At 43.4% G+C, this 108,814-nt stretch overlaps 2 protein-coding genes and 1 pseudogene across 7 annotated transcripts; 2 read left to right on the forward strand and 1 right to left on the reverse strand.

Annotated features, from left to right (window-relative positions):
• The first annotated feature begins 9,504 nt into the window (after positions 1-9,504).
• On the forward strand, positions 9,505-54,626 carry ZMYM6 (zinc finger MYM-type containing 6). 5 transcript variants are annotated; one of them, XM_079777122.1, is made up of 17 exons: positions 9,505-9,581; positions 10,773-10,941; positions 15,951-16,032; positions 16,777-17,026; positions 20,400-20,574; positions 20,670-20,861; positions 23,458-23,605; positions 24,059-24,174; positions 25,023-25,295; positions 25,461-25,611; positions 27,149-27,321; positions 33,528-33,675; positions 34,985-35,125; positions 36,023-36,060; positions 49,264-49,365; positions 49,858-50,002; positions 52,724-54,625. In XM_079777122.1, exons 2-17 carry the CDS (start codon positions 10,849-10,851, stop codon positions 54,556-54,558), a joined length of 4,062 nt encoding a protein of 1,353 aa, XP_079633248.1. In that variant the 5' UTR covers positions 9,505-9,581; positions 10,773-10,848; the 3' UTR covers positions 54,559-54,625. The 5 variants fall into 5 exon arrangements, with proteins under 5 accessions (XP_079633248.1, XP_079633246.1, XP_079633250.1 ...); XM_079777120.1 differs by having other exon boundaries at positions 9,544-9,677; XM_079777124.1 differs by having other exon boundaries at positions 9,544-9,677; positions 53,519-54,624.
• A 3,255-nt stretch (positions 54,627-57,881) lies between these two features.
• On the forward strand, positions 57,882-61,352 carry TMEM35B (transmembrane protein 35B). Its single transcript, XM_079777461.1, has 3 exons — positions 57,882-58,009; positions 59,511-59,691; positions 60,654-61,352. Exons 1-3 carry the CDS (start codon positions 57,902-57,904, stop codon positions 60,821-60,823), a joined length of 459 nt encoding a protein of 152 aa, XP_079633587.1. The 5' UTR covers positions 57,882-57,901; the 3' UTR covers positions 60,824-61,352.
• A 14,166-nt stretch (positions 61,353-75,518) lies between these two features.
• LOC307102558 (ferritin light chain-like) lies at positions 75,519-76,041 on the reverse strand (annotated as a pseudogene). Its single transcript has one exon. The product of its transcript is annotated as a ferritin light chain-like (transcript).
• Positions 76,042-108,814: the final 32,773 nt, after the last annotated feature.

Raw genomic sequence — 108,814 nt, forward strand, 5'->3', positions numbered from 1 at the left:
TATTCGCAGAGATAGAGAGGGGGTTCAGGCTTCTTCCATTTGGGGGAGCTCTGAGTATTTTAAAAATTAAAATAATTCCAAAACAGTGCGGCAAAAATTATGGTAGATTTTATTTATTTATTAATTAAAATATATTTTATTGACTTTTTACAGAGAGGAAGGGAGAGGGATAGAGAGCCAGAAACATCTATGAGAGAAACATCAATCAACCGCCTCCTGCACACCCCCCACTGGGGATGTGCCCACAACCAAGGCACATGCCCTTGACCGGAATCGAACCTGGGACCCCTCAGCCCGCAGGCCGACACTGTATCCACCAAGCCAAACCGGTTTCGGCTAGATTTTACTTTTTAAAAATTTATCTTTATTGTTGAAAGTATTATAGATGTGCCCCTTTTTCCCCTAATGACCCCCTCCACCCGCTTCCGCCCCCACTTCACTACACCATTGTCTGTGTCCAGGGATTATGCATATACTAGAGACCCAGTGCACGAAATTCCGAACGGGTAGGGTCCCTATTGGCTGCCAACTGCCAGCTGGGGTCTTCCTTCCTTCAGCCTCACCCCCTGGTGGTCAGCGCACGTCATAGCAAGCAATCGAACCCCTGGTTGATTGAACTCCTGAGGGGACACTTTGCATATTAGGCTTTTATATAGAGAGATGCCAAGAGTTCTCCTCCCTTCCCTCTGAGATTCCTCAGTCTTTGCTGTGCTTCCATGTCTCTCTATTTTGTTTGTCAGTTTATTTTGTTGATTAGATTCCACACATAAGTGAGATTATGGTAGATTTTAAATGCTATTTAAGGAGTTAAACACCATCAATACATAAAAAGTATAGGATCAAAAAATGTGCTATTCCTTAAGTCATAATAGGACTATACAATATATAAAGTTGAGTGGATTTATTGCAATCCTGTCTTTGACCATACTACTTGAGATATTATTTAGTCTAAATATTGAGGCCCCTTGTGAATGGGATGTCCATGCCAAAAGGGCCTCCTGACCCCTGCTGCTGTAGTCCCTAAACATCTTCTGCAGTTAATTAACCTCAAATTCAGACCCTTTGGTGATGTTGAATACAGTTAGTCCTCAATATCATTGATAGGTTCAGCAACCTTAAGTGAAATGAAGTATAATGAACTCAGTTTTACCTTAACCTAATTGGTATAAACAAATATTAAGTTCCTAAGGCCTCATCAACTTTTAATAAAACATTATTCAAGGACCTGCTGTACTTGACTGGTAACTGAAGTTAATTTCTCCAACAGCTATTCTTACCTTCATAATCCTATGTAATAAAAGCCTAATATGCAAATTGACCAAACAGCGAAACAACTGGTCACTATGATGGGCACTGACCACCAGAGGGCAGACGTTCAACGCAGGAGCTGCCCCCCTGGTGGTCAGTGCGCTCCCTCAGAGGGTGGGTCCACAGCCGCTCGGCTGACCTGGATGAGTGGTGCTCCCACAGCAGACCGATCCCTGTAGGCCACGCCCCCCCCACCAGTGCACGAATCCTGTGCACCGGGCCTCTCGTATGGTATATAGAAATTAGGTATAACATTTTTTTTAAATATACTTTTTATTGATTTTTTTTTACAGAGAGGAAGGGAGAGGGATAGAGAGCTAGAAACATCGATAAGAGAGAAACATCGATCAGCTGCCTCCTGTACACTCCCCACTGGGGATGTGCCCACAACCAAGGTACATGCCCTTGACTGGAATCGAACCTGGGACCCTTCAGTCCGAAGGCCGACTGAGCCAAACCAGTTAGGGCTAGGTATAACATTTTGTTATCTGTTCTCAGTTCCCTTTTCTTGCCTTCTTTTGGCTAATTTGAACACCTTTTTAGTATTTTGTTTTAATTTATTGTGTTTATGACCATATCTCTTTGTATATTATTTTTAGTGGTTATTCTAGGGATTACAATAAACATAAGTAACTTTTCTTTTTTTAAAAAAAAATATTTTATTGATTTTTTACAGAGAGGAAGGGAGAGGGATAGTTAGAAACATCGATGAGAGAGAAACATCCACCAGCTGCTTCCTGCACACCCCCTACTGGGGATGTGCCCACAACCAAGGTACATGCCCTTGACCAGAATCGAACCTGGGACCCTTCAGTCCACAGGCCGATGCTCTATCCACTGAGCCAAACCGGTTAGGGCCATAAGTAACTTTTCATAGTTCACTTAGAATCAAAATTTGGCCACTTCAAGTGGAATTTTTACCTTCATATAAGTCCCTTTATCTTCCCTACCTTTTATGTTATAGTTATCATATATATTAGAACCGTAAAATTCTAATTGTGAAAATTTGAATTACAATTTTTGCTATAAACTATCAAATATTTTAAAAAGAACTCAAGAGGAGCCCAACTGGTTTGGCTCAGTGGATAGAGTGTTGGCCTGTGGACTGTTGGGTCCCAGGTTTGATTCCGGTCAAGGGCACATGCCTCAGTTGTGGGCTCAATCCCCAGTAGGGGGTGATTCTCTCATCATTGATGTTTCTATCTCTCTCTCCCTCTCCCTTCCTCTCTGAAATCAATAAAATTTTTTTAAAAAGAACTCAAGAGGAGAATAGTTTATTATGTTTACCCAGATATTTACAATTTCTGTCCTTGATGCTCCAGGTTCCTTCAGGTATCATTTGCCTTCTATCTGATGAACTTCGTTTAGCAAATCTTTTAAAGCAGGTCTTTTGGCAAAAAATTATTTTGGTTTTCCTCGTCTAACAATGTCTATATTTTACCTGCATTCCTGAAGGATATTTTCACTGGATGTAGAAGTGTGTTTCCTGGTGTTTTTTTGGGTGGGAAATCCCAGCAAGGTGCTGACTCCATCAAATGACCTTCACTGAGCCAAGACCGGTTTGGCTCAGTGGATAGAGCGTCGGCCTGCGGACTGAAGGGTCCCAGGTTCGATTCCGGTCGGGGGCATGTACCTTGGTTGCGGGCACATTCCTGGTAGGGGATGTGCAGGAGGCAGCTGATGGATGTTTCTCATCGACGTTTCTAGCTCTATCTCTCTCCCTTCCTCTCTGTAAAAAATCAATAAAATATATATTTTAAAAAAAATGACCTTCACTGACCTTACTACAATACCTGGGAGATAGAGTAGTGCTTTCCAACTCTGAAGTCTAAGATTGTGGGAAAGCATGAGGCTGGTCCCAGAAAGGTACAGCATACAGAAAACTGCCTATCTAAATGTCTTGTCATGGTCAAGGTTGCCCAAGGCCACTCAGGATAATGTCACAATCTAATTAACCCCCAATTCCTTCTATCCCTTCTGTGTACATGGACACCCATATTTAGTATTTAAATCACAGACAAAATCAATGATTCTCTCTCATCATCGATGTTTCTATCTCTCTCTCCCTTGCTCTTCCTCTCTGAAATCAATAAAAACAAACAAACAAAAAGCCCTAGCCAGTTTGGCTCAGTGGATAGAGCATTATACTGTGGACTGAAGGGTCCCAGATTTGATTCTGGTCAAGGGCTTGATCCCCAGTAGGGGGCATGCAGGAGGCAGCCAATCAATGATTCTCTCTCATCATTAATGTATTTCTCTCTCTCTCTCTCTCTCACCCTCTCCCTTCCTCTCTGAAATCAATACAAAAAAAGTTACGGACAAATAACAGAAACACCTGCCTGTATATACATGCTGCTATGAATGCTTATATTCTTTGCAGATAAACATGTTAAAACATAAATGCATCATTAAATAAATACTCACTGGCCCAAATTTATAAATACTGCTTCACCCTAATTAAAACTTCTTCCATTACCCCCAGGCCCAGGTAAAGCTATGGAGTTCCTTCCTCTTGGGCTTGGCCAGGTAGTCCCAAGACAGGGAGAGGTATAGAGAAGGTTGGGCCTGTCTGTGATGGATGGAGAAACTAAGTAATTAAATTCATAATCACTCCCAAGTCAGCCAGGCCAATACAGCTCAAGGGGACTCTGAAGCCCAGACCACTATCTAGAGGTAGAGGTGGTGACGCTTGGGCAGGGAAGCACAGTCAGAATCCTCTAGACCAGGGAGGAACACTGATAGGCAGGCAGGCAGGTAAACACAGAGAGAGGCAGACAGACAGACAGGCCTTTCCAGTACTACAGACTCTCTCTTTCCAAAAGAATTGGAACAGCTTTGAAAGAAAGTCAAAGGGTGAGAAGAGGATCTGGGGTCCTCCCACCCTCCCCAGAGCCCTTCTTGCTCTCCCATGGAAAATGTCCTGGGCATATGTGAGTGGTAAACAGGACTCACAGACTGCCTGGAACCTTGGCTTTCTTCGGCCATAGGATGAACCTTGGCCTCCTGGAATCTCCACCACTTCCCACTCATGGCGGGCCCATTTCCTGGCATGGGGCAGAATGGCAGGACATGATCCCTTCACACAGGTCCCCATGCTTCCTTCCAAGAGCAAGACTGAAAAATATTTGGGAGTAGTATTAACAGAACTAACTCCTGGTTAAAAATATTTTCTTCCTAAAACTCAAACTGGCATTAAAGGAATAAAAGGGATACATACAAAAGGCAAAAAGAATGGGAAAGGAGATAATTAAAGAACTGAAGAGTTCACCACATTTTAGAAGACTGGAAACTTATGGAAGAGTGGTAACTTACATAAGGAGGAAACTACTGTGTACCTGCAGAGGTGAGGTATCCCTGGAATGAAGTCAACCCACTCCATAGAACTCCAGAAAGGCCCAGGATGCAGAAGCATCAGGTAGCTCAGATGGTATGTGGTGGCATAGAAATTGGTAGAAACTCTTAACTTAGAACAGTTAGATTCCCCAGAACCTTCCCCAGCATCTATTGCAGCCAGCCAACTACCACCATGTTTCCCCTGCTCATAGTAATTCACTACCTGGGCACCTGTTGTTAGATTCTCAAACTCTAAAGACAGGGATGTTCTTTGTTCGGTTCTGTGGGAATGATTTAATAATCCATTTAAATTTTTAAAAATTTATTGATTTTAGAAAGAGAGAAGTAGGGGGAGGGAGAGAAAGATAGATTTGTTTTTCCACTTATTTATGCATTCATTGGTTAATTTTTAAAAATATATATATTCTATTGATTTTTTACAGAGAGGAAGGGAGAGGGATAGAGAGCTAGAAACATCAATGAGAGAGAAACATTGATCAGCTGCCTCCTGCACACCCCCCACTGGGGATGCGCCCGCAACCAAGGTACATGCCCTTGACCGGAATCGAACCTGGGACCCTTCAGTCCGCAGGCCGATGCTCTATCCACTGAGCCAAACAGGTTTCGGCTCATTGGTTGATTCTTGTACGTGCCCTGACTATGGATTGAAGCCACAACCTTGGCATGTCGGGATGACACTCTATCCAACAGACCTATCCAGCCAGTGACAAATGTCACATTTTAAGTTTTTGTTATGGCAGTACTCCTCTTCTAGATAACAATTCTATAAGTTATATATTGCTAAGTAACAAAGCACTCCAAAATTACTGGCTTAAAACAAGAACCATTTATTTATTCATTCTTCTACAATTTGGGCTTAGTTGGGCAATTCTGTTGATCTTGCGTGGGCTCACTCATGAGGCTGGAGTCATCTAACAACCTGGAGGGTCTAAGATGGTTCCACTTGTATGAATGGGGCCTTGGTGCTGGCCATAGGGGCTACTCTCTGTATGTAATTTTTCATCATTCAGCAATTTAACCCATTTAACCTTGACATGGTGGTGGGAATGTTTCACAAAAGTAAAAACAAGCTGCAAGGACTATTGAGGCCTGTGCTTGGGAATTCACATGACATCACATCTGTTACATTCTAGTAGTTAAAATAATTCAAAGGCCAACCCAGAAACAATGGGTAGAGGAATAGAACTTTTCATTTGATGGGTGGAGTTACAAAGAAATGACCATGTGTAAGCCTCCACAGGTAATTGCAAAAATTCTAAAGCAAATAAAGGGGTGGGCAAAGCAGGTTTACAGTGTGAGTACCTGAAATACTAGTAGAGTTTATTCTTGTATTATTTTTATTTATCATTGTATTATCATTAACCTACTTTTGCCTACCCCAGTATAATATTTAATGATTTTATGTTGAAAACAATATAGCCTAAAGAAGATATAGGTGCCAATATCACCATTTCCATTTAACACATTACTAGAAGTTTAAGCCAATGCAATGAGGTAAGAAAATGAAATAAAAGTTACATGCTTGGAAAGGAAGGGATACATTTGTCATTATTCTCTATATAGTTGGAAACTTCAAAAATTATAAAATATATGGGTAAAAGTATATATATATATATATATATATATATATATATATTAGAGGCCTGGTGCACGAATTCATGCATGGGTGGGATCCCTTGGCCTGCCCACCAGGGGGAGAGAGAGAGAGCCTGCCCCACACCTGTGCAGCCTCTTCCGGATGAGCCAGGCTGTAGCTGCTGAGACCGCAGAGGCTGGTCGGGCTCCCTGTGGGTTTGTGCAGGAGCCAGTTTGCGAGGCTGGCCAGGAGAGAGTGTGCTGCCTGCCCAGCGTCCGTGCGGTGCCACTGGGCGGCCCAGAGGCCCACGCTGTGCCCCAGCCCGCCCTTGGTGTCTGGCTGCGTTCACCGCATCTCTGCGTGGGGACTCTGGCACTGTGACTCAGGTGTACGGTGGCACGCGGGGGCCAGGGGGCCCAGTTGCTGCCCAGGGCCCAGAGGTCAGCTGGGACCTGCCCTTCCACGCCAGATGCTTGCACTTTGATTGCTAGCCCGGCCTAGGGACTGCACTCATGCACGAATATCATGCACCGGGCCTCTAGTTTCCAAATAAAGCCACATTCTCAGGATTAGGACTGCAACATATCTTTTTGGAGGACATGATTCAACACAATGAATAACAAATGCTAATTCTCCAAAACACGTCTACAGCATTAGTGCATACTAAACAAAATCCTAGCTGCTTCTAAAGTTTACAAGGAAAACTTTGTTTCATTTGGCAAGTTGATGCTAAAATTATATGAATATGCAAAGGACCAAGAAAAGCCAAGATAATCTTGAAGGACATAATGGGAAGGAAAACATTTTCTATCAGATAACAAGATTTGGTATAAAGCTGTCATAGAAATTGAGACAGTGTAATATTTCTGCAAAGAGAGACAAAAGGAATAGATTACGCAGTCCTGAAACAAATCCACACTTTTCTAGACAACTATACTATATGCAAAGGCGACAATACAAAGCAGTAGGGAAAAGACAGACTTTTAAAAAATAGCACTTAATCAGTTTAACATTCACATGGAAGAAATGAATTTGACTTACCTCACACCATACACAAAACCCAACTTTAGGTTGTAGATCTATATAAGAAAGACAAAGTAATAACAGTTCCAGAAATTAGTAAGAACCTTTGGTGAGAAAATATTTTTGAACATTTACAAGAAACACTGAGCATAAAGGTCTTTTATGTTCATCAAAAGACACCAATAGCCATGGCCTGTGTTGCTCAGTGGTTGGAATGTCAGCCTGAGTACCAATTCCTGTCAAGGGCATGTATCTGGGTTGCAGGTTCAATCCCCAGTGGAGGGCATGTGCGGGCAGCAGGCAAGCGATTGATGAGCCTCTCTCACATCGATGCTTATCTCTCTTTCTCTCTCCCTCTTCCCCCTCCCTCCTTCCATTCTCTCTAAAAATCAAGGGGGAAAAATATCCTCAGGTGAGGATTAACAACAACAACTAAAGACACCAATAATAGGCCCTGGCCAGGTAGTTCAGTTGGTTAGAGCATTGTTCAGATAAGGTTGTAGGTTCCATGCCCAGTCAGGGCACAATGAATGCATAAATAAGTGAAACAATAAATTGATGTTTCTTTCTCTCTCCCTCTCTCTCTCTCAAATCAATAAATAAAATTTAAAAAGACAAAAATAATAAAGTGGAAAGGCTGTCCACTGAGTGGGAGAAGATAATTGCAATACATACGTATATTCAACAAAGGACTCATATTCAGAATACATATCCATAAGAAATTGGCAGATAATCCAACACAAAAATAGGTCTGAGACTTGAATAGGCACTTCATAAAAGAGGATATCCAGATATTAAAAAACATGAAAATGGCCCTAGCTGGTTTGGCTCAGTGGAGAAAGCATTGGCCTGCAGACTGAAGGGTCCCAGGTTCGATTCCAGTCAAGGGCACATACCGGGGTTTCGGGCTCGATCCCCAGTATGGGGCATGCAGGAGGCAGCCAATCAAGGATTCTCTTTCCTCATTGATGTCTCTATCTCTCTCTTCCTCTCCATTTCTTTCTGAAATCAATAAAAATATATTTAAAAAACAACAACATGAAAATGGACTCAACCTCATTTGTAATCTGGGAAATCCAAATTAAAACCATAATAAAAATACCAGAATGATTAAAATTAAAAAGATATAATGGTACAGTAATAGTTATTGGCCAGGATGTGGGGCAACTGGAACTCTCATACATGGTTGGTGAAGTGCAAACTGAAACCACTACTTTCTTAAATTGAGCTCTGGACAGTGCAGCTAGGTTGGGCTCTAGTGCACCAAAGGGTTGCTAGCAGACTCCATCCCGCTAGGGGGCGTGTGGGAGGCAACCCATCACATGGGTGTTTCTCTATCTCCCGCTCCCTTCCTCTCTCTCTAAAAAAATCAGTAAAAGATCTTTTTAAAAAATCGTTTGACATTATCCAGTTAAGTTATACAAATACATAACAAGCAATTTCGCTGCTAGGTATAAAATTACCATATGTGCCACAAAATACCGGAATATTCACAGCAACATTATTCCTTATAGCCAAAAATTGGAGACACGTCAAATGTCCATCAATAGTAGGTTAAATTACAGCATATTTCTAAAATGGAATTCAACACAGCAGTCCAAATGAACGAAAGAGACAACCTCACAAATCATAGATGTATCTCCAAAACAATGTTGAAAATACCAAATCTTGACTTTGTACAACTTAGTTAATTTCTTCATTTACATTTCCCAGATAAAAATTTGGCCATGGCCGGTTTGCTCAGTGGATAGAGCGTCGGCCTGCAGACTGAAGGGTCCCGGGTTCGATTCCGGTCAAGGGCATGTACCTCAGTGGGGGGGGGTGTGTGTGTGTGCAGGAGGCAGCTGATCGATGTTTCTCTCTCATCGATGTTTCTCTCTATCCCTCTCCCTTCCTCTCTGTAAAAAAAAAAAATCAATAAAAATAAAAATAAATTGTACCTCTTGGGTTGTGGTGAGGACTAAGGAATGACGCACGTCAAGTGCTTAGCAAGCTCTTGACTTAATAAATTTCAGCTATTTTTTTATGATGTTCTCCTAGGAGGCCCTTTCTGGAAATGAGCGTCAGAGAAGGGTGCAGAGCACTTATTACGTCGTCTGACGCCCCTAACACTCTCCCCCCAGTTCCTTCCTCTACCTTTTCACAATTGGGTCTTGGTCTCTTTAAGAAGACAACCATCCCTGAGAAAAGAGGAATGCTGGGAAGAGTCACTAAACTGAGGACTAGAGCATGATGGGAAAAGGGGGGGGGCCGAGACCAGGACAGCACACGTCCGCGAGTCCGCCTGTGGGATTGCACGGGGTCACGCGGGAGAATTCCAGTAAGAGAAAATAATTCTCGTCCCGGCGCGGGGTTCTTGGGTCCTATTACTGCTTCTCCGGCCGCTGCGCCCCGGCAGTGGAGGGGCGACCAGAAGGTTAGCGCGTCTGGCGGTGGCTGGAGGGACTGCGCGGGGAGGGGTCACACCATGTGATGGGGCGGGAACCGAGCGGGGGCGGTGCCGGGCGGGCGGGCGGGCGGCGCGGCTGACGCGGGACGGGTTTCGCCGCAGGGAGTGACACGCTTTCGCGGGCTGCGTTCGCTCCCACGGACTCAGCGTTGCAGAGTTTGTACTCGGTGACGCGCGTGGGAATTACTGGTGGGGACGGGAGTTTCGGAGCGAATACGATGCTCGAGGGAGAGATGAGCGCTCCTCGGTTGGTCGTATTGTGGCGAGGAGACCGAAGTTCTCACTTGGAGAGCACGGGCTTTTAATCCAGTCGCCCGTTCCAAGCCTGGCTTGACTACCAGGATAAAGACAACTTTGTGGAGGTACCTTTTGCTTCAGGCTTACTGCATCCTGTTTAGTACATTTGCTACGAGGAGAAGGAAAGTCCGCTGAATGGCTAATAAAGAGTTTTTTGTTTACAGGATGGGGAAGGGGAATCAGAGCTCAGGGGGTCTCATTCCTAGGCATCGCAACCATGGAGACCTGGAAAAGTGCAGGGGGTCCCCTTTAAGGAAGGAGTACCTATTCACTTGTGATAGCATCTTAGTCCAAGGAGGGGGGCCCTTATAAGGAGGCCTCCAGTACAGGCTGAGTTAGAGGTGGGGGAGGGGAGCTCAATGTGCCCCACTTTCAGAAATAAAAGCTGAGGTGGATCTCCAAGTGCTGAGGTGGATCTCCAAGTATTCATTCTCATGGAGTTAGAAACTATTTGAATCATTTCCCTTGGTAACTTCTTCCCATGTCTTGGTCTGCAGGTCTAATTCCCTCTGTAACTTTCAAAATATAGAAGACCAGAGTGCTTGTCTTTGAAGATATTAGGGGAAAAAAAGAACCAAAAACAAACAAACAAACAAAAAATAAAGATATTAGGGAAGTGGGAGAATAGAGTTAGTCATGGCCCCAGAAAAGTTTGTTTTTCAAATGCTCAAATCTAAAGCCTTGTGCTCAACACAAAACTTTTAATATAAACATGAAGAAAAAAAAAGATTAACCTGAGTACCATTCCTTTGTGTTGTGTTTTAGGAGCCCAGCTATCTATTATTACCAAGAAGAAATATATTAGTTTAAACTGGAGAATTCCTTTACATAAATAATTAGGATGAAAGAACCTTTGGATGGTGTATGTGGCAAAGCAATGGCACCACAGCAGGGACTTCCGGACACAATTAAAGAGGAACCTGATAATGTTCAAGTAAGCATTTCATTTCACTTAAAAATTTTTTTAATTCCTTTTCTTTTTCTATATGGTGAATTCAGAGTTTTAGTTAGGCAATTTCTAGCTTGTACATTAAAATGACCCAAACTGATTTTTTCTCCTCATTGGATGAGTAAATCAGTTTTTCTGCTCTTTGAATGAAAAAAGATCTTGGTATCTATATGATGTTTCGTTTTGTAAAAAGGAAGTAGTATGTGTTACCATTTTTCCATGCTTGGAGTACCTTTTTTAAAAAAATATATATTTTATTGATTTTTTACAGCGAGGAAGGGAGAGGGATAGAGAGTTAGAAACATCAGTGAGAGAGAAACATCAATCAGCTGCCTCCTGCACACCCTCTACTGGGGATGTGCACGCAACCAAGGTACATGCCCTTGACTGGAATTGAACCTGGGACCTTTCAGTCCGAAGGCCAATACTCTATCCACTGAACCAAACCGGTTAGGCCTGGAGTACCTTCTTTTATTTTTTAATTTAATTTATTTAAAAATTTTCAGCCATCATCTACTGTTCGCTTGATAATCACTCTTTTTTTTCTTTTAATATATTTTTCATTTTTTTAAAAAAATATATTTTATTGATTTTTGACAGAGAGGAAGAGAGAGGGATAGAGAGTTAGAAACATCGATGAGAGAGAAACACCGATCAGCTGCCTCCTGCACACCCCCCACTGGGGATGTGCCCGCAATCAAGGTACATACCCCTGACCGGAATCGAACCCGGGACCCCTGAGTCCGCAGGCCGACTCTCTATCCACTGAGCCAAACCGGTTTCAGCTCTTTTAATATATTTTTTATTGATTTCAGAGAGGAAGGGAGAGGGAGAGAGAAACATTAATGATGAGAGAGAATCATTGATTGGCTGCCTCCTGCACGCCCCCCTACTGGGGACTGAGCCTTCAACTCAGGCATGTGCCCTTAACTGGAATCAAACCCATGACCCTTCAGTCCGCAGGCCGACGCTCTATCCACTGAGCCAAGCTGGCTAGGGCTGGAGTACCTTTTTTATTTTTATTATTTATTTATTTAAAATATATTTTATTGATTTTTTTACAGAGAGGAATAGAGAGTTAGAAATATCGATGAGAGAGAAACATTGATCAGCTGCCTCCTGCACACCCCCTACTGGGGATGTGCCTGTAACCAAGGTACATGCCCTTGACCGGAATCGAACCTGAGACCCCTCAGTCTGCAGGCTGACACTCTATCCACTGAGCCAAACTGGTTAGGGCTGGAGTAGCTTTTTTTTAATTTGGAAATATTGGGGGCCAGGTGGGAGCCCAGCTCAAGGGGAAGGACTCCACCCCGCTCTGGCCTTGCTATCCCTTTTATTAAGACAATGGAATACACCCATAGCCTTTAGGCAGGCAATTCTAATAACAGCCAATCAGCAAGGATTTCCATAAAACTAAAAGGTGGAAGTTGCTTTAGCTACCATTGTCTCAACTAAACAGTGGGTGGTTGGCTCTGACCTTTCAGAGCTTCAAGGTTGACCAGCCTTCCGGGTTCCTTGTCCACACCTCTCTGCTAGTGAAGACAATGGGCAGCTTCCAACATATCCCCTGTTTTCTTTTCTTAAAAAATCTTGCATCTGCAGACTAGAAATAAACATATAAGAACAAAAATGAGACAAGCAATAGTGGTTATGCTGAGAGACAAATGAATCAGTCTGTAGTAAGTTTCTTTCTGGGCCAACAGTCCATTGAGTCCCAATTTCAGTGTCCAACAGTTTTGAGTCCCAATTTCAATGTCAACAGTTCCTTATGTGTACATGCCAGCAATGATATTTCAGTTCTGGATGGTGGACAAATGGTGGCAATGCAGGTCCAACCTTCTCTGGTTTGGTTCTGGGAAACCTGCTGCGGTGCACAGCTGCTGACTGCTGTCATGGCAATGTGTCTTCAGCGTCTTCCATCTCTGGACTGTTTATCCTCTTGTCTTCGTGGCTGGAGCAATCTGGTCAGTTTCTCTCTCGGATCCTCTGTTGCAGGAATCCACATGGGCTTTTATTTCTGGATGGCAAAATAGGTTCCGCAAGGGCTTAATCAATTGACTTTAAGCCGACCATGTTTTTTTCTGTGTCTGGAGTACCTTTTTTTAAAAAAATTCTCTTGTATCTGACAGAAGTTTGCTTTTATTTATTCTCTCAGTATTGTGGTCTATTCTGTGCTAGGGGATCCAGGAAGTGATCAAGTCACCTTAGACCCTTACCTCATAGAGCTTATAAGTCAGTAGGGGAGACAGACATTACACAAATAATTGCTCAAATAACATATATAATTGTAAACTATGACAAGTGCTCTGGAAGAAAAGCATAAAATAGGGAATCTGACCTAGATTTGGTTGGGGGCAGAGGCTGACTAGGAAAGGCTGCCCAGAGGGAAGGATTTGTGAGCTGAATTATGAAGAATGAACAGACTATGCAAAAGCATGGAGACTGTTGCAGACAGAGGGATCTGCATATAGGAAAACCCTGAGTTGGAAAGATGCATGGTTCTTTTGAAGAACTACAAGACATTCCAGAAACGAGGTTTGACTATAGAGTAAAAGGAATGATCCCTCTCCCTCCCCCGACCGGTGTTGCTCAGTCGTTGAGCGGTGACCCATGAACCAGGAGGTCACAGTTTGATTCCTGGTCAGGGCACACACCTGGGTTGTGGGCTCAATCCCCAGTAGGCCCAGGGGGTGTGCAGTGCAGTGATGACATTGTACTCTATAGATCTGATGACATTAGTCCCTTTAAAGACCATCTCGTGTGATAAAGCATAAACTTTTTAGTGTGACATCCAAACTATCCATATTTAGGCCTTTGTTTCCCTCTTCAGTATCATTCATCCTCATTTTTCTAATCTCTGCTCCTGCAAACTATTTGCATTTCACTCAAAGTATATTCTGTTGAGTTTTGTTTCCTTGATTGCACAGTTCATTTCTTCTGCCTGTGGTATCCTAAACTAGATAGCTTGGCAAAAATTTTCTCTTCTTTTAAGACATAGTTTAACTGTCACTTAGGGGTGAAATTAATCTCTTTTTTTTCTATTGCATAGTGCTTTTTATTTTCTTGTATTTTATTTTTTTGTTAGTCCTCACCAGAGGATATTTTTTCCATTGACTTTTAGAGAGAGTGGAAGGGAGGGGGAAAGAGAGAGAGAAACATCCATGTGAGAGAGACATATTGTCGATGTGAGAGAGGTATACGCCCTTAACCGGAACCAAACCTGCAACCCTTCAGTCCATGGGCCAACGCTCTAACCACTGAGTGAAACTGGCTAGGACTATTTTATTTTATTTTTTAAAATTCTCAGCTGAGGATATGCTAATATACTAAGTGTCTGGTCGTCTGGTCAGCTGTTCAACCAGTCAAAGCATAATATGCTAGCCCTGGCGGGGGGGCATGCAGGAGGCAGCCAATCAATGATTCTCTCTCATCATTGATGTTTCTATCTCTCTTTCCCTCTCCTTTCCTCTCTGAAATTAATAAAAATATATATATATATTTAAAAAAAGCATAATATGCTAATGATATGCTAAGGCCGCTCAACCGCTCGATATGACGTGCACTGACTACCAGGGGGCAGACGCTCTGACCGGTAGGTTAGCTTGCTGCTGGGGTCCAGCTGATCGGGATTGAGCAAGATGGGCTGGACACGCCCTGTAGCCCTCCTGTGGTTCCTCCCTGGCTGGCCAACCTCCTGCGTTCCTCCCCAGCCCGATCATGCACTGGTGGGGTCCCTCAGCCTGGCCTGCACCCTCTCACAATCCGGGACCCTTCAATCGGGATGTTGGAGAATGGTTTCGGCCCCATCCCGCAGGCCAGGCTGAGGGACATCACCGGTGCATGAATTTGTGCACCAGCCTCTAGTGAAAATAATAATGATAGCTAATATTTTTATCATGCTTAACTTTTGGCTAACTGTAAGGCATCATGCTACATACTTTGTTGGTATTAAATCATTTATCCTCCATAATGGGCTTACGTGTTAGATAATATATAGATAAGAAAGTTGAAACTAAAGAAGATTAAATAACTTGTCTGAGCCAAGATCACATCTGTTTCTGTCTACTGTCATAACCCAGAGTCTCCTCTGTTGTGCTATGTTGACTGTGCTGGCCGTTGAGTGTATAGACGTGGAAAAATAAATATGGTCCCTGTCCATAGTGGACATGGTTCTTTCAGTTAAGTGTGTCTGTGTGTGTGTGTGCGCGCGCGCGCTCAGGGGAGAGGAAAGGGTGTTGGTTGGGCGTTGTCCAGTGCATTGAAAGGTTACTGATTCCATTCCTGTTCAGGGCACATGCCCAGGTTGTGGGCTCGATCTCCAGTAGGGGGGTGTGCATGAGGCAGCTGATAGATGTTTCACTCTCACATTGATCTTTTTCTCCTTCCCTCTCCCTTCCTTTCTTTTTTTTCTGAAAAAAAGACAGTCTTTTACAAAGATAGGTGTATGTATTTTTAAATGTTTGTTTCATGATTATGTTTTATTTTTAAGCGTTTAAAAATATGTTAAGGGTAAATCTGATTTGGACTGTGATGATTTTATGCATAACGAGCAGAAACTCTTGTGTCTTTTCTGCTAACAGATATGACAGCATGTAAATGTCTTGGCTAAAATTACCATAATTTTACCAACTCTAAATTATTCAGATTAATTTAATTTATTGTTCCCTTATAAACACAACCTAAGAGAAGAGTAGTGCTCAGCATGGAAAGCTGTGTATTACTCCTGTATATGAAGGTTACATTTGAAAATTAGATATAACTATTATGAAAGATTTTCCAGTCCTGAAAGATCCTTTTTGTAAAGATTAACTCTATTTTAATAACTTGTAAATTTTGACTTTTGAGGTAGTTGTGAAGGTTGATTACAATTAGAATGTAGAAAAGATGAATATGACAAAATTAGGTTTTTCTTGTATTTCTAGTTTACTTAGATACTAAAACTATATTCATTTCTCTCTCTCTCTCTCTCTTTTTTTTTTTTCTCCTTTAAGGAGTATGGACATGCCCCAAAGCCAAAAACTCAAAGTGAATTGAAAATTAATGCTGTGTTTTCAATCAGTGGAATTCCTCTTGGTAAGCAACAGAACGGCAAAAGTTAATTATAATGAATATTTGTTATATTCTGACTAGTAGAATTTGGGGAAAGCACCTCATATAAGTTTTTTCTTCCTGTAGACAAAGCAATGCTTTCACACTGAGTAGCTGGTCTTGACCAGCATTAAAAAAAATAATAATAATAAAAATATATATATATGTGTGTGTGTGTGTGTGTGTGTGTGTGTGTGTGTATAATTGATTTCAGAGAGGAAGGGAGAGGGAGAGAGAGATGGAAACACTGATGATGAGAGATAATCATTGATTGGCTGCCCCTTTCATGCCCCACACTGGGGATCAAGCTCAAACCCGGGCATATGCCCTGTCCAGGAATCAAACCTTGACTTCCTGGTTCATGGGTCAATGTCCAGCCACTGAGCCAAACCAGCCGGGCTTGACCAGCATTTTAAAAGTGGAATAGAATAAGATTACTAGTATATCAGATAATACATATAGTAAGGAAACATTATTTCATGAAACTACTATGTCAGTTATTAAATTATATTCACACCTGCACATACACATGTATGTACATGTGTGCTGGGTTAGAATGTGAAATGTGGTTTTTACTATGGGTCATGGTTTATAAAGCTTGAAATCCCCTGGAGTGCTTACTGCCTCATTTATATTGGAATTTAAGACTGGGAATTGTCCTTAAAATAGAGAATGTTATGTGTTTATATTGATACTAAAACTTTTCTTTTTGTTTTTTGTTTTTAATAGCCCAACAGTTGACCCCAGGCTTTCAGTTTCCTCTTGCATCAACTGGCCCAAATAGATTGCTTCCTTCAGTTCCAGCTATAGCTTTGCAGGCTGTTTGTTCTGGTTGTAAAAAAGTGCTTAGTAAAGGGCAAAATGCATATCATAAGACAGGATCTACTCAGCTCTTTTGCTCCACACGGTGCATCGCCAGATATTCTTCACCTGTCTGCCTACCACCTCCTCCCAAGAAGACCTGCACAAACTGCTCGAAGTATAAAATTTTTATTTACATCTTTGTACCTTTTTAGTGTGTATACTATAGGCTCGGTGCATGGATTCGTGCACCGGTGGGGTCCCTCAGCCTGGCCTGTGCCCTCTCGCAATCTGGGACCCCTTGGGGGATGTAGCAGTGCATGAAGGGGCCGGGTGCCACGCTATTCCCACTCATCTGGGCCTCCTTGCGCCTGCTGCCACTACCACTGCTCCGTAGCACTGCCAGGGAGGTGGGAGAGGCTCCTGCCACCGCTGCTGCACTCGCCAACTGTGAGTGGCACTCCCGCTGTGGGAGCTCACTGACCATCAGGGGGCAGCTCCTGCATTGAGCATCTGCTCCCTGGTGGTCAGTGCGCGTCATAGTGACTGGTCTTTCAGTCGACTGGTCATGACAGTCGCCTAAGCTTTTATATATATAGATAGTTTATTTCAAACATGCTTTTGCTACTTTAAATCTCTTCAGCTCATTTTTGTGGAAGTAACTTTTTAGCTATTGAGAATTTGCAGATTATAAAGTTTTTGTAACATTAAAGATTTGGTATTCAAAGTATTGCCTAAACCAGTTTTTTAATCTCTTTCAGTTTAAATTTTACTATGGAAAGAAATAACAAACAATTTGTGGGAATTGTAGGATCATTCATATATCCTGTATTCAGACAACAGCCATTCAAAATTATTTATCTTGAATGTTATTGAAGTATAAGATAAAATAATAGCATTCACATTAAAATAGTATGTGAAAATTATTTAATTCATTAAAAGGTTAAAAACTCTCAGTGGCCACAAATGTAATGTGTTTATTTCTAAAAAAAATCCTAGTGAACTTTTGTTGGGGATCATTGTTGCTTCAAATAATGTATATATTCAGAAAGAGAAAGGAAAGTCGCATAAACTTTTTTTAAAAAATATATATATTTTATTGACTTTTTACAGAGAGGAAGGGAGAGGGAGAGAAAGTTAGAAACATCGATGAGAGAGAAACATCAATCAGCTGCCACCCCCGCCCCCCCAGGATGTGCCCACAACCGAGGCACATGCCCTTGACTGGAATCGAACTTGGGACCTTTGAGTCTTCAGGCCGACACTCTATCCACTGAGCCAAACCAGTCAGGGCCAAAAAAACTTCTTCTACCTTAGTACCTTTGAAGAATTTGGCATATTTTGCCTATTTCTCTGGTAATATAATTCTAGGAATACAGTGTATTGTCAGTAGTCTCTAAGAGCAAGAAAAGTTAAGAGCTTGGTTTTAGATCATGGCTCTATTATTAACTGTACGACCTTGGGCTAGATATTTTCTTTCTTTTTAAAAAAAATTTAAATTCTTTATTGTTTAAGACATGAGTCTCCTTTCCCCCCCATTGATCTCTCCCCAGCTGCTCCCACCCCCCAGCACATGCCCTCACCCCCCTACTGTCTGTGTCCATAGGTTATACTCATATGCATGCATACAAGTCCTTTGGTTGACCTCTTACCCCTTCACCCCCCCTCCCCCCACCTTCCCTCATAGGTCGGACAGTCTATTCGATCTTTTCTTTTTTAAAAAAATATTTTTATTGATTTCAGAGAGGAAGAGAGAGATAGAAACATAAATGATGAGAGAGAATCATTGATCGGCTGCCACCTGCATACCCCCTACTAGGGATTGAGCCTGCAACCTGGGCATGTGCCCTTGACCAAAATCGAACCTGGGACCCTTCAGTCTGCAGGCCGATGCTCTGTCCACGGAGCCAAACTGGTTAGGGCTCACTGTTGTATTTTTAACGGTAGGTGAGTTTTAGAAAATTAATCACATTGTTATTGTTGTTCTTTCTTTTTTTAAAATATATATTTTATTGATTTCAGAGAGGAAAGGAGAGGGAGAGAGATATAGAAACATCAATGATGAGATAGAATCATCGAATGGCCACCTCCTGCACACCCCACACTGGGGATCGAGCCCGCAACCTGGGCATGTGCCCTGACCGGGAATCGAACCGTGACCCTCTGGTTCATAGCTCAACGCTCAACCACTGAGCCATGCTGGCCGGGCTATTGTTGTTCTTTCATAATTTACCATGGAACAGTTCTGTATAACAAAGGTGTACAGGATGTCTAAGGCAGAATAGTGGAATGATTAATTCCATGTACTGTAGAATCTGACTGCTGGGATTTGTATTCTGGCTTTACTGCTTCCCAGCTATGTGACTTTGGCATTTTTGATTTAGTCTCCTCATCTATCAAATGGCAATTATAATAATACTTACATTATAGAGTTTTTGCAACAATTAAATTGTATAATTTGAGTAAAGAATAATGTTGGCACATAGTTATTATTCAATACACATTATTATAGTATATAATATTATTGCCATTATTTTTTTACTTTGTGCCTGCTCTAGTGTTTCTGATTAATGACTCTTTCCTTCAGTTTATATGCTTGTCAGAAGAATGGCAATATTTAGCCTCTGTTTTTACTGCCAGTGCTTATTGCAGATGAACTCTTATAATAGAACAACTCAGTTATTTGTGTTCTTTTATCTTATTCTTGGTTCTGTCCTCTAATACCAAGCCTTAGTAATCCTTTTGTCATCTGTTTCTTTGCTCTCTTTAGTTATAGCTCAACTTTATATATCATGCTAATATTTTTTAACATACTTTTTTTTTGAGGTTTTTTTTTTTTTTTTTAGAGAGAGGAAGAGAGAGGATAGAGAGATAGAGACATCGATGAGTGAGAAACATCATCGATCGGCTGCCTCCTGCATGCCCCCTACTGGGGATTGAACCCGCAACCTGGCATGTGCCCTGACTGGGAATCGAACCAGTGGCCTCTTGGTTCGTGGGTTGATGCTCAACCACAGAGCAACACCGGTTGGGCCCTGGTAATATTATTATATTTATCTTCAGTAGTTCACTGTTTGCAAAATCTTGCATTTAATTTAATTTTTTGTAAATGTATTTTTTATCTCATTCGTGTTTTTACTCTTGGCAGCTATTGGCTAGTAAGAAGACAAATGTTTCATAGACTGGAGTTGTTTCATTGGCTCCAGTGGAAGAAACTTAGTTGGAGCTGTAAGCCTCATTATTTTTGTCATGGGAATCTGCCTGGATATATTTTAAATATAATTCTCTTTTACACATCTATAAATTTGGTATTATGAACTCCATTTTATACATGAGGAAATTAAGATAGTAATTGTCTTATTCATTGTTACTTAGTTGATAGTACCAGAACTAATCATTAAACCCAGGTTTCCAGATGCCTTATGCAGGGTCAGCCATTTTCTACTATATAATAGCTATCCTTAGTAAATGTAGTTATTTTAGCTCACAAAGGGGAAGAAATTACAATTTTGAAGAACGCATTTCATTTTGCCTTTGTTATTTATTTTTAGAGACATTTTAAATCCAAAGAATGTGATCACAGCCCGATTTGGAAATTCCTCTCCTAGCAAAGATTTCTGCAGCCAATCATGCCTTTCTTCTTATGAACTAAAGAAAAAACCTGTTGTTACCATATATAACAATAGCATTTCAACTAAGTGCAGTATGTGTCAGAAGAATGCTGATGTAAGTTACATTTTACCTTTATTGGGATTCTGCTCAAAGAACATAGATTTTTAACTGGCTCTTATTTTGTATGCATATGTGTTTTTTTCTCCTAGATTCGATTTGAAGTTAAATATCAAAATGTGGTACATGGTCTTTGTAGTGATGCCTGTTTTTCAAAATTTCATTCTACCAACAACCTCACTATGAAATGTTGTGAGAACTGTGGGAGCTATTGCTATAGTAGTTCTGGTTCTTCCCAGTCCCAGAAGGTTTTTACTTCAACAAGTGTCACAGCATATAAGCAGGTATGAATATCATTCTCTTGCATATAGTTGGGCTCTCCCCTCCTGAGATGGCTGTGCAGGGATGAAGTGCACAAGAAAATAGTGAGCTCTTGCTCTGGCCAGTGTGGCACAGTTGGTTGGGCATTGTCTCGTGCATCATGAGGTTGCTGGTTTGATTCTCTGTCATGGCGCATGCCCAGGTTGTAGGCTCAATCCCCAGTAGGGGATGTGCAGGAAGCAGTGGATCAGTGTTACGCTCTCACATTGATGTTTCTCCCTTCTCCCTTCCTCTCTAAAAATCAGTAAATTATTCTTTTAAAAAAATATATTTTTATTGATTTCAGAGAGGGAGAGAGAGAGAAACATCAATGATGAGAGAGAATCATTGATTGGCTACCTCCTGCACACCCCCCACTGGGGATTGAGCCCGCAACACAGGTATGTGCCCCTGATTGGAATCAAACCTGGGACCCTTTGGTCTGCAGGCTGACGCTCTATCCACTGAGACAAACCAGCTAGGGCTTCTTCTTTTTTTTTTTTTTTAAAGAATGAAGATTAACAACAAAAAACAAAACAAAAAAGAAAATATATTTTTTAATGTGTTTTGGAATGAATTATAATTCTTTTGGCAACATTGCCTTATTAGAATACTTTAGCTGATTTTATATTTTTGAATACATTCATTTGGTTACTAAGTATATCAATTTGTGTCAATTTAATTCTTGCTGAATGACTTGGGGTCTTTAAAAAGTTCCATTTTTACAAAAGGATGTTAAGTAATAATTAAAACATTTTTTAGTTAGCAAGTTTGACTTCTATTTAATTCCTCTAAGCAGTTGGTAATGGACATTCATCCTGTGAAAAGTATTACTTTTCTAGGAATTGCAGCTTTTGGCAGTCTGGTTACTACTGTCACAGGAATAGAATCCATTTTATTTATATACTAGAGGCCTGGTGCATGAAATTCATGCACTGGAGGGGGGGTCCCCTTAGCCCGACCCGCGCCCTCTCGCAGTCCAGGACCCCTCATTCCTTACTGCCTGCCTGCTTGCTGCTCCTTAGCACTGCTGCAGAGGCAGGAGAGGCTCCCGCCACCGCCGCCACTGTGCTCGCCAGCCATGAGCCTGGCTTCTGGCTGAGCGGTACTTCCCCTGTGGGAGTGCACTGACCACCAGGGGGCAGCTCCTGCGTTGAGCGTCTGCCCTCTGGTGGTCAGTCTGCATCATAGTGACTGGTTGTTCCACCAGTCATTCCGCTGTTCGGTCGATTTGCATATTAGGGTTTTATTATATAGGATATATGGTCCCCAAATCAGTTTCATTCTTACTTTTGTTACTGGTATTGTACTCTGTCTACTGCATAAATGATGTTCTTCTTTTAATTTGAAACTTCACAATTTATACATTCTTACCATTTACTTCCCCACATAATTTTTTACTGAGAGACCTTATATTGTGTCAGTGACAGTAGTAGTGGTTAGGAGCCTGAGTTTTGGAGTTAGTGAAATAAGTTTAATCTCTTACTTTTCTGTTTATTAAGTTAATCTAATTAAAGATAATTTAAACTTTCTGTTAATTTTTTAAAGTATCTCACTATGTTGTTTAAAGAATTCTATAATGCAGTGTATATAAATTGCTTAGCATGGATTCTGATTCTTCAATAAGTAATACTATTGGTAACTTACATAAATGGTAGCCATTAATATTATTATTGTTTCTTTTTTAAAAATATATTTTATTGATTTTTTTTTTTTTTTTTTTTACAGAGAGGAAGGGAGAGGGATAGAGAGTTAGAAACATCGATGAGAGACTAACATCAATCAGCTGCCTCCTGCACACTCCCTACTGGGGATGTGCCCGCAACCAAGGAACATGCCCTTGACAGGAATTGAACCTGGGACCCTCAGTCTGCAGGCCGACACTCTATCCACTGAGTCAAACCAGTTAGGGCTATTTCTTTAAACGTAGATAAACTTTCGGGCAAAGTTTATTATGAAACTTAGCTTGAAAATAAGCAGTGCTGCAGAATGACCTAATATACATTAAACATCATTTCTGCCCTAGCTGGTTTGGCTCAATGGATATGGCCTGTGGACTGAAGGGTCCCAGGTTCGATTTCAGACAAGGGCACATGCCCGGGTTGTGGGCTTGATCCTCAGTGGGATCAACTAGTTAAGTAACCTTAAATGTGGTAGATTCTCTCCTAGATTGATGTCTAAGTCTGCATTGAAGATGAGCCTTTGGTTCATGCATTACCTGGTCTTCTCTGATCATTTGTGATGAGAAAAGTATGTTATGACTATCTAATTCATTACTTTTAATATGTTTTGTTGTTGCTAACCTATCTGAGTAGTTATTAATTTTCTTCAATTTACATTTTATTATTATCTGAAAAAACTTACTTTTCCCACATCCCAACTTTCAGAGAAGTCTATGCTTGGTGTGGCCTCACTGTCATGCTCAAATATTTCAACCAAAGGCAGTGGTTGTAGGTAGCTTTTCTTTTTCTTAAACAGTATGTATATATGTACTGTATACTTAGGTGTGTGAATGTTATTTCTTTTCTTTTTTTTTTTTTTTTGAATGTTATTTCTTAACAGAATGTATTTTCTTAACAGAATTCAGCCCAGACACCATATGCCTTGGGGAAATCATTGAGGCCCTCAGCTGAAATGATTGAGACTACCAATGACTCAGGAAAAACAGAGCTTTTCTGCTCTATTAATTGCTTATCTGCTTACAGAGTTAAGACAGTTACTTCTTCAGGTAATGTTTAAATTTGATAAATTTATAGATTTACTAGTAGTAACTATTGAAAAAGAATGTAACTGCTTTTCTTTCATTTTGTTGGAAACTAAATTTGCCTATATGGTTAAATAAAGACGCAATATTGGTTTAGTTTTAAAGAACTGATTTTTAAATGAACATAGTTTTTCTACAGATTTCTTTGGTTGAAGTGTGTGTGTGTGTGTGTGTGTGTGTGTGTGTGTGTGTGTGTGGTTTCATGTGTGAAAAGAAAAAAACCCCCCACATAAGTTCCAAGTTAGTTTTTGTGTAAATGGAACTTAATTGAGGAAGTTTTAGTTAGCTTGACAGGTTATTATAAAGTTTCTTGATTTTTATTTTGTATATTATTATTTGTGTTTTTATTCTAATACATTTTTGGATTATTTGTTTATCTGTGTAACTTATTCATTGGTTTTATTTTTTGTTACCAAGGTGTCCAGGTTTTGTGTCATAGTTGTAAAACCTCGGCAACCCCTCAGTATCACCTAGCTATGTCCAATGGAAGTATATACAGCTTCTGCAGCTCCAGTTGTGTTGTGGCTTTCCAGGTATGAGCTAAGATAGTATTTTACCCCTGCAGTTCTATTAGGCATTGATCTATGGCAAAATGGTAACTGCTGAAGGTCCATATTTATAAAAGATTAAATTTCAGTTAGAAAAAATTCTGTTCAACTATGGAAGCTAGGATGTGGTTTTGGATACATGATAAGGTGATGTGTTCATGTATTCCTTCCTCTCATCCTGGGCCAGATGCATAATGACTCCTGGCATGAACTTGTGAGCCTTTACTTGTCACATTTTGTCTTCACTCTCAGAGAAAGTAGAGTTTAGAGATCCTGCAGGGTGGGAAGATGCCTGATGCAATAGCCCTGGCACTAGAAAGAAGACATCACTGGTGGCCACTGTGCTTTTCTTTCTTTCTTTTTTTTTTTAATGTTTTTATTGATTTCAGAGAGGAAGGGAGAGGGAGAGAGAGAGAAACATCAATGATGATAGACAATCATTGGTCAGCTGCCTCCTGCACACCCCCTACTGGGGATCAAGCCTGCAACCCAGGCATGTGCCCTGACTGGGAATCGAACCATGACCTCCTGGTTCATAGGTCAGTGCTCAACCATTAAGTCATGCCAATCTGGCATCACTGCTCTTAATAGCCATCAGAGGCTGGTTGGTGATGAGAGGCCTGCTTTAATTTATTAGAGTCATATATACAAGAGGTCTTTGTCTGGAAAGCCTGTGTTTCTCAGTTCTTCTATTCTGGAAGTATGCCATTTAAACTCTTTCTGTGTACTACTTTATAAATTTTAAAGAAATTTATTAAAATGAGAAAATGAAAATTACCAAGTTTTGTTACTTCTTAATTGTTAAAGTCTTTGCCTGATTTGTGTTCATTCAGGATGTATTTGACAAGCCAAAAGGAACAAACTCTTCAGCAGTGCCCCTGTCTCAGGGCCAAATATGCCCATCTTCTGGGTCAACAGTGTCAGCAAGAGGAGGTAACAGCACCTCTGCGGTTTCCCCCAGCACCATCAGTGGCTCTGCTGCAGCCAGTCTCCCTTCTCTTGCTGCACAATTCCAGCAAATTGCTTCAATCCAAGCAGTTGTTAAACTCAAGTGTCAGCACTGTAACCATCTGTTTGCCAAAAAACCAGAACTTCTTTTCTACAAGGTAAAGAGAGATCATAAGAGAGATTGAATTTAAACTTACCCAAGAAGTATTTTTGTCTCTTCATCTGTGAATTCATTTAATTTGCTTTGAAATGAGAAGGAAAAATATTTCTTAAAGATAAAGCAACTGCTTAATTAGGTCTTATTGACTGTTCTTTCTTTACAGGGTAAAATGTTTCTGTTTTGTGGCAAGACGTGCTCTGAGGACTACAAAAAGAAAAATAAAGTTATAGCAATGTGTGACTACTGTAAACTACAGAAAATTGTAAAGGAGACTGTACGATTTTCAGGGGTTGATAAGCCATTCTGTAGTGAAGGTAAAGAGAAAAGTTCACTTTTATCCACAGATCATGTGGTTGTTGTGAAGTATTCATTATGGGCTGGGCTATTCATCCACAATCAATTTTCAATTAATTTTTGTTTTATCAGGTATAATTTGAAGCTTTTTAATTGAATTTATATTTAACTCATTTAAAAATCTTTTTATTTTTTTCTGTTCTGCTTGTTCATTTTGATTTTTAGTTTCAATTGTTGATAGATATGTATTTATTGCCATTTTATTGTTCATATTTTTTATCTTTTTTTCCCTTCTTTTTCTTCAAGAAGACCCTTTAACATTTTTTTTTTTCTTAATGTATATATTCTTTATTGATTTCAGAGAGGAAGGGAGAGGGAGAGAGAGATAGAAACATCAATGGTGAGAGAGAATCATTGATCGGCTGCCTCCTGCTTGCGCCACACTGGGGACCAAGCCCGCAACCTGGCATGTGCCCTTGACTGGAATCGAACTTAGGTCCCTTCAGTCCGCAGGCCGACGCTCTATCTACTGAGCCAAACCAGCTATGGCTAACATTTCATGTAATACTGGTTTGGTGGTGATAAACTCCTTTAGCTTTTTCTTTTTTTCTAAGGTTTATTTTTAAAAATATATTTTTATTGATTTCAGAGAGGAAGGGAGATGGAGCGAGAGATAGAAATATCAATGATGATAGAGGATCATTGATCAATTGCCTGCTGCACACCTCACACTGGGGATCGAGCCCACAACCTGGGCATTTGCCCTGATCGGGAAGCAAACCATGACCTCCTGGTTCATAGGTTGATGCTTAACCACTGAGCTAGACTGGCCGGCCAAACTCCTTTAGCTTTTTCTTGTCTGGGAAGCTCTTTATTTGTCCTTTGATTCTAAGTGATAGCTTCGCTGGGTAAAGTATTCTTGGTTATAGGTCCTTGCTTTTCATCACTTTGAATATTTTTTGCCACTCCCTTGTGGCCTGCAAAGTTTCTGTTGAGAAATCAGCTGACAAAAGTCTATCTTTTTATCTATCTATCTATCTATCTATCTATCTATCTATCTATCTACCTATCTACTTATTTATATTTTTTCTGTATTGTTGAAAGTATTACAGATGTCCCCTTTCCTTGTCCCCCCCCCCCCAATAACCCCCACGCCCACAAAAGTCTCTCTTTTAAAATGTTACAATAACCTCGGCAAAGGAAAACTTCTGAAATGTAATTAGATCAGTGGTATTAGATCTTTTCATAAGTTTAGCTATGACTTCAGAGATCTTTCCTTGCACCCATTTGTGAAGCAGGTACTTAAGCAATTATGGCTTCTTGGCTTAAGAAACTGATTTTTCTGAATATAGATGGCCTTATATTTAGAGTGTATGTAAAAGGTGATATAAGTTTGTTTTATGAATATAGAGATTATCCTTTAACCTAGAGGCAAATAATTGTGTCCAGTATTTAGAAATTAACAATGTGGGCATCTAAGACTGTAGAAACTCACTTTACTTCCTTCAAGTTAATGTAAATTTGATGTTTCTTCCTTTCATCCTTTCTGGTTCTCAGTTTGCAAATACCTCTCTGCCCGTGACTTTGGAGAACGATGGGGAAACTACTGTAGGATGTGCAGTTATTGCTCCCAGACATCCCCTAATTTGGTAGAAAACAGATTGGAGGGCAAGTTAGAAGAGTTTTGTTGTGAAGAATGCATGTCAAAATTTACAGTTCTGTTTTATCAGGTAATTATACCTCTTTGGCTTCCTGAAATTCATAAAAATTATTTTCTGTTTAAATATGTTCAGATTATATGAATAAAGTTTTGTGTTTAGAACTGGGTAAAATAAACTATGGGCTCCTAAAGCAAAATTTAATTGATTATAAACTTGAAATCTTTGGGGTAAAGAGTACAGAATTTCTGGAGACTTTGTTATTATTTGAGGATATGTTCCTTTTAAATTTTGCTTTCTTATAAGGCACATTGACCTTGTTATAACTGAGTTAGAAATTTACGTAGGTAAGTTATCTTATGCCTTTCTCATACAGAAAGTTCCTCTGAGAAATTTGAAGTCAGGCCTTGTTCTCATTTCATAGATCAAATGACTATGACTGAACTCCTTACCCACTTCCTTTTAAAAAAATTACTTTTTTTGTAAGGTTAACAATGAAAGCTGGAATTAATTGAACCACTAATACATGCCCAGTGCTTCCTAAGTGTTCATTTAATCCTTACCAGAATCCCAAGAGGTAGGTATGTTATTGCCAATGTATAAATAAGGAAAAGAAGTAACTTGTCCTTAAAGAATCGGGTAGATGACAGACAGCACCTATACCACTCAAGTGAAATCACCTGTTTTCTTGTTTCCCGAGCCCTCAAAATATAATTTTATTGAGGGAAAGTATGTCTTTTTCATAATTATATGCCCAGGACATATCTCAGTGCTCAAGACAAAGGATACCTCATTAGATATTAAATGAATCAAAGTCTTTATGACTCCAAAGTCCATATTCTTCCTATTGCAATATGTTGCCTCTTAACCTCTTAAAAATAGAATCTATCTTTAGATTTTTCATTGCTAATTTTGAAAACAGATGAACTTTTATATTCTCTCAATTGAGGGTATCTATATGAAATAAGAATATATGTTTTTAACCACAATATATGTATTTTATTTAATTTATTTTTATAATATTTTTTTACTGATTTCAGAGAAGAAGTGACAGGGAGGGAGAGATAGAAACATCAATGATGAGAGAGAATCATTGATCAGCTGCCTCCTGCATGCCCCACACTGAGGATAGAGCCAGCAACTTGGGCATGTGCCCTGACCAGGAATCGAAACATTACCTCCTGGTTCATAGGTCGATGCTCAACTGCTGAGCCACGCCAGCTGGGCTGTTTTTTTTTTAAAAAATAAATCTTTATTGTTCAGATTATTAGAGTTCCTCTTTTTTCCCCCCATAGCTCCCCTCCACCCGGTTCCCACCCCACCCTCTGCCCTTACCCGCACCCCTCCCCCCCCCCCCCCCCCGCACTGTCCTCATCCATAGGTGTACAATTTTTGTCCAGTCTCTTCCTGCACCCCCCACACCCCTTTCCCCCCGAGAATTGTCAGTCCACTCCCTTTCTATGCCCCTGATTCTATTATATTCACCAGTTTATTCTGTTCATCAGATTTTTTATTCACTTGATTTTTAGATTCACTTGTTGATAGATATGTATTTGTCGTTCATAATTTTTTTCTTTACCTTTTTCTTCTTCTTCCTCTCCTTAAAGAATACCTTTCAGCATTTCATATAATACTGGTTTGGTGGTGAACTCCTTTAGCTTTTTCTTATCTGTGAAGCTCTTTGTCTGACCTTCAATTCTGAATGATAGCTTTGCTGGGTAAAGTAGTCTTGGTTTTAGGTTCTTGCGATTCATCACTTTGAATATTTCTTGCCATTCCCGTCTGGCCTGCATAGTTTCTGTTGAGAAATCAGCTGACAATCGTATGGGTACTCCCTTGTAGGTAACTAACTGTTTTTCTCTTGCTGCTTTTAATATTCTCTCTTTGTCTTTTGCTCTTGGCATTTTAATTATGATGTGTCTTGGTGTGGTCCTCTTTGGATTCCTTTTGTTTGGGGTTCTGTGCGCTTCCTGGACTTGTAAGTCTATTTCTTTCACCAGGTGGGGGAAGTTTTCAGTCATTATTTCTTCAAATAGGTTTTCAATATCTTGCTTTTTCTCTTCTGGCACCCCCATAATTCGATGTTGGTATGCTTGAAGTTGTCCCAGAGGCTCCTTACACTATCCTCATATTTTTGGATTCTTTTTGCTTTTTGCTTTTCTGGTTGGGTGTTTTTTGCTTCTTCATATTTCAAATCTTTGACTGATTCTTATGATCCTCTAGTCTGCTGTTGGATCTCTGTATATTATTTTTAATTTTAGTCAGTATGCTTAATTTCTAGTTGGTCCTTTTTCTTATCCTCGAGGGTCTCACTAAATTTATCGGCGGTTTCTAGAAAATTCTTGAAAAACCTTATAACTGTGGTTTTGAACTCTATATCCAGTAGTTTGCTTTCCTCCATTTCTGTCATTTGTGACCTGTTTCTTTGTCTCTGCATTTTGGCTGCTTCCCTGTGTTGATAGAGTGGCTTTGTGTGCTAGGTGTCCTATAGGGCCCAGTGGCTCAGCCTCCCAGTCACCTGAGGTGGACACTCTTGGCGCACCCCTTTGTGTGCTGTGTGCACAGTCTTGTTGTAGTTAAGCCTTGTTTGTTGTTGGTATCAGTGGGAGGAATTGGCCTCCAGGCCATTTGGCTGTGAGAATCAGCTGTGTCTACAATGGGAGAACTTCTGTGCTGGAGACACCCTTATGGGGCAGGACTTGCTTCAGTGGGGCTTTGGTGCTCAATGAGTCTGCCCCCTGAGTGTGTCCCTTATGGATCTGAGGAGTTGTAATCTGGATAGTCCCACTCTGACCACTGGGTACACGGGCTCTTGGATCTCTAAGGAGGTGCTAATTTAGCCTCTGCCTGAGGCCACCCTGCAGGAGCTACGGAGAGATCTGCAGATTCCTCTTCTTTGGGGTTTGGAGGTGCCCAGATGAGGCCCAGCTCTACACTTTACTTCCGCACCTCCTCTGAGTCTCAGTGTGCTTTTCTCTTTCCTTCTAGTTGTTGAATTTCCACTCATCCAGCCTTCCTGTGGTTCTGGATGATGTCCATTTTGTCTTTTAGTTGTAGTTTTGAAGTGGTTGTGCAAGGTAGCAATTTCAGGTGTTTACCTATGCCATCTTGGTTTTTCCAGCTGGGCTATTTTTAATTTTATTTTTACATTAAATATTATTTTGTATTAGTTTCTGATGTATAGCATAGTGGTTAGACAACCATATACTTTACAAAAGTGTTCCCTGATATCTCAAGTATCCACTGGGCACCATAACTAGTTATTACAATACTAGAAGCCCAGAGTGTGAAATCGCGTGGCCCTGCCCACCCGCGTGTGCCTCGCTGTACTTGCAGACACCCCCACCTGCGTGTGCCCCGCCCACCTTCCCACCGCCCTGTTGTGCTCGCAGCCCCGCCCACTGCGTGCACCCTGCCCGCCATGTCACTGCCACAGGACCCCAGACCCGCTGTGCCGCTGCCGCGAGACCCCGAAGTCCCTCCCACTGCTGCCTCAGGACCTCAGACCCGTCACGCTGCCCCCACGAGACCCAGAGTCCCTCCCGCTGCTACCGCCACTTCAGGACCCATCAATGCACCTCCTGGTGACCAGTTGTTTGGTTGTCTGGCGTTCCGGCCACGGGCTTTTTATAATATAGATTATTAATTATATTCCCTATGCTGTACTTTACATACTCATGACTATTTTGTAACTACCATTTTGTACTTCTTAATCCCTTTGCCTTTTTTACTCTTTCCCTCAATTCCCCTTCCCTCTGGCTACCATCAATCTGTTCTATCTATGCATCAGTTCTATCAATTTTGTTTATTCTGTTCTCTAAATTCCACATATAAGTGAAATCATATGGTATTTGTCTTTCTCTGACTGACTTATTTCACTTAGCATAATATTCTCTAGGTCCATCCATGCTGTCACAAATGGTAAGATTTTGTTCTTTTTATGGTGGAGTAATACTATTCTGTTGTCTATATGTACTACAGCTTTTTTATCCAGTTGTCTATTGATGGGTACTTGGGTTGCTTTCATATCTTGGCTATTGTAAATAATGCTGCAATGAAGATAGGGGTGCACATATTATTTTGAATTAGTATTTTGGTTTCTTTGGATAAATGCCCAGAAGTGGAATCTCTGGGTCATAAGGCAGTTCCGTTTTTAATTTTTTGAGGAACCTCTATATTGTTTGCCATAGTGGCTGCACAGGTCTGCATTTCCACCAACAGTGCACAAGGGTTCCCTTTTCTCCACATCCTCACCAATACTTGTTATTTCTTTAATTTATTGATGATAGCCATTCTGACATGTTTAAGGAGATACTTCATTGTGGTTTTTAAAAAATATTTTTTAATTGATTTTAGAGAGGGAGAGAGAAATGGAAAACATCAGTGATGAGAGAGAATCATCAATTGGCTGCCTCCCACATACCCCCTACTGGGGATCAAGCCCACAACCCCAGCATGTGCCCTGACGGGGAATCGAACTATAACCTCCTGGTTCATAGGTTGACAACCACTGAGCCATGCTGACCGGGCCTCATTGTGGTTGTAATTTGCATTTCTTTGATGATTAGTAACATTGACATCTTACATAGAGGCCCGGTGCACGAAATTCGTGCACTTGGGGTGGGGGGGGTCCCTCGGCCCAGATTGCAAGAGGACACAGGCCAGACTGAGGGACCCCACCGGTGCACGATCAGGACTAGGAGAGACGTGGGAGGTTGGCCAGCCAGGGAGGGACTGTGGGAGGGATCCAGGGCATGTCCGGCTTGTCTCACTCAGTCCCGATTGGCCAGATCCCAGCAGCAAGCTAACCTACCAGTCGGAGTGTGTGCCCCCTGGTTGTCAGTGCACGTCATAGTGACTGGTTGACCGGTCGACTGTCTGCCCCCTGGTGGTCAGTGCACGTCATAGCAAGGCTGAGCAGCCTTAGCATATCATTAGCATATTACGCTTTGATTGGTTGAACGGCCGACCAGATGACCAGACACTTAGCATATTAGACTTTTATTATATAGGACTAGGGGCCCAGTGCAGGAATTCATGTACCTTGAAAGGAATGGTGCGCTGTGAGGCTGCGGTGGGCACAGGGGCGGGTCTCGGCCCACCCTCTGCGTCCCCACTCAGCCACTCCTGCCACGGCACCCGGTCCCCTGTCAACTGGCAGCCCCGCTCCCGCTGCTCCCACGTGCTAATAGTGTTGGCCCTGCTTGCACCTGCTGATGGCACGGAGTGAATGGGACCGGCGCCAGCAGCTGGTGTGATTGGTGGTTCCGGCGCCAGCAGTGGGTGTGAGAGATAGCTGCTGGCCCTGATTGTTCCTCGGGGGTAGGGGGAGGTGGAGAAGCCCTCAGGGGCGATCGGGGCTGGCAGCCGCCGCTCGTACTTACTGACGGTGCCGAGTGATCGGGGCTGGCACTGGGGCCAGCAGTGGGTGCAAGCAGAGGCTCCTGTGCCAGTAGTGGGTGCAAGCACCGTGTGGCGCGCAGGACCAAAGCATTTTCAGTAACCACTAGAGGCTCACCCCTATGACAGTGACCAGCTCCCTGCCCTGGTCTGGCACCCCCAGTCACCTGCTCCACCATCCCACTGCGACCGACACCCACCATGTTCTGTGCTCTGCTGCCTGCTGCCAATGCACACCATGTTCCATGTGCACTCCCTGGAGGTCAGCGCAAGACATAGCTACTGGTTGTTCGGTTGTTTGGTTGTTCCACCGTTCAGTCGATTTGCATATTAGTGTTTTATATATATAGATAGGCCATCTGTATGTCCTCTTTGGAGAAGTGTCTACTTAGGTCCCCTGCCCATATTTTAATTGGATTGTTTTTTTGGTGTTGAGTTTGAGTTTTTTTTAAAAAAAATATATTTTTATTGATTTCAGAGAGGAAGGGAAAGAAAGAGAGAGATAAAAACATCAATGATGAGAGAGAATCATTGGTTGGTTGCCTCCTTCTTGCTCTCTACTGGGGATTGAGCCCGCAACCTGGGCAGGTGCCGTTGACCAGAATCGAACCCGGGACCCTCCAGTCCACAGGCTGATGCTCTAACCACTGAGCCAAACCAGCTAGGGCGACTTGTTTGAGTTCTTTATAAATTGTGGATATTAACTCTGTATTGGATGTATCATTGGAGAATAACCACAACATTTTAAGGTAGAAATCTCATATTTTGTGATCTCAACTGACTGATACATCATGTTTTCGTAGTGTCTTCTGATTTTATAATAATTTTATCTTTTCATTATTTTATAGTTTTAAGCATGTCCTGTTTTTTTCCCTCAGATGGCCAAGTGTGATGCTTGTAAACGACAGGGTAAGCTAAGTGAGTCCATAAAATGGCGAGGAAACATCAAACATTTCTGTAATCTATTTTGTGTCTTGGCGTTCTGTCATCATCAAATTACAAATGACCCTGTTTCACAAAGAAAAGGTAAAATTAAACTTGGCTAATGGGATTTTTATGTCAATGCTAGGATAATAGTATCAGTATACACAATTGTAAATAATATAATAACAAAATTTTACTGGATTCAGATAGCCTGAATTTCCTTAAATTTTCCTGTAAGAATCCTTAAGGATTGCCTTTGAGGGAAATTAATCCTGATACTTTTTGCTCTCATAATCAAACACACCAAGAATAATAAATGTAGAAGCACTAATTTTATAGGAAAATTAGATTTGATTGCTTTTTATTGCATTTATCTGTACATAAATAACTTACACTAAGAGATATATGCTATTTAGTTAATAAACTAGAAATAAAAGTAGGAAATTGGGGCAAAGGGAAAGGCTATAAATATGTTAATATAGTTGCTGTGTCTGGCCTAAGACTTTATCAAGCACTTGCTTGTAGCCAAGGAAAAAAGAACAACACATTAATTATATAAAAACATAAAATAGATCACTTCTTCATGGGTAGCCAAGTTCTTCTTGGCTAAGAATAAAATAATTTTGCAAGTAGGACAGCTAATGTGGTCAAAATATCCAGATGAATAGGTAGTTACGTAGCATGTTTTTAAAATAGTTCCCTGAAGTAGGACTTCTCTGACTTAGATTAAAAACATTTGATATTATGTTCTCTGATCAAAGCCTGGAGTGCTGTTGAATTGACAGAATCCATGTGCTTTGACTCCTTACAGTGTGGCTCTTGTCTACCTTTGTAGTCTTATTAGTCATCACCTTAATCCAGATATGCCTTGTGCTAATCTTTTGTGTTATAGCATCCATTCCCTGAGATTAGTCAGGTGGGTGGTAGAATTTTCATTCTATGATGTGGGTTAACAAAACCAGTGTTTTTATATGGATGGACAGCTACATCACCTACTTATTTATAAAAATTGTCATGTTAAATTTTTATTTGAAGCAACATAGATGTAGGAGTTTTAATACTCTCTAATAGAAAAACCCAGCTAACCCTGAAGCAAATATCTATATTTTAAAGTCTCTTGAAAAAGTTCAGAATAGTGTTATTTTATGTATCTTTGAATTATGTCAGGCAGAAAATAGTGCAAAGTAAAAAATACTTAAATTCCCACTGTTAAATATAATTTGAAGCTTATAATTTTAGAGAATCAGCCTTTCTTTAAGTCCTAATGAACACTAATCTGACCAGAATCACCCAACCCAACATTGTACAGAGTTAGATATTTGCATTGCATCTTGAAAATTAAGTTGTTAAACAGGGTTTTTGTGTGTGACCCTTTTGTTTATACTAGGTCTTACCTTTTTGTTTTAATCAGTAAATATTGCTAAGGCACCAGCTGCTTCAATGGTGTTCCCTTCTGCAAGGACAAATACAATACCAGTTATAACCAATGTGGTGTCATTAGCAAAAGTATCTCCTGCCCAGCCCACAGGGAACACTAACAGTGTTTTAAAAGGTATGACTTGGTGTAAAAGCATTTGTTCAAACTGTGGGAATCATTGTTGTCTAGTGGGCATAGCTGTTATTGGTAATATTTACATTTATAAGAGGAAACATACTCCTCTGTCTTGGAGTGAAGAGGGTAGCAAGCAGGGTGGAATGGATAGGGAAGATAGTGGGCATGCATAGTTTATTTTTTTAATAACCCAAATTATTATTATTTTTTTATTTTTATTTTTTAGAATTAATGTGCTTTATTAAAATTGTTAGAATCAAAAGGTACCTCATCAATTAAATGATAGGAAGCACATAAAGTACTCTGTGCTTTATTTTATTTATTTATTTATTTTTTCAAGCCTGGTTCAATATTTTATTTTGTTTTATTTTTTAAAATTTCTTTATTGATTAAGGTATCACATATTTGTCCTCATCCCCCAATAACCCAAATTATTATTATTATTTTATTGATTTCAGAGAGGAAGGGAGAGGGAGAGAGAGAAAGATCAATGATGAGAGAGAATCATTGATTGGCTGCCTCCTGCACACCCCCCACTGGGGATTGAGCCTGCAACTGGGCATGCGCACTTGACTGGAATTGAACCTGGGACACTTCAGTCTGGAGGCTGATGCTCTATCCACTGAACCAAACCAGCTAGGGCAATAACCCAAATTATTTTAATATAGCTGCCTTTACCAAAAGAGATTCTAATACAATAGGTGGGATTGTGGCCCAGGAATCCTCACCTTAACCAAGGACCCTAGGTGATACTGAGGCCAAGTTTTCTTGGTCTGTTTTTGAGAAATTCTGATCTAGACTCTAGATCACCTTAGTGAGAAGAAAGTAACTTCTTGGTTTTAGTGTTTACGTTTGTATATTCTGGGGATAATAAAGCATGTTTTCATTTTATAACAGGTGCAGTTACTAAAGAGACAGCAAAGATCATTGAAGATGTAAGTTTTATTGTTAGTATTTGCCTGATAATTCCACTTTATTTTCATTTTGGATATAACCTTCTAATATATATCTGAGTACATTTCTATTTGCAGGTTAATCTTTAAAAAATTAGAGTAATATATTGTGCATTAACTTTTGTTTTCAGATCTTAAAATTACATTATTAATGAGAATGCATCCCTAATTTATTTTTATTATTTGTGTCTGGTTCTTTAATTTCTTTTAATACTTGTTAACTTCATCTGGTTGCTTATTTTTCTATTTTGCTATATTCAAGTAATTTTCTTTTAGATGAGAAAGTCTCTTGAAAAAGTTGAGTATTATGTCATTTTATGTATCTTTGAATTATGTCAGGCAGAAAATAGTATAAAGTAAAAATATTTAAATTCCCACTTTCTCAAATTTGAAATATTGTAAAACTTGCCAAAATTAAAAGTTTTTGAAGAAATGCATAATTGCAGTTGGCAAGCTGAAAGGATTATAGACTATGTCATTATTGTCCTATATCAGCATCACTTTAGCAGGAAAACAAAATTCCCATCATTCTTTATCAATATCACATGAACCTTAGACCTTAGGTTAATGTATTGGTGACTCTTGTGCTACTCTCTTAACATTTGCTCTTGATATAGTAAAAAATAATTTTTTTATATCAAATAGCAATGTCATTCAGATGCATTATGTGGTGAGGCTACTGCTAAAAATTATGCCCAGAATTTAATAAATTTGGAACAGAAGTTAAATGTGACAAAATTGTGTGAAGAAGGCCAGACTACTGTTGTGATATCTCATTCTAATAACTTAAGAGAGAGCATCCTGCAGAATATTAGAGGTAATGCTCAAGAAAACAAAGCATCATTAAAGCAGGTGCCCCCTTTAGTTCATGAACTAGGCAAGGACAATGGGATAAGTGGGTAAATTCCTGGCAACATGACTATAAGATCAGGGCTGACAGAAGCGCTCCGAAGGCCAAGCTATCGTCTGTACTAAGGCATGCAGTATTGTGATGATTTGAAAGGAGGTGACAGTGAGACAAAAAGGTTTACTATAAGTCATAATTGGCTTTCTAGTTTTAAAGCCCGCCAAGGTATTAAGAATATAAACATGAGCAGGCAGGCTATATCTGCTAACTCCAAAGCTATCAAAACATTTCAGCTTTACTGTAATTTAAAGAGGCTTTAACTTGGAAGACAACATGCTAATAAAGAATCTGTGAAAGTGGTAAAGCAGGTAAATTTGTGCAAGGTTGATGAAGGGGATGTTGAAATTTTGCTTGGGTTGTTTCCCATGAATTAATAGAAGAAGACTTTTTAGAATTAGAAAAATAAAAGTCTCGTGGATTTGGATCTCTGATGGAGGGCAGAGACTGTAGAATTGGGGTGGGCGGCGAGCGAGCAAGTGACCATGTTTCAGCAATAGTTGCTATTTTTGAAAAGATGATCCAAATGTGAATTGCTGTTCCAGGGTGGCAAGGCAAAAGATGGACAGCATGTCTGCATATCAAGAAAACTATAATGAAAGGTGTGGGGGGAGGTAGAAGAAGGTATAGGGGGAATAATCTGGATGGAAGGAGACTTGACGGGGCAGTGAACACACCATACAATATACACATGATGTTTTATAGCATGGTACACCTGAAACCTATATAATTTTATTAACCAGTGTCACACCAAACCTATATAATAAAATCCTAATATGCAAATTGACTGAATGGCCGAACAACTGGTCACTATGATGTGCACTGACCACCAGGGGGCAGATGCTCAACACAGGTGCTGCCCCCTGATGGTCAGTGTGCTCCTAGAGGGAGAGCGCCGCTCAGCCAGAAGCTCACGGCTAGCTAGTGCAGTGGCCATTGCGGGAGCCTCTCCCGCCTCTGCTGCAGGCGGGCGGTAAGGAGCGAGGGGTTCCGGACTGCAAGAGCCCTGGACTGTGAGAGGGATATCTGACTATTGGCTTAGGCCCAATCCCCTGGAAAATACAAACCATATTAGATTTATTTTTTAGCAGAAGTCTTTCAGGGAATCAGACCAGCCTTCACTACAATGTAGAGAGATAGCTTGTCCTACTTTGAAACCTCTTAACTCTACAATTATTTGTGTTGTTGGGAGATGATAATGATAACTTTTAGTTAATTACTTTCAGGCATAATACTGCATTAGAACTGTCATTAAGTTAACTTCACAGTTGTATATTATACTAGAGGCCCGTGCACAAAAAGTCATGCACTCAGGGGAGAGGGGGTCCCTCAGCCCGGCCTGCGCCCTCTCACAGTCCGGGAGTCCTCAGGGGATGTCCTACTGATGACTTAGGAGTGGGCCTAAGCCACAGTTTGGCCTCCCTCTGCGGGAGGCGACCAGGTGGGCTGATCAGGGGAGGGCACTGGCTGGCGAGTGGCCATCCCCACCCTCCCCCCATCGCCCCTCTGCTGCAGCTGGTTGCCGCCGTCACCCCCCCCCCCCCCCCGCCCCATCGCCGTTCCCTTCCTCTGCCCGCTGGCACGCGCCTTGGCTGGCTTGGCACCACCCCAGCCCCCACTGACCGGTCATTCTGCCGTTCAGTCAATTTGCATATCATGCTTTTATTATATAGGATACTGTACATTAAATTATATTTTGAAATCACATAATCACTGTGTTATAGAATTAATTTTATCATTAACTACACTAGAGGCCTGGTGCACGAATTCATTCATGGGTGGGGTCCCTTGGCCTGGCCGCCCTGGTTGGGGCTGGCCGGCTGGGGGGAGGGACTGCGGGAGGTTGGCTGGCTGTAGGAGGTTGGCTGTGGGAGCACACTGACCACCAGGGGGCAGCTCCTGCATTGAGTGTCTGCCCCCTGGTGCTCAGTGCGCGTCATAGTGACCGGTTGACCAGTCATAACGGTCGCTTAGGCTTTTCTATATATAGATCATTATATAAAGTATCTTATTAATAAGCATTATTAATATGTATTATGAAAATATTCTATATTGATTGAAAATTTGTGTACTCTGAGAATGCATTCCTCCTCTATATGTATGGGACAATTAGTTTTGAATTGTGTTAGTTTTGAATTATTCAGGATTTTCAGAAACATTCCTTATATGCAACTGCCATATACAGGGTTGGGCAAAAGTAGGTTTACAATTGTTTGTATGGGAAATAATACAATAATTAATTAGTAATACAAGAATAAACTGTATTTTGTTACAACTGTAAGCTTACTTTTGCCCACACTGTATATGTTTTCCCTATGTGGAGTCCTTCTATAATTTACTCTAACCAGTCATTTAAACTGTGCTACAGAATAGCTCTAATATTTTCAGTTTAGTCTTAAAAAGTATAATAATAATAATAGTGTAGTACTCTGATTTTTAAAAAATATACAGAGAGGAAGGGAGAGGAATAGAGAGTTAGAAACATCGATGAGAGAGAAACATCGATCAGCTGCCTCCTGCACACTTCCCACTGGGGATGTGCCTGCAACCAAGGTACATGCCCTTGACCGGAATCGAACCTGGGACCCTTCAGTCTGCAGGCCGATGCTCTATCCACTGAGCCAAACCAGCGAGGGCTGATTTTTTAAATAAAATGACAGTTTTAGAATTTTTTCTTTGTTCCTCTAGACTTTAGTGTGAATTTCTTTCAAGTTATTTAAGTGGTCTTAAATTTGGGGTAACAGTTAGATACAGAAACATACAAAGAAGAAAGTCTGCAAAGGTCAGCAAACTTTTTGTATAAAGGTCTAGATAGTAAATATTTTAAACTTTGCAAGTCATATGGTCTGGGTTTCAACTCTTCACCTCTGCCATGGATACTTGAAAAACAATATTAAATATTTTCTATGGATTTGCATGTATGAATGTGAAAGACTAAAAATGGTCTGAAAGGACACACACCAAACACCTAATAGCACAGTAAGAGGCTGTGTTCTAATACGCTTTTATTTACAAAAATAGTGGTGGGCTGGACTTGGCCCAGAGCCATACTTCTCCATCCAGAATTAACCATTGTTAGATTTGGCTTATTTGCTCAGTGTTTTTTCTTTTCTTATCCTTTTATTTATTTACAAGAGGCCTGGTGCACGAAATTCATGCATGGGTAGGGTCCCTAGGCCTGGCCAGCAATCAGGGCCAAACGGGGCCTTCCCGCTGCCAGCCAGGGTCTTCCTTCCCTTCCCCAGGCTGCTGACTGCTGGTCGGGGCCTTCCTTTGTTCCGCGCCACCCCCTGGTGGTCAGCGCATGTCATAGCAAGCGGTCGAACTCCCAGTCGGTCAAATTCCTGGTCAGTCGAACTCCTGAGGGGACAATTTGCATATTAGCCTTTTATTATATAGGATTTTTTAAATGATCACTTTTTATATTTCTAGATGTTACTGCTATTAGGTGTTTGGTGTGTGTCCTTTCAGACCATTTTTAGTCTTTCACATTCATACATGCAAATCCATAGAAAATATTTAATATTGTTTTTCAAGTATCCATGTGAGACCTAATAGATTTGGTACATTCCTATTGACTGTTATTTGGTATTATACTGTATGTAGGAACCACATTTTTTTTGTCCACTGCATATTGATGAACATTAGGTTGCTTCCATTTTTTCACTATTAAAAATCTCTGCTACAGTGAACATCCTTGTGCACACGTGCAGGTTTTTGTCTAGTGTAGATATGGAAAAGTGGAATTTTGGGGTCAAAGCAATATTTGTAGTTTTAGTTTTTTAATTGCCCTGCAGAGAGGCTGTTCCAATTTTTATTCCCATCAGCAGTTTATGATTGTACTCATTTTCCACAGCCTATCATTTAATGTTGTCAGATGTAAACATTTTTCTTGCCAATCTGTTTAGTAATATCTTATTGTTGTCTTCTTTTTCCTGTCACTGATTACTAATGAGTTTGCTTTCATTTCTGTTTTTGAACATTTGAATTTTCTTTAAATTTTCTGTTTTTAATTTTTTCAAATTTTGTGTTGAATTGTGTCTTTCTTATTGTTTTATACGATTTCTTTTTTATCCTCACTTGAGGATATTTTTTTCATTGATTTTTAGAGAGAGTGGAAGGGAGAGGGAGAGACAGAGAGAAACACTGATGTGAGAGAGATGTATTGATTGGTTGCCTCCCACATGCCACCCACCAGGGCTGGGAGCCTACAACTGAGGTACATGCCCTTGACCGGAATCAAACCCTTCAGTCCGTAGGCCGACGCTCTACCTCCTTAGCCAAACTGGCTAGGGCAATAGGATTTTTTAATATATTTTGGATTTTTCCCCCTTCCAACTCATCATTTTAACCAACACAAAAATATGCAATAATGCTTCTTGAAAAAAATCCTTCTTTAACACCATGGCCCTCTAGCCACTGTCCCATTTCTCTGCTCTCCATTTTGGAAAAACTCCTCTAAAGGTGAGCCTCTACTTGCTGCCTCCATGTTTTAAAATGTGATCTTTCCTTAGCTCACTCTAGTCAGGCTTTAGTCTGCACCTCTTCACTGAAACTGCTCGTCAAGGTCGCTATCACTTTTTATTTTGCCAAATCCAATGTCAATTTTCAGTTCTCATTCTCCTCATCTTTTCTGTAACATTTGATACAATTGATCTTTCCTGCACGCCCCCTACTGGTGATCGAGCCCGTAACCCGGGCATGTGCCCTTGACCGGTATCAAACCTGGGACCCTTCAGTGTGAAGGCTGATGCTCCGTCCAGACCAGCTAGGGCTCCCCCCCCCCCCCCCTTTCTTCTTGAAATACCTTCTTCAATTTCTAGGCCATCATCCTCGTACCTTTTCTTAACCTACATTGCTTCCTAGGTAACTCATACAGTCCTGTGGTTTATTTTATTTTTTATTAAATATATTTTTATTGATTTTAGAGAGAAAGGGAGAGGGAGATAGAAACATCAATGGGGAGAGAGAATCATTGATTGGTTGTCTCCTGCACGTCCTCCACGGGGGCTCGAGCACACAACCCAGCACGTGCCCTTGACCAGAATTGAACTCGGGACCTTTCAGTCCGCAGGCTGATGCTCTATCTGCTGAGCCAAACCAGCCAGGGCAGTCCTGTGGTTTTAAATAGCACCCAGGTGGTGGCTGATCCCCAGTTTTATTTCTTTTGCTCTAATCTCTGAGTTCCAGATTCATGTATCCAACTGCCTACTTGACATTTAGATGATTAATTACACTTAGATGGTTAATAGGTATCTCAACCAATATGTCTAAAACAGGACCCTTTTATTCCTTCCAGACGTCTTCTCCAGTGTTCTTGTTACCTCCTTAGTTTGAGCCACCATCGTCTTTCTTCTGGATTATTGCAATGGTTTCCTACCTGTTTTCCTGCTTCCCTTTTTCCCCTTTGTGGTTTTTTCTTCATACTGTTGCCAAAATGATCTTAAAACAAAACCAGATTGTGTGACTTCACTGCTTAAACACCTTCAATGAAATTCTGAAAAAGAAGAATAAAGAAGAGGGAAGAGCTAGTTTTAAAAATTATGGGGAAAGTTGCAAATTTTATAAAGCTCTACATAGTTGAAACAACTGATACTGAAGCCATGAACAGATGGACAAGCTCAACAGAAATGATGTCCAGAAATAGATCTAAATATATATGAGATTTTAGAAATAATAAAATTGGCATTTTAGATTAGTAGAAGAAATCTAGATTATTCAATAAATAGTATTGTGAGAACTCAGTAAACATGGAAAAAAAGTACAGTTGGATTTCTACTGCACAAGTTAAACCAAAATGAAGACCATGGGTAAAGCCTGAAATGCACCCCTCTCCAACCTCTCACTTAGTTATGTGGCCTGGCAAGTGGAATCCCCTGCACAAGCATACACAGTGGCAGTGTTGGGACTGTAGTTAAATATGTTATATCCATACAGTGGAATACCATGCAGTTAAAAAAGAATGAGGCAGCTCTATATGTACAGACATAGAGCAGTCTTACATATAAGTGAAAAAGACAAAACAGTATAGCATGCTGCCATTTCTGTTTTAAAAACAGACAAAACACATGCCTGTACATATATATATAGAATATCTCTGGAAGGCAGCCAATAAATAGATAATAGTGGTGGCTCTATGGAGAACTCAATAACTGAGGGAGAATTTTAAGAGGGAGAATTATAGTTTTATTGTTTACTATTTGAATCTTTGGAATTTATGTCACGTTATGTTACCCATTCAAAAATATGCATACAATTTTTTTATAAGGCAAAGGAAAACTGAGCAAAGGATATGAATAGAAAGTTCACAGGTGAGGAAATACACATAATGATTAACCATGAAAAATACCTAATGATACTACTATTAATTTTTCACTTATTGAGAAATAGCAAAAAGTCTGATAATGTGTTGACTAGAGCAGCGATTTTCAGTTGTCGTGTTGTGGCTCACTGGTGTGCTGCAAGAATTCTTAAAACATGCAATACTGGACTATTTAGCCAGGGACACCAATCTCTTTTCCCTTAGATTGTCAAATAGAGAATGACAACAGTAAACACAGAAATAGCCACTGGTGTGAATGAGTCAAAATTATACCAACTTCTTTCTTTGTCATATGGGCAAAAATATATTTTTTGTTGTGTTGCAGAATTTTAGTAATTAGTTTATGTGTGTCATGAGATGAAAAAGTGGGAAACAGTGCTAGGAAACAGGCTCACATACATTGCTGAAGGTCATTTAATTATTTTTATATTTTTTTATTGATTTCCGAGTGGGAGAGGGAGAGGGAGAGAGAAATAGAAACATCAATGATGAGAGAATCATTGGTCAGCTGCCTTTGCATGCCCCTCACTGGGGATTGAGCCCACAACTCAGGCATGTGCCCTGACTGGGAATCAAACCAATGATCTCTTGGTGCACGGGATGACGCTCAATCTACTGACCGGTCAGAGGAAGGTCATTTAATTTGATATGACTTCTATGGAAAGCAACTTGGCAATACCATCATAATTAAAGTCTGTCACATACAGATTTTAATATACTTTTGACCCACCAAACAGCACTTGTAAGACCTTTTTATATAGATAATAGAGGCCCAGTGCACGAAATTCGTGCACTGGGGCGGGGGGGGGGGGCCTCAGACTGACCTTTGCCTTCTCGCAGTCCAGGACCCCTCAGGGGATGTCTGCCTGCTGGCTTAGGCCCGCTCTCCCCGCAGTATTCAGACATCCCTCTTGCAGTCCACAACCCTTCCTTACTGCCCGCTTGCTCTTTGCACCTTACCGCTCGGCTCACTGCTTAGCGCTGCTGCCGCTGCGCTCGCCAGCTGTGAGCCCGGCTTCTGGGTGAGTGGTGCTCCCCCTGTGGGAGCACACTGACCACCAGGGGGCAGCTCCTGCATTGAGTGTCTGTCCCCTGGCGGTCAGTGCATGTCATAGTGACAGGTCATTCTGCTGGTGGTTCTGCTATTCGGTCGATTTGCATATTAGGCTTGTATTATATAGGATAATAGCACATGTAGAATTAATTTATGTGTAAGGATATTGCAGCATTGTTTATAACAGCAAAAGATTTGTAACATTTAAATGTTCAGAAGCAGATGCTCTAGCCAGTTTAGCTCAGTGGATAGAGCTTTGGCCCGAAGACTGAAGGGTCCTGTGTTTGATTACATCAATGTTTTTCCCCCTCCCTTCCATTCTCTCTAAAAATCAGTGGAAAGCCCTAGCTGGTTTGGCTCAATAGATAGAGCATCAGCCTGCAGACTGAAGGGTCCCAGGTTCGATTCCGGCCAAGGGCACATGCCTGGGTTGCAGGCTCAATCCTCAGTAGGGGGCATGCAGGAGGCAGCCAATCAATGATTCTCTCTCATCATTAATGTTTCTATCTCTCTCTCTGTCTCACTTCCTCTCTAAAAATCAATAAAATATATTAAAAAATCAGTGGAAAAATATCCTTGGGTGAGTATCAACAACAACAAAAGAAGTTCAGCTGAGACACTTCACATTCCCTGAGGTACATTCAATGTATAAAGCCCCTAGGAGGCAGCTTTATACAAAGTTATGTAAATATACCTCCAAGATAGCTTGCTAAGTGACAATGCAGAACCTTACTAATAATATGATCATTTGTAGTCAGAAGCTTTGTAGTCAGAAGCAACTTATTTAATTCCATAAACTAGCAATTTTCAACCTTTCTCATCTCATGACAGACATAAACTAATTACTAAAATTCTGCAGCACACCAAAAAATATATCTTTTGCCCATCTGACAAAAAATAATAGGTATAATTTTGATTGATTGATTAATTGATTCATTCATATTGTGTTGGCTGTTGTAATTTTTTAATTAAATCTAAGGTAAAAGAGGTCAATGTCCCTGACTAGTCAGGTATTGCATGATTTAAAAATTCTTGCGACACACCAGTATGCCATGGCATACCATTGAAAATCATTGACATAGCCCGGCTGGCGTGGCTCAGTGATTGAGTGTCGACCTATGAACCAGGAGGTCACGGTTCGATTCCCGGTCAGGGCATATGCCTGGGTTGTGGAGTGTGCAGGAGGCAGCTGATCAATGATTCTCTCTCATCATTGATGTTTCTATCTCTCCTTCCTTCTCTGAAATCAATAAAATACATTTTTATTTATTTTATTTTATTATTATTTAAAATAAACCTTTATTGTTCAGATTATCACAGTTGTTCCTCTTTTTCCCTCCATAGCTCCCCTCCACCTGGTTCCCACCCCACCCTCTGCTCTTAACCCCCTCCCCACTGTCCTCATCCATAGGTGTACGATTTTTGTCCAGTCTCTTCCTGCACCCCCCACACTCCCTTCCCCCGAGAATTATCAGTTCACTCCCTTTCTATGCCCCTGATTCTATTATATTCACCAGTTTATTTTGTTCATCAAATTTTTTATTCACTTGATTTTTAGATTCACTTGTTGATAGATAGGTATTTGTTGTCACTTTGTTGTTCATAATTTTTATCTTTACCTTTTTCTTCATCTTCCTCTTCTTAAAGAATACCCTTCAGCATTTCATATAATACTGGTTTGGCGGTGATGAACTCCTTTAGCTTTTTCTTATCTGTGAAATTCTTTATCTGACCTTCAATTCTAAATGATAGCTTTGCTGGGTAGCGTAATCTTGGTTGTAGGTTCTTGCTGTTCATCACTTTGAATATTTCTTGCCACTCCCTTCTGGCCTGCATAGTTTCAGTTGAGAAATCAGCTGACAATTGTATGGGTACTCCCTTGTAGGTAACTAACTGTTTTTCTCTTGCTGCTTTTAATATTCTCTCTTTGTCTTTTGCTCTTGGCATTTTAATTATGATGTGTCTTTTTAAAAAAATTTTTTTTATTGAGGTATTATATGTGTACATATCTTACCATTCCCCCCCCCCACACCCATACATGCCCTCACCCCCCAAAGTTTTGCGTCCATTGGTTATGTAATTATGATGTGTCTTGGTGTGGTCCTCTTTGGATTCCTTTTGTTTGGGGTTCTGTGTGCTTCCTGGACTTGTAAGTCTATTTCTTTCACCAGGTAGGGGAAGTTTTCTGTCATTATGTCTTCAAATAGGTTTTCAATATCTTGCGCTCTCTCTTCTTCTGGCACCCCCATAATTCTGATGTTGGTATGCTTAAAGTTGTCCCAGAGGCTCCTTACACTATCTTCATATTGTTGGATTCTTTTTTCTTTTCTTCTTTCCTGGTTGGGTGTTTTTTGCTTCTTCGTATTTCAAATCTTTGACTTGATTCTTGGGATCCTCTAGTCTGCCGTTGGATCTCTGTATATTATTCTTTATTTCAGTCAGTGTATGCTTAATTTCTAGTTGGTCCTTTTTCATATCCTTGAGGGTCTCACTATATTTCTTGGAGGTTTCTAGAAAATTCTTGAGTAACCTTATAACTGTGGTTTTGAACTCTATATCCAGTAGTTTGCTTTCCTCCATTTCTTTCATTTGTGACCTATTTCTTTGTCTCTGCATTTTGGCTGCTTCCCTGTGTTGATAGAGTGGCTTTGTGTGCTAGGTGTCCTATAGGGCCCAGTGGCTCAGCCTCCCCAATTACCTGAGGTGGACACTCTTGGTGCACCCCTTTGTGTGCTGTGTGCACAGTCTTGTTGTAGTTAAGCCTTGAATGCTGTTGGTATCACTGGGAGGAATTGACTTCCAGGCCAATTGGCTGTGAGGACCAGTTGTGTCTACAATGGGAGAACTTCTGTGCTGGAGACACCCTTATGGGGCAAGACTTGCTTCAGTGGGGCTTTGGCGGTCACTGAGTCTGCCCCCTGAGTATGTCTCTTATGGATGTAAAGAGTTGCAATCTGGATAGTCTCACTCTGACCACTGGGTACACGGGCTCTTGGATCTCCAAGGAGGTGCAAAGCCAGCCACTGCCTGAGGCCACTCAGCAGGAGCTACAGAGAGATCTGCAGATTCCTCCTCTTTGTTTGGGGTTTGGAGGTGCCCAGATGAGGCCCACCTGTGAAGCAATGCAACCTGCTGTGGAGCCTTGGGCCTTCTTTTGGAAGCTCTCGGGCTCTCTGACCCAGCTGCAGTTTGTTAGGTTTTCGATTGCAAAAGGCCAGGCCATTGATATGCAAAAGCCTCTGTGCACAGCTCGGGTGGGGTTGTAAATTGGGTGGGATGGGGTCTCAGGGAACCACCAGGGCAGAGCAAACTGCAATGGCTGCCCATCAGCCCTGCCCCCACAGAGGCCCCCGGGTCTATGTGTCCCGCAGCACCATGCAGAAACAATGATAGCTGCAAGCACCTCTGAGAGAAAGCTGCCCTCGCGTTCCGGCCCGATGCCAGACAGTCCAGTTTCTCTCCGTCTGAGTCTGGGTCCCCAGAGTCTCGCCCCGAACTGGAGTTCAGAGCATTTGGGAGCTTGTATCTTCCTCCCGATTGAAAAAGACAACAGCGTACCCAGTTGCCAGCCTGTTTCACGTGCACCTCTGTACCACCACACTTCCACACCTCCGCACCTCCTACTGGACTCAATGCGTTTTTCTCTTTCCTTCTAGTTGTAGAATTTCCACTCAGCCAGCCTTCCCATGGTTCTGGATGATATTCATTTTATCTTTTAGTTGTAGTTTTGATGTGGTTGTGCATGGCAGCAAGTTCAGGTGTTTACCTATGCCGCCATCTTTGTTGGGTCTAATAAAATATATTTTTAAAATAATCATTGACATAGGCCATCTTTGGAAAAATCTATAAGAAATTGGGAAGATTGGTTGTATGGCTAGATGGCAGAGAAGCATAGAAAACTTTTTATCTATATACTTTTATACCCTTTGTATTATTATATAACTCAAAATTATTGCATATATTATCTATTTTAAAAATTTAAAACACAGTCCTTCCAGACCCTGTACAGTTTGGCTTCTGCCTACCTTTCCAAATGTATAATTCTCACCCCTGCTTACTTATTCAGCCTTGTTCTTGTTGATATTCCTAAAGCAGACCAAGCTCTTTCCCACTTCACAGATTTGCACCTAACATCCCTCTGCCTGTAATCTGCTGACCTCAGGCCTTTGTATGGCTTGCTCTTTTGAATATTCAGAAGGTCTCTGCTCAAATGTTTACTCCTTCCTCTACACCATCACTCTCCACTCTCTTACCCTACTTTATTTCTTTCATAGCACTTATCATTCCCTAAAATTATACATTATATATTTGTCTTACTTGTTTATCTTCTGTGCCTCCCTCTAGAATGTAAGTCACATGAGAGTAGGACTTTGTCTTGTTTTTGCTGTATCCCCTGGGCTTAGAACATTGCCTGGCTTATACTGAACATTCAGTAAATATTAACTGAATGAAAAAACATGTTTTAAATACATTCTCCCACTCTGTTGCTTATTCTTCAATTTTTTTAAGAAATCCTTACCCAAGGATGTGTTTTTATTGATTTGTAAGAGGAAGGGAAAGGGAGAGAGAGAGAGAGAGAGAGAGAGAGAGAGAGAGAGAGAGAGAGAGAAGAGAGGAGAGAGGAGAGAGGGAGAGAGAGAGAGAGAGAGAGGAGAGAGAGATATCAATCAGTTGCTTCCAGCACGCACCCAAACCAGGGATGGAACCTGCATTCTGAGAATGTGCCCTGACCAGGAATTGTACCTGAAACCTTTCAGTATGCAGAATGACATTTCAACCAGTTGAGCCACACCATCCAGAGTTCAACTTTGTTTTATAAAGACCTTTGTTTGCAAAAAAAATTCAAATATGTCCATCTTATCTGCCTTTTAAAAATATATATATATTTTACTGATTTTTTTACAGAGAGGAAGGGAGAGGGATAGAGAGCCAGAAACATCGATGAGAGAGAAACACCGATCAGCCACCTCCCGCACCCCCCACACTGGGGATGTGCCCGCAACCAAGGTACGTGCTCTTGACCGGAATCAAACCTGGGACCCTTAAGTCTGCAGGCCGACGCTCCATCCACTGAGCCAAACTGATTAGGGCTGTTTTTAACTCTCATGTTTTATTTAAGAATACTTTTTTCTTGTTCTGTTCATTTAAAAGTTCTCCAGTTAATATTTTTCATTTTGAGGTTATTGATTGATATGGAATATATTTTTGCATATAGTCTGACATCGGCTCTAATTTTTCTAAATAGTTGTCCTAATTAGCAAAGATTGTTTTCATTGTTTTGATTATACTTACTATGGGTAGAGTATTTTCAGTAAATGGAATACTGATTAGAAGAATTAGGAGTTAGTGTATATTTTCCATAGTGACTTCTTTATTACAATCACTCAAAGGAATTATATTTCTCTTGATATATGCCACCTTTCAATTGATAGCAATTATTGTTAGTGATGAGATACTAAAAAAAATCTCTCTTTGGTTTCTTAATTTGTTTTTAACTAGGAAAATACACAGACAGATGCCATGAAACTTCTTTATTCCCAGTCTGCCCGGCTTTTAAAGAACAAAGCATTATTGTGCAAGCCCGCCACACAGACCAAGGCCATCTCTTGCAAACCACATACACAACACAAGGAATGTCAGACAGGTATGTGTCCTGTGCTTTCCACATGAGGAAAGTGTGTCCTCTGTTTGTTTGTTTTTAAAGAAAGGAAAAGAAAGTCATTGGTAATTACTTAAATGTGAAAACATTTAATCTTTTGAACATCTAATTTATTTCTCTTATAATTATTGTCATTTACACTAATAATTACTAAATTGAATCCATATGCACACAAAGCATTACGTGTAGAGTAGACAAACATCTGTTTTCCAGATGTATAGATAAGCTATCACAATTACTAAACACAAAATTTTTAAAAGCATTAGTGATTTAATCTTAGTTCTTTTTTTTTAAAAAATACTATAAGTTGATTTGTCAGTTACTAAAAGTATGACTGTATGTCTGAGGTATTTTTGATAAGGAAAATTATTTGAATTCATACTTGAAAAGGTTATAAACTGTTTCTCCAATCCATTTTATAGCTTTTAACCCCACCTACCCTTATATTTTCAGTTACTTTCATAGCTCTGCTCAAAGCATTTTTTAATTTAAAATTTTTTTTGTATTGATTTTTTATTTTATTTTGTTTTGTGTTTCAAATATATTTTTATTGATTTCAGAGAGAAGGGAGAGGGAGAGAGATATAGAAACATTAGTGATGAGAGAGAATCATTGATCGGCCGCCTCCTGCATGCCCCACATTGGGGATCAAGCCTGCAACCCGGGCATGTGCCCTTGACTGTAATCAAACCTGGCACCTTTCAGTCCACAGGCTGATACTCTATCCACTGAGCCAAACCAGATAGGGCTTGATTTTTTCTTTTTAGAGATAGAGGAAAGAAGAGGGAGAGAGAGAGAGGAAGAAAGAAAGAAACAAACAAACATTGATGTGAGAACTAGACATCAATTGGCTGCCTCCTACATACCCCCTACCTGGGATCAAGCCCGCAACCTGGGCATGTGCCCCAACTGGGAACTGAACTGGCAACTTCCTGGTGCATGGGATGACGCCTAACCAACTGAGGCACACTAGCCAGGGCTGATTTTTGTTCTTAATTTTACTTCATCGAATATAGTGTATTTAAAAGCTTACTCTGTCAAAAAATAATCATGAGCTAGGCCAGTGAAGTTCAGTTGGTTGGGTGTCATCCCAGGAACCAGGAGGTCACAGTTCGATTCCCAGTCAGGACACATGTCTGGGTTGCTGGCTCAATCCCCAGTAGAGGACATGTAGGAAGCAGCTGATCGATGTTTCTCTCTCATTCATGTTTCTATCTCTCTCTCCATCTCCCTTCTCTCTGAAATCAATAAAAAATATAAAAAGTAATCATGAGTTTTTATGAAGGATGCCTTTCTTTTGGTAGGAGTCAGGGAGAATCCCATTTTCCTTCCTCAGTAAGTTTGATTGCTTTATATTCCCATTAAAATGATACACTCTTTGTGTACATGAATTAATATTATATGCACATTCACATGTGGAAGGTAGTAAAGGATCTGTGGACATCTAAATGTGTAGGTATGTGTGCTTATGCATTAAAAAATTTTCTATGTTAAATGTTGGATTGTTTCCTATATACTGTTATAAACTACACTTTTATTTGAATTGCATCAGAAACCAGAAACCATTCCATATGAATATAAATTTAAATATACATTGAGATTCTTAAAAGATGTGCATAGATTCCAGTGTATATAACATACCCATTCCTCTAAGATTGGGCAATTGGATTACTTCATTTTTTTAATATTATGAAAAAATGTTGAGTTAAGCTGTGTAAATGGATCTTTGTACACTTGTCTAATTTTATTTTTAGGATAAATTCTAAGTAGTGGAATTATAGTTTCAAAATCTATTGTAGACTTTTTTTTGCCATCCCTCACCTGAGGATATTTTTTCCATTGATTTTTAGAGAGAGTGGAAAGGAGGGAGAGAGGGAAAGAGAAACATTGATGTGATAGAGACACATTGATTGGTTACCTGCCTCCTACTCATACCCCAGTGCACCAGGAATTGAGCCTGCAACCCAGTTATGTGCCCCTGACTGGGGCCAATGCTCTAACCACTGAGAAATACCAGCCAGCGCAAAAGCTATCATAGTTTTTTTTTTTAATTTCTTTATTGATTAAGGTATTACATATTTGCCCTCATCCCCCCATTACCTTCCCAAAGTTGTTTTTTTTAATATATGTTGAAGAATTGCCCTTCTGAAAAGCACATCAATTTATGCTCCAACTTTCAGTGTTTTGAGAGCATTAATTTCTCTGCACCCTCACTAACATTGAGTATTAAAACTACTAATTAACCCTCTCCCCCACCCCCAACTTTAATTTGGAAAAAATTCAGGAAGATTGAAAATATAGCACAACAAACACCAATAGACTCTTCATCTAGATTTACCAAATGTTAACTTCTTGCAACATTTCTTTTCTCTTTTTTCCCCCTGAGTTTTTAAAAAGTGAAGTAATTTATTCTTAATATGATGTATTCTGTGGACTTCAACCCTGATTCCAGTTATCTATTGAATAGACAGAATTTCTTGTTCATGTACCACAGCTTACAGTTTCACTTTAATCAGTGACCAAGCTTAGGACAAAGGAGAAATTCTGTTTTCACTGGCATCATGGAAGTATTATGGTTTGTGTTTAAGCTTTAGTATATTCCTTTGATAAGTAGTAAAAAAAGTATAAACTTTAAATATGTATGAGGAAAACATCAATAACATAGCTTATTCTTGAAAATAACTGAAATTCAAATATTTTATTCAGATTTACCTATGCCCAATGGGAAGTATGATGTGGAACTTGCTTCTCCACCTGCAAAGAAAAAAAAAATAGATTTTTTCCAGACTTATGATGTAGAATATTTAAAAGTTGGTTTTATTATCTATCCTGGATCAAAAGAAAGTTCACCACGGCCTCAGTGTGTCATTTGTGGAGAAATCTTATCTGCTGAACACATGAAGCCAGCAAATCTTTCTCATCACTTAAAGACAAAACATGCAGAATTGGAAAACAAACCAGTAGATTTTTTTGAACAAAAATCACTTGAAATGGAATGTCAAAATAGTTCTTTTAAAAAGTGTTTACTAGTTGAAAAGTCACTCGTGAAAGCTTCTTATTTAATTGCTTTCCAAATTGCTGCCAGCAAGAAGCCGTTCTCCATTGCTGAAGAGTTAATTAAACCACACTTAGTAGAAATGTGTTCAGAAGTTTGGGGTTCAAGTGCTGGAGACAAAATGAAAACCATTCCTCTTTCTAATAGTATGATCGGACACAGGATTGATGAACTGTCTGCAGATGTTGAGGAACAGCTGATTCAAAAAGTCAGAGAGTCAAAGTGGTTTGCCCTTCAGATAGATGAGTCTTCAGAAATCTCAAATACCACCCTTCTTTTGTGCTATATTCGTTTCATTGATAATGATTGTAGTGATATAAAAGAAGAATTATTATGTTGTATTGAAATGCCTTCTAAAATAACTGGTGTTGAACTATTTGAACTAATAAATAAATACATTCATAGTAAATCTCTGAATTGGAAATATTGTGTTGGTCTCTGTACAGATGGAGCTGCAAGCATGACTGGCAGGTATTCTGGATTAAGGGAAAAAATTCACGAAGTTGCCATGAATACACTGGCATTTACGCATTGTTTTATTCACCGTGAACATTTAGCAGCAGAAAAATTGTCTCCATGCTTACATAAAATTCTTTTGCAGTCAGCACAAATTTTAAGTTTTATAAAGAGCAATGCCTTGAATTCACGGATGTTAACAATTTTGTGTGAAGAGATGATGGGTTCTGAGCATGTGAATTTACCACTTCCTGCTGAAATACGATGGATATCGAGAGGGAGAATTTTAACAAGATTATTTGAATTACGACATGAAATTGAAATTTTTTTAAATCAGCAGCATTCCGATTTGGCCAAATATTTTCTTGATGAGGAATGGGTGGCAAGGCTGGCCTATTTATCAGATATTTTTTCACTTATAAATGAACTAAATTTAAGTCTCCAAGGAAGTATGACTACGCTGTTCAATTTGTATAATAAAATGGATGTACTTAAAGAAAAGTTAAAAATGTGGTTGAAGCGCACACAAGAGAATGATTATGACATGTTTCCTTCATTTTCCGAATTCTCAAACTCATCCAGCTTAAATATGAGAAGCATTTCAAGCACTGTTTTTGAGCACCTGGAAGGACTTTATCAAATGTTCAGTGACTGTTATCCACCAGAAGAAGACTTGCGCCTGGGAAATTTGTGGATAATTAATCCTTTCATGTATCACCGAAATAGTAATCTCAAGGACTTGGAAGAAGAAAAACTAGCACAGTTATCTTCAGATTTAGAATTAAAATCAGTATTTAAATCAATGTCTGTAACTCAGTTTTGGATACAAGCAAAGACAGGTTACCCAGAACTCCATGAAAGGGCAATGAAATTTTTATTGCCTTTTTCAACTATTTACTTATGTGATGCTACATTTTCAGCTTTGACTGAGTCAAAACAAAGAAATCTGTTGATTTCTGGTCCTGCCCTAAGACTTGCAGTCACATCTTTAATTCCAAGGATAGAAAAATTAGTAAAGGAGAAAGAATAGTAAATGTGTATATTGCTTATCAAATTCTATAACTTTGTGTTAATTTTTGTATGGGATAAGTATCCTAAAATATAATTTCCTAATGTGCTTATGTGTTTTCAGTGATTAAATGTTTGAATAATTTCACTTTTTGTTGAGGAATTTAATCATTACACATTTATACATAATTGTATATCATTTTATTGACTGATCAAATAATTTGGATTAATGACAAAGATGTAGGTAGTGAAAGGTCCAATTTATAATGTAATAAATAGCACACCTGGATGTTGAAACTGCTTGGCATTTAGAAGCACGTAGGACGTGTTTGTCTTCAGCCAGCCTGCCTCCTACTATAGCAGGTTGTGGTAGGTAGAAAAAAAAAGATCCAAGCAGCTTGATGAACAGGAAATGAAAGCAGCAGGAGAGTTTGAGACCCCTGTAGGGGGGCCTCTCTGGCCCACTAGACCAGGGTTTGGCAAACTTTTTTTCATAAAGGGCCAGATAGTGATTTTTTGTTCGTTTTGTTAATCCTTACCCAGGAATATTTTTTCCATTGCTTTTCAGAGAGAGAGTGGAAAGGAGGGAGGGAGGAAGGGAGAAATGGGGAAAAGAGAAGCATTGATGTGAGAGAGGCACATACCGTATTTTCCGGCGTATAAGACGACTGGGCGTATAGAAGATTTTCCTGGGTTAAAAAGTCGTTTTATACGCCAGAAAATATGGTAGATTAGTTGCCTCCCACACTCTTCCTGATGGTGTGTGTGTGTGTGTGTGTGTGTGTGTGTGTGTGTGTGTGTGTGTTTGTGGTGGGGGGTAGGGGAGCGCTGGGAGCTGGGAGAGAACCTGCAACCCAGGTACATGCCCTTGACTGGGAATCGGACCCTCGACCCTTTAGTGCTTGGGCCTATGCTTTAACCAATTAGCCACACTGGCCCGGGCTAAATAGTGAATATTTTAGGCTTTGCAGGCCATAGGTGGCAACTGCAGTACTCAGTCGGCAGTTACAGCACAAATGCAACTGTAGACAGTACACAGACAAATGAATGTGGCTGTTTCAATAAAACTATGAACATTGAAATATGAATCCATATAATTTTCCTTTCATGAAGCTGCCTTTAAAAATTTTATCATTAAAAATCTCTATATATAAAAACCTAAGCAGATGTTCGAGGGTTCGACTGGTAGCTATGACGCGTACTGACCACCAGGGGCAGACGCTCAGCACACAGGCATGGAAACATGGAACAGACTATGAATCTCAGAGGGAAGGAGGGACTGGGGAGGGCGAGAAGAGATTAACCAAAGATCTTATATGCATGTTAGAGGCCTGGTGCATGGATTCGTGCACTGGTGGGGTCCCTCGGCCTGGTCTGTGGGGACCTGGCCAAAACTGGCAGTCTGACATCCCTTGAGGGGTCCCGGATTTCGAGAAGGCGCAGGCCAGGCCGAGGGACCCCACCAGTGCATGGCACCCAGCCTCTAGTGTAAACAAATAAACATTAGTTGGTGGAGGAGGAGGGAGTAAAAAATACATCCCATACAACTGACCGAATTTGGCCCAGTTTGCCCATCCAGGTCTAGACAGATTTCTAGGTAAAAACAGATCTGTGAAAACCTCTCTCTCACAGCTGTAAGTATTAATAGCGAACTGCATCAGATGTTAGACTTTGGTCCTTGAGTTCGACTAAGAAAAGAATTCAGAGCCAGGGAACTCAAATACAAGTGCAAGTTTGTTTAGAAAGTCACAGGGGTAGACGTGAGCTGTGGAAGAAGTGAGCCAACTAGCTGCGTGGCGTCTGGAAGCAAGTTACGGAGGCAAAACAAGGGTCCTTGGAGCATAGGAGAAAGAAAGACAAAAGACGCCTGGAGGATGGAGAAGGGGGGGAAAGGCGTGTGCGTGCGTGCGTGCGTGCGTGTGGGTGTGTGTGTGTGTGTCAGAGAGAGAGAGAGATGGGAGGGAGGGGGAGAAAGGCAAGAGAAGAGAGAGAATATGAGTATGAGCACCAGCATGTGCTGGGTCTTTCCTCTCAATGGCTTTTATCTCGTGGTCTCGGGAGGATCTCCATAGCGTATTCATCAGATTTTCCTGGTATGGCTCCTCAGAGTTGTGGTCTCCACTGATTGATTGGGGCCAAGGCAGGGAGGGGATCATTAGTCACTGCAGCTGGTCCTGATGTCCGCTATGGTGTTGCCTGCCTGGCCTTGCTGCTTTTCTGGGCCTGGAGCTGAAACACTACTGAGGCCTAGATGTCATTTATCTGTAGTTTGACCAAAACTCTGTCTCTGTGGTCAACATACCTGAGGCTTTGTTTATAGGATTATTTCATGTGGTTCAGAACCTCATTGTTCCGAGGCCTTAATGCTTAAGGGAGTGGTCATGCAAGGGAGTCAAATGAGGCTATTCTCCGGCCCACCCTTGTTCTCCTCTAAGGAGATGTACCACGGGATTAGTGACATGCCAGGGGAGGAAAGGTCAGGGGAGGGTCCGAACTGCACGGCCAGTGATATGAAAGGTCAGGGGTCTAAACCGCATGACCCGAGATATGCTAGGGGAGGTAAGGTCACCCTGGGGATGAGGTCCCACCCTATAATACCTGAGTTCCCAGGTTAGCCCGTTGCTAGGCACCCAGGGCTTTCCACCCTGGGGACCTTCTGTACCTGGCCTGTTGCTACTCTGCTCCTGCCTAACTGCCCAGGATATCACAAGTATCTGAATTTTCAAACACCTTTTACATTTTGATTTCAGCTGAGAGAAATCAGAAGATATGTTTCAAGCAAAGATGCAAAAGAGCAATTCATTTTATAATGACTCGTTATTGATTTATTATTAATAATTTCATAGATTACTTCGCAAATAACTTTTTGAGCTCATGCATGTGCCAGGCATTGTGCTAGGCCTCTTACAGACGCTGGGGCACTGGTGCAGCATTATCCCTACTTACAGGAGCAGATGCTGCGGCGCACCGAGGGCAGGAATGAGGCCCTGGTCTGCATCCTAACTAACTGTGCTCTCCTGCAAGCCACTTCCAGATACCATGTCTAACTCCACTCTGTTCGTGTTGACTGGGAGACACATTTTCCCTAAATTCAATCGGGCTCATATAGTCAGTTAGGAGCAAGTGGGCTTGAGACAAACGCCAGGTCCGTCGGCCCTACCGCCCCCTCCCCCCCACACCCCCGCCCCCAACCAGGTACTGGGACAAAAGAGAGTGGCAACGCTCCTGGAAGAGGAGGAAAGGGAAGCCCTAGCGCGTCCTCCAGCCGCCCCGGGGCGGGAGGAAGTCCATCCGCAGCGGGGGCGGGTTTGGGGCCGGCCGGACTGGGGCGCGTGAGCCCGCCCTCCCGGAGGACCTGCGCGGCCATGGCGCTGCTGGTCGCCGCTCTGCGAGTCCTGCTGGGCGGCTTCTTCGCGCTCACGGGGGCGGCCAAGCTCTCGGAGCAGATCTCGGCTTCTGCGTCGCAGCAGATGGTGAGCGGCGTGGCGTGGGCAGCGGGTGGGTGGGCCCCAGCGGTTACCCCGGTGCCCGGTGCGCGCCGCCCCCGTCGCCCGCACCCTTGCCCCGCCGACCGCCTGCCTTCGGGCCAGAGGGCGCTAGAGCCTGGGGAAGAGCGTCTGAACCTTGGCTTGGACGTTGACGCCCCGCGGGGGGTTTCCATAGACGGGAGGGTCGGGAGGGCCCGTTCCAGAGGAGCATTGGTGGCCCCGGCGAATCTAGAGCCGCAGGAGGAATGCTCCGGATCCTGGGGGGGAGATGGGGTGGGAAAGAAGCACAGTGCCTTCCTTGCTGGAGTTCTTGGGAGCTTCGTGAGGCAGGGTTTATTAATCCCCATTTGGCAGGGCAGGAAACCCGCCCTGAAGGTGAAGTGTAAAGGTTACACACGCTCTCTTTTTAAAAAAAATACATTTTATTTATTTTTTTACAGAGAGGAAGGGAGAGGGATAGAGAGTTAGAAACATCAATGAGAGAGAAACATCGATCAGCTGCCTCTTGCACACCCCCCACCGGGGATGTGCCCGCAACCAAGGTACATGCCCTTGACCGGAATCGAACCTGGGACCCTTCAGTCCACAGGCCGACACTCTATCCACTGAGCCAAACCGGTTAGGCCAAAGGTTACACTCTCTTGACTTAGAATCCAGAGAGCCCTTTTCTGGAGGATGGAGCCTGGGAGGGAGGTCTGTCTAGTTCTCGACTGGGGAAAGCTTTCATGTTCTATGCTTACCAATCCCCCAAGCCTTTCAAAGAGCCAGACTTGGAGACCCTGCGAGTTCCCTCGCCCAGGCCTGGGTTCTCCCCCTCTTTCCTGTCTTAAGGTGGTGGGTTTGGGCAAGTTCATCCCTAGAGCCAGACAGCTTAGTGCCTCCTTGCATCACTGAGCAGGAAAAGGTAGCCAACCTGAGGATCAGGATGAAGTCATGTGGCCCAGGACGGAGCCTGATTCAGCAAGATGAGTCCCTTTGAGCCCCTTCAACTCCCCTTGTGTCTATTGCGGTGGGATCCAGGCACCAGCACATGATGTAGAAAGTGGAATCTGTTTAATGAGCAACAATCTGCCCTTCCATCCTCTCTCCCAGCTCCAAATAGTCGCTGCACAGTGCCTGAAGAGAAGCCAGGCCAGGCGTAAAGAGACGTTGTGGCGTTCCCAAGGCCTTGGCACTAGATGAGAAGGCCCAAGCCTTGCTTCCTCTTCCTTAAATTTGGGGCTGGGCAGAGTCCAGTGAGAAACTCAGTCCATCTCTGCATCACCATCCAGCCCTTCTCCCTGGAGCATGAAGCCCGTTGACTGATTCCAGAGCTCAGCCCCCCCCAGGGAGGCTCTCTCCTTTCCAGCTGACCTCAGCCCTGGGCCTGGTCTAGAGTAGTCACTCCTTTGTTGGGGGTAGTTGACGTAGGCACCAAATGCCCCGTCCAGTGGCTAGGAAGTGGATCCTTGGTGAGTGGCTGACAGGCATTCCCTGCCACCCCTAGAAAGCCCTGTTCGAGCAGTTCGCTGAGGTGTTCCCGTTGAAGGTGTTCGGCTACCAGCCAGATCCCGTGAGCTACCAAGTGACCGTGGGCTGGCTGGAACTGCTGGCTGGGTTGCTGCTGGCCCTGGGCCCACCGAAGCTGCAAGAGATCAGCAACGTTCTCTTGATCGTGCTCATGATGGGTAAGGGGCGTCCCCCTGGGCAGGGGGAAGGAGGAATTCTTGGGGAGGAGGATGGGAAGGCCTGGCTGTTCCTCTGTTCCCCGTTACTATTGCCCCTCCCTCTTTTTTCTCTGGAACCAGGAGCACTTCCTGCTGCATTACAGTTTCCATGGTCTTCAGACTAGGGCAGGTGCTTTTCAAACTTAATCTGCTGTAACACTATTTATGTCAACTAGACCTCCTACCTCATCACTTCCATTGGCTGTGTGATGTTCCATCATAAGGATGTATTATAATGTAATCTAAAAGCCCCGACTGCTCTCCCCTCATCCCACCCCTGAGATGAGAGGATAGAGTAGCAGTTGCCACTTGACCTATGTGTCTGGCAGTTGGGAACCAAGAAGCTGAGCCCCCTGAACAGAAAGGCAGAGAATGTGCCTGGGGCTAGAAGTCCTGGAGGGACCCCGTCATAGCAGCTCTGCTCACAGGAACTGCTGATGTACAAAGACAGCTGCTGCTTCTATACCCCCCCGCCCCCCCCAGGTCTCGTGTCACCATGGCTGCCACCACTACCATCCTGCCCCCAGGCTTTCTTTCCATCGCGGGAGCTTCCCTCATTTTCAGATCTTTCGTTCACTTCCTCCACCAACCCCTGGGCCTCCTTCCCTCCAGTAGGATTAAGAAAGGAGTTGGAGCAGGGAGAATTTGTTCCAAAGTGCCTATCTAGCCACCTTCCTGCCCTATTTGGCTGGATTGCTCCTGTTTCTTGCTCTCGGAAAGGGGTTCCATTAATTCAAAAAGCTTCTGATTCCTGGTCCTGCTCTCTCCGGGAGGCCATGGGGACAAGTGCACCTAGTTTAGGATGTGTGCCTGGGGGTGCTTAAGGGGAGGACTTGAGCTGGTCAGCCTGGGCTGGAGAGCCCTGAGCTCCTGGATCTCTTGGGTGCCCCAGGGAGCCTCAGAGACCTGACTTTCCATTCCAGGGTCCATCTTCACGTTGGTGTCTCTGAAGGAGTCACTGAACACCTGCATCCCGGCTGTCGTCTGCCTGGCGCTCCTGGTGCTGCTGGATATCTGCCAGTTCTTAGTCAGAACTGAGAAGGTGGTCAGACCCACAAGGAAGAAGATGCCAAGTTCAGCCAAGGGATCCTGAGAGTAGAGTACCTCTTGCCTCTCGGTGCTATGTCACTGTCACAGCAGGAACACAGAGGGACACAGAGTCAACCACCTTGTTACCAATACAGTACGTCCAGGGTCAAAGTATGGCCATCGTTGAAATAGACATCTTGTCTACCTAGGCCTACTTTCTCTCTTGGACATCTACTGTTCTTTTTGATATTTACTAGCATTCCTCTAGTCACGTGAAAATAAGCAGAAAAGAAATTTAACCCACAATGTTAATGCCCCCAAATAACTATTTTCTATTCCATTGTTTAACTGTACTTTTCTATGCTTCTATACAGATTTAAAAAAATGAACACGAGACCATATACACTATTTTATTACTGGCTTTTTAAAGCTAATACACCATGCCTATTTTACCTTGTTGTTAATGGCTGTGTAGTGTGCCATTGTAAGGTTGTACTGTAATGTATTTACTCAGGCCCCCACGCAGGAACATGTGGATTGTTCCCAGTTTTTTGCTATTGTAAACCTCACAGTGAATCACCTTTGCATACCTGTTTTCTGTCCCTAGAAGTGTCAGTGCTGGTTCAACAGGCATGCACGTTTGTAAGGCTTTTGCCACTTACACATGGAGCGTGGCAGAGTACACGTGCCTGCTTCTGCGCGTGCCCTTCCGAGCCACATGAGGTGTTCCCTTCTATATTGTTTATCTTGGGCCCTTTAGCTCTGCGGAACTAACGAAGGACCGGAAACTGCCAGCCTCTGGTGGTGAGGTGGAGCACTCAGTGCAGTGCTCCTGGGACCCTACATGGAGGCAGGGGACAGTCGACTGTGCCGCGCCAGCACAGCCAAGGGTTCGGCGAGCCTGAGGGAGGTGGTGAAGGATGGAGAAATGATAGACAGAGAGAAAAAGCTGGGTCTAGGTGGGTCTTTCTGTGCCTGGCTGAGGCCACAGAACAGATCCAGACTGCAAAGCTGAGGCTTTATTTATCATCAGGGACAAACAAGGTAATCTACAATGTTGTAAGTTTCACTTGTTTTGGCAGCACTTGCTGCCCCTCCCACAGCCCACTAGCTACCCAGGAAAGATCTAGGGAGCAGTCGCAAGATCAAGCTGGGACTTGTTTGTGACTTTGCCAGCAGGTCAGTCCGAGGCTTAACCCTATAACCGCTCCCAACAGTCAACTCCAAGGGGTGCTGCCTGTTAAAGCAGTGCCGGGAGCCCGGGGTGAATCCCAGAGGTCCTAGGGAGTCAGAAGGATGTGTGTGTGTGGCCATGCTCAAGGAAAAGTGACCATGTTAGGGTACCTTCTGTCACATTACCAACCATCTTTACCACACACACACACACACACACACACACACACACACACACGTGCACACACTACATATATAGAGGTCAAAACAATAAGGAAGCTGTCACTCACATAAGAGGTCCAGAGATAACATAGCTTCAATGTAGGATGCCTTATGATGACATCAAATACTTTTTTTTTTTTCTTTCCACTTTCTGCTCTGCTTTCAATTTATTGGCTACTGCCCTCAGGGAGGCATAATAGTGGCAGCAGCTCCAGAGTGCACATTTGCACATAACATCCAAAGGTGAAAAGAAAGAGGAAAGCTCTCTTAGAAGACCCCTAGGTTTCCCCTCACATCCCACTGGTCAGAATTATGTCACATTTTCATTACGAGGCCCATCACTAGCAAGGAGCATGGAATTCCCATGATGGCATTAAACTAGTTAAGATTTACCACACTGGTCAGCAAGGGAGGGGGTAGGAAATGGTTTCTGCGGCTTACTAGCTTATTTGCAGAATATGTTTAATAATGGCAAATACTTCTCAGCGTTGCTGTGGGGATTTAGTGGGTTGAAGTGTTTACAGTAGTGCCTGGCACATAATAAGTGTTCAGTAAATGCTATTATTAAATACTGGCTTGTTCTACAGATGAGAAAACGGATTCAGAAAGCTTAAGTGCCCATGTGTCAGATCTGAGACTAGAATTAAGGCCTGATTGACTCCAGAATGCACAATTTCCACTGCACCAGCTGTCAAAGTCGGAAGTGGGCAGGCAGGGCACTCCCGCTCTCTTCAACTTGAGGGTACATGGGATGATCTGCCCGATGTGATTAAGTCTGCCTTGCTTTCCAGAATTGCCCCTCTTCATGAACATTTTAAGCCCATGAAAATAGAGCCTGGAGCCCCTAGAATCCTGACTCCTTACCATCTCCACCCCTCCCAGGATGCCACAGCCAGGCTGTCTCCAGCCAGGACTTTGAGTAAAACCTCTCACTGCTGGCATAGGCTGAGGACTCCTGTTTACCAAGGCTTGACCTGTAAGCTGATTAGTTGCTACAGGGCCCCCACGCTTGGCTGTGGGAAAGGCAGCGTGTAGAGGGAGTGGGCTGGCCAGCTGGTGAGGAGGAGCAATTAGGATTGACAGCAGCAGGAATATCTTGAGCTCCAGCAGTGGCTCCTCAGCCCAAGGAGAAGCCAGGCTCCAAGAAATGTGCCCCCCAAACCACAGCTGAAATCTAGGTCAGGTAAGCACAAATGACATTCAGCTGCCAGGGCTTCCTTACACTTTTCTATCTTCCTCCCTGTGTCCTCTTGTCCTGGAATGACACTCCCTTCCCTTGGGGCCCTGGCCACACCCCACAAACCCAGCTCACAGCTGCCACAGATGGGCCCCAGCCACTCCAGCTGTTGTGCCCAATCTTCATGTCATGTCCTGGGATGTGTGGGTGGAAGTGGATTCTGTTCTGTCTCAGCTCCTTAAAGCCAGGTCCCAAGGGCCCGAACGAGAAAGAGAGAGAGAGAGAGGAGAGAGAGAGAGAGAGAGAGAGAGAGAGAGAGAGAGAGAGAGAGAGAGAGCTGCAATAGCCAGAATAGCAAGAGGTAAGAGAGGCCTGATCTACTGGAATGGCAAGGGGAGGTTCGGGGCGAGGGGGGGTACACTTGGGGACTAGAGCCATGGTGAACAGAGCTGAGAGAGAGAGCAAGAAAGGAATACTCTCGCTCAGGATCCCACAAAGGATTGAAACCTGAGAGAGTCAAAGGCAAGAGGATAGATTTTGGTACTGGAGGAACTGAGTTTTGAGACACCCTAGGAGTTTGTCTATGTGTCCAAAATAGGGGCAGAACATTGGCTTGTGCACTTACCTGCCTTGGGGAGATGAGAGGAGCACACCCCGATGTCTGTGTTGTTTTGTTTGCTTGGGGTGCCTGCGTCTCTAGCGCTGTGTGTGCCTGTGTGGGTGTACAGTTCTGTGTGCTGCCTAGAGGGAAGGGAGCTAATGGTTATGAAGTGTCTCCCCAGCGGCAGCCACAGTGCTCAGAGTTTTACTTATGTTTTCTCATAATCCTCCCAACAGCACCGTGAGGTAGGTATTTTAATCTCCATTTTACAGCAGAGAAGACAGGCTCCGTGAAGCTGAGTAATTTGCCCAAGGTCACATGGCAAATAAATGTGTGTATCTTGAATCTGCTTGATTCCAGGGCCTGTGTTCTTTTTGCTTTGCTGTCCAGTGATTTGAGTCAGATCCAGGACTTCTTTGTGGTCAAAAGCTAGGGGGTAGGAAACAGGCTGGAGTACCTGGCACAGAGCTGAAAAGGTACTGTCCAAGGTGCTCCAGGCAAGCCCAGGAGAGGACCTTCACCAAGGCAAGTCCAAGGTCACTATGCATCGGCTTGTCCTCTGGTTCAGTGTATCATAAGCCTGGTCCTCCATCCATGCCCTGCTGGTTCCCCCACTGGTGCTTCCCCCACTGGCTTGGGCTCTTTCTGGGTTCTCTATATTCGAGCCTGGTTTCTTCGGAACTTCCAGTTGGCTCAGCCTCGCTTGGGCTGACTACACATGCCTGTGCCCCCACATATCTAAACCATACTCCCTCTGTGAGGGGCACCTCCACCCGCCCAGTCACCAGGTTGGAAATTTCCAAGCTCTCTGGGACATCTGCCTCTCATTTCCCACAGCTTGTCATCAAGCCCACTCACCTTCAAATAACTCTAGAGTCCGTCCCTTCCTCTCCATCCCCCCTGGGTGGTGGCTGAGCTCAGTCCTCATCCCCACTCACTTGGATTTCCTTGCTTCTGGTGTGTCCTCCCAGCAAGGACAGAGGAAGAGGTGGATTGGGGTTGGGGAAAGTGTAGGCCTCTTCAGTGACCTCTCTTCCTCTCCCTAGCCCAAGGTCCAAGATGAACAGCAGTGTTGGGACCTGGTGTTGGCGGCTGCAACTCCTGGGATGACCCTCCTTGCTTCACTGAGGTGCCCATTGCTCACACCTTGGCGCTGGGCCTGGGGCTGTCTCCCAACCCTGGCCGATGTGCTCTTCACGCTCACGCTGCCACTCTGGCTCACCTACTACCTGGGGTGGTCTTTTACCTGTCCACCTACGTGGCCATGGCTTTCGCCTGAACTCATCAGCATGTGCTGCTGCAGCCCAGACCCAGGGCGACCACTGGCCCCGCCCACGCTGCTACCTGGCTGCTCCTCCCCGCCCCCCCCCCCCCCCCCCCCCACACACACACACAGAGTCTTCCTGCTGGTGCATGTGAGCCTGGTGCACCAGCGTGTGGCCAGGACCATGGTGCTGGGGCTTCTGTTCATCTTTGCCCTCTGCCTGGCACCCTACTACCTGCTGCTGGCTCCTTGGGTGGCCCAGCAGGAGGGTATCATGGCGCTTGATGTCCCACACGCCTTTAGCCTGGAACTGCTGAGCCTCAGCAGCTGCCTGGACCTGCTGATCTACTGCTTCTCTGTGCCCAGCTTCCCCCAGGACTCCTGGATGCTGAGCTGCCACTGGGAGCTAGACAAAGCTCTTTGGAAGAACCTAGATTTTCATTCTGATGCAACCACATACACTAGGCCCCTAGCTGGAGCACGGGCCTCCTCTGTAAGAAAGGGGATAGAACATTCTTTGGAACACGAGTGTTCCCTAGACTTTGCCAACTTTTGGATACAAAAAATATGCCATTTAAAAAAATCTCATGGGATAAAATTCAAGTCCTTAACATGGCCTGCAAGGTTCTGCCTGAGCTGGCTCCTGCATCCCACCCGGCCTCAGCCTCTTCCACTTCTGCCCCCTCCACCGGCTCAGTCACCCTCTCAGTCTCTGGAACAGGCCAGTTTCCTGAGCTCCAAGGCCTCTGCACCTGACGGCCAGGAATGACGTCCTTCCCTTTCCTTCACTGAGCTAATTCCTCTTCATTCTCATTTCCTTAAAAGTAACTCTTGCTGAAACCGGTTTGGCTCAGTGGATAGAGCGTCAGCCTACGGACTCAAGGGTCCCAGGTTCGATTCCGGTCAAGGGCATGTACCTTGGTTGCGGGCACATCCCCGGTAGGGGGTGTGCAAGAGGCAGCTGATCGATGTTTCTCTCTCATTGATGTTTCTAACTCTCTATCCCTCTCTCTTCCTCTCTGTAAAAAATCAATAAAATATATATTTTTTTAAAAAGTAACTCTTACAGCCTTTCTTGACCAGCAACACACACACACAACTGGGTTAGATCCGATTACTCCTTCATAGCTCTTTTCATAATTGTAATCGAGCAATTAATTGGGTAATTCATTGGTTTTCATTCTCTCTTGCCAGAATGCATTTATGTTGATCCATAAGAAAGTGCCATCTTTTGTAGATCCAAAAGGTTGAATATTGGCAATTTTATTTTTATCCAGTTTAACGTAATAAATTTCATGTTTTCCTTATTCATGGATGTATCCCCTGTGCTCTCTACTGTAATACCTCAGTATACCAGATGAATTAAAGAAACCTGAATCATTAAGTTAAAATGACTCAGACATTCCAGTCTCTGGTAGATTTTCCTCAAGTGTTTCTGGGAGTCTCTAAGCGTGTATGATCCGGATGCATTCCCGGCCAGTCCTGCTGATTGCTTCCTTCTGCTGTTGTTGGATACCTGCAACTCTGTCATCACCTCCACTGTGCCAAGACGCCTATACCAAGACTTGGTGGTAACCAAGTTGGAGATCTATTCTGCAATTGGCTGGGACTGCGATCCGCCAGACTTGCTGCTTTTTGCTTTGGCTGAGCTGAGACTCTGTCACTGGGTGCAAATCCCTGCCAATGACTTTGGCCACCAGCGCTTTCCCCCTTAATGTGTTGATGACTCAGGAGTTGGCTTCAGGTGCCGAAGGGAACCACTACTCTCCTCAGCCATGTTATCAGGTCTCCGTAAGACTGCTTGGGTCTCAGAGAGTTAGAGCTCAATGAATGCGAGCAGCATGTTCTTGTTGCCAAGTTGGCTGGGGAGGGTCCACCAATCAGCCATCATGTCTTATTGACCTTCATACCCTACTGCTGAATTTGCCTTCTGATGACAAACCTGATAAATTCCCTCTTTTCTATTTGGTAAATTAACTTTCATTGGTTTCTTGTTCCTTCTTTAAATTTTTCCCTTATGTTTTAATAGTGACACATATTCATGAAAATAAATTCAAAGCAGTAGAGGAAACTGTAAAATACAAAATAAAGGTCCCCAGTGGTAGCCACTGTTCATAGTTTCTCTCTCTTTTTTAAGTATATATATTTTTATTGATTTCAGAGAGAAAGGGAGAGGAAGAGAGAGATAGAAACATCAATGATGAGAGAGAATCATTTATTGGCTGCCTCCTGTATGCCTCCTACTGGGGCTCGAGCCTGCAACCAGGGCAGGTGTCCTGACCGGGAATTGAACTGTGACCTCCTGGATCATAGGTTGATGCTCAACCACAGAGTCACACTGGCCGGGCTGTTCACAGTTTCTTATGTATATATTTCCCGATGTTTTCTATTCCAGTATGAATATATGTATAGTCAATTTTCTTTAAAAATTCACAAATGCGGTATTACAAGTCTCTTCTGCACTTTTCTCATTTACCATATCTTATACATCTTTTTATATCAGCACATATAGATATCTACCTCATTCTTTTTAATAGACACAGTATTTATTTTACTGAATTGTTTCTTTATTGTTGGGCATTTGTTTCTATAGTTTTACTGTAGTAAACAACGATACAATGAATGTTCTTATCCACAAATCTTTGCATACTTGAAAATCCATAGAATAAATTCCTAGCAATGTAATTGCTGTGTCAAGGAGTGTGTGTGCACCCTTAAGTTGTTTTAATTACATCACCTAATTGCCTCCCAAAATGCTGCACCAATTACACACCCATCAACAACATGTTTCTGTTTTACACTTCCTCACCAGGACTGGGCATAGTCACCTGCCTCCTTCCAGAATCTAGACTCCTGTCTGCAATCCAGCTGTGAGCAAGGTTAATTTGCTTCTTTTTCCTAGGAGGCTTCTCAGTCTGCTCCACATTTGTTTGAAACCTGGTGAGGCAGAAATGGGAAAAGAAAGGGTATCACCTAAGACCTCACACCAGCCAAATTTTAGCCTATCTTGCTTGTTGGAGGAATTAAACAAAAGTCCACACACTTACTGGTAATTGTTAGTTCTCTCTCCTTTCTTGAGGATTAGGCTGGCTCATTCCATGCAACGCTGACCAACATCTCACATCACAGCCAGGAGGCAGCCCGGGCCCACATCATGAATTCAGTCGCTCTGGTGGAATGAATTGCTCAGCCCCGGGGGCCATGCAAAGCTGGGTCTCTGAGAAGTGATCTGGTGTCCACACTAGAGCCAGCTGAACCTCCGGAGGCTGAAGTTGATTCCGTCCAGATAAAAAACGATTCCCTCTGGCCTCATCTATCCCTGCGGTCTTGTACTATCTTGCTTTTGATGTGACTTTTCCCTTAGTAAAGTAGTCAGTTTCCTTTGGGAAATGTCTAACTTAGTCTTGTGTGTCTGACCTGGGGAAAAAAGAACTTGAGAGCCAATTGCCTTTGGGAGATCAGACACTGCAGAAAGAAAGCCTCTGTCTAGAGTTACAGTGTGTGGGAATCACCATCCTCCTTCCCTGTCACTCAGGGGAGCAGGAACCTGGGGTGGGGACCCAGAGGCAAGGAGCCCGAGGGAGAGAGAGAGCAGTCTGCTTTGTACTGTCAATTACCTTGAATTCTTGGTCCCCTTACTTATTCCGAACCTTTAAGAATTTGATGTGAGACCCTTCCTTAATCCAGGACGGAGAAAAGGGAGCCCAGGTTGATCCTTGATTAGATGTCAGACATGTCCTTTTTCCAGGATCCAGGGAAAACTCATGTGTCAATTGTCTTCAGCAGCTATCAATTAATATGAGATACCACCTCATGCACATGCAATTTTAGAATGGCTAAGGTTTTTAAAAGTGACAACTCCAAGAATTGGTGAAGATGTAGAGAAACGAGAAGTCTTGTACATTGTTTATGGGAGGATAACTTTATACAAATACCTAGAAAACAATTTGGCAGCATATACTAAAACTAAACGAACATAAGCTGTATGACTGGCAACTTGGCTCCTGTGCGTATGTCCAAGAAAAACGAATGCATATGTCCACTAAAAGACATGTATGTAGCATAGCCATAGCAGCATTTTCCATTATAGCTCCAAATTAGAAGCAAATCAAATGTTAATCAATAGTAGAATGGATAATAAATTATGGTATGGTTATATCTGGAATACTAAACAAAAATTAAAAATTAACTGCATGTGATAACATGGATGAATACTTTTATAAAATTGAGCAAAAGACCCAGACACAAACATTACAGTATGTATGATTATGTTTTTATGTAAAGTACAGGCAAAACTACTATATGGTGATAGAATTCAGAACAGTGGTTATCTCTTAGGGGTTATTAAATGGAATAGTGCATAAGGGAGTCTTTATGGGGTATCGTAAATGTCTATATCTTCCATCTGGATGGCAATTACATATGTAACAATTCATGGATCTGTACACTTAAGATTTGTGTAATTTACTGGATATAAAGTATATCTGAATAAAAAAGAAAACCTTGTACTTCTAATAACATGTATAAAACTAATGATGTGACAATTATTTTTGACTTCCCTATTTTCCTCTGGTACTTCACATTATGTGTCATAAAAAAATGCTGGGAACATGGCAGAAGGGAAAGCACCAGGAATCAGTCTCCCCACCTAGGTAATTACACTGACATAATCTGTCTGCTGTAACTGTTTTGGAACTCTGGAAAGCGTTGAAGGTTTGCAACTTCCAGTGAAAACTTGGACAGTAAATTGCTGTTAGTTTTGGCCAGTTTCAGCCGTGGGGCAGACAGCTGTGCACATGTACCTGGAGCAGCTTATGCACAGTGTGTGAGAGATAGGGTGGGCAACAATGATCCTGTCCTCCAAATACAGGGCATCTGTGGAATGGTTGCTGCTACTGAGGTGCAAACAAAAAGACGGGAAGCCATTGTTGTTGCACCACCCCTATTTTGAGAGACACACCTCCTCTGGCTGAAGTGACTTGCATCCTTTCCCCCCTTCATTTGTATGCTTTATCCCTTTGAGAACCAAATATTAAAATCTAGGACATTCAAAAGCAACTGTATATATGAAGAAAATTAGAAAGTGGCCACGGTCCCTGGCTGGGTGGCTCAGTTGTTTGGAGCATCATCCCATACACCCAAAGGTTGCTGGTTTGATTCCTGGTCAGGGTACATACCTAGGTTGCAGGTTTGATCCCTGGTTGGGGTACATATGGAAGGCAACCAATCTATGTTTCTCTCTCACATCGATATTTCTCTGTCTCCCTCCCTTCCTCTCTCTCTCAAATCAATAAAAACATATCCTTGGATGAGGATTAAAAAGAAAAGAAAGTGGCCATAGCTGCACAGGGACAGGCTCAGAAAGAACCTAAGAAGACATTAAGTTTACACTTCAGTCTGATCCTTGGCACAAATACAGCCTAAAACAAACAAACAAACAAACAAACAAACAAAAAACCCCAACTAACAAAAATGAGCAAACCCTGGGGAATGTGGAATACTCTGATTTCCAGAGCTATCATATTATTAGATTTAAATGTCTAGTGTTCAAACACCTCAAAGCATACAAAGAAACAGAAAAGTGTGGCCCATTCAAAGGAAGAAAAATAAGCCACCAGAAACTGATCCTGAAAAAGACCTAATGACAGACATACTAGACAAAAAGTTTAACTGTCTTAACTGTGTTCAAAGACTAAAGGAATATGTGGGAAAAGTCAAGAAAATAATGTATGAACAAATTGAAAACGTTGACAAAGAGTTAGAAAACCTAAAAAGAAACAAAGAATAAATAAATCCTAGAGATAAAAAGTATAATAACTGAAATTAAAAAATTCACTAGGGGGACTTGAAGGCAGATGTGAGCAAGTAGAAGAAAGAACAGCAAACTTGAAGATAGGACAATGGAAATTATTGCGGTTGAGGAATAACAACAAAAAGATGGAAAAAATTCGAACAGAGTCTTAGAGATCTGTGGAACCCTACTAAGTGAACAAACATATGCATCCTGGGAGTCCCAAAAGTAGGGAGAGAGAGAGAGGGAGAGAGAGAAAGAGAAAGAGAGGGGAGCAGAGAGAATATTTAAAGAAATAATGGCTGAAAACTTTCCAAACTTGATGAAATAAATAAACATCCAAGAACCTCAACAAATCCAAGTAGGATGAACTAAAAAAGACCCACACCAAGAAAGATTATAATCAAACATTCAAAAGATGAAGAAAGAGTAACTTGAAAGCAGCAAAAGAGAAGTAATTCATTACATACAAGTATTGTCAATAAGATTATTAACAGATTTCTCATCAGAAAATTTAGAGGCCAGAAGAGAGTAGTTGATATATTCAAAGTGCTAGAGAAAACACCACTGTCAATCACAAATTCTTTATTGACAAAACTGTCCTCAAAAGTGAAGAAGAGAAAAAAAAGTGAGGAAGAGATTAAGACATTCTTAGATAAAGAAAGTTGAGGGTGTTTGTAGCTCTTAGACTGCCTTGTAAGAAATGCTAGGCAGTAAATTGAAGTTGAATGGAGAGCTAAATATCTCAGTAAAGGTAAATACATGAGCAATTATAAGAGCCAGCATTATTGTAACAATGGTTTGTAACTGTACTTTTTGTTTGTTTTTACATGATTTAAGAGACTAATGCATTTAAAGAAGAAAAAGTCCCATTATCAATATAAAGGCTGGGATTACTGTATCTTTGGCTTGTGATTCCAAATCTTGTCTTCTACATAATTTAGAATACTAATGCACTTACTAGTTTTTGGACACACAATGTATAAAAATGTAATTTCATGACGTCAACAACTGAGAGGGGTGGGGACAGAGCTGTAAAGGAGCAGAGTTTTTATATGTTATTAAAGTTCAGCTGGTATAAATACAAATTAGCATGTTATAACTTTAGGGTGTTAAATGTAATCCCCATGGTAACCACAAAAAATAGATCTAACTATACAGAAGAGGAAATGAAAAAGGAATCTAAATGTTTTGCTTATAAAAATCTACTAAATACAAAAGAAGACAGAAAAGTTCCTTGTTAGCGGTAATTACTTTAAATGTAAATAGGTTAAACTCTCCAGTCAAAAGACAGAGCTTGGTTAAATGGACAAAAACAAATGAGCCTGCCTTGTCTGATATGCTCAGTGGTTAGAGCATTGGCCATTTCACCAAAGGGTTACAGGTTTAATTCTTGGTCAAGAGCACATGCCTGGATTGTAGGTTTGATCCCTGACCCCAGTTGGGAGGCAACAAATCAATGTGTCTCTTTCACATAGCGCTTTCTCTCTCTCTCTCTCTCTCTCTCTCTCTCTCTCTCTCTCTCTCCTCCTTTCTCCCTCCCTCCATTCCTTCCACCCTCTCTCTCAAAAAACAATCAATGGAAAAAATATCCTCAGGTGAGGATTAACAAAGCAAAAATATTTAAAAATAAAACATAACAAAACAAAATAAAAAATAACACATGACCCAACTATATGCTGTCTACAAGACACTCATTTGAGTTCCAAAGACACAAACAGGTTGAAAATGAAAGGATGGAAAAAGATTTCTATGCAACGTTAACAATAGGAGCAGGAGTGGCTATATGAATATCAGACAAAATAGATTTCAAATACAAACGTACCCAAAAGCCCGAGCCGGTTTGGCTCAGTGGATAGAGTGTTGGCCTGTGTACTGAAGGGTCCTGGTTTTGATTCCGGTCAAGGGCATGTATCTCGGTTGCAGGCTCCTCCCTGGCCTGGGCCTTGGTCAGGTCATGTGCAGGAGGCAACCAATTGATGTGTTTCTCTCACATCAATATTTCTCTGTATTTCCCTCTCTCTTCCACTCTCTCTAAAAATCAATGGAAAAATATCCTTGGGTGAGGATTAAAAAAAAAAAGTATGCAAGAGACAAGAAGGACATTATGTATTAATAAATGGTTTAATATAACAATAAGATATTACCATAATAAAATTTTATGTGCCTAATGACAATCAAAATATATGAAGCAAAACCTGACAGAAATGAAGGGAGAAATAGATCGTTCCACAATAATAGTAAGAGACTTCAAGACCCCACTCTCAATAATGGATAGAACAACCAGATAGAAAATAAGTAAGGAAATAGGAGACAACACAATAAACCAATAGACTACCTAGACTAAAAGACATATAGAGAACACTATCCAACAGAAACAGCATACATATTCCTCTCAAATGAACATAGGACATTTTCCAGGATAGACCAATGTTAGGCCACAAATTGTCTCTATAGGTTTAAATAAATAGGTATCAACAAGGTATCTCTCTAACCAACAGAATGAGGTTAGAAAGGTAAAACTTGAAAATTAAAGAAAATTGTGAAAATTAAACAGTATACTTTTAAACAAACAATAGATGAAAGAAGAAATCACAAGAGAAATTAGAAAATACTTAGAGATGACTGAAAACAAAACATTCCCAAACTTATGAGACTTAGTGAAAGCAGTGCTAAGCGGGAAATGGATAGCTATAAATGCTTGCATTAAAAAACAAGAAAGATCTCAAATCAACAACCTAACTTTGCAACTTAAGGAACTAATAAAAGAAGAACAAATTAAACCCAAAGCAAATAGAAGGAAGGAAATAATAAAGATTGGTGAAGAGATGAATGAAATGGAGAATAGAAAACAATAGACAAAAATCAACGAAAGTAAGTTAGTTCTTCAAAAAAGATGAATGAAATTGACAATTTTTTAGCTATATGGACTAAGAAAAAAGGAGAGAAAGAAAGAAAGAAAATAAAAAATGTTGATAAGGATGTGATGAAATTGGAATCCTTGTGCACTGTTGATGGAAATGTAAAATGGTACCCAAAGACCACAGCTGCTGTGGAAAACAGTATGGTGGTTCCATAAAAAATTAAAATAGAAGTATCCAGCAATTCAACTCCTGGGTATACTCAAAATAATTGAAAGCAGAGTCTTGAAAAGATATCTGTACAGTTGTGTTCAAAATTATAGAGACAGAAGTGTAATGGTGGTTGCCGGGGGCTTGAGGGAGGGGAGAATGAGGAGTTATTGTTTAATAGGTATAGAGTTTCAGTTTTAAAAATATTTTTATTGATTTCAGAGAGGAAAGGAGAGGGAGAGAAAAGATAGAAACATCAATGATGAGAGAGCATTGATTGGCTGCCTCCTGCACACCCCTTACTGAGGATGGAGCCTGCAACCTGAGCATGTGCCCTGACTGGGAATCAAACTGAGACCTCCTGGTTCATAGGTCGACACTCAACCACTGAGCCACACCAGCTAGAGTTTCAGTTTTACAAGATGAAAAGAATTACGGGAACAGATAGTGGTGATGATTGCACAGTAAGGTGAATGTATTTAATACCACTGAAGTGTACACTTAAAAATGGTTAAGATGGTGAATTTTATGTTATGTGAATTTCTCTAAAATAAAATAGCTTTTTGTTCACAATGCCTGTTGTTCCTGTACAATCTAGCTAAATGGAGTAATATTTACTTTTTGAAATTTTATATATAACTGGAGGCCCAGTGCACGAATTGTGCAACAGTGAGGTCCCTCAGCCTGGCCTGTGGGATCGGGCCAAAACTGGCTCTCCAACATCCCCCGAGGGGTCCTGGATTGCGAGAGGGTGCAGGCCAGGCCGAGGGACCGCAATGGTGCACGATCCGGGCGGGGAGGGACCATGGAGGGCTCCAGGGTGTGTCTGGCTCATCTCGCTCTATCCCGATTGGCTGGACCCCAGCAGCAAGCTAACCTACCAGTGGAGTGTCTGCCCCCTGGTGGTCAGTGCACATCATAGTGACTGGTTGACCAGTGGACTGTCTGCACCCTTGTGGTCAGTGCACATCATAGTGAGCAGTTGAGAGGCCTTAGCATATCATTAGCATATCACACTTTGATTGGTTGAATGGACAACTGGACGACCTAACACTTAGCATATTAGGCTTTTATTATATAGGATTTTTTTGTTGTTATATTGCCCATTAAATGACTAGTCTCATTTTGAACTCTCCATCTCAGACAGTGATTATTTATTTTTAAATTCATCTTACATGTTTGTCCATTCTATCATCAAATTTCAAAATCATTCCTACAGAAAATACTTATTCCTTTCTGGAAATATTGTGGTTTTGTTGGCTAAATATCAAAAGCTAATATTCTTTTTTTTTTTTTTTTTTGCTGCAAAAAGCTTTATTGTTTCATTTGGTGCAATGCATGGGAGAGGGCTTCAGGGTGGTGAAAAGAATGGCAGTAGTTTTGGGGAGAAGCTCAGGTAAAAGCCAGACACCAGGGGAATGCAGAGGGGCCTCTCAAGGGCCTCTGGGCTCCAAAGGCTCCTAGTGGTGCTTGAGGGTGAGCCTTTCAAAGAGATACTTGCCCAGCCCAGCCTGGGGGCCGGCCAGCCTGTGGAGGTGAGTCAGGTGTTGCCCATCTTCTTGTTGAGTTTCACCTCTTCACCCCAGAAGTGGTTCTCCAGGAAGTCACAGAGCTGAGCGTCTGCACGGGTAGAACCCAGGGCCTGCAGCTCCACAGGGCCTGGTTTAGGTTCCCCTCCAAGGCCAGGGCAGCTTCCATGGCGTCCTGAGTTTTGCCCACTCATTTTGGGAAGGCTTCAGCACGTCCTGGAGAGAATGCGGCCAGTGCGCTTGTTTTGCAACTCTAAGAGATGCTCAGCGCCCTCGTGCTTCTTCTCCACCAACGTGAGGAAGAAGTGGCCCATGCACTTGAGAGCCACATCATCCTGGTCGAAATAGAAGCCTAGAGAGGGGTAGGTGTAGGAGGCCTGCAGATGCAGGTTGCCAGGAGGTTGACCGCAGCCTCCATCTTGGTGGAATAATTCTGACGAATTTGGGAGCTCATAGTTGTTTGGCAATAAGGAGTTAAGGTAGAAAAAAACCCCAGTGTGTTGGCTGGTCCTGAAGGTGGTTCTGAAGGTGGTAACTGAATAAGATGCAGGGAGAGGCTGGAGGCTGGAAGAAGGGGTGTCCCTGGGTCTGTTCTGTCCAAACACTGTTGAAGCAAAAGACAGATCCGGGACCACTGAGGGCACTTCCAATGTTATTCTTTTAAGAATATTCTGCCAATGTCCTATAACAAAGTTTATATTTATTTAGCACTATCAACAGTACTATGGCTTTTAAAGCCTTTTAAAAAGAATAGTCTTTAAATATATATAATATAAATATATGTATATTGATTTCAGAGAGGAAGGGAGAGGGAGAGAGAGATGGAGAACATCAACGATGAGAGAGAATCATTGACCGGCTGCCTCCTGCACACCCCAGACTGGGGATCAAGCCCGCAACCAGGAAATGTGCCCTGACCGGGAATCGAACCGTGACCTCCTGGGTCATAGGTCGATGCTCAACGACTAAGCCACACCAGTTGGGCTTTTAAGCCTTTTTTTGAGACATAATTGCTTGATATAATTTTAACAGCTCTAGATCCAGAGAAACAGAGGCATAAATATATTCTTTAATAACTTGTGGTGTGTGTGTACGTATTTGTGTGTGATACCCAAGGCTCTCCAAAGTATAGGGAGCAGACGGTAGGGTAGTGAAGACCTGGGTGGGGGTGGGTAGGGGCTGGGAAGGGGGGTAAAGGGGAAGGAAGTGGGAGATATCTGTAATACTATCAACAATAAAAAATATATTAAAACACAACAACAAAGTATAGGGACCAGAGATAGGCCCCTTTTGATCCAATTTAAGAAAAGTACCAGCTGAGCCCATCTGGTTTCTTTCCTAACACCTGCTCTGTAGTAAGAAATTGTAAGTCTCCCAATATTGAGAACAGTTTTCATTTAAAATATTTAGTCTTATTGTCCCCATAAGTGGGAACAGCTAACATTTACTGAGTGTTTCCTATTGTTCTAAGTATTTTATATTTTTTTTACTCATGAAATAGTATTTACTTACAAAACTCTATGAAGTAGGTATAACTATTATCCCAATTTTACAGATAAGGAAACTGAACATAGAAATGTGAAGAAAATTACCTAAAACATTGAAATAGCCCAAGAATGTCAACACTTTGGTATTAAAACTTTCTTTTTTGAATCTGGGAAAAGCACAAAAATCCATGGCAAAATATGCTTCCTGGTTCTTGTTTCGGAAAACACAGCCATCAAATCTCTCTATCCAGCATCAACCTTACCCTGGCAGTCCCTCAAGCTTCTCCAACTTAACATGTTCAAAATCATACTCATAATTTTCTCCTTCAGACTTGCATTTCTTCCTGTGTGATTGGTACCACAAGCCTTGGTCATCTGAGCCAGACCCTGGGGTGATCTCAGGCTTTCCCTTTCTTCTCCCACCAAGTCCTCCTCACTTAACCCTTTGCACTCGCTTGCTTTTTTCTCGAGCTGCTACCGATGCTAACCGTGTCGAGTCACACTTGACATCCGAGTGCAAAAGGTTAAACATACATTTCAACGTGCTATTTCTTGATTAGAATTGATTACAGGCAGGTGTTTACTTTGTGACATATTCATCAAGTACAGTTATAAATTTATGCAGTTTGTAGTTATATGCATATCTGCATATGTATATACTAGAGGCCCGGTGCACGGCATTCATGCACTGGGGGGTGGGGGGGGGGGGCGGTCCCTCAGCCCGGCCTGTGCCATCTCGCAGTTCAGAACCCCTCGGAGGATGTCTGACTGTCGGGTTAGGTCCTGCATTGAGCGTCTGCCCCCTGGTGGTCAGTGTGCATCATAACGAGCGGTCGTTCCGCTGTTCGGTCGATTTGCATATTAGGGTTTTATTATATAGGATAGTCTAATTGCAATTCAATAAAAATTATTTAACATTTTCATTTATTTATTTATTATATATTTTTATTGATTTCAGAGAGGAAGGGAGAGGGATAGAGAATCTTGACAGGCTGCCTCCTGCATGCCCCACACTGGGGATCGAGCCTGAAACCTGGGCAAGTGCCCTGACTGGAAATCGAACTGTGACCTCTTGGTTCATAGGTTGATGCTCAACCACTGAGCCACACCAACCGGTAAAAATTTCATTTATTTTTAAAAAGGAAAATATAATTTTTAAAAGTTGCTTTCAAGTCACACCAGTGTAACATAGTTGGGTATGAACTAGAGCTCAGGTGTTTCTGAGAGGAATTGGGCAAATCTTCCTCCTTTGTATCTATTGATACATTTATATCTACTGATTTACTCAAGGTTTGAGGGAACTTTGAAGAGAAGCCCTGAACTCTTTTCAGATGTATATAAATATGACCGGTGGACAGGGGTGACCACAACAGAAGCCCAATGATAGGGAGGTAGACCAGAAGCCATTGAGGGAGAACTCTCTATAAATGGAAAAAAATTATTGAGTATATGAACCTGCTCTAGCAAAGTAATGAAGAAAAGTGCCGGTTCCAGGTACAAAACAGGGGCTGATACTGGAGGAGATTCCCACCCAGGCCCTCTGGTGGCAGATGTGCACCCTGGGAGACATGGGTTATGAATTCAAATAGGAAGAGTTACATCGCTGATCTCTAAAACACCGTGGGGCCCAGTCAGCCTTGCTGAGGTTGCCCTACTCGCTTCCACTGAACATTCTTACTCCCAAGGGTTGAAGATATGGACTTTCTGCCTTGAGTGCAACGCAGTGCCCAGGTTTCATGGCCTTCAGGCTGCAGCTGAATTCCAGCTCCACCAGAATGTGGCCTGGCTGAGTTCCCGCTTCACTGGTTCCTCGTGGTGGTGGGAGTGATAACATCAATAGGAGAACGACTCCTGTGGAATCATTAGGGCCTGAGGTTATGGAGTCCCTGCCTGGATGTCCATGGCAATGAGAAAAAGGATGATATAACTAACGGTTCAAGCAGTTTCACTTCAGGACCTCTCCAACTGAGCATAACAGAAAAAGCATTCTCTCCATTTCACAAGCGATAACTTTAATCTCAAGCATCAAGCCAAAGCAGCAGCATTTCAATTTCACTAACAATGGCACATGGCAATAATGGGAGTCAACTGCCAGTGTGGAGTGGTGCTTCCACAAAACGTTGGGTCCTGTACATGCAAATGCCTGGCTTGGCTAGCCATGGCCTAAAGCCTCTACTATTAGCTTGCTTGCAAAAATTCTGCATTTGAAGCTACCAAGATTTACTTGTGAATGTTAATGGATGACATTTGTATTCACCTACTGGCAAAATTTGAGATTTCTGATTATCTTTCTGAGACGTGTGTGTGTGTGTGTGTGTGTGTGTGTGTGTGTGTGTGTGTGTTTATAAAATCTAGTCTATATCCACACTGTTGTCAGACTGCTGCTTCTTAAAGCAAATCTTATTTTCAGTCATGCTTAAATTAAAACTTCCCTGACTCCACATTGCTTAGGGATACACCTCCTCAGCTGGGCTCACCAGACCCTTCATGATCTGACTCTTGCCTATGTCATTAATGTTCTCTCCTACCACCATCCCCGTAGTCTAATGATCCTGAAATGGAACTTGGATTCCCACTTTCACTGCATGTCTCTTATTTCAATTTCCCCCCCCCACAACTATGTGGAAGTTTTATGCTCTATTTTTATTCTTTTATTGATTACTTTAGACATTTTAACATATATACTTATCAAAGTCTGAAGTTAATCTCTTTATCCTCTCCCTCCCCACCCCTAAGGATCTTAGTCACAGAGATATATACTATTGTTGTCATGTTTTAATTCTATCTTTGAAAAAACCAGCAGACCTTATAACTGTTTTATACAGTTGAGGTTTATATATATATGTACCCACGTAGTTACCATTTTCTTTGTTTTTCATTACTTCTTGCATGCTAGACCTTCCATCTATGATCGCTTCTTACACGAGATCATATTTTGTCTGGAGAACTTCTTTTATAATTCACTTTAGTGATGGTCTGCTAATGAAAATCTTTCAATTTTTTTTCCTCTCTGAAATGCCTTTATTTCGTCATGATCCTTGAAAAGTCTTTGTTAACTGGCCACAGATTTCTAGGTTGATCATTTTGTTTCCTCAGCACATTGACCGTACCATTCCGCTGTCCCCTGGCGGGCTGTGGCTGCTTTGTGAAGTCAATTGTCAGCTCATCTATGGCTTCTTTGAAAGCAACCTGTCTTTCCTCTGGCTACTTTTGAATTCTTTTTATCTTTGTTTTTGTAGTTTTGATATGATGTTGTATGTGTGGCTTTCTTTTTACCTGTCCTACTTAAGATTTGTTGTTAATCCGTAGCTTGATATTTTAATCGGGTCTGGAAAATCATCACCCATTATTTCTCCATATGTTGCCTCTGCCGTATTCTCTCTCTTTGGGGGGAGGGGGGTGGCAGGCTTCTGTAGATGTATGTCAGGCTATCTCATGTTACCCTTCATGGTTTTTTTTAAAAAAAATAATATATTTTTATTGATTTCAGAGAGGAATGGAGAGGGAGTGAGAGATAGAAACATTAATGATGAGAGAGAATCATTGATCGGCTGCTTCCTGCATGCCCCAAACGGGGGATTGAGCTGGGGCATGTGCCCTGACCAGGAATTGAACTGTGACCTCCTGATGCATAGGTTGATGCTCAACCACTGAGTCACTCCGGCCTTCAGAGACTTATCTCTTTATGATGTTTTTTTTGCATATATTTTCCAGCTGTATCTTTCTGTTCACTGATACTATTAGTACCTGCATCCAATTGTCTGTTAAACCCATTTATTAAATTTCTAATTATAGTTACTGTATTTTTCATTTCTAGAAGTTATATTTAGTTCCTTTTCTTATCTGCTTGGTCATTCTTTAAAATTCCTTGTTCTTTGCTCATATTTTAAAATTGTCTTTTATTTTTTAATGAGTCTGAGACAGAATTGGATGAATCATAATCCTTGCTTCATGGTTACTGTCATAATTGGACATAGATCTCTTAGGTTGCATATGAATGTATGTATGTATGTAATTATAAAAGAATGTAATGGATACCTACAATCTCACCAACTAACGCAAGAGCTATCTGCCCCCCACCCCATCTTATAACTCTGCTTCCCCTTCCCAGATTTGCCATGATCATTACCTTTCTTTTTTGCTTTTATAGTTTTATAATATATATATATGTGACCTAAATATAGTGTTCAGTTTTAGTTGTTTATGAACTTTATGAAAAGAGTGTTATGGTGTACATAATCTTGGATTTAGCCACATTTTTGCATGCTCTATATAATATTCTATTGTGTGACTGCTCCATAATTTTTCATCCATTCTTCTGTTAATGGGCATTTTGGTTGTTTCTAGGTTCTCCCCCCTCCCCTCTTGCTATGCATATTCTTGTATCTATCTCTTGATAAACATGAGCAGAAGTTTCCACTGGGTACATAACTGGGGGTGAAATGCTGGGTTATAGTGTATATAGAATCAGTAGTTAGCCAGTCCACACCAGTAAAGCTACTGGTATCCATTCTGGTTGGTCAGGCATCTGTTCTGATCAGTCAGCACCCATGTGTTATTGGTTGTTAATACTTTTAATATTATCCTTCAGAGTCTATGAATGACAAATTTGTAAGCTAATGACAAATTATTTTAAAATGGTTGTTGTCATTTATACCTCCACCAGAAATATATGAGGTCCTGTTGATCCGCATTCTCTACAACATTTGGAATTGTCAGATATCTTCATTTTTGCCAATCAAATGGGTGTAAATTTGTGTCTCATTGTGGTCTTGATTTGCATTTTCTGTTTGCTAAGAAGTCTGAGCATCTCTTTCTGTGTATATTGGTCAGATGTATTTCCTCTGAAAATTCCATGCTCATACATCTTTCTCATATATCTTACTCAGAGATCATGTATTTTTCTATTTGATAGTTTCTCTTTTTCTTAGTGAATTGAAGGAGTTCATATAAAGAAATTTTTAAATCCTTGATGCCAATTCTTGGTCAGTTATGTGTTACAAAGGTCTCCTCTCCATTATAGCTTGCCTTTTCACTTTCTTTAAGATGATTTATGAATAGAAGTTCTTCATTCTAATATAGCCAAATGTATCAATCTTTTCTTTCCTAGGTAGTGCTTTTTCTATGTCCTAAAAGGTCAGAAAGAAATTTACCTGTACTTCTGTGATGGTTAATTTTATGTGTCAACATGACTGGGTTATAGGGTGCCCAAATATTTGTTAAATATTACTTCTGGGCATGTCTGTGAAGGTGTTTCTGGATCAGATTAACATTTGAGTAAAGCAAATCACCCTCCCTAATGTGGGTGGGCCTCATCCAATCTACTGAGGCCTAAATAGAATAAAAAGGCTGAGTATGAAAGAATTCTTTGTCTTTGCCCAGCTGTCTTTGAGCTGGGACATCAGTCTTTGCCTTGGGACGCAGACTCAACTAGAACTTATACCACCCGTTCTCCTGGTTCTCAGGCCTATGGACTTGGACTAGAGCTCTATACCAGTGGTCGGCAAACCGTGGCTCGCGAGCCACATGCAGCTCTTTGGCCCCTTGAGTGTGGCCCTTCCACAAAATACCACGTGCGGGCGCACATACAGTGCGACTGAAACTTCGTGGCCCATGCGCAGAAGTCGGTTTTCGGCTCTCAAAAGAAATTTCAATCGTTGTACTGTTGATATTTGGCTCTGTTGACTAATGAGCTTGCCGACCACTGCTCTATACCATTGATTCTCTTGGGTTTTCAGCTTGCCTACTGCTGATCTTGGGACTTTTCAGCCTCCATAATCACACAAACCGATTCCTTATAATAAATCTCTCTCTATATTCTGAATAAATATATAAACTATATTATGTAGTTATTATAACTATATCTTCAATTAAGCTTTTTTTGGGCCGATAGGAGATCCTCTTTTGAGAAGTGCTACTCAAGGTTTTTCTTTTTCTTTTTTTTTGCTTCATATTGATTTGTAGGTATTCCTCATATATTCCGAATATGAGTTCTTTACTAGATACATGTATTGCAAATATTTCCCCCAATCTGTGATTTTCATTTTCACTCTCATAATAGTGTTTTTTTTAATAAAATCAGTTAATTTTTAACAAATTCCAATTTGTCAATATTTTTCTTCAATGTTTAAAAATTGTGTGAAAATACACTTAACATAAAATTTCAATCTTAAGTGTAAATTTCAGTGGTATTAAGTACATTCATATTGTTGTACAATCATCGTTACCATCTATATCCAGAAATATTTTTCTCTTGCAAAACTGAAACCCTATTTAAAAATTACTTCCCATTCCCTTTCTCCCCCCAGTCACTGGCTATCACCATTCTACTTTCTGTCTTTATGATTTTGACTCCTCCCAGTGCCTCATGTATATGGAATCACACAGTGTTTGTATTTTTATGACTGGCTTTCACTTAGAATAATTTTTTCTTCATCTCTAGCAAAAATCTTTGCAACCTTTTAAAAATTTATTACATAGGCAACAAGCAACGTTTTTTGATCTAAAATTTACTTTGTCTGATATTAGTATAGCCACTCCTGCTCTTGCATTACTGTCTTCTCTTGTGTTTACTTGTTTTTTGCAGTAAAACATTTAAATTCTTTTCTTATTTCATTTTGTGTATATTCTAGAGCTATTTTCTTTGTGGTTACCATGGGGATTTCATTTTTAATCCTAAAGTTATAACACTTCTATTTTGAATTTACACCAGCTAAACTTCAATAACATAAGAAAAGTTCTGTCCCCATCCCTTTTGGTTGTTGATATCACAAAATTTCATTTTAATCCATAGTGTAGCCTAAAACATAAACTAATAATTCTTTAAATACATCAATTTCCTAAATTATGTAGAAAACAAGATTTGGAATTACAAACCAAAGTTACAGTAAGGCTCACTTTTACATGAATTGTTTTTTTTTTCTTTAAATGTATTAGTCTCTCAAATCATGCAGAAAATAAAAAAAATACAGTTACAAATCATTGTTACAATAATACTGGCTTTTACAATTGCTCTTGTGTTTACCTTTTTTTCTTGTATTTACCTTTATTGATGGTTTTCTTTCTTTTTTTAAAAATTTCTTTATTGATTAAGGTGGTTTTATTTCTTCATACAGCTTTGAGTTACTGTCTAGTGTCCTTTTATTTTAACCTGTAGGATTCCCTTGAGCATTTCTTGTAGGGCAGGTTTGATGGTATAGGATTTTTGGTTAACAATTTTTCTTTTCTTTTAACATTTTAAACATATTGGCCACTCTCTTCTGGCCTCCAAAGTTTCTGATAAGAAATACACTTATGATCTTATTGATGATTTCTTATACGTGACAATCTCTAACTGCTTTCAAAATTTTCTCTTTGTTTTTGAAAGTTTGATTATAATGTGTCTCAGTATGGCTCTCTTTGAGTGTCTCCTACTTGGAGTTTGTTGAGCTTCTCGGGTGTTTGTACTCATGCCTATCATCAAATTTGGGAAAATGTCAACCAGTATTTCTTCAAATATTCTCTCTGCCTCTTTCTCTTTCTTGTCTTCTTCTTGAACTCCCACAATACATTGGTCCCCTTGATGGTGTCCTATAGGTCGTGTGAGATGTACATAAAACAGTTATTCAAGAGTAATTTATATTAAAAATGAAGAAAAGCTAAAAATTAAAAACTAAGTCTCCAATGTAAGCAGTAAGTTAAAGAATGAGTAAAACCAAAGAAAGTAGATGGAAATAGATAATAAAAATAAAATCAAACATAAAGAAATTAGAATAAAGTACTATAGAGAATTTCAACAAAGCTAAGAAATTGATTCTTTAAAATTATTAAAATATTGACAAATTTATGGTAATGAAAGTAGAAAAAAGGGAAGAAGACATAGATCAATATTGTAAAGGAGGGCAGAATTACAAAGGAAGCAGAGGTGAAAATAAGAGAATTTTATCAACAACTTTATGGCAATACATTTGAGAAATTGGACCAAATAAATAGTCTTAGAAAAATATAACTTAAAACTGACTAAAAAAAAATTGAAAGCCCAAAATAGTTCTTTAAATAGTCCTGTTAAATAAATAGAAATATTAGTAAAACAAAACAAAACAAAACCCCCATCACATAAGGAAAACACCAGTTCCAGATGTGTTTCAGCAAACGTACAAATACCAGATTATTTCAATCTTATACAAACTTTTACAGAGAAAAGAAAAATAGATAATACTTCCCCAACTTATTTTATGAAGTTAAAATAACTAGATAATAAATCCTAAATAACAAAGACAGGAAAGTATCAGGCTTTCCTTATTTATTAATATAAATAGATTTAAAAAAATCCAAAACAAAATATTAGCACATCAAATCCAATGGTATTATAAAATCCTATATAATAAAAGCCTAATATGCAAATTGTCCCCTTGACAGGGAGTTCGACCAGGAGTTCGACCAGGGGGCGGGGCCAGCATCGGTGGCAGGTGTCGAGGGGAAGGAAGGCGCCCTGGCTGGCAGCCGGCAGTCACTAGGGACCCTACCCGTGCTCGAATTTTGTGCACTGGGCCGCTAGTAAATAATAAAGCTCCTTGAGTCAGTTGGGTTTATCTCAGGAAAGTAAAATTTAATATTAGGAAACTCTAAACGCAGTTTATTAAAACAGACTAAAAGAGCCCTGACCAGCATTGTTCAGTGGTTAGAGCACTGTCCTGTGCACCATAGGGTTGCGAGTTTGATTCCTGGTCAAAGGCACGTACTTAGGTTGCAGGTTCACTCCCACCCCAGGTTGATGTGTTTTTTTTTTTTAAATTGATTTTGGAGAGAGAAAGGAAAGGAGAAAGAGAGAAATATTGACGTGAGAAACATGGATCAGTTGTGCCCTGACCGGGGAATTGAACCTGCAACTTAGGTATGTGCCCTGACTGGGAATCGAACCCACAATCTTTTGGTGTATGGGAAAATGCTCCAACCAACTGAGCCACCCGGTCAGGGCAAGTGGGAACCTTTTTAAGCATGGGCTCTGTGTGACTGCACAGCACACACGCCCATGAAGCTATGCCTGAGAGTGATTATTGATTTACATCTCCATCTTCCTTGTATGTCACTGGATGAGCAGGAGAGATCACTTGCCAAGGTCAGCCTGTCTGCTTCATCTTTATGCCCCAAGCAGGCTAGCAGGGTGCCAGGTACAATCAGTAAATGGTTGCTGACTGAACAAATGAAAACTGCACTAGGACCTAAAACACATCAACTCTTTGATAACAGCTTTACGAAAAAAGTAGGAAATCATGTGAAATGCCCTTCTCCAGTTTAAGATGCTTCCCAATTTCCAAATAGTTAACAAAATGTCCATCTTAGAGAAAACATGGCGGTGCCTGTTGGCATCTTACACGATAGCTGTACTTAGGCTTCATGGAAAGTAAGATGTTCCTTTAAGTTCTAAAGTGGGTTCCTGGGACCAACTTTCTATCTTATTCTTCCTGATGTCTGCTCTTAACTGATCCCCGGGGTTGGGAATGACCTGTGACCTTAGCTCATGATGGAAAAGTCTTGGTTGAACGGGTTTTGTAGGCAGCACGAAAGCTGGCCAGTCTGCCCATCTCCCATCAGACGTCTAGGTTTCCTGGGGGAAGGGCTCTCCACACTCCTGTCCGTCCTTTATGTTACGTGGCATCTTTAATCATCTCTGTAGGGCAAGGAGAAAGGGCTTGCTCCCAGTTTTAACTCTTTCGGGCCTGTGACTTCCTCTTTCTGTACCTCAGTTTCCCCCTTGATACAAGGAGAGCCAGTGGCCACAAGGTGGGACAGTGGGAAAGATGGTTGGGGGAGAACTACTTCAAGGTCTGTTCCTAGAGAGGAAGAGATCTTCGTCAGACTCCCAAACTCACACCTCACCACCCCAGAGCTGTCCACCTCAGAAAAGGTGGAGGGAGGGAGAGAGGAGCAGGTCTTTAAGGATGCACACTATTCTCCACCCCAACTTGGGGTGCCTGAGGCAGTGTGTCCTCACACCCACCGTGGAAAATAAGAATCCAGAACCAGACCCTCCCCCACACCTTCAGCCCCCCCACCCTCCGCTGCGGCTTCCCCAGTGCGGCCCCCTCCCCCCCCCCCCCCCCCCCCCATTACAGCATCGCTCTGGGAGCCAAGACGGATTCCAGCCAGGGACTGCTGCAGTCCGCTTTCCTCCGCCTCTCCTGGCTCCTGCAGCCCTGTCCTGGCTCTGCAGCCTCCGGCCGTGCTCCGGAGAGTCCCCTTTCCCTCCTCCACCCAGCCCCTTGGCTCGGGGCCTAGAGGTGGGCGGGCACCGCGGGGCCAGGTGGGGCCCCAGCAAAGTCCGCAGGTACAGCGGGGTTCTCCCTCCCTCCACATTGGGGATGCCTTGGCTGTGAGGACTGTGGGTGGGGGACGCCTGCCCGTGGCTCCGAGGCCCGGCACAGCGCCCCGCACCGGCAGGGGCTGGAGCAGAGGGAGAGGGCTCCTGGACCCGAGGCCAGGCGCTGACGTCCGGGGTAGCTGCCCGGGAAAACCCGGGGAGAATCATGCCTGGGGGGCTGCGTGGGACATTCAGGGCGTGCCTGCCTCGATGGGGCGCGAGAGCGCGTCTGTGAAGCTGCGTGACCGTCTCCCCAACAGTCCGCCTCTGGGCTTCGGTCCGCGGTGCCTAGGTCGGCTGTGCGTGGCCGCAGCCCCGGGTGCCTGGCCCTGGGTCCCCGCGGACACTACCCCGGTGTCCCCAGCGGGGCCTCCCCAGTGCCGTCGCTCAGCGAGGCGTGCGCTCCTCGGAGACCCCCGCCGCCGCCGCCGCCGCCCGCCCCCGGCTGCGACCTCGGCCCTCCCGGGTCCGGTGCGGGGGCGGGGAGCTCGGCCCGCTTCCCTCTCCGGGCTCCGGGCTCGGCAGCCCTGCGCGGGGGCGGGGGCGGCGGGGGCGGAGCGCGCGGGCGGGATCCCCCCGCCTCCCCTTCCTGGTCCCCGGGAAATCCAGCCTCCGCGGCTTGGCCGCCTCCCGCTCCAGCGCCTGCTGCCGCTCGGCGCTCGCTCGGGGCTCCGCAGCCGGCGCGGCCCCTCCGCTGGGGGCTCCGCAGTGCCGGGCGCGTCCCTGCCCGCCTGCCCGCCGCCGCAGCGCCCCCGGCCCGAGTCGCCGGCACCATGTAACCCGGCCGGAGCCCAAGCCGGGCCAGGTAAGCCGCGGGAGGGGTGGGGACGGGCCGAGCTCGCCGCGCCCTCTGCAGCGCCCCCATCCTCGGCCTGGCTGCGGCCCGGCGCCGCCCACGCCCCGGGCTCCGGCGGCCTCGGCTCCGGGCTCCCGGCTCCCGGAGGTGCGAAGGCTGGGCCTCCTCCGCTGCCCCCACCCCCCACCTCGCCCCGGCCTGGCGGCCCGCGGGCCTGACCCAAAGACGGGCGGAGGGACCGCGCGGAGCGAGCACCCGCTCTCCCGGGTAGCGCCGCGGGGGTCGGCCAGCCCCTGCCCGGCTTGGCCGGGGTGGAAGCTCGGGTCCGGGAGGGAGTAGCCAGCTGGGTTGTGGGGGGAAGTGGCGGTGTTGGGGAGATCCGGAGAGAAGTTTCCTCTGCAGGTGTGTGAGTGTGAGTGCGTGTCACTGTGTCTGTGATGAGTGTGTGAGTGTGTCACCGTGTGGGTCTGTGGGTGATTATGTGTGCAGTGAGTGTATGCAGTGAGTGTGTGTGCGTGTCAGTGAGTGTATGCAGTGTGACTGTGGAGGGTGTTACTGTGTATATATCTGTGGACATGTGTGCGAATGAGTGTGTGTTGTCACGGCATGTGCCTGTGCATGTCTCTGTGAGTGTGTGTGTGTGAGTGTGTGTGTGTGTGTGCCGGTGTGACTGTGTCTCTGTGAGTAGCTCCTGGTATCTGTGGCCTGTATGAGTGAGTGTGTGTGTGTGTGTGTGTGTGTGTTGGCTGTGTGAGAATGTATCTGAGGAGAGTTCACTCTGAGTCGCCCACATCTGGGCTTCCTTCTCTCCCTTCCTCTCCCAGGGGATTTCAGAGGTCAGAGCATCCCCTCTCACCAGGGAGTCTTCCTCCTGTCTCTCCTCAGGCAAGAGCTGAATTGCACTTGGCCCCACCTTCACCTACCTCAGGGGTACTTTCTGTGATGCTCTGGTTGTGTCCTTGCTGCATGCTGGGGCCCCTGGCGGTCGTGGGGTCTCGGCTGAGCTAGAGGATGTGTGCTGCTTCTTGGGGTCCAGGAACTTGTGTTGTCTCAGTCCTGTTTCACCAAAGGACCTTTAGAAACGGGAACTGAGGAGGCTCCTAGTCACCGGAGCAGGTGGATGTCCACCAGACTTCGAAGCCCTACATTTACAAGTTCTAGATCATTGGTTCAGTCTACTGGCTTGAGGTGGGTCTGTACTGAAGCTCTTTGAAGTAGTAGTAGTAGAAATAAATAAATAAAAAATAAATAAAAAACAGTGCCTTTACATCAGTCCAGGACTTTTGAAAAATGCTCCCCTCTCAAGTCTTTCTTTTTATCTCCCCAACAGCTCTCGGAACCAGAGCCAGGTTAAGCCACGTGAAATTGCAAATATTCAACTGCTTTTGTTTTTGTTTTTTTTTAATTTACAAAAACAGCAATTTCATATAGCTCAGCCTAATATAATGCCAATTTATAGATGAAGATGTTGAGGCTCAGAGGTAAAGTGTATGTTCTACAATCCATAGCCAGTGGTACAGAAAGGCTCCAACCCAGGTCTTTTGGTGACTGAAGGAGCTGTGTTGGGCCAAGGTTAGAGAGTGGTACTCCCTGCTGTGCTCTCTGGATCCTGGGGGCACTGACCTCCACCTCTGCCCAGCATTTCATGAGTGCTGGGGCTCCTTCAGCACCCAGCTGCCAAGGCCTAAAAGGGAGAAAGGGGGAGACGAGAGGAGAGAGGGGAGGGAGAGGATTCGTGAGTTTGCAGTGAGTCAGGGTCGAAAAAGGGAGTTGGGAGGGCTAGGGTGAATGTTTCTAGAAAGAACATGAACATAGGATGAATATCCTTACATACTACCCATGCATGTTCCACCCCCCACTGACCCACTCATCTGACAGGCAGTGCCCACTGCATTTTATGCCAGGGGGCTTATGTTCAAGGAATGAACTTGTATGCCACTATAAAATGATGGTTAGGGGAAGACGCTTAGCATTAACTTGTCCAACCTCTTCATTACAAAGTGAGGACACTGAAACCCAGAGAAGGGAGGGGATTTGCCCAAGGTCACAATGTGTAGGTTCCTGGCTAGTCTTAGCCCAGGAACTTTATAACCCTCCATGTTGCTTTCTATTCCTGGAAACCCTTTCCCCTCCCCATGCCCATCAGAACTGAGCAGAGATCTCAATAAACCTAAGACTGTAGCTCCTTCAACCTGGGACCCCTTTCCAAAGAGAGGGAGCTACAGATGTTTCTAGAGATGGGGATTCCTAGCCATACCCACCATCAATGTAGACCATGGGCTTGTCTTGATTCCTGCTGGTGCGGGGCTGGAGCTGCTGCAGGCCAGACTCCCAGACTTTATTCTGTGACGGCGCCTGCTTTCTGCTGCTGCCTGGCACCTCACATCATCTCTCTCCTGCTGATGTTGATGCTTGAGCTGGCTGCGCTACATTTTCTTTCATCCCACCCAATTTCTGATGCAGTTTGCCTCTAGCTGGCCTGACAGTTCCTTACTTTATGGGTTCCTGTTGGGTAGAGAAACTTATGGGGCTTGTTTGATTTTGGAAAGGTCTGATGTTACCCTTAACCTTTCTAATTAAACCTTCCAGGAGTCTAGGGTAAATATAATGACAGTTGTTCCCATTTTACAGATGGGAAGACTGAAATTCAGAGAGGGGCCTCTTGTTTGTTTGGTTTTCTCCTAATCTACTAAGATCAGTAGTAGAAGAGGTTCCTGGAGCAAATGACAACAGTAGCTTTTGTCTAGAGGAGCTTGTACAGACAGACCCCTTCCAGTGTCTTACCATTCCCAAGGTCGGGAAACCTTTTCAGGGTCTGATTTATTTCCCACTTGGTGGGTTCAAAGCTTTGTCTCTCAGTGGGGGTTGGAAGAACAGCTGTGAACCCTTCACTATACAAGCATTTGTCTCGATTCCCCCTTTACCCACCCTCCCTCCAGTCTGAAGGCTGCTGGCTCAGCGGGCCTCCTGCTGTCTGGGGAGTCTGGGTTTGTGCTGGGGTGAGGCACTGGCACCATTGTTATGGTAACGGCCTGCCAGCTCATCGTTGCTAATAACTTGTCAAGTCCCTGGGCTCAAATGCAGCATGCCTTCCCACCAGCCCTTCTCCCCATGTCACAGAAAGAAAAAGTGAGGCTGTGAGGGAGAGGTCTGTGAATAAGTGAGTCTGGGGAGGTGGGTGGCCTTGTTCTTGGGGTTTTAGCTGAAGAAACGGGGAGGTCACTTGGGGGCTGGTTTACGCATATGATTACATAATTTGCATATGTAATAGGCTGTTACATGTCAATACACTCAGAACATGCTTGAATAAACCTTTACATGCAAGATGACATGTTCATTTGCTTTTACACAGCAGCCCACATGCACACATGTTTCCAAGCATCAGAACATGCTTGTGTATGAATACTGCCTCTACCATCTGCACATAAGGCACCCAAGAAATCTGGGTTTGTGGGGGTGTCCAGGTATGTGGGTTGGGATCTGATCTTTTTCTGATGCAGCTTCAAAGTGTCTTGTTAACAAAAGGACAGAATAGTCCCAGGGTTTCTTCTTCCTTCTTTCCAGTCAAGAGCTCTAATGGGAGTGGGCTGGGGATGGTGTGAGGGCCCCAACCTCCCAGCTCCCAAAAGGCCCCTGCCTCTATGCCCTTTGAGCTCAGGTCTCCTCTGCCCCCTCACTCTCTATTCTTTCTCATCCTCCCCTCTTCCTGTGTGTAAATATTAAAGAGCTGAGCCTGCAGAGCTGATGTAGACATGGGGAGAGAATGAAATTAAAAAGGATTCCCTCACCCCCATCCCAACACCCCCACCCTGCAGTCCCCCGCTCCTGCCTCCTTCCCTCTCCTTTCTCCTCTCCCCATCACTCAGTGCTTCCACATGTCTCTCCTCCCCCCAGTCCAGATGGGAGCTGGCTCCTTCAGAAAGGGGGCTTAGAACTGGGTGTGGGGAGCTACCTCTCTCTGTCTCCCCTCACTACATCTGCCTGCAGGGCTGGGAGCCCCCACGTGAGTATTTCTTTTATTTTGGGGGGGTGGTGGTTAGGAAGGAGAGTGGTGTTTAGAACCAGCTGTGAGTGGCGTTAAGAGGCTCAGGGCTGAAAGGAGGTGGGTGGGGTCCTGTCTCTAGACTCCCTCAGGGAAGCCTCGTGTCTGGGTTTCTTTTCTCCCTTTGGACAGAGACTGAAGGGAGGGCTACCAGATGCCTCCGGTGGATGGGAGCGAGTATGGGAGGGGCTGGGGGAGAGGGGCTCCTGTTCTAAAGAGGTGTGTGCTAGGGTAAGCCAGTTCCTTCCTGGCAGGCTGGGCGTCCTGCAAGCCTTGGGAGCTGTCCCGAGTGCTGAAAGGGACTCGGAGGGGGTTGCTCATTCGGAACTGTCCTGGGTCCTGAATAGGGCTGCGTTGGGGCCCGATGATGGAAAGGCGGTTGGGCAGTGCTTGAAGGCTCACTAGAAAAATTCTCCCAGATGACCCACTTTTCAAGGACAGAATTCCTGGATGGAAACATAGATTTGGGGGTCCTCCCTCTGGCTTTAGGCCTCACCGTTATTAGTGGTATTGGGGAAAGGGACTCTTCTTTCCCTGTTTCAGTCTCCCCCCCCCCCTTTCCAAAATTACCCTACTGTTACTGTGGGGGTAGGGATGGAGGATGATATTGTGGCTGTGAGCCGTCTTCTCCTAGATAGTTTTAGTACAATAATCGTGGGGGTACTGGCACCAGCCTTTCTCCTACTGGGTCCCAGAAATTCAGGCTCAAGGCAGTTTTGGATTAGGAGAGCTTAGATTTTGCTGGTTAGGCCTGGGGTGGTTAGAGGGCGAAAGTTTAGGATAATTTGATTGACTATGTGACATCCCCCTGCCCACCATACTTTTGAATTTGGGACAGGGTACAGTAAAATGTCCTGCAAGCCTGTCTTATGCTCTGCCCACCCCAACCACAGCTCAGAGCAGCATTTGGGGAGGCTTTTATTGGGGAGGAAGATTTCCAAGCAAAGGATTCAAGGAGTGGGTGGGGTAGTTCAGTGCCATGGAGCAGAGAAGGAGTAGGCTACTGGAGATGGGGCAATGGAAAAGAGGAAGAGCTGGCAGAGAAGAAAAAAATCAAATTTGGAGACAGGGTCTGGATTTCAATCCTAAGTTCCCTTGTAAATCTTTCCCCCACCAACCTAAGGTCAGGGTTATCTCAATTTTCTGGGTTTTTATACACTGTCTTTGTAACTCTGAAGGGAATAGACCAAGGACATTTCTCCAGGCCCCTTCCCTTGTCATCCCAGGGGGATGAGAGCCAAATGTCAGGACATGCAGATGAGACTGTGGGGGAACAACAGGCAGGAAGGGCTGATGGCAGCTTTGCCTCCCGTCATCATGAGCACAATCAAATATTCAAATGGGATCCTTCTTGAGGGGAGAGGAATGAGAGGGTTTCCAGATGACGCTGGGCACAATTAGGTGTGGCAGGAAGTTCAAGAAAAGAGGTATCTAGGGACCATAAACGGAACCAATTCGTACCTTCCCAGATGTGACTTCTAGGTAATAAGGAACCCTTCACCCATCGTGTTTTTGATGTAACTCATCAAGTTAATTCCTTCCATTCTGTAGCTACTTGGGAGGAGCTGAGCTTTCCTATGCTGTGGGTGCTGGGAGGTGGTGGGCGTGGGTGTGGGTGCCTGTTTGGGGAGGGGAGGTGTTTGTGCTTCACTCAGCTCCCTTGGTTACATAACAGCTTTGATAAGACTTTACTTTGGAGCTGCTGCTACTGCCTGAAGCAGTCACCCCTCCACCCCCACGTGGAATGCTGGATGTCCACCCCCTTCTCCCTGGCCTCTTGGAGAGTCCTGCTATTCATAACCCAGTATTCCAGCAGCAGATTTCCTGCTGGGAGATGTCTTCTGCTTGCCTCCCCTCTCCCTACCCAGCTCCTGTTTTTTTTCTTTTTAAATACTTGCTTCTTTTGTTATCTTGAGCTCAGGTCACCCCCCTTTACATTTTTAAGCTTCCCTTTCCTACCCTCTCCTTGGCAAGGCCCTTTGGGCTGGGCTGGGAGGGGTTCACTGAAAATCACGAAGCTGCCCTCTAGGGAAGAAGGAGGCATCCTAGGAGGTTTTAGGGCCCAGGGATAATTTTCTTACTGTTTCTTCCTTGTGCCCAGTTCCAATAACTGCTTTGGAGTCTGGGAGCAGTAGACCATACCCAGAGGTACTGGGAGGAACTCTGGCCTGGATATTTTCTCTTTTAGAATAAAAGAGTTGTGTATATAGGGGGTGGGGACTGCCTCTGGGGCACATTCTATTGATAATAGAAATGACTTTCTAGGTGGAGAAGTGGGAGACAGGCAAGAATAGAGAGCAAATGCAACTTGTGGTGTCACTTGGAGAGAATATGGACTCCTGGTTGTGTGCACAGGATAGAAGTCAGAGAGGGGCTGGATATCGCTGCTATTTCAGTGCACGTGCATATGTATTTCTGCCTGTGAGTGGATATGCCACTGTGTATATACACATACATATGTGTGAGGATGCTATATGAATGTGTACCAACATATTTATGAGTTTGTGTAGAAGTGGTCATATATACATGTTTATATGTACGAATGGCTTATGTATGCACCCATGCACATACGTGATTGTGGAGGCAATGACTTAATTAAACCTATGTGTGTGGTGCTCACTCAGTGATGCATATATGTGAGTATAAGTATGCATGTGAACATACACGTGGGAACACATTTATGCACACATGAATATATGTACATAAGTTGAGTCATACATGTGAATTAATATGACAGAAAGAAAGAATGAGAGAGAGAGAGAGGTTGATTCTGACTGAACATTGAGGCTGTCCAAAAGTTGTTTCCCACAAGCTTGAACTTGATCTACTCTGATGCCTGTAGCTCTTCTTCAGAAAGCAGGTTCCTTGAGGTCTCTCAAAGTCTCTTGTCACAGGGACCCAGTTGTTCCCCACCACCATCCATATGAAGGGAGTTTGCGGAGGAGAAACCTATACAGCCTTGGGGACATCTGGGAAAGGAGCTGAGACTAAGGCTGATCAGATACTAGGGTGCTCAGGGTGTATATGGGGAAAGAGTTTGGGGGCTTAAACATTCACATCACTACAGAGGTGTCAAGAATCAAGCAGAACCAGTTGGGTTTAGTGGATGAAAGGGGCAGGCATAGTAGGTAGGCCCAAGTATGTGCATAATCCTCACACATATGGGGCATGTGGCAATATGTGTGTACATGTATGTGTATATTACTTGTCAGTGCCTTAGTATGTATGTCTCAAAGTAAATACACTTTCTAACATGTAAACACATGAAAAATCTATAAGATGTTAACATGTACATATATGCTAGCACACATATCTGTTTGAAGAAAGTATGCAGAAATATGTGGGCATATGCTAACACTGGCCTGATTGCAACCTGTGACTGCATACATGTGCACCTCACTCACCCTGCTTAATCACAGCTTGTAAATAGTCCTGTTTCCATCACATGTGGCTCACCCAGTGCAGCCAATGTTTATTTTATGCCTATGATGTGCCTCATACTGTGCTGGACACTGGGGATGATCCTTGACCTCGGTTAACTTAGAGTGTAGAGAAGGTAAAATACCTGGAACCAAGTAAGGAAGGTAGGAGGACATGTGTTCATCAGGGGCAGTGGGGACTGATGAGGGTTGGTCAGTTCTGGAGTGGGGGAAGGGAGGGGTTTGGTAAAGGATCTAGAGGAGAGGAGGTCTTTGAGCCAAGGCTTGAAGGTTGAACAGGTGTTCTTCAGGTGAGCAACTGTAGGAAAAGGTGTTTCAGTGACAGGAAATGTCCCAACTGGTCTCCCTACTTCCACCCTTGCCAGCCCCTCCTCCACAGATTCTCCTGAAGAGCAGCCAGAGTAAGATGAGGTAATGCCTTTCCATCTCACTAAGAGAGAAATACAAAGTGCTTAGTGGGGCCCGAAAGACATAAGTGCTGTGTGTAAAATGCCCCCAGTGACCTTCCTGGGCTCAGGTGCCACCCCAACACTGGCTTTCTTTTGGTTCCACAGAGATGCTGAGCAGTCCCACCGGGAGGCCATTGCACGGGCTTCTCCCTCAGCCTGAAATGCTCTTCCCCCAGATACCCACGTGACTTGCTCCCTCACTTTATTCAACTTTTTGCTCAGAAGTCACTTTTTTGAGAGGCCAAAGTCTATCTCAATAGCCCCTTGTCATTCTATCCCCTTATGCCACCTTAAAAAAATTTTTTTTAACACTTACCACCTCCATTATTTCATATATTTGTTTATCATCTTTTCCCATTAGAACATAAACTTCACGAGAATGGGAGCTTCATTTGTTTTGTGTATTGCTGTATCCACTGTGTCCAGAGGAGTTCCTGGCTTAGAGTAGGCACTCAGTACACACTTACTGAATACACCAATTTTAGGTAGATCACACTGGTAGCAGCGAAGAGAATACGTGGCGCTGGGCCAAGATGTGACTGTGTTCTCCCTTCCTTTTGGATCTTGTCATCACCACCCCACATATGCTTACTCCTGCCAGCCAGGTGCAGAGGGCTGCCATGCCAGGTCCCTCTGGCTCTATTCAGTTAATGATACAGGGCTTCCCACTTAGGGAACAGGGGTATGGAGCAGGGTCCTGAACAGTGGAAAGGTTTTAGGAAGTTAGAGCCACAGAGGCTTAGAGACACACGGGCAGAGGCATGCAGACCCTGAGAAGAGTGCTCAAAGTCAGGGCCCAGACTTCTTGAGGCCAGACGCGGTGGGAGACAGGACAGCATTTTCAGACAGCACCTGCAGTCTAGCCCCCACCTCCTTCGCCCCTCTGTTCCTCTCCCTGCCCCACTCCTGCTCCTCTCTCCTGATGGCGTGGGTGCCTTGGCCAAGTATGGGCTTCGTAGGGAGTGAGTGGTCCCCCTAGTCTGTGATGTGGTGGGGGACACTCAGAGAAAGGGGACCCAATTTCTAGAGGACAGCCTAGGAGTTTGGTGGTAGGGAAGGAATCTCTCTTGAGTCTCAAATGTGGCTCTTTTCCTCGCTCCCAAGAGAGCTTGGAGAATTGAACCTGTGTTTCAGAAGGAAGAACTGAGTTTAGACCCCAGGCAGGACCAATCAGCTGCTAGCATGAAGGGACTGAGTCTTAGAACGTGGGGAAAGCTGGGAGCGGAGCTGACGAGAAATGGAAGAAATGGGAGTTATGGATCAGCCCCTCCCGCTGCCATTCCCTGACCTCTGGGGGATGGGGGATGCCAGGACCTAAGATCCTCTTTGAGAGTTCCTTTCCCAGACCTCTAAGCCTGCGCCTGCTTTGCCTCATTCCCAAGAGGCCAGTGCCGGAGCCCCTTTGCAGGTTCTGAGGTGTAGGGGGGCCTCCTGCCAATTTCTCTCATCTGGACTAGGGGCGGGGGCGCTGCAGCCGCTCCCCTCCCACCTGGGCTCTGAGCGTGGGGGTTGGGACCAAACAGCCGCCAGAGCCGCCCACCTGCCCGCGGTGTCATGGCAACGACTCTGTTCACGTGGACGATGGGGAAAGGGAGGAGAAGAGAGGAGAGGAGACATCAAGGCAGACGTGAAGATGGGAGGGGGCTCCTCAGGGGTCCTGCGTGCTGGATCCCCCATCCCTCCAGCTTGGCCCGACCTGTCTCCTTTTTCACCCCAATACCCCAGGGCCTGGTGGGACTTGTGCTCCGGTGCTGGCCTCAGAGTGTGCGTGTCCTTGGGTGTCCTGAGTATGATGATGACCTTGGTCTCCTGTGCTTGGGGCCGGCAGAGTTCTGGGGGAGATGGGGCTTCGGCGTGTGCAGACCTCTCCTTCTTCCCCCACCCGGCAAGTTCTGGATGGTGCCTGGGGCTGAGGGGATGAGAGCCCGACCTACTTCTCCATTTCCTCACTATTTTTCAAAAGGAAAACGACCCACTTTTCAGCCAATCGGACTGGAGCCCGTTCCCAGGCTGATTGCCTTAGCCCCCCTGCCCAGGCCTCTTCCCCATCCTCAGCCCATTGGCCACGTGCTGGACCCGCTTCCTGGGGGAAGCAGGTGCACTTATGTGGAAGGGTCCTTCCCCGCCGCCTGCGCCAGGCTGCGGAGGGGTCTGTTCTGATTGGAGCAGGCGTGGGCCAGGGCCGGACTGATCCTACTCTCAGCTCCACTTGGGGCAGATCCCTTCGAAGGCCACAGTCCTGGGCACTTTGAGTGTCCTGTCCAGCATCTCCATACTCTCCCAGGACTGACTGTGTGGAGGGGCAGGTTGGGCCCTGGGTATGGTGGGAGGACTGTAGCCCTCCTCTCTCTATTAGTGGATAGTCGTGGGCTGTTATCCCAAACTGCTCCATTTCCACCTGGAAAAGGAGAGCCTGCAGCACTGGAGAACCAAGTGTGCCTGTCTGTCTGTCTGCCTGCCTGTCTGTCAGAGCTCCTCCCAAAGAACCCTCCTGAGGGTTCTGTCTGTGCTGCTTTTTCCAAGCCCCTCCCCCCCTATGATATTGGTCTGGGCCTCAGAGCCCCCTCCCTCCCTCAGCTTATTGGCCTGGCTGACTTGGGGGGTGATTAGGGATTTAATTATTTAGTTTCTCCAGCTCAGTAGATTAATTCCATCCATCACCGGCAGGCTGAGCCTTCTACCCCTCTCAGGGCTGCCTGGCTAGCCCCAGAGGGAGGGAGCATCATTGCTCACCTGGGCCTAGTATTGGATCTGGGAACAATGGATAAAGTTCTTGTTGGGGGAGGATTTGGTGTGTGATATTGAGGAGATTTGAGTGCCTAAGTGATGTGAAATGAAAATGTATATGTGTTGCATGGGTATCAACATGTGAACACGTATATAAGGTTCTGTAGCTGTGCAGTTTCTGTGTGCACAAGCATCAGTGTCCATTGGATGAAAATGCACATGCACGTGAACCCCTTGGGAATGTTTGCATTATGTGATGATGACTGTATACGTGAGGGCAGATACCACGTGAGTTGTGTTGGGTAACTCTGCATGGCTTGTAATTGGCCTCTGGATGAACACATGTGTTCGACTGAGAATAAGCAGTTTGGGGAATATGTATGCCCATGTGTGAGGGAGGGATGGCAGGGGTGGAGGTTTCCAGAGGCTGAGTTATGAGTCAGGGCTCCCTGGGGGTCCATCTGGTGGCCTTATCAGACCAATTTGTTCAGAGAGACACATTACTTTAGACCTCCAGGACTTGGTCTCTTAATGCTGAGAGGGCCAGGGCCTATACTCAGACCCAGATTTAAATTCCTCTTTCATCACCTGTTGTGACCTTGGGCAATTTTCTTTACATTTCTAAGCCTCAATTTTCTCATCTATAATGTGGGAGTAATAATGGTATCTAATGATAGTTTGCAAGGACTACACAAAAGAAGTGCATCTAAAGCATTGAGCATAATGCCTGCTCAGTTGTAGCCACTCTGAACCTTAGACTTCAGAGGTTGTCCGGTCTGAAATGTGCCCAATGCTTGAATCCATCCTATACCAACTTCCAAAGTGGTCCTCCAACCTCTGCTCTTATGCCTCCCTGGACAGGACATTCCCAGCTCTACAGGGAGCCCACATCACACTGGATCAACTCTGCCTGTGAGGAGTTCTGGTTTAGCTGCAGGAAGTCATTTCCCTCCCGCCTTCTCCTGTTTCTCCCCTTCTCCCTATGGCCCAGCTGAGGGGTACTACTTCCTGATGGCTCAATCACTGATCCTGAATGTATTGAGCACCTACTATATGCCAGTCTTGTCCATACAGAGATAGATCAGATGAATACTAGTTTTCAAGGAGCTCATGGCCTGCAAATATTTACCCGACTGCGTTGAAGTATGGGACCCAAGATGAGGTAGCAACTGCTGTGCCCTGGGGTTGATGGGGAGGGCACTTGTAGGGAAGCTTTTCTAGAAGAGAGAAGACCTGAACTGCATCAGAGGGCAAAGTTGGGAGGACAGGCTTGTCCTATGGAAGGATCTCACAGTCTGTGCCGCCTCCTCTCCCCATGCTCTCTCCCACTGTGGTCCTGGCTACAGCTAAGCCTGGAATCCAGAGAGGAGAGCAGTGGCTAAGGTACACTGAAGGCTGGAGCAGGATCAGGCAGTGCCAAGGGGCGGAAGGTGCCACCACATAAACCTAGCAGTCAGCCAACTCGCTAGCTCCAACGAGTCCTGTGAGGCTCATCCCTGTGCTTGATTCCTCTATGAGAGAGGCCCAGAGGAGACAGGCCCTGGTGTAGGCAGCCTCTGTCCTAGGTCACAGAAAGAGCTTATAGGAGAGTGTGCTAACCCAGGAGGCAGTCTCTAAGCTCTGGACTCCACAGGGGAACCAAACATTTGGGCCAGAGAGTAGGAAAGGCCAATGGCCTAGTCTGGATGAGAAGCTGCTGCCCAGCGGACCTTGCTGTTGACTTTGGACCTTACCTGTTTTTCTCTGATGGTCCTGACAGGTTCAGGTCTGGCAGCATCCTGGAAGCCAGGGCAGCATCAGCCCAAATCTCATAAAATACATACAAATGAAAGAAGGCACCAGGATGCTAAAGTCAGGAGACGTCAACATATGGAGATATGTGTGCTAGTTGCCTTGGGTAGATCAGTTTATTTACTCATTGCCACAAACCTAGGAGGTAGATATTGTTATCCCTATTTTACAGATGTGAAAATTGAGGTTTAGACAGATTAAACAAATTGTTCATGGTCATGCAGGTAGGCTGCAATGTAATGGTTGGAGGCAGATGATTGCCTTTCCAACACCCAGCAATAAGGTTGCTGGGCTTTCCCTTCCAGATTTCTGGAGATGTAAGAGGAACCACCAGCCTTGGCTGAAGGGGTTGGTGGGGTCTGCAAGTCAAGTTCTCTCAGATGCCACCATCTTTGGCCACCAGGGCTCCTATGCAGTCTCTGGCATGCTCACGGAGTGGGAGGTCTTAAAAGGAGTCCAGACAAACAGAAACCCAGGCTGGATTTCCAATACGGAACCCTCCAGGGACTCTCTGAAGCCTCTAGAGGAAAAGGAGTGGAGGGCCTTTCTGTGGGCTGTTGGGCACAGGAGTAGAGTAAATGAAGACAGCAAGTGAAGACTTTCATTCATGCAGTAGGTAGTTTTTAAGTACCTGTTCATGCCAGGCATTGTGCTAGATACTGAGAATATACTACAGGCATGAGGCAGACATAGTTCCTGCCCTCCTGGGGCCTACATTCTGCCATGGGGAGACATACTATAAACATGTCATAGATAAAGAAAATAATTTTAAAGAGCAGTAAGTGTTATGCAGGCAATGGAACAGGTGATGTAGAGAGTACATGGGGGATGGGGCTCGACTTTAGTGAGTGGTCAGGGAAGGCCTCTCTGTGCTGAGACCCAGAAGATGAGACAAACGCCGCCATGGGAATATCTGGGGCAGAGTGTTCCAGCAGAGAGAACATCAAGTGCAAAGCCCCCTGAGGTGGGATTTTCAAAGAGATTATAGGTAGTGTGGGTTATTCACAGTCTGAGCGCTGTCCAATGGGTTCAGGAGATAGATTTAGATTTGGGTCTGCCTAAACGTCTTGAGTGTTTTGGAGCAGTAAGTCCATTTTCTGTGACATTTTTACCTTAAACCCCTAGAAAGAATTGATTAAATACGGTAAAACGATGGATGAAAAAGACCCCAGGCCTCCCTCCTATTTTGTTTCTCCTTCCTTCTCCATTTTCTGGGTGCAGTGAGAGTAGAAGGAGGTTTTCCTTTGGGGTCGTAGGGACTGGGGTTGGGAACAAGACATATGGAGTCTGCAGCAACAGGGCTGGATAGGGGGGTAGAGAGAGGCCAGGGGTGAGGACACCAGCCCAGCTACAGAGATCCTGCCAAAGGCAGCTGGGCAAAGCCAGTGTTGAAATGGTCAAGGGGGCTCAGGTAGAAGTGGATGCAGGAGGAAGAGAGCTTAGGGGAGGAGGATAATCCATGGGCTCAGGAGTGTGGGCTGCAGGTCAGAGGCTCTGTGTTAAGGCTCCCCAGTAGCTAGCCCTTTCACAATGGACATACAGCCCCAGCCACTCCAGCTGCGTCAGGGTGGTGGGGGGTGGGGTGTAGAGGACTGGACAGAGAAACTGCAACAGAATCCTGGCCATTCTGGTTAAGCCAACACAGGGAAAGGGGATGGATAGGCAAAGCCTGAAACTTTGGGGTCCCAAGGGCACACATGGCTCACCCACAGGCATGGAAGAGCCCAGTCCTACAGCAGCCAAATGAGTTCCAGGCCTCACCTGCTGTAAGTTCTGCTATGTTGGAACTGGTATGGGGATGACCTCATAGGCTCCAGTGTAAGGGACAAGATGGGCTGTTCCCCAGCAAGAGAGCAACTGTACCCCTTTGCTGCCATCTGGACTATCATGTCCAGCTTATAGCTCTCCAGACAGCTTCCTGAAGGAGAGTAAATCAGTTAATATTTCACATTTAAAATCTTTATCTCTGCCCAAGGCATCACTTTGCGTCAACCACTAAGATGCTGGCATTTGTCAAACACACCTTTGGTCTTATATGGCTGCCCAAGAGAGATTAAGTGACCTACCCAAAGACACACTATAAACCAATGGAAATCATAAACATGAAAGTGCAAATAGTGATCGCTACCTTTATTGAGCATTCAGCATGGTACAGTACTAAGGGATTTATATGCTTTACCTTGTTAACCATCATGTCATTAGTACCTTTCTGATGGCTCTATTATTATCCCCATTTTATTTATTTTTATTAAATTAATTGGGGTGACATTGGTCAGCATGAACATATAGGTTTCAGGTGTGGGTTTCTATGTTACAAGATCTGTATATTGCACCATGTGCCCACCACCCAAAGTCAAATCTTGTCTTGTCTCCATATATTAGGGGGTTTCTATTTATTTTTATTAAATTAATTGGGGTGACATTGGTCAGCATGAACATATAGGTTTCAGGTGTGGGTTTCTATGTTACAAGATCTGTATATTGCACCATGTGCCCCACCCCCTTCTCTCTGGAAACCACCAAACTGCTGTTTGTGTTCACAAGTTTCAGTTTTATATCCCACATATGAGTGAAATCATATGGTTCTTAGCTTTTTCTGACTGACTTATTTCACTTAGCATAGTGTTCTCAAGGTCCATCCATGTTATTGCAAATGGCTCTATTTCATCCTTTTCATGGCTGAGTAGTATTCCACTGTGCATACGTTCCACATCTTCTTTATCCAGTCCTCTATCTCGGGACCCTTTGGTTGCTTCCATGTCTTGGCCACCGCGAATAATGCTGCAATGAACATAGAGGTGCATATATCTTTGCGAAGACATGATTTTGAGGTTTTGGGGTATATACCCAGGAGAGGAATTGCTGGGTCATATGGTAGCTTTATTCTCAATTTTTTGAGGCTTCACTAGACTGCTTTCCATAGTGGTTGTGCCAGTCTACATTCCCTCCAGCACTGGATGAGGGTTCCTTTTTTTCTACAACCTCTCCAACACTTGCTATTGCTTGTCTTGTTGATAATGGCCACTCTAACAAGTGTGAGGTGGTATCTCTGTGTACTTTTGATTTATATTTCCCTAATTGCCGGTAAGGTTGAATATCTTTCCATATATCTATTGGCTGTTTGTATGTCTTCTTGGGAGAGGTGTATTTTCAAGTCCTCTGCCCACATTTTGATTGGGTTGTTTGTTTGTTTGGTGTTGAGTTTTATGAGTTCTTTATATATTTTGGAAATGAAACCTTTGTTGGAGCTACTGTTTGCAAATATCATCTCCCATCTGGTTGGCTATCCCCATTTTACAGATGAGGAAATAGGCTAAGGGAGATGAATCATCTGCCCAAGTACACATAGCTAGTAAGTGAGTGGAAAGGGACTTGACCCAGAGAGTCTACACCAATAACTGCTTTGATCCAGGGAGTTCGTGAGTCACCTAGGTCTCAAGAAAGGAACATCAACTGATCTGGCTGGGCACGGCCCCCGGGGGAGGAAACCGCCCTGACTCCTTCCTCTGCAACCCTTTTCCTTCTCTCATTTTCCATTCTTTTTCTGGAAGGTAATTGCTTGGGGCAGTGACAACCTCCTGGTGAATTACACAGCTGGTTTCCCAGTGAGATTTGTAACAACAACCCCGCCAGCCTGGCAGCCCCCAGCAAGTTCCGGTTTAGGAAATAATTGCTGGATTGTGTAGTTGGTGCTAAATTGGGTAATTTCTTGGTGACGGCATGTGTGCCACTTCTTCCATTCCCAGATAGATTCGAGCTGCATCAGAGAATTTGTCACATGCGGCACCCTCCCAGGCGCCTTCACTCCCCCACTCACCAGCCAGCCACAGGCAATTGCAGACGTGACTGCTTCCCTGGCCCAGGGGTTCACCATGTGGGCAGCGCTCTGTGTCCTGGGCCTGTAGAGAGATGACTTGGAGCAGTAAAACGGGAAACATAACACCAGCACCCAGAGTTGTCACAGGGCTGCAGAGAGCTTCTTTTACTCTGTACTTATCTGACCTTGGACTTGGAACAAACTCAGTACTCACCACACAGGGGAAAAGGCTAAACCACACTCTGGTTAGCTCTAGAGTATGTGGTATGTGGGAGGTTTTTTTTTTATTTGTTTCCTTTTCTTAGAATTCATTTTCATTACTGTGTTTACTTCAGAATGGTGTTTAATACGTTTGACTTCTCTGGGCTGGCATCCCAGGTGAGAGAAAAGCTAAGGCGTGGGAGAGGCCACACTGGCTTTGCCACCAACTCTGTGACCTTAGCCTCTTCAAGTCTCAGTTTCTTCTTCGGTAAATTGGGGAGGGGGGTAATACCTTTCCCTTGGAATAGTTGTGGGAATGAAATAAAATGTCCTAAGTGAGAGGATCTTGTTCTTGGTAGGCTCACATTCACTCAACAAACACCTGCCACATGCCAGGCATTGTTCTAGTGGTTGGGGATGATGCAGTGAAGAAGATGGATGAAATTCCGGCGCTTACATGGAGCTTACATTCTAGTGGGAGAGACAGACAATCTCTGCATCACTCAAATTGAAAATGGTAATGATTTAAGAGCTATCCAGGCCCAGAGTGCCTTGAGAGCAAACAGCAGGGGGATCTGACCTAGTCAGGGAGGCCAGAGAAAGCTTCCCTGAGCAAGCAACAACTGGGCTGAGATCTGAAGCGTGTGTAGGAGTTAGCACGGCAGAGGTGGGCAGGCAAAGCTTTCTGGACTGGGGGAACAGGCCCCATGATGGGAGGGATCCTGGGACTGCAAAAGACTGGCCTGGCTGGAGCAGAGGAAGTAAGGGGGAGCATGTTGTGAGAGGAGGTGGAAAAGTAGGAAGGGCCAGACCTGCAGGCCTTGTTGGACAGGTTAGGGTGTTTTATCTTAAGAACATCAATAAGCCAATGAAGAGTTTTAAGCAGAGAAGTGACATGATCAGATTTGTGCTATCAAATGACCATTTGGATTGGATCAGGGTAAGAACAGCAGCAGGGACAGCAGTTAGGAGCTTTTGCAGACGTCTAGGCAGGAGGTGATGTTTCGGAGGTAGTTGGATTAGTTAGCAGTGCTTTCTGCTGCAAATACAGAAAACCTGGCCAACAGTGATTTAAATAAAGAGGAGTTTATTTCTTACCACATTTAGGCCTGGAGGAAGGGAACTGCTTGTGTTGGGTCCCAGGCTCAGTGACTCCAAGACTAGCATTTCTGCAATTCTCTAGGCTTTTCTCTCCTGTTGTCAAGACAGCTGCCCTCGCTCTGGCATCATGGTTGTATTCAAGCCAAGAAGAAAGGGGGGAAAGATGATACTAGCAAGCTTCACCCTTTTTATAACAAAGGCCAAATCTTCCTTAGAAAGACTCATTCAATTTTTATATACATATCATTAGCCACAGGTGAATGATATGTCCTCTGGTTCCAAGGGAGGCTGGGAAAGGAGGTTGAGAGTGAGTTTTAGCTACTCAGCTAACCATGATTTGGTGGATATGGAAATAAGTGGGCAGATCTATTGTTAGGAAACAAATTCCAGAGGACTTGGTGATGGATCACATTATTAATCTCCTCTTTGTTTTTCCTTCTTATTGATTATGTTTAGTAATAAGATGGCATCAGGAGGAATGTGATTGTAAAACATAATACAAAGGAGAAAGCCTATGTAATTAAATCTATATCAATTCAGTCTTTTTTCTGTGTGTGTGTTAATTCTCACTCGAGGATATTTTTTCCATTGGTTTTGAGAGAGAGAAAGAGAGAGAGAGAGATAAAGAGAAACATCAATGTGAGACACATTGATTGCACATGACCTCACCAGGGAATCGAACCTGAGACCCTTTGGGCTTATGCTCTAACCACTTAGCAACACCAGCCAGGGCTCTTCCACTACTATTAATCATGCCCGAAAAGCTAGCTCTTCTCCCTGATATCCCTGTGTCTAATAATGGCATCATTAGTCTTCCAGTCACGGCTGTTGCAAAATTTAGAGTCGTCTTTCTTTCTGACTCTCTCTCTCCCACCTCTTGAAAGTATTTGCCAAACCTTAAATGTCTACTGGAACCCTCCTACCCCATCCCTCAGAATTCCTTACTTGGCCCCCTCTTCTGCCTTTGTGCCTGTTGTTTCCACCACTGGGAGTTCTGTCTTCCTGCCCCACCTATGTCTGTGGAACACACAGCCATCTGAGACTGGAGCTGGGAGAGCCATCTTGTTCCCATCTCAAACACACTCTGCCTTTGGAAGTCTTCCTCAATTTCCCTCTATTGCATCTTGTCTTGCTCTCATCTGAACTATCCTAGCATCTTGGTACCTCTTTCCAGCACAGTCATTTATTCATCTACATAGTGAATATTTATTAAGGACCGGCTCTGGGCAAAGCCCTGAGTTAGGTGCTAGAGATCCAGAGATAAATAAGCATTTAGTTCCTACCCTGCAGAAGACCACATTCTTGTTGGGGATGGAGGGGGGGGGGGAGACAGAAACGGAAGCAGACAATTTCAATGTAGTATGATAGCTGCTTTCATGGGGATCCCGGGGTGTTATAAAAGCCCAATAGAGAGACATAACCCAGAATAAGAGTACAGAAAGTCTTTGAGGGAAGGTGGGGCTTAATATGAGCAAGTGGGAAAGAGAAAGGGTTGGGGTAGGGAGGTGGATGAAAGGAAATTCTAGGAGGAGGGACCAGTTTGTGTGAAAATACAACGACCTAAAATAACCCTGTTATGTAAGAGGTTGTTCCCCTGTTAGACTATAAGCCCCTCGATGACAGGGATCACACTTACATCACCTTTATACAATTCTCACTCAGAATCTTGTTTATGGTAGCTGCTGAACAAAATTTAGTGGAATGGAATCATATTGGAGGGCAATGAAAATGCAATGGCTCAGCACCACGGACAGATCACTAAGACACCTGCAGTTGGAGGTAGTCCAACCTGTAAGCTCATTTCCATGTATTTGCATAATGAAGCCAACCACATTTCCCTAGGGGTCCAAAGGCTCTGCATCATGGGGGATACAATCAGTCCTGGTTTGGGGGGTTGGGAACGGAAATGGGCAAAGCCAGAGGCTGGTTCTCTGAGGACTCTGGGAGACTCTCTGTCCTTTGCTCTCTTCACCATCCTTTTCTTTTTCATCAGGAGCCAGTGGTCCTGAGCCTTCTGAAGTTAGGATTCTGCCTGGTGGTGGGGATCCTGACACCAAGGATGGGACACCCAGGATGGTGAGTCTGGTAGGAGAGTCTGGGAGATGGGGATTAGATTGAGGTTCTCAAATCAGAATTAACTTGAGTTTGAATCTTGATTTAAAGTGACTCACCCACTCACTGGCTTTGTGACTTACCTTTTGAGCTCAGTCTTCTCACAGGTAGATGTGGATAATATCGACACACAGGATTTCAGTGGGATTAGAGAATATTATGCACAGCACCTGGTACATAGCAAGTGCTTGGGAAATAGTAGGAGATGAGCTGTGAGTAGGATCTGGAGGAAGGCTGAAACACGATGGATATTAGGAGGCGGTGGGTGGGGAGCAAGGGAGGATGAGTCTTGAAGGGGCTGTTGTCGGGAGTCTTTGATGCTGTCATCCCCTCCTGGTCAGCAGATGGCCCAGGAGCCTGGTCTGGGATGAGGGAGGGCGCCGTCTGCCAGCATCTCAGTCCCCATTCCTCCTGCTGTCACCCCCTCCTGCCATAGCTCCTGTCCTGGCAGCTCTGGAGTCCTGATTGGAGGCAGTTCTTGCTGAGAGCTGACCTCTCTGTCCTGTAGCCGTGGCAAGCCTGGGATGGGGGCCAGGGGCACTGCTTTCAACATTTTCTCTCCATCACTCCCTGCCCCGCGAGCCCGCTGTTCCTGGGAGGCAGAACTCCTGGGTTCCAATCCCAGTTTAGGATTCAGATGCTGCCTTGTACAGCCAGCGTTCCACCCATTTATGGCTCTCCACCCTTCATGATTCCCCTTTAGTGGAATGGGGGTGGCAGGTAGGGGTAACAGGCCAAAGGGGAAATTCCAGTGGGGAATATTTGAAATCTGGAAGAGAAAAGGAGTCATCTTAGGTTATTCCTTCCTACCTCAGTCTGGGGGAGAGGGAGAATGAGCCTGCAGCCAGATGGAAGGACCTGGGTGTGAAAGGAAGGGGAGAGGCTTCCTTGCATAATCAAGCTGGATGTTTAGATTTGGGTCTGT

The sequence above is a fragment of the Cnephaeus nilssonii genome (genome assembly GCF_951640355.1).
Source record: "Cnephaeus nilssonii genome assembly, chromosome: 7".
Classification (NCBI taxonomy): Eukaryota; Metazoa; Chordata; class Mammalia; order Chiroptera; family Vespertilionidae; genus Cnephaeus; species Cnephaeus nilssonii.

Bases quoted from the DNA above. Each gene is read 5' to 3' on its own strand.
- ZMYM6 (XM_079777122.1), top strand. From the start codon at position 10,849: ATGAAAGAACCTTTGGATGGTGTATGTGGCAAAGCAATGGCACCACAG. The intron at 10,942-15,950 runs GTAAGCATTTCA...TTCTCCTTTAAG, and splicing joins AGGAACCTGATAATGTTCAA to GAGTATGGACATGCCCCAAA. The intron at 23,606-24,058 runs GTAATGTTTAAA...TTTGTTACCAAG, and splicing joins TAAGACAGTTACTTCTTCAG to GTGTCCAGGTTTTGTGTCAT.
- TMEM35B (XM_079777461.1), top strand. From the start codon at position 57,902: ATGGCGCTGCTGGTCGCCGCTCTGCGAGTCCTGCTGGGCGGCTTCTTC. The intron at 58,010-59,510 runs GTGAGCGGCGTG...TGCCACCCCTAG, and splicing joins CTTCTGCGTCGCAGCAGATG to AAAGCCCTGTTCGAGCAGTT. The intron at 59,692-60,653 runs GTAAGGGGCGTC...TTTCCATTCCAG, and splicing joins CTTGATCGTGCTCATGATGG to GGTCCATCTTCACGTTGGTG.